General features: G+C 39.5%; 2 protein-coding genes and 1 long non-coding RNA gene across 10 annotated transcripts in view; all 3 read left to right on the top strand.

Annotated features, from left to right (window-relative positions):
* The first annotated feature begins 19,398 nt into the window (after positions 1-19,398).
* On the top strand, positions 19,399-30,666 carry LOC120552334. The gene is made up of 3 exons (XR_005637987.1): positions 19,399-19,487; positions 29,785-30,125; positions 30,633-30,666. It is a non-coding gene; the product is annotated as an uncharacterized LOC120552334 (long non-coding RNA).
* Positions 30,667-31,743: 1,077 nt separating this feature from the next.
* On the top strand, positions 31,744-117,617 carry col11a1a (collagen, type XI, alpha 1a). 7 transcript variants are annotated; one of them, XM_039790291.1, is made up of 67 exons: positions 31,744-32,149; positions 37,370-37,534; positions 38,178-38,391; positions 40,966-41,128; positions 51,305-51,430; positions 53,406-53,495; positions 54,757-54,852; positions 56,714-56,995; positions 58,863-58,928; positions 59,189-59,230; positions 59,356-59,418; positions 60,995-61,069; positions 61,206-61,289; positions 62,596-62,652; positions 63,993-64,046; positions 64,163-64,216; positions 64,841-64,894; positions 65,060-65,113; positions 66,051-66,104; positions 66,507-66,551; positions 66,776-66,829; positions 66,940-66,984; positions 68,232-68,285; positions 69,162-69,206; positions 69,806-69,859; positions 71,412-71,456; positions 72,250-72,303; positions 72,425-72,469; positions 73,931-73,984; positions 74,102-74,209; positions 74,344-74,397; positions 77,393-77,446; positions 78,617-78,661; positions 78,825-78,878; positions 79,075-79,119; positions 81,985-82,038; positions 82,998-83,051; positions 86,975-87,028; positions 87,433-87,540; positions 89,912-90,001; positions 91,162-91,215; positions 93,752-93,859; positions 94,014-94,121; positions 94,652-94,705; positions 94,899-94,952; positions 95,422-95,529; positions 99,519-99,572; positions 99,659-99,712; positions 99,932-99,985; positions 100,543-100,596; positions 102,283-102,390; positions 102,798-102,851; positions 103,027-103,080; positions 104,151-104,204; positions 106,980-107,033; positions 108,357-108,464; positions 108,779-108,832; positions 109,183-109,236; positions 110,030-110,137; positions 111,238-111,291; positions 111,389-111,424; positions 111,508-111,561; positions 111,683-111,929; positions 112,576-112,688; positions 113,127-113,195; positions 115,277-115,510; positions 116,113-117,617. In XM_039790291.1, the coding sequence occupies exons 1-67, from the start codon at positions 32,035-32,037 to the stop codon at positions 116,257-116,259; spliced, it is 5,427 nt and encodes a 1,808-aa protein (XP_039646225.1). In that variant the 5' UTR covers positions 31,744-32,034; the 3' UTR covers positions 116,260-117,617. The 7 variants fall into 7 exon arrangements, with proteins under 7 accessions (XP_039646225.1, XP_039646228.1, XP_039646227.1 ...); XM_039790292.1 differs by having other exon boundaries at positions 32,035-32,149; positions 37,373-37,534; positions 116,113-116,259; XM_039790294.1 differs by lacking the exon at positions 56,714-56,995 and having other exon boundaries at positions 116,113-116,259.
* Positions 117,618-121,659: 4,042 nt separating this feature from the next.
* Positions 121,660-133,002, top strand: part of olfm3a (olfactomedin 3a) — a 53,986-nt gene continuing 42,643 nt past the window's right edge. Inside the window, exon 1 of one of the 2 annotated variants that reach the window (XM_039789421.1) lies at positions 121,660-122,002. The gene's annotated coding sequence lies outside the window, so the exon portion shown is untranslated. The remainder of the gene's footprint in view (positions 122,003-133,002) is intronic. The other variant, XM_039789422.1, reaches the window with a different exon arrangement.

Below are 133,002 nucleotides of genomic sequence, written 5' to 3'. Positions count from 1 at the left end.
TAGGTTCTTCACCCACTTCTGCTCAGGGCCCCTCCATAACGGCTGAGGCGCACTGGGTGCATCTGGTCTTCTAGAGGGGCCTGCTTTCAAAGGTGCAGTGGGTACCTGAGGTTGGTCAGAGTAGGTCACCCTCTTCAGCATTATTTTAATGGTCTTGGTAGGATCATCTGACAGCCTGCAGGTCCAGTATCCCTCCTTAAAGCAGGTCCATTCAGTGTCAGAGCTACATGGGGAGCCACTTGAAGAGCCAGAGTCAAAGCTACAAGCGGAGCCACTTGAAGAGCCAGAGTCAGAGCTGGAAGGGGAGCCACTTGAAGAGCCAGAGTCAGAGCTAGAAGGGGAGCCACTTGAAGAGCCAGAGTCAGAGCTAGAAGGGGAGCCACTTGAAGAGCCAGAGTCAGAGCTAGAAGGGGAGCCACTTGAAGAGCCAGAGTCAGAGCTAGAAGGGGAGCCACTTGAAGAGCCAGAGTCAGAGCTAGAAGGGGAGCCACTTGAAGAGCCAGAGTCAGAGCTAGAAGGGGAGCCACTTGAAGAGCCAGAGTCAGACTTACCTGCAGGTTCAGTGGTTCTCTTGCTGCCAAATGGATTTCCCCTCTTTATCAAAAGTGTCATGTTCTTCACCCACTTCAGCTCTGGGTTGCTCCATAACAGTGGAAGTTCACTGGAGCTAATAGGAGAGCCAGGATCAGAGCCACATGGGGAGCAACTTGGAGAGCCAGGGTGAGAGCCCCGTGGGGAGCCACTTGGAGAACCAGGGTCGTAGCCATTTGGGGAGCCACATGGAGAGCCAGGGTCAGAGCCACGTGGGGAGCCACATGAGCCAGGGTTAGGGCCACGTGGGGAACCACATGAACCAGGCTCAGAGCCACGTGGGGAGGCACCTGGAGAGCCAGGGTCAGAGCCATGTGGGGAGCCTTTTGGAGAGCCAGGGTCATAGCCATGTGGGAAGCCACATGGAGAGCCAGTGTCAGAGCCACGTGGGGAGCCACATGGAGAACCAGGGTTAGGGCCATGTGGGGAGCCTTTTGGAGAGCCAGGGTCATAGCCATGTGGGAAGCCACATGGAGAGCCAGTGTCAGAGCCACATGGGGAGCCACATGGAGAACCAGGGTTAGGGCCACGTGGGGAGCCACTTGGAGAACCAGGCTCAGAGCCACATGGGGGAAGCACCTGGAGAGCCAGGGTCAGAGCCATGTGGGGAGCCACTAGGAGAGCCAGGGTCAGAGCCATGTTGGGAGCCACTTGGAGAGCCACATGGCAAGCCACTTTGAGAGCCAAGGTCAGCGCGCGGGGGGGGGTTTTTGGAGAAGCCATGTGGGGGAGCCACTAGGAGAGCCAGTGTGGAGAGAAAAAAAGGGGGGGGGGGGCCCAAAGCCCCAGCCAAGGGGGGAGGGGGGGGGGGAGAGCCATGTTGGGAGCTACTTGGAGAGCCAGGGTCAGAGCAATGTGCAGAACCAATTGGAGAGCCAGGGTTAGAGCCACAAGGGGGGCCACATGGAAGTCCAGGGTTGGAGCCACGAGGGGAGCCCTTTGGAGCGCCAGGGTTAGACCCACAAGGGCGGCCACTTGGAGAGCCAGGGTTAGAGCCAAGTGGGGAGCCACTTGGCGAGCCAGGGTCAGAGCCACATGGGGAGCCACGGGGTGAAGGAAAAGGCGAAAAGCTGTAGAAATGTGGGGAGCCAAAAGGAGTTTTTTGGCGGGACCTAGAGAAGGAACCATTGTCATACTTACCTGCAGGTTCAGTGACACTCTTGTGCCAGCCGCCAAACTCCTTTCTCCTCTCCATACAAACCTCCATGTTTTTCACCCACTGTGGCTTAGGGCCGCCCCATAACGGCCGAGGAGCATTGAGTGCCATCTAAAGGTAAAAACAAATCACACATGTTAACACACCATTAGCCTGGATTGACATAACCACATTTCCAAAAAGAAGCCAGATGCATGATGTCAGGCTTTTCCCCTCACCTTCTGCTCTCTGTGTGTTGCCATTCTTAAAATCCCTTTGCAACGGGAAACAACAACATAATAGGAGCTAGCAAGCCACACTCTGGAAATGGCAAGTTTTAAAGAAAATTAGGATTGTCCAATAAGGCAGGCTTGCTTGGTTCTTTCAGTAAAAGATTGTGAAGACTTACATAGAATATGTTTATGGCATTTACTATCTAACTGGAACGTTTTGGGACCAATTGGTGGGATTGCTAGTAAGAGCAAATTACATTTAATCATTTGTGCAGCTAATTTAAATCGCTTACGTTATTCTTTTGTGTAAACTTTATTTAATATTTTGTGAAGCATTTTCTTTTGCAGGATTCAAATGTTTCACCTAAACAAGTTTCTTCCTGAGAGATTTTGCTGAGCCACAGTCGATGCGTCCACAGCTCAGCGCCACCCAAGTCAATTGTGATTGGTTTAAAGATGTGCAAACAACTCAGAGTGTTTTTTTTCTCCTATCCTGGAATGTATCTGTGGTGTTTCCAGACCTTATGCCACAGCACTGTGGAGATAGGTCTTGTAATGCGTGACTAACACACCATTGTGGTGGAATCTTTCCGAAACACCATGTTGTGGTAAGATGAAACAAGGGGGAAAACTTAGATAAAATCCGGTCATTCCTAGGTCACAGGTCAGGGGATGAGAAGCTTTATTCGGCCATACACTAATAACCAAACCTGTCCTTTGTTCAAGTATGAAATGATGTGTGTCTAGGAGAGAGTCTAGGCTGATAAGGGGATGTTGTGTTCCGGGACTGTCTCTTTTCGAAGGACAGCGGAAACAGGGTAAAAAGGCTTCGCATACACCTTAGCCTATTACCAAGTGATATATATCAGGGCTGCATGATGTGAGGAAAAAATGCAATATTTGATAACGTTGTTGAATATCACAATAACGATATTACTTGCGATAAATAAACGTGTATGTTGACAATGTTGACAATGTGTATATGTCAACATGCAGTAGAACATTTTTACTTTTTTCCACTGGGAGCCAGACTTACCTCCAGACTCAGCGGCTTTCCAGCTGAGGAGCCAGGGTCAGTGCCAGGTGGGAAGCCACTCTGGGAGGCTGGCGCTGGGATCCTACGTTGGATGAGCCGTGGGCTGCTGGGCCGGTTGTGGTTTGGAACAAAGGCTCTTGTCCACTTGGAGCGTTGGTCCATCTGGAGGTCAAAACAAATCCAACCTTCAGACCACTGCTCCACATCATGTTAACACACCATGGACTGTTCTATCACATCACATGTTGAATTAAAAAGATCACTATCACAATGCAACAATACTTCATCTATCTATCTATCTATCTATCTATCTATCTATCTATCTATCTATATATCTGTCTATCTGTCTATCTATCTATCTATCTATCTATCTGTCTATCTATCTATCTATCTATCTATCTATCTATCTATCTATCTATCTGTCGATCTATCTATCTATCTATCTATCTATCTATCTATCTATCTATCTATCTATCTATCTATCTATCTAGCAAGTGATCTTTTTTCAATTCAAAGGGGCTTTATTGACATGAATGTTTCAATAACAATGTTGCCAGTTCAAATATTTGGACAGGACATGATAAACAGGAATATGAACATTACCAAACAATAAGATTGATTCATATCTATCTATCTATATCTATCTCACACATATCACAACATCAAGCACATGAGCACACAGTCTGCAGCACTGATGAAGTTTAATTGTACAGTTTAGCCTACTGTAACATTTCTGCATGTTAATGCCATAATAAAAACATCAGTCACAATCTACTTATCAAAACTAATTAAAAATACACCTGACCTTGACTGATATTCAAAATATTGTTTTTTATTTATAACAAATGAGCAATTTTTTGGGTGAACATCTTTGTTTGTGGTGCCTATGTTGTGGCGCCATCAATATCTTTGCATTACCCAAACTTTACAGTTTCAGCAGGAGACATATGCCTCTTGGAAAGAGACAGAGACTGGAGTTGGCACGGCATTACATGATAACACACCGTGGTTTAACTGTACTGTATGCTTCTGTGTAAGTCCTCAAAGTCTCCTGAACCTTCTTCATGTATCCAGAAGTCAAACTGCTCCTGAGTTATTCCATATCTACCATGGTGTGTTATACGTAATAAAGCATTCTCTCTCTCTCTGTGCCAAATGTATGCATTTCTTTCACAGTGTTATTACTGCAGTAGGCCATATGCCTTATGTGTATATGTCAACATACAGTAGAACAGTTTTACTTTTTCCACTGGGAGCCAGAGTCAGACTTACCTCCAGACTCAGCGGCTTTCCAGCTGAGGAGCCAGGGTCAGTGCCAGGTGGGAGGCCACTCTGGGAGGCTGGCGCTGGGATCCTACGTTGGATGAGCCGTGGGCTGCTGGGCCGGTTGGGGTTTGGAACAAAGGCTCTTATCCACTTGGAGCGTTGGTCCATCTGGAGGTCAAAACAAATGCAACCTTCAGACCACTGCTCCACATCATGTTAACACACCATGGACTGTTCTATCACATCACATGTTGAATTAAAAAGATCACTATCACAATGCAACAATACTTCATCTATCTATCTATCTATCTATCTATCTATCTATCTATCTATCTATCTATCTATCTATCTATCTATCTATCTATCTATCTAGCAAGTGATCTTTTTTCAATTCAAAGGGGCTTTATTGACATGAATGTTTCAATAACAATGTTCCCAGTCCAAATATTTGGACAGGACATGATAAACAGGAATATGAACATTACCAAACAATAAGATTGATTCATATCTATCTGTCTATATTTATCTCACACATATCACAACATCAAGCACATGAGCGCTGCAGCACTGATGAAGTTTAATTGTACAGTTTAGCCTACTGTAACATTTCTGCATGTTAATGCCATAATAAAAACGTCAGTCACAATCTACTTATCAAAACTAATTAAAAATACACCTGACCTTGACTGATATTCAAAATATTGTTTTTTATTTATAACAAATTAGCATTATTTGGGGTGAACATCTTTGTTTGTGGTGTCTATGTTGTGGCGCCATCAATATCTTTGCATTACCCAAACTTTACAGTTTCAGCAGGAGACATATGCCTCTTGGAAAGAGACAGAGACTGGAGTTGGCACGGCATTACATGATAACACACCGTGGTTTAACTGTACTGTATGCTTCTGTGTAAGTCCTCAAAGTCTCCTGAACCTTCTTCATGTATCCAGAAGTCAAACTGCTCCTGAGTTATTCCATATCTACCATGGTGTGTTATACGTAATAAAGCATTCTCTCTCTCTCTGTGCCAAATGTATGCATTTCTTTCACAGTGTTATTACTGCAGTAGGCCATATGCCTTATGTGTATATGTCAACATACAGTAGAACATTTTTACTTTTTTCCACTGGGAGCCAGAGTCAGACTTACCTCCAGACTCAGCGGCTTTCCAGCTGAGGAGCCAGGGTCAGTGCCAGGTGGGAGGCCACTCTGGGAGGCTGGCGCTGGGATCCTACGTTGGATGAGCCGTGGGCTGCTGGGCCGGTTGGGGTTTGGAACAAAGGCTCTTATCCACTTGGAGCGTTGGTCCATCTGGAGGTCAAAACAAATCCAACCTTCAGACCACTGCTCCACATCATGTTAACACACCATGGACTGTTTTTCATAATGACTCTCTGGAAAAGTCATCCCATCACATATTGAATCAAAAGGATCAGTATCATAATGCAATAATACTTCATTAAAAGTAAATGTCATGTATTAAATTATATCCCAGAAAAAGTATAGAAGAGAATCTATAGAATCTATCTTTTTCTTTTTTTAAAGATTTTTTTGGGACATTTTAGGCCTTAATTTGACATCACAGCTGAAGACATGAAAGGGGAGAGAGAGGGGGAATGACATGCAGCAAAGGGCAGAGGTCAGAGTTGAACCCAGGCCCACTAGTCAAGGACTAAACCTCTAAATATGTGTGCCCACTCTACCAACTGAGCTATCTGGGAGCCCTATCTAGCTTTTTTAAATTCAAAAGGGCTTTATTGGCATGAAAGTTCCAATAACAATGTTGCCAGTCTAAATTCAATCATTACATTCAGATAGAATACTATAAAAAGTAATATGAACATTAACAAAGTATTAACATTGATCTATCTCTCTATATCTATCTCACACATATCACAACATCCAGCACATGGGCACACAGTCAGCAGCACTGATAAAGTTGAATTGTACAGATATTAAAAAATCTTTTTTTATTCATAATAAATTAGAAGGATTAGGCTGTATGAAAATAATAATCTGTCACGTCGTCAGATCCTATTGTCAGACCGATGGAGTCAAAGCCATGTCACTGGCACTGTCATACCAACTTTTGTTTCAATAGAGCTGCATTTATAAAAATAGGCTATACCATGAATTGTCCAAGCACTTTTGCTGATGGGTGAAAAGTCAACAGCTTATTGCCGCTTTGGAAACTTTTGAAAAAATCTATTTTTGCAGTCGTCACACCTCTCTGCTGCACACCGTGTGGGCCTATTGTTCGGGCACGATGAAAACTGAATATTTGAAACGACATTTTTAGGCCTAAATAAAAAAAAATAATACATATATCCTAGAATATGTGTTTATTATGAGCACATTCAAATAGGCATAATGAGGATTAAATTAGTTTACTATTGCAGCTGCTTGCACAACATCAGCAAGAAGTTAAAGAAAATCTTGATACATTATTTTCATAAGGCTATTTCTATGATCAGGCTAATTGTTCAATAGATGAAACAGACGACCAACAAAGCGAAGTACAGTAAACCAAAAGCTGCTTTAGCCTGCTACTTCTTCAAACGTATACAAACATCAGTCTTATTTGATTCATTTACACCGAAAATTGCATTGGTTCATTTTGGGGTCTCAATGGTAAAATACATAGAAAACAACATGGGTTTAGAAGGTGCATAAATCTCACATTTTCCACGTAAAAAGTCCTTTTGTCAGTGACAGTAGGTCTTAAGTAGAACTCTAGGTGCAAAAAGTCGTCAGTTGAAATGTCTCTTTTAGAGAAATCGTGGAGTGAAAGTAGAACTCTTCTGAATTTCTGACTGATACAAAGTTTGTTTTTGTTCGAATGATGATCATGTCGAATGATGCACCTGGAGACAAAAACATAGCAACCCCGGAATCATCAGGTCCCTGACCACCATGTCTTACCTCAAGTTCCAATTAAGTCAGATCAACTAGTCCTCCATTGCAGCAACAATGCCATTTGTTAAGTTTGTGGCAATTTCATTAAATACAGCTTTCTTTATTGGAAATAGCCAACATGTGAGCAAGAAATAGCCTAAATTGATGAAGCTCTCAAAATATTTCAACTCACCTCATGACCTGTTTATAAATGCTTTGTTTGAGAAACATCATCCCTGCCCCTGGGCAACCACCTTACAGATAGATAGGCCTAGACCTACCTTTTAGAGCATCATTTACGCCAGACTTCAACAACATGCCAAGTCAAAGCTCTTTTGCTCATGGGTGAAAAGTCAGGACATTATCATAACTTTTCCGCAAACATTTGAAAAATCTATTATTGTAGTTGTCACACCTCTCTGCTATTGTTCGGGGCACGATGAAAACAGAATATTTTAAACGACTTTTTCAGGTCTAAATTAAACAAATATCCCAAATAGCCTATGTAGGCTAGAATATTTGTTTATAATGAGCATATTCAAATAGATATAATAAATTAGGCTTACTACTGGCCAACATCCCCAAGAAGTTAAAGAAAAACTTGGAAAGATTTTTATTATAATGTTTCTATGATCAGGCTAATTGTTCAATAGATGGAACGGATGGTCTGTATAAAACCAACCAACAAAGCGAAGTAGGCCTTCAGTAAACCAAAAGCTGCTTTAGACTGCTAGGCTAAGCTAGGCTACTTCAAACTGCAGTCTTATTTGATTCATTTACAGCGAAAAATTGGAAATATTGCCAATATTGACATTTAGCATCGATGAATTTTTGGTGTTTGTAAAGTCTCAATAATGGTAAAATACATAGAAAACAACATAGGTTTAGAAAGTGTATAAATCTCACATTTTCCACGTAAAAAGTCCTTTTGTCAGTGACAGTGGGTCTTAAGTAGAAGTCTTGGAGCAAAAAGTCGTCAGTTGAAATGTCTCTTTTAGAGAAATCGTGGAGTGAAAGTAGAAATCTTCTGAATTTCTGACTGATACAAAGTTTGTTTTTGTTCGAATGATGATCATGTCGAATGATGCACCTGGAGACAAAAACATAGCAACCCCGGAATCATCAGGTCCCTGACCACCATGTCTTACCTCAAGTTCCAATTAAGTCAGATCAACTAGTCCTCCTTTGCAGCAACAATGCCATTTGTTAAGTTTGTGGCAATTTCATTAAATACAGCTTTCTTTATTGGAAATAGCCAACATGTGAGCAAGAAATAGCCTAAATTAATAAAGCTCTCAAAACATTTCGACTCACCTCATGACCTGTTTATAAATGCTTTGGGCAACCACCTTACAGATAGATAGGCCTAGGCCTACCTTTTAGAGCATCATTTACACCAGACTTCAACAACATGCCAAGTCAAAGCTATTTTGCTCATGGGTGAAAAGTCAGGACATTATCATAACTTTTCCACAAACATTTGAAAAATCTATTATTGAAGTTGTCACACCTCTCTGCTGCTCACCATGCGCGGCTATTGTTCGGGGCACGATGAAAACGGAATATTTTAAACGACGTTTTCAGGTCTTAATTAAACAAATATCCCAAATAGCCTATGTAGGCTAGAATATTTGATTGTAATGAGCATATTCAAATAGGCCTAATACATTAGGCTTAATGCACTGCTTGCATAGGGTACTGGCCAACATCCCCAAGAAGTTAAAGAACAACTTGGAAAGATTTTTATTATAATGTTTCTATGATCAGGCTAATTGTTCAATAGATGGAACGGATGGTCTGTATAAAACCAACCAACAAAGCGAAGTAGGCCTACAGTAAACCAAAAGCTGCTTTAGACTGCTAGGCTAAGCTAGGCTACTTCAAACTGCAGTCTTATTTGATTCATTTACAGCGAAAAATTGGAAATATTGCCAATATTGACATTTAGCATCGGTGAATTTTTGGTGTTCGTAAAGTCTCAATAATGGTAAAATACATAGAAAACAACATAGGTTTAGAAAGTGTATAAATCTCACATTTTCCACGTAAAAAGTCCTTTTGTCAGTGACAGTGGGTCTTAAGTAGAAGTCTTGGAGCAAAAAGTCGTCAGTTGAAATGTCTCTTTTAGAGAAATCGTGGAGTGAAAGTAGAAATCTTCTGAATTTCTGACATTTAGAAAGTTTGTTTTTGTTCGAATGATGATCGACATGATCATCATTCAAACAAAAACGCACCTGGAGACAAAACATAGCAACCCCGGAATCATCAGGTCCCTGACCACCATGTCTTACCTCAAGTTCCAATTAAGACAGATCAACTAGTCCTCCATTGCAGCAACAATGCCATTTGTTAAGTTTGTGGCAATTTCATTAAATACAGCTTTCTTTATTGGAAATAATGTGAGCAAGAAATAGCTTAAAATAATAAAGGTCTTAAAACTGCATTTTGACTCACCTTTTGACCTGTTTATAAAATTAGTGAATTATGTTTGACAAACAGCCACCACAAAGACATGCTTCACTTACTGCAAACACTGTCTTAGAAGTGTGCATATATGAATTTTGAGGATGTATATAGTAAGCCTACAGTATGATTAAGGTCAGTGCCACATACTGTAGGCCTACTGTATGGTCCTCCAGTGTCAGATTGACAACATCTGTCTTACAGTTTTTCTTCATTGTTTTTATGTAGGGCCGGTTTTTAGAAACAGAACACCTTGTTGTTAAAATAATATGACAACATTACAACATGTGAGCAAAAGACTAAAAAAAAACTATTCTCTGAGTTGGCACTTGTGTTAGATATTTGCAAACCATACTTCCATGTGATAGCTGTGTAAGACCATTGGATTATTATGTTCATTGTTCTCTATGTCTTAAAGAGCACAAATCCATACTATAGAGATAGTAATGCTTATCAATATTCTTTAGAGGTGTCAAAGGTTACATTTACAGTACAATGCACACTTTTTCTTTCTTTCTTTTAGAGTTGGATTGATGCAAAGTTCATAACATCAAAAATACAAAAAAAAAATACAATAGGCTACATCAAATACATCCTACATTGCCAGAAGTCAAAATTAAATTCAGTTATTCTACAATATTGCTTTTAATAGCTTTTTTAAAAATTGTTAAGTGTTCTATTGAGGTGCAATAGTGTTTCAGTTCAACAGTAAAGCAGTATACTACAGTACACTATGAGAAGCAATATATCCACCATGTAATATATTACAATAAACAGTTCTACACATTTGTTTGTTATATTTTAATTATTCGATGATTAAAAAACACATAAAACACTGCCCAGCAATAATAACATACATTAAAAATCACAGAGATAGGCCACATCCCCACCCTACACCTTGCCCCCCCCCCCTCTCTCCTCCTCAATAGCTACAGACACAGAAATGGCACATACTAAGGAAAACTCATTGAGGGACTGGCTCTAGTGGCTGTAATTCTGCACCAAGGCTGAATTTCGGGAAAGAGACTTCAGATACAGTATTAGAGTACCACTAAGGTCTATATAAAAGAGACTTCAGATACAGTATTAGAGTACCACTAAGGTCTATATAAAAGAGACTTCAGATACAGTATTAGAGTACCACTAAGGTCTATATAAAAGCATCCAAAGAACACCATGTCATGGGACCTTTGAAACATAAAACATGTAGTTGTTGTCTTTCTCCAGCAGGTGTCAGCCTTGCCATATGAAATAACAGCTGCTGCAGCAGTAATAGAGCTGACATACAAACTACTGTATGTAGATTAAAAATACTTTGTTTTCCTCTTCAACCACAATATATAATTATATTGCATTAGGTTTATGCCCAATTAAAACAAGTCTCCTATAATTGGTCTTTCTTGGACTTAAAATGTTTAGATTGTTCATTAATCACAGATAGAGATTGAAAGGTAGCCCTGAGGTTTCTGTTGGATCAATGCAAATCAATCAGTATCACAGTGATAGGGTACCAGTGAGGGAAGGCCTGTCCTCCTGTCCAGGCTTATGAAGGCCTTCAGCTTCCCATCCCCACCCCCCAAGAAAATCTCCCCTACACTTCTCGAGATGCCTCCAAATTCCTGGCCAAATGAAGCCTTTTCTTTGAGGAGCGATGCAAGGGCATTCCTCATCAGGGGGACACAATACCCCCTTTCACCGTGGCCTGGCTCTGAAATTTCACAGGTGATGGGAGGAACGGTAGACACTCGATCCTCCGTCCTCCCTCCGATGTAGGGCATCAGAGTGAGGGAGAGGAAAAGAGAGAGCGATGCTGATTGGCAATGTGGTGGCTAAGGAAAGAGAGTCTGGCTCAGTTTCTATCGATTTGGCTGATATCTACATTTTGGGGGAAAAAGAGCTGATATTTTGTACCAATAAAATCTTATTTAATCAAATCTAATTTAACAACTTTCATGGCAAACATGATGTCTGCCATAGCAGAAGAGGTTGACCATGACAGCACTAGATCTTATTCTCAATAAATGCCCGTTCCGGTCTAATGAAAGAGTTGAAGGAAAAGGGGTTGGACTACAAAGTACAGAAGAAGAGCAGAAACTGAAAAAGGGCTGAGTTTCAGGTGGCAAAAAAGAGAGTAGGGCTGTTACTACCTCTGTAGGTAAGCCGAGGAAATGATTCTGTCAGCAAGACATTATAAAGTACAAAGCAGTCACCAGGATGAAGATTAATGTTTGTATTTTCAGTCATCTAGGTGATGCTCTCATCTCATGAGGCTGACATTAAATGTCTACAGAGTCAAAGCTCAGCTGCTTCTTGATATTTCATTAGAAAAACAAAATGAGTTAGGTTTGGTGGAAGGTTAGCACACGATGTATTGTATGTACATACAATGTACAACATTGACATAATCACCCTATAAGGTTGATAAAGTGGTCTCTTTACATGTCCAGCAGACAATGAGCAACATTAGCATTCATCTGGAGATGTGTTTCTGTCCACCAGGAAAATGCAAGTCCACATGCCCCTCTCCCTTTAGCTCCATTTTGGTCTCCACCAACTCCTGATCAAAATATCTCTCTCTTTGCGCTTTTCCCGAAACAACTGCCAACTGCTGCTAAAAATGAAGCTAATGATAGCAGTGAGATGGAACCAAAAAAAGAAGGCTAAAGTTGTGGGCTGTAAAACAAAAACAATGAGATAAAAGACGCTAAAATGCTCTTTAGAGCTGCGAGGAACTGCACTATCTAGTGATAATTCTTCTTTGGGTCAGTCCCTTTGTGTGACACCACTTTCATTACAGGTAGTCAGTGCCGGAAATGGGCCAGTACTCACCACTACTGAGTACTGGCACTTCAGATTTTTGTCCACGAGTACCCTTCTAATTGTTATTGACAGTATTATTAATAGGCTAACATTTATACCAGAACAGGCTAAATATCATGATTTATTGGGAAAAATCAAGCAACTCTATGTAAAATCAGACATTCAGCACCCTTGTGTAGTCCGAATGGAATAATCCTTTTTTCCATAGCCACATTTTCAGACACTGCGATGATTTGATTGTGAGATTGGTAGTCTAATGAAGCTCCTTCAATTAAATCTTCGAATAGTCAACTATTCATGTCACTCTTACAAGATATAAGTATGAATATAAATATAACCAAGGCACATGCAATGATCATGTCATGTAACTGCTGAATTAGAGCCCTGGAACCTTTTCTGGACCAATTCAGGCACTGCAGATGGTCCTTCAATCCAACGTTAATATCAAAATATTAATTAGAGCAGCTTTAAATGTTCATGAAACTCTCCCAGAAGAAACATCAGTATAAACCATTATCAATTGTGTGAAACATATCCAGCTTGTTTAAAAAGTCACACATTAAAGCCAACCTTAAGTTTAGCAACTTTGAGTCCCAAAATGGATTATGGCAGTTTTACTCGCAGGTGAGGATCACCGCAAGTCACTGCACCACTGTCTCCTACTGGTTGATTGTAATAAATTCATCTTGCTGAGGTAGGTGTTGAAGTAACACTACTTTTATATTGATGGTAAGATTTCAGACTCCTGGTTGTTCAAAATGGCTGCTTTAGAAATAAGGTCAACACTCGACAACACATTTGAACCGACAAATACAAATAAACGTTTAATTTAAAAAAAAACAACAACAACGTAAATACTTAATGGAGATCATTATATTGTCCAGAACCTAAGACTTATTTGGACACAAAATAATATACATTAAATAATAATGAGTATTCAAGGAACAAAATGAGTAGTATTCCAGAGGTTTAGAGGATCTCCACAGGCTCTGCACCTTCAACAGGGTCCTACAGTCCTCACCAAGTCCATATGGCCTGTGTATTCCTTGACTGGGCACAGAGGGAAGGCTAATACACCCTAGACAGTAAACCCAGGTCATGTCCAGCCTCCGAGGCTTTAAATGGAATCTTTCATGGTTGGGGCAATGAATGGGGAACCAGGGGCCTCTGTGGTGGGATAGTGTGTATTTCCAGCAGCCTGCATGGAAACTGCATTGAAAAACGTAGATCCTGAACATATCATGCCTCCATTGTGCCTCTACAAATATTTCACAGACAAGACTTGGTTTATTTCACCGGAAAACAGGTCAGGGCTTACTGGAATCTTTTAGTTTAAGCATTTGCATCTCAAGTAATCTGTATTTTCTTAACAACTGCATCTTAAACCTTGCCAAGAAATAGCCCCCCACGTAAAAAGCAAAGATGGTTAACAAACAAGATATACAGTGTTAATTAGTAAGCTTTAAAGGTGCTGGTAGGTGAATTTTGCTACCTTTGGACAGAGCCATGCTAGCTGTTCCCCTGTTTCCAGTCTTTATGCTAAGCTGAGCTAACCAGCTGCTGGCTCCAGATTCACATTGAACGGTCAAATGCAAGGGATCAATCTTCTCATCTAACTCTTGGCAAGAAAAGAAATTATCACATGTCCCAAAATTCCTCTTCCTGTCAGTCTGTTTAACACTGTGCATGTGTGTTTGAGTTTGACAGAGCCCATCTCTCAGTTTGGTGTGGAATGCCAGAACGAAGTGACTGGTTTCCAGTCTGCATTTCCCTCCCTTTAGAGCCAGTGATCCTTCAGTCCTGGCATTCATGATTACAGAAGCATACAAGCCAAGCTAATTGTTTGAAAAGGCCATTTATATGTGTGCTGAAAGTGCCTTCCACAAATTCGGAGATGCTCCTGAAAGATGAGCCATCGGGCACAGTGACTTTTATTACTGTTACAGTTACTAAATACTTCTATTACTCTTATTATTGTGTTAAATGCTCACAATGACTTACAACCTGTCAGTCTTTATAGACTATAACTGAAAGACTACCTTCAAGACCCAGCACGAAACCACACCTGCAGTGGTCACACCAATGGTCGCTTGACAGTTTTCCAGTAATATGATAATAATACGTTTATTTGATATAGCACCTTTTACAGACAAAGTCACAAAGTGCTTCACATGATAAACATTGTTAAAATACAGTAAGATCCAAGTAACTACCTGGTCTGGCACCACATCAAGGTCCATTGGAAAATTAGCTGTTCATATGGATGAACAGCTGTGGCAGGACATAGGTACAACGGTACTTTGAGCTAAATGCTAACATGCTCACAGTGACAATGCTAACATGCCAATGTGTAGCAGATTATATTAATATAAAAAAAAAATACTCAGTTCAGCCCAGTTAACCTGTACAAACATATAAGCAAGCCAACTATCAGAAGGATACCTGATGCTAATAATACAATTAAAAGCAACTAATATGTAACACTGAGCCAGTGTCAGTGTCTGCTTCTACTAAATTATAGTGCTCAAGATTACAACAACTTTGTCTTCAAAGTTAAAGTAAACATGTCCCATTATGCATGGAGAGCTCACAATTGTCAATGTCCCAAGCTGACTGCATATGAGTTATATTTCAATCAGCCACGACAGACACAACATGCTGTTGACATAAGACCATTAAATGCTTGCATAAATGTATTGTGTTCATTTCAATATGGATGACAGATGTACAGTATGAAGCCATCTGAGTACTGAAGACTCATGTGGCTTACAGATGTGCCATGCTATTGGTATTAAGCTGATCATTTAATTGTCATAATTATTATAATAGTTATTAACTGATTCTGTTTCTATGGAAAGGAAAAGTTGACTGGTCATGTTTTGCATGTCATCTTTTACATTTGCACAGTCACTCTTTGTTGAATGAAATAACTCCTTGGAAGGAATAAAAGATAATTTCTGTTTTGCCCAAGACCTAAACAATGCTTAGAAAAGGGAGGTGTGGCGTGGATACGTAGCTGCATATTCCAGATAGCAGGTTGATAATCATTGCCCAAAGTGGATCTCAGGCTGAATCCAGGCAAAGACAGAAATAATATGAAGTATGGGTAGTCTCTGTTTAATCAGCACATCCCAGCAAGCATTTGATGGATGGTGATGCACTGTAGAGGAAAGGCCAAGTTTAGTCTGTTTGTATGTAGGTTCAGCATAAATAAATATACACAACAATTAACATATATTAAAACAGTTTTTCTGCGCTTTAAACAATGATGCCATCAGCAGCTACATTTACAGCCAACATCGCCTCAAGCTTCATTTTGTTGCTAAAGGTAACTCCTACTATGGTCAGTTCATTCAGGCTGAATCGCAAAGTAAACCAAAGTCTTGTATCCTGTTTTCAATCACTCTTTGAAACTGAGTGAGAAGATAAAGTACTTTTCACACATACATATAATTCACGTCTGTCCAGTATACTTCTGCCCTGAACTGTTCTCTGTGATATTTGATAATAAGGGCCCTCTGTTAATGCAACTTACATGTTAACAGATCTGGCCTCTTCCTGGCCACGTAGGAGAAGGCTTGGTGGAGAAAGGCAAGAAGTGTGCAGGGATCAAACATGGTGTCACTCGCTCTGGAAGGAGACTGCCGAGGGTGGAGGGAGGTCAGGAATCCAGGCAGAGGCAGAATGCGAGGAATGCTACCTGCAGACCTGAACACTGAAAACAAGCGACCACAGAGAGATACCATCTAAAGATTTGCAGAGTAATGGCTCAGGGTGAAAGTTACAGGATGAGTGATATTAGCGAGTCCGGCTCCAAAAGTAAATTTACACCAAATGCATGACGTTGTTTAAAAGAACTGTAAGAGGTTTTGCAGTTTATCTATTTGCAATCCCGCTAATGAAATGAAAACAAACTGTGGACGTGGAAGATTTTCATTATCAAAGACGATACAAACTATCACTCAGCAAATTATTTTTCCACATTATGAATCTGTACACGTAAATCACATGTGCAGTAGAATGTCACTTCAAACATTTCCTTCCTACTCAACAGCTTGCTTTGACACCATTACATACTCTCTGTCTATTCTGAAGTTTGATGACCCCAGTGGGCTCTGGCATAAAGGCTTATGGTCAGTAGTTTTACACCAGCACTAATGAATCATTGTCATTGTGATTTACTCACCCATATAGTTTGGAACATGACCTATCTCAAAACCAAAAGATAAATCAATATATCACACACATATATATCTACAGCCATGATAGCTGCTCTGTGAGGCTGTACTGTGATTTTATCTTGCGTTTAGCTAAATGCTAATGTCAGCATGCTAACATCCTTGTAGTAACAATGTTGACGAACTGATGTTTAGCAAGTAACATTCATGTCTACCATTTTAGGTAAGAATATTAGCATGCTGTTTTCTGCAAAAACATCTGAAAATCTACTATACACTATCTGCTCAGCACCACACAGCAGACAGGCACTGTTAGTGACTAGCTGGTGAACACAACATAGTGGAGCATTTAGCAGCTTAAGAGCCAGGTATTTCCTTCAGCAGTTGGTTGAGACCAAAAACAGAGCTAAACGAGTGAATATTTGGCTTACAATCACCAGGTGAACACAAGCATGACTAAAAATGAATGATAATGTTGCTCCGTAACTGCTGGATGTGTAAATAAGAAACTGTTTGCTAACAAGTTCATCAACCGCTGCCCCCAGGTGGCCAAAAAATAGTAATCAGTTATTGCAGGTAGTATTTTTATGGCAATCCATTCAATAGTTACTGAGAGATAACTCAAAACCACAAATGTCAACTTTAGGTGGTGCTAATGGAAACGTAAGGGGATCAAAGTCATTAGGATTTATGCCCCTGAGACCATACGTTTCTGTACGAAACTGCATGGATATCTATCCAACAGCTGTTGACAATAGCAGTGTAGAGGGTTTAAAAATGTGTATAGCTTCCATGCATAAAGGGTAATGGATTAAAAAATATATACAGAAATTGAAAATTCCATAAAAATTATAGTTTAGTTCATTATGAGGCTCTGCCACAGTTCATGCTAAAATAATAAGTTACGTGTGTTTAAAAATAGACTTATGTAATTTTCTTTAAAATTGTGTCTTGGGCTTGGGTTGGTAACAGCAGAACAACATTGCCATCCCTAGCAGCGTGGTTAAAACTGACTTACTGATTACCATTCTCTGAATAGAAGTATGTACAACACACATGATTGCATGCTTTATAGATATACAGTCAGCTGGCATTCAGTGTATTTTTGCCTACTGTCATGAAAATGAGGACCATACATGCCTATCATTGAAACTTCAGCTTTCAATTTTCAAATTTAGCAAGTGAGATCTCTACTTTAGAGACTGTACAATAAACCATAAGCTGGGACACAGCTGTTCTATTTCAGCTCAAAGATCCCATAATCACAATTTTACTAAAGAGTCGTACGCTGTGTTCCATGTCATCCTGTTTGATGTTTCGTTTCTCCACATTACGCCAATCCACCGGTTCAGGCAGACTGCCCTCTCCAAACAGTTAATTATCTCTCTAATGCATGGGCACATCCCTGTGCTTGACTGGACCACACGGTGAACGGTGGCACACAGCTGGACTACAGCAGGAGTCTTCCACTTTATCTTTAGAAGAAATTTATATTATTATATTATAAATCCTTTGAAGTAGATAGTTTAACAGCATTCGCTGTATAAATGGTTTTGATTATTGATGACAAAGCCGCAACTGTTTGGCTCTGGGTGAGAACTTTCCATGTAAGAGAACAATTAAGTATAATCTTGTTTCATCTTCAGTGCATTCTGACATTAGTTGTCAACACCTAAAACCAGCCAAAATTATAGATTTACACAGAAATTCCCATCCCTTCAAATCATTTCTCCAAATAGGGGACACTTACTGCTTTCATGTTAATATTGTATCAAACAAGAGAGATCTCTGTGACAAATTAAAGAAAAACGCCACATACTGTAATGTAACCCACAGAGAGTGCATTGGCACTGGTAACAAAGGAAAGCACATACGGAGACCATTCACATCTCTTAGTGATTCCAGCCGCAGCCCTGCAGAAAACCGCTGCTAATTCACATCATTCATAGTCAATGGTGCTTTAGTTATTGTCTTTTTTCCTAATATGATGAATTCTTTTTTAGACTTTTAGCCTTGCTGTTAAGCCTCAAATAACCTTAGCTTTTCCTTTCAAATACCTTTTTACTGCAGCCACCTGTGCCATATAATGACATTCATAAACAGTGTTAAGGTAATATGGTGAGGTTAGCAGTGCACCGAGGTAATATTCAAAGGGCCATTTATGCACAGTCCTATCATTCTAATGTGGGGAGGATGTATGAATGTGACATTAAGATTCCCACTACGTCCAATGTCTCGACTGCTAGTCTCCACCACCTCTCATGGCTGGTTGCAAATCCTTAATTATAGAAGGCCTGCCTCCAGGCTTGTTGGTCAAGGATGATACTGTAATGATGCTAGTAGTGTAATGTAACTATACATTTACTCAACAGTATCTCACATACAGTAAGTGCAAAAAGTACAATAAAACACTACTTTTAGATGGAAACATTGTATTTTTTGCTCCACTTTATAGTTAGAATATGACCAAATCTGGTGTATTCTGGGCCAGTAGTAGACCATTGAAAATAATACTGTACAGTTTTTAAGGATTATAATAGTTTACTTTCTCATCCAGTCACAGCTGGCCAATCTCATTTATTTGATTATTTATTATTATTTTATTTTTAACTTGCTCAATTTTTATTACTTGAATTGCTTTTGTGATACAAAAAAGTTAAGACAACATACGTTGCTGGTTATCAGTTGCTTTCATCATTTAATATTTTATGCAGCAGCACTCACAGTCAGACCAGCTGGCCAATCACCTGCAAGCCTCAAGACACAATCAAGCATCAATGAAGTGCAGCTGTGTGTGTGACAGGGGGGCTTGATATGGAAAGTACTTCAAAGATAAACCTTAAGAAACCACGAGAAAAGTTAAACACAGAGTAAGTTCCTAATCTAAGCTACCTCTATTTGCACTTTATTGTTTTCCAGCAATATAATAATATGTAATTCTCTCTGTTTTACTAAACTTGCTAGTGTAATATTAGCTAACTGCTAACAGCTAACCTAACGTTACTGTAGTTAGCAAAGCTAACTTTCTTTCTTTGGTTAAATGTGCACTCTAATGGCAGACTAGCTTAACTTACACAGGTTTCTCTAGTTGGACACAAATGTCACCACATATGTGTATATATACACGTTAGCTAAAATTGCAAAATTGTGATTAGCTAAAAGTTACAAAGTACTGTCTATATGGGTGGTAATGATTTCTACTTGGTTTGGAAGTAGCTAGCTACTAGCATCATGTTTCAGGGACTCATTTGATTCAGTGGTAATACTAAAATCTAGCATAATGGAGCTTTAAAAAAATGTATATGGCTCTAATATCTGACATTGACTTATTACAGAAGGAAACACAGGTGTATTTAACAACGGCTCCATTACATTAGGTGTGTTAGTAAGATAGCTCTAAAGGTAAGCTAGCATCTCTGTGTTTTTTTGGACTGCTTACAGCTGCAATAGGTTACTTGTGTCACTTTTGGAAAATCCTGGGGACATGTTGAGTTTTCTGGTTTGAGTTATGGATGGGTATTTCTTAGGGACAACAGTGTCGTGAGAGCTCCTGAAATAAGCATTAAATCTGAAACACAGATCATAATGTCAACACTCCTAATGTAGGAATACAGCATGTAGAAAGGGACAGTAGTAAGAAATCGTAAGGTGAGTAAACTGTTTTGGTTTTAAGGTTAACAGATGTGGAAATCAGTTTAAATGCATTTTTAATTGCTCAAATAGTTTGTTTAAAAAGGAGATTCCTGCACACTGCTTATCCATTCAAGTAGATAGTAATTTACTGTTCATTAGTCAAAGCTTTTCTGCAGCCAGTATACTTTACACTACTAACTTTTTTTCCCAATATATGTTGTAGGTGTTAATAGTAATGAATATATATAAAAAAAATTATTATTGAATTGGTTACAAGTCATGACTCTTGGTATGAGCGCCAACTTGTAGAAACATGTAACCTGTCTGACATACAGTAGGTGATACATTGCATTTTATCAAAACATTTGCCATCACTTCATGGAAATGTTTGGTGTTTGGATCAAGTGTTCCTGGGACATCCCAGACTCTATAGTCAGTGGCGAAACAACAACCTTTTTAATTGAACATTACATTTAAAGTGTTCTTTTTCTTATAAAACAAGTAGAACAAGTCAAAGTGAGTCATTTTTTTTTATAATTTGGGGTCCTTAGCACATTATTTGGCACATCTTAGGGCTGAACAAATAATAGGGTTATCAGAGTTGAAGGTTAATGCATCTACTTATCTAATGCCAGCTATGTTTACTCAGAGTTTGTAGTTATGTCTTTAAGCATCTCAATACAACCCAGCATTATATATTTGGCTACTTGTATAAAAATAGTTGTATAAACTTCACTAGTGCTTTTGTGACCTTTTTTAGTTTTGACAGTCTTTAAAGCAGCATTAGAGTCATAAAGAGCTGTGTGGTGAAAATGACTCAGTACCATGGATCAGCATGTACAGTAGGAGATGGTATATGGGCTGAAACAGAAAAAAATGAATGACTGGAGGAGTCATGTAAGGGTACAGGAACAAGGACCTTAATGAGGTAATGAAAAAAGCTTGGTAGTGCTCATATGCTCCCTTGCAATGAAAAGCTAGACAGACAGACTAACATCAAACATGCATCCAAATTCCACCACATCAAATGCCTACAGTAGCACACACACCCTGTCATTTTGTAATATGAATAGAGACGTATAGTATACCTCCTACAATGCATCACTCTGCCAGTCTGTGAACCTGTAGGCTTCCATTTAGAGGCCACAACATTTCAGTGCGGCCCCTGTGGGTGCAGACTGCATGCTGTTGCAGGGCAATTCTCAACAACTCAGTTACAGGGTGGGAGGGAGACACAGAGACCTATGAAAAGGAGCTCTGTGAATTGCTTGACTTCCACTGCCCACAGAGCAAACCTGGAAATGTGAAAAATACATTTTTAGTCAGTGCTGGCTAAAAAGATCAAACCTCTGGTCTATTTGGGTAGCATATGTGCTGCTAAGGCACATTATGAGTGTCTTATGACTGCATTATAACATTATTCCATGTACAAAAATATTACACATTATAGGTTACATGCTGTATTTATCACATGGCCTTGCATTTAATGTGGTAGGGTGGTTACAGAAGTGTGAAGTTTAGGGGGATTAACCTAAGTGAGGGAAACACTTATATTTAATATGTATATCTATATTAAACTGGTTGGTCATTTTAGAGGATGTAGTTTGTGGTGCTGTTGAACTGTATTGCATTACAAACACTGAGGTGTTTCTGTTATTCGGCCTATCCATATTTATATAAATGGGGTGGGTCAACACCTATCAAACAGTTTCAACAAAAATTTAACATTATAACCTTCATGAAGGTAGGAGTTTTTGCAGAACTGTGATATTAGACTATTTGTTTTAGCCAGGTGTACCTAATAAATTGGCAACTGACTGTACATTTATATATATAATAGCAGTATTGTAAATGTAGTCTTCATGTGAAATTGTGTCCAAATACTATCCAGTTACAGTAACTGTCACATTTTATTGTCTATGATTTTAATCTGTACATTCCAAGTCTATTACCAATTTATTGCCAGGGCTCTTTAATGCTTAATGTTTGCAGTGGGTGTCTGGGATTTAGTTTTAATCCAAGTCTCAGTGTTGTAATGTTGCAACCATTATTGAATCAAACAACTGACTGATTTTGTGACTGCAGAGTATACTGCTGTTTCTCGTCAAATGTGAGTGAATTGAGTTCCACAGCTATTCTGTGCTGCTGGTGTGAACGTTTAAGCCCAGTTTCTGGTTGAATCATAAATCTGCCTATGCAGGAGTCATGAAAGATGGCTCCCTCACTGACCTATCGAAATGTTTGTTGCTTAACAAATGTGCTTGACCCCCAATACATGTGTATACACACACACACACACACACACCACTTGGAGCTAATTGAGGCCACCCACCCTCACTTCACAGTAGCCCCTCTATCTTCCCATTCAGCCAGGGTGACTCCCTGCTTTCTTCACCCCTGTTTCAGTCAACAGTCCACCATGTGGCCACCTCAGCTCATTTTGCCATGACCTTTACTAAATTTACCTTCTGTGCCCAACAGCTATACCAAATCAGTTTCACAACAGATTATATTCACCTCTAATGTTCACCTTGCCACCTGTAATAAGGACAGTGCAACAGAGGATGTATAGTATATTTGCTGCAGAAAAAGTCTGATGTCTGTTTTACAACAGCATCAGACTCCCATACCAAGGTCATGCAAGTCTCCTAACTCAACATTTTCATTCTGAGGGCTCACTGGAGATCTGCCCCTACCAGGTGGTGCAAAAATACAGCTCTACCTTCAGCTTTTCATGATTGGCTGAAAGCAGAGCTGCACTGTAGGTGATAAATTGTTACATTAAGGGAGGACAATTTGTGTAGCACTCAAACTGTCCATGAAGCTCATAGTTATTGTGCTGTGCTACACACAAATTTCAACTTTCAAAAGCTCCATCAACTTCACATTAACTACATTTTTGTTATTTCATAATTGCCATGTAATAAATCTTTTACTGTGGCGGATTATTGAGAAATAGTATAGTTCTTGTGAATGCCAACTATATCAAAGCACAAAATAAAATTATCAAGTCATCTCACAGAGGAACATCACAGTAGCCCTGAAATTATACTTTTATCAGCTGAAGCCATCACTTTAGATGTCTCTCATCTACAATATGCTCAGACAGAATGACATTCCTGACTTTCTGAGACATATAAAGGGTTTGTTGCATGTCTGGCTGCAAGATCACTGCTTCCTTTCTCTTATGTGCTTTAGAATCAGGCTGCTTCCCATTACGAACACCTGTAGACCAGGCCAGGCTGACTTCAGTTCACAACATCATTTTTCTTTTTTTCCTTGGTTGAGACTTGAGACAGACCTCTGTGTTATCAGTGTGAACAACAGAAACATGTTCGGAGTAGCTTTACATCAGAATTTTAGAGCACATCAATACAAAAATACAAAAAAATCATACATTGATTTATATTTTTGAGATGTGTGTCCTTTAAAGGAAGACATGCAACATGCATACATATTTGGTGCCAATTACTAAATAATACTATCTAATATAAAAAATGTATTAGATAGAATGGACATGTTTGGAACATAATTATGGAAACAAAGAAAATACCAGCAAAAACAAAAAACAGTACATACTCTATAATTCACAAATTGCAGAACAATACATAACTGTTGTATGACGCGTAACTCACAAATGGAAATGGCTCTGTAAATTAAGATTGACATCTGCATTTGCAAGTAAGGTAAATCTTGCTACTCTGCATTAGGTCTAAAGCTGATGAATAGGTCTGTACATGTCATATTTCTTTATGGTTATCTATATAAAATAAGCAGCAACTGACACCATCTCCATATAACTATATATTGGGCCTGCACGTGCCCTAAAAATGGAGGCAGCATTTAGTCAGAAGTTAATTCTGGTTTGCTACATGGTAGACCACATTGAAAATACATGGTTGTCCCTATCAGAGTCCTGTGTATGTCAACTAAGAGTAATTTCAATGGCAAGAATATGTCATAAAACACCAAAACCCATAGCATAGAAATCTTCAAACAACTGAAGCCCTAGCTTTCCACAGATTACCTCAAATTACCCCAAAATGGTTCTAAATAAAATGTTTCAGTCCCATGATGACTAAACTTACCAATTGATACAAGATTTTAAAGTGTATTTATTCTTATGAAATACTGTGGAAGCCAAAAATAATGTTAGTGAAGTGGGGGAACTATTTCTTGCTTATGTTAGACAGAGGACTAGAGTAAGTGTGGAGAAAGAGCTCTTTATACTCTCCTCTGTGCAGTGTGTAAACAGTGACAGACAGTGGCGGGTGGTTGACTTGAGTGTGCCTGTGAAAAGTGCTAGTGTTTCAATACCATGTCAGGGAAAACTCATGGCAAGTAAAAAGAACTATTCTTATATTAACATGTATACAGTACTGATTAAACATGTCTAACAGGATATATTTAAAATACATATTAGATTTTGAATCTAGGTCTCTTTTTCTGGCACAAAGGTCCTGTTACTGACCTCCCTACATCATGTGTTGTACTAGGCTTTGCCTAATGGCTAGTGGAAATTCTCCTGTCAAAAACAAATTGCTGTAGGATCCTGATGCGTAATTTAAATTTTTTTAGAGAATTACCAAATAGTAACAGTGGCTTGCTAAGTCAAAATTTCTTGAGTGGTTGTTTTACTGGTTTTGAATATGTATTGCAAGATGCTAAAAACATTGATTTCACCCCTTGTACACCAACAGCACAACATAATTATACTTTTCCAGTTGTGTTAATATTTGATAAAAGTTAATATTATGTCATCTGACCCATTCATTTATTCAACCTCTTATTAGGTCCATCTTGGTTGATTAGTTCTCTAAATATAGGGTTTAGTATATTGAACAGTGGAGCTTATTGTATGGCTGCTTCTAGGCATTTGATTTTTATTTACCTGGTTTTATTCCTGACATCTGTCTATATGTGTGTATATATATATATAGACAACATGGGACAGTGCACTGGTAACTAACATTGAGGCACTAAAGCCCTCTTAATCGGTTTTGCATTACTCAGTAAAAGTTGCATTGGTGTCTGTTGTATTAGGGAAACAAATGTTGTAACAAAGGCTAGTGGCTGTAGTGATTATGACTCGTCTGTCTGGAGCAAAAGAGGAAATTGGGTTATGTTATTGTAGAGTCACAAATTTCGCAGAGGAAAGGGGTCGGGGTGAAAGGATGGGTCAACAAAACGACGATCTTTAAAAAGGAGATCAGTTTCCTATCGACACTGAAACGTTGGCTTATTTTAACCATTAGCTAAGTGTTTATTATTGTAATCATGACGGTGAACATCCCCATAACCGTGACAAAGTAGTAATTGTAACCCAAACCACAATGGTTTTATAACCCTAACCAAGTTGACTTTGTGCCTAAACCAAACCTTAATGGGGCTGTACTTGAAATACTGAAAAAAAATACGTTCCCCAATACATGAAATACCAAAAAAATGTCATGGCCACATGCTGCTGAATGTCGAGTACAGACCCTTTATCGATAGCGGTGTAAGTTCCGAAATATCCTGTCGATCAGAAAACGCCTACACATATGTGCAGTTTTGGAGGGCATGAAACAACACCAAATTATGTTGTAGGAAGGATAAGCACCCCTGTCCCAAAAATGGCAGCATTACAACACCAAAACTATGATGCAGTTCAAAAGTTGATACACAGCAACCCTACTTCTTGAGGTACTGTAGCACTAGGATTTAAACTAAAGAAGTTACCGTACAGAATCACTACTTGTAACTGCTACAATAGTAAGTAAGTAGACTGAACTGCCAGAGAGATTATTCATCACTTGTCTGGTAGCAGTTAGTTGGCTTGGTTATCTGTTGGTTTTTAGGACCATCTCATTAGTGGAGACCGTAACAATTTTGGACAAAGGCTGATTGTCATTATAGTCACAGCTGATAACAATTACATGCACATGCTGGCAGTAATCGTGGGAGAATATTTCAGTTGGATTATATGTTTTAGACACGGATTTGGCATTTTTATAATCAGAAATTATTTTGGGCTACAAATGATTACTAATAAACTGTTGTCACAAAGCTGGAGTTTTGAAACTATTAAAATCTAACTTCAAATATGAAATTAATTTAGTTTAATGAGTCAAAATGTCCACTGTGCTGTACATTACTGTGACACTTTGAATTGCACGTTAAATTCAGAAAGCAATTCCTTGCCAAGGTAATCTATATTATTTATCCATAGAACTGAGGCAGTAACTGTTACAACTACAAGTATATATAAGCTATGAATGCTACTGCTGCTAGAATTACTAAAAGTAGTATGAATCTGACTTGCTCATTGTCCAGATTTTCCCATCTGACAGGAAATCAAACCACAAACGTCAAATCATATGCATGCACGCCTCACTATCCCTGAGGCTACCATCTGCTGCTATCACTGCAGCATCTTCCCAGTGTATCACCCATTGCTGACTGCCTCACAATTACTAATATCTCTTTTAAAGTGTGTACAAGTTGTGAATTATTTTATGAATAGGTATATAGGAGATGATAGTAAAGATAATAAAACTAAAGTCAAAGCAATGCCGAGCACTTCTTCCTTCTTTAATTTAGGCACGTTAATGGTGTTTCATTCATGTTTAACTGCAATTCAAATTTTGACTGATCAATACTGTCGCACGATAGTGTATGGTTCTGTTTTACCAGCAACGTTTTCCACTGTTAAAAAATGTAAGCTCCACAGGATAACTTTTGAATAATTTATTTAAGACAAAACAGATTAATACTGCACAGCATACAAAATACTAAACTAAAACACTCCCCCAGCCGATCACACACGTGTCTCTTCTCTGCTCTCCTTCTCTCTGCACCTGTCTCACATCAACCTTTAACAAGCACAGCACACTATCCTTAGGCCAATCCTGAGCTGTGGAGGGGGGTGTGGTCCAGTCAGTCACAGCTGCTTCTTATTACCTTGATCCCCAGTCCAACAAATGTCTACAGCAATCAACAAAACACAGCCAATCCACAAAAGCATGCAAATAATAACTGATAAAACATGCAGCAAATCAACCAATCACACCAAAAGCAAATTACACAAACACTGATAAAACTCAAACTGGACAATAAACCTAAACATGCAATGTTTGGATCAAGATGAAAAGCTGCGTGAAATAAAGTCACACCCTGACAATCAGTTAAACAGTTAAAAACATAATTTTGAAAATGAAAATAAGCAAGTAATTAAGATTTTTTTTTGCATGATAAAACAAAAATAGGCTATATAATCTATTTCTTAACTGCTATAACTTGCTTGCTTGTTGCGTTTTAAGAATAGACTGTATAAAATAGGGTTTTACGTTTTTTTCTGCTAAGTTTGTGGCTCTCTGCTGGATGGGTGACACATGGCACTATATTGATGAGGACTGGTTAAATGGGCCGTCCTACACAGAGCATGCCAGGCAGACGCTCTGCAGACTCTGCAGACCGTGTCGGTTGCATGGAGGCGCAAGCGGTTCGAGGAAGGTGGCTGCATGTGTCCACGACAATGCATGCAACATTGCTGCTGCGCGACTGGTACAAGTCTGCAGCTGTCCACGGATCACAGAAGGTATGTCCGAGCCTCTCGGACGCATGAGCTGGGACTCAGTTGCAGGCTTGTCGGGTAAAGCAAATTAGCATCCCTACTTTAATTATAAAAATGTAGTTTATTTTACTTGGGATTACTTGGACCGCCACAAGAGCCCATGAAACTCCCCGGGGCCCACTTGGGGAGTGACTGCCCCTGCTCTATGAACCATGAGAAGACAAGATGTAGCATGAAACCTTCTCTGCCCAGACACCAATTCGTCCCACAGAAATGGCTCTGCTTTTGCCATGGGTCATCCAGGAGGATCATCTGATACTGTTTGGCAGGAAACAGGCTGAGTCTGGCTGGCTGGGAAGGGCATGCTGCCTGACAGACAGAGCCTGGTCAGGATCCATGCCTTCACTGGAGTGAGCCAAGAGATACAAGGAGCTGACTATCTTTTTGACTGAACTCTGTTTCTAAAACGCCTTTAGATGAGGAACCCTGAAAAACGTCACCCCCCTGCAATCACTCTTTAGGGTTGTCCAAAAGTGTGTTTTGGTCAACTTGCCTTATTGTGTCTTGTTTCAGGATATTCAGTCATTTGCACAAAACTCTTAAAACACTGGGTACAAGTGGCGTTATCTTACATTGTTGGCAGATGATTGTTTTTGTTCTCAGTGCAGCATAGTGAACCTGTAGACCTATTCAATTAGCCTTGATGCCAGCCGAACTTAGCCCCGCCCACAACATTTGAGGTCGGGAAGTTCGGTCTGGACTTGATCCGTTGTGGAGCAACTATGCTAGAACCAGAGCTGTTCGGACCAATCAAATTGTCAGGGCGGGCTTTATACGATGATGGACAGATGATCAAAAGTAATGTAATCAACCACGTCACCAAAGAGCGCTTGGGATAAATGGCAACAAAGATGGCTGCCGCTGGAGAATTGAGATGTGTAGATTCTGCCATCACTTCTGTTATAGAAGATATCGACAGCACATTCATTTTAAAAGAGGAACAGAGAACCTTGATCACGTATGTATACACCTTGCCACACCCGTCCACACGACACAGAAACTGCTGCCTCTGCCTTTGCTCTGTCGAAGCCTGCCTTTGACTTGCAGCTTCTGTGACGTCTGTCTCTGTTGCTCTGATTGGTTGTAGGTCTATCCAATAGAGCGCAGAGGCATTTTCTTTCCTGGTTCGGTTGAAATCCGCCCCATAATCACAGCCCAATGGAGCAGTATCAGACTCATATTCTGACTAGAATCTGAGTATGACGACGTCAGGCTACTATTCAGTGATAAGGAAACTCTAATATATGTATTTGGCATTGGCCATGTTATTGATATCGCTCCAGTTCATTGAGTGCATGGGTGACAAACTAAAGGAAAAAAAGTGTCTATTTAAAGTTTTCAGACCACCACAAGTCCCTGGAACAGCGTCAATGCACCATGACATAGATTCTACAAGTCTCTGAAACTGGACTAAATGGATGAAAACCATTCTTTCAAAATGTATTATCTCAATTGGTGTTGATGATAGTGGTGGAAAGAAAGTCTTGTGTTGGTCCAAAATCAGTCATAGTTGTTCAAGTAGGTTGAGCAAAGCAGAGAAAGGGGAGGTAGCCTTGCTCCTTATGACCTCATAAGGAGAAGATTCCAGATCGTCCCATCTGAGCTTTCATTTTCTCAAAGGCAGAGCAGGATACCCAGGGCTCGGTTTACACCTATCACCATTTCTAGCCACTGGGGGACCATAGGCAGGCTGGAGGAATGCATATTAATGTTAAAAAACCTCATAAAGTGACATTTTCATGCCATGGGACCTTTAAAGAAACCAGTGCAAACTAAAAGATTTATAAATATAATAGAAAAAAAGAGTATTGCACAAAAAACAATATTACAGAAACCTGAGTGCAATATGCACAATGTAGCTGTATAGAGTTCCAACAAGGATGGTCCTCTGTAAATAAACTCTGTTCTTACCTTATCAGTCAGCAGGGTCTGTATGTGCAGCCTTTTGTGATACATTGCTGGGAGGTGCTGAGGTAGAGAGGACAGGAGCGCTTGATGCTACATGACTGGGCTGTGCCGAGCTGGATGGGACAGGGGAAACTGATGCTGCATCGCTGGGCTTGTCTGAGGTAGACGGGACAGGAGCGCTTGATGCTACATGACTGTGCTGAGCTGGAGGAGACGGGGGAAACTGATGCTGTATCGCTGGGCTTGTCTAAAGTAGAGGGGACAGGAGTGCTTGATGCTGCATCACTGGAAGGTGCTGAGGTGGAGTGGACAGGAGAACTTGACGCTAAGATGGCCCAGGATTTGCAGGAAGGTATTAAATTATTTCTAAAGTGCATCTGAAGAGAGAAGAGAAGTATATGTGACCATTAAGTGTTACATTATATTAATAAAAAACTGCTGCTGATGAACCCAAGCCAATAATAGCACCAAAGCCACATGAAAGCCACAAAGGGCAACAGTAAAATTACACCTAGCATTCCTTCACAAAACATGTCTTCTCTCACATGATGCATGCTGTTGTTTGCTATACATAAAAGACTATCCATGATGAAAATGCAAAGGCTAACAACTATTAATTACAAAAGGGGATGGATAAGGAGAGCACTTTAATTGACCATTACGAGCAGGGCTAACGTTTGACCGTGCCGCCATGGTATCAGAAATAGGGCAGACGCACAACAGGGTTTCCTGTACACCGCTCACCGCCGCTCCTTCAGCTGTTTATGAAAAGTCATAAAGTCGTAATTATACACGACTCTGCAGAGCCGTCTGCTCTACTGAACTCAAGTAAACTGTCATCCGCTCTCTCTCCCCTTAGGGTGAGCAACTGGAACAGTGACAGGACGTCATCAACACCAAATCAAACAATTAAATAAAAATCATATTTAATTTGATGAATTTACTGTTTATCAGACCCCAGATGAGACAGGAAGCTAACGTTAGTGAACGCTGCGGTCCCTCTGCCTTTGACTCCAACGTTATTGTTTTAAAACCGTTTTTCAGGCCCTAGCAATTGCCAATATTGCCTATGCCACTGGCTGGCCCTGGCTTTGGGGTGCCCGCACACCCCTCGGATAGATTGCGGCCCTAGCTTTCGCCTATACTGCTTATGCTGGCCCTGCTAATTCCCAACCATGTGGATTACTGTATATCTGATACAGTGTCTGCAAAGTGATACACCATTGAGCTGCACTGATTTCCTCACACAACACTAATGCCATGTGCTCATCATTATGTTTTTGATTTTATATGATCATGGAATGTTTTGGTTACACTTTACTTGAAGGTATCTACATAAGAGTGACATGACACTGTCATGAATGTGTCATAAACATAAACAAGTCATAAACGTTTATGACATAACGCTTCTTTTAGTAAGTGTCATTCGGGTTTTTGTCATGACTGGTTATGGTTATGGTTAGAGTTAGTTCATGTGTCATGACTGTGTCATAACAGTGTCATGTCGCTCTTATGTACATACCTTCAAGTAAAGTGTTACCAATGTATTTTTTATTATGTGTGGTTGTGGTTTTCTATATTTCTGGTATATGGATACTGAATTTGTTAAATGTTTTTATGAATTGATTCAAGAGTGTCAATAAGGACTTGTTGCAGAGTGGGCTGAAACGGTTTCTCATTTTACTCACTGTAGTCATGCTGCAAATAAAAGCAGTCATATGTGCCAGCTCAGGGGGTGGAAGCTTAATGGATCTATTATATTATCAATATTATAGAAACACTCTGGATGTACAGTTCTGCCATTTCATCATTCCCAGGTCGTTACAAACTTGTATTTTTCTTCTCTTCTTCCCTCAGACCACTGGGGAGAGACTTGGGGGCGCATAACAAAGCTAATGGGTGGACCCGAAGGAGAATTTCCAGCCCCGTGATTTGCTAATCGGGGGCTGGCTCCCTTGTCATTTCCCTGTAATCGTGGCTTCGGTTTGTGGAGCTTGCCCAGCCCTCCTGTCCGTGGACGCACCAAGTGTACCGACTGCACTCTGTGCGTTTTGGTTAAAGCCCGACTACCTTCACTGTGAAGGCTGGGCACTGGAAAGGAGGATCGGGGGCCTCGGTGTGGCTGAGAGAAGAGGCTAAAACTTCTCACTTATGGCTTTTTTGTAGGACAGTTTCCATCATCATTTGGGATTGTGGAAGGGACGTCATTTAAAATCACCTGAAGCCGCTCAAAAGTTTTATTCATTTGTGGGCGCCCGACCATGGAGATGCAAAGGTGGTCCACAAGGTGGAAAACGAAAAGGTGGTTTATGGATTCCACTGTAACCGTACTCATCACTTTAACCCTGGTTCTACAGGCTACCAATATCAGAGCAGGTAAGATTGTTAGGATCAAACGTCTCTAATGAACTTTATCTGGCCGAAAGGGAACGCAGCGCCGACCGGCTGGGGAAACTCGGTAACTGATGATGGAGATTGGGGGATTAACAGCTTTTACCTGGACACAGCGGCGTCACGTTTGCTCCGTTGTCAATTGTACATTTGGTTTTTTTTGTTTTCTTCGTTCCACAACCAGAGTAGTTCCAGCGAGATTAGCGCAGTGGGATTGAACGCTGTGTGGAAGCCACCAAACAAAAAGCTTACAGTAAAACTGTACTCTGCTCGCTATACTGTAGTGAAGTGGCGGGTTACGGTAAACCCTGAGAGGCAATTTATAGAGTAGGCCTACATGCTCTCAGGGGGTAATCGCTTCAGGTGCACATTTATTTTGTTGGTCAAAACACTATATTCATTATCACACCATTAACCGCGGGCCACGTTTAGGCATGATTGGAAAGCGTCCGCTCAGGAGATGAAACATCTTGCCCAATTAAATTCATCCTAAACCGCCCGTATGTCCTTCGGGAAAACAGAGCGGCGTTCCCTGCTTTTTAAGATTCACTTAGGTGAAATAAAGCTCTTTGTTGGAACTGTGGTCCGCTAGGTGGATGTGGACACGGTTAGCAGGGTGGATTTCTTCAGCTAGATGACACTGGGCAGACGCTGGACTTTGATAACTACTTAGCCTACTAATGTGGAATTTCATCAGAGATTTTTTTTCAGGCTGATGGGATATTGAGTTCTTTGATAGTGTGGAGGGCTGTAATTACATGTTTAAATTGACCTGATTGTAGCCTACCGTTCATAAGGGGATGTAATCCTACCATGTGAAGAGGAGGATAGCCTGTCCAGGATAGAAAGTTAATTGGTTATCAGTCACACAACATTGTTTTTGCAGACACAGGGGTGTTCCGTTTGGGTACATCATTAGTGTGATGATAAATATGCAGTGGTAAAATAGGCTACGTATTTAAAAAGGCTATAGTGGATCTCAGACTTGTCAGAGCAGAGTGCAGAGCCCGTCTGGGTCTGCAGGGGGCTGAGTGGTCAGGCAGGTTCACCCTATCTCCACACTACCCTGGTCCACACTGAAGCCCAAAAGCTGGCTTGTCCAAGCCTCCCCCCCCCCCATGCCCAGCTCTTCCCCTCAACTTTGCACTTAGATGTTTTGTCGGCTGCAGGACAAGGCTGTGTTGTGTGAGTGGTGGGAATGCTTCCACTCTAAGTACTGAGCAGTTATTTGATGATGGTCCTTGTTGCACTTCCCTATGATTTCGGAGCCTTCAAAGAGTAGGCCTGCATATGGGCCTAGCCTGCAGCAATAATGGCCACAAGTCACAGGGTTCAGGATTACATACTGTAGGCCTCACACCGTGGTCTATAGACAACTCTATACAGATGTATTGTTCCACAGAGATACAGGTAGAGACTAGATGATACATTTTTATCTCCATAATGAAAATTTTCCAGAATAAAAATTCAGCCTTGTTTTTAAAATGTGCTAAATAGCTTATGCTATGGGTTCTGAAAAGGTCTCTTAAAGACCTCAATCAGATAAGCACATGGTCCAATGTCTCGACCTTATAACCAAATCATTGAAAGCAAGTAGCCACAAAAATTTGAGTTAATGCAGTATCATTGCTATTTAAATGTATACTGCACAAATCAATTAATGCCAATTTTCTAGTTTTACAGTCATTTGTTTCCAGTTAGGATTACAATCTGCTAGTTCAGAAGATACTGGACTGGAATTTTACTTCAGATTGAAAGATCTCACAACTCCTGCCTCTTTTTTAATTTAAATTTTTTTTTTTTTAAATCTTAGGCATTCTGCTGCAGGCTCAGTGTTCCAGGGTCTCAGTCAGTCAAAGCTGTTTCTGCAGGGTGCCTTCTCCATCTAGCAGTGTACAGACACGTTTTCTCAGCCCCCGGGGCGCAGGCATGTGCATTCCAGCAGACAAAGCTAGCATTTTCAGAGTCCTCTCCGTAATGTGCTCAGCCGGAAACATCAGCTAATCATCTCCTTGCTGTACCTTTGTCCTGTGTAGCTGTCACATATTTATAGTCATTGTGGAATTATTTGGAGACAAGCTTTTCTTCCTCCACACAACTTGTGCTATTACTGCAAAAATGTAAACTCAAATTCTGAAATGGGGAGGATCACAGGGGCTTTCTCCTTTTCTATAATATGACCTGTTTGGATTAAGAAAAAACTCTATATGATAACAGGTTCTGATATTCATATGGAGGCATACATTATAAGGGGTTAGTGAGAGGAAAAGCAAGGGGGGTGGGGACGGAAATGCTTTGAAAAACTGGGTAGGTCTCAGTAAAGTTTCTTTGGTATAACACCAGCATAAAGCTGTCTTGTTTTAGCCGGCAGCATGGTGGAAGTTAAAGGAAGGAGAGAGGGAGAGTGGGAGAGAGAGGGGGGGACATATAGAGAGACATTCTGGCTGAGATATTATTAGAGTCTCAGGGAGCTGCAGGTGAAAAGGTCCTCCTCAGTTTATCAGCCAATTTCACCTATTTGTAAAGATGCGAGGGCTAAAAATGACACATCAGAAGCAGGATTTATGATATCAGTTTGCTCAAGTCTTACATACTATGTGATAAAGGATGAGCTGAGACAGACTTTTTTGGCCTCTGTCCTAAGACAGGTGGTTATGTTATCTCTTGGAACACACTGTTTACATCGAAATACACCTGTGAACATGACGGAGATTATATCAGATTAGTCGATTTATGTCTTTTGGTAATGTGTCATACTGTTCCTCCCTTTCCCACATGCCTCCCTTTGCATAATGATGTCAGATGATCCAATAACTGAGAAATAGAGGCTGGCTTGCCTGAATTTAGGGTTGGCTATTTTCTCTCTTCTCCACACTAAGGAAGGTCCATCCCTCTATGCCACCTGAGTTCTGCTGGTAGCTATATGGCCTGTTTGCTCAGCCCTCAGGGCAAACTCACACCAGCTCATCAGATGCACTCTTTTAAAACCTGTGCACACTAATTTGTCCACCTTAATGGATTGGTCAGTATTGACGTTTTCTCAGCACCTCTGTGTGAATGTCGTAGCCTGGCCACATCTGGAACATATGAGCCCTGGAGTTTGAACTGAAAGCAACTCTACAGGAACTCACAATTAGGTCCTCAGTTCACTTTCCAAAGTAAGTAGCTTGTTCATCCTCACAAGCTACACAAAGGGCCAAGTTATCCTTAGTGATGGCATTCCTACAGAGTAACAGTTTGCTGGTTTTGCTCGCAACTTCACATTATCTCTGCTGTTTTTATATTCTCTCTCTCTCTTTCTCTCTTTTTCTCTCTCTCTCTCTCTATATATATATATATATATATATATATATATGTATATATATATATATATATATATATATATATATATATATATATATATATATATATATATATATATATATACATATATATATATATATATGCTCTGCTGAATTTATATTTTGTGTTGACACTAAGAATGCTCATTTGTTCTTACCGAGCTCAATCATCCCACACAATTTTCCCTGAGGGAGACGTACAATTTCTGCCCTCAGGTTCAGGTTGCTTTTGAAAGAATAAAAGTGGATGATGTTAGTAAAAATGGATTGCTGTTGGAGTTCTGCAGTGTTCGCTTTTTTGGACTGCTTACAGTTCAGAATTTTTTACTATGGATTGAAGCAGCTTGCCTTCATCATGATGTGCAACTGATCCATCGCAGGTGTTGTATAAGGTGCTAGAAGATAAAGAGACCAGATGTAGGCCAGGCCCTTTATGTATACTTCCATCATGATAAAGTGACATAGAAAACTTGACATTCATTCAGTGTGTTCTGTTGCTTTCCAAAACTCATACTAATGGAAGGATTTTTGTCCACTAGGTCTGAATAGTGTGCTCAGATAGAAGTGTAATCAGCAATGAAAATCTGGTGATCTTGTACAAATCATATGTATAAGCTGTGCTTGCAGTACCTTTATATTCAGTATACAATAGATTCATGTTGTAAGACTGTAGGGACTTTTCCCTAAACCACACACTTTTAATTTGCTTTTCCTTGCCACAGATGGAATGTTGACCAGAGAGTTTTGAGAGTGACATTGACATTTATTTGTAAGATCGCTTTGTATCAAGAAGTTAAAGAAACTTTCAGAGTGATTTGACCTGTACATGCTAGCCAAATCAGTGGCTTAGAGCCGTCAGAAAAGGCTTGCTGATGCTTTCAGACACCTTGGCATGCTTATTTATCCCACAAAAACAGATTAGTGTTATTCCATTGAACAGTCTGCCATTGTATTGCCTGTTTAGTCGGATACTGCTATGCTCTGCGGAGTGTAGCGAGTGCTCCTTTTATTTTAATATATGGTTTTTAAGCTTTTGTATGGGGCTTTATTCATTGTTTTTTATTGGCCCTTGAATAGTAAAACATATTCCAGGTATGAATGGCCCACAGAGGGTCAATACACTGCAGCACTTTGGTTTCTCCCTTATCATGTTCACCAAGCTAATGTTTTATACTGAGAGGGTGTTTTGATGAAGAGGCATAATTATGATGCTTTCCCATGGGTCTCTATGGGCACCATCACCACACAGGCTCCTTTTATACAAAGTGCATCAGATTGACGAGAATGGAAAACCCAGAGAGCCTCTGGTAACCCTTATCAAGGTAAACCTATCCAGGTGTTATAGAACTAGATCTCTGTTGGCACATTGTTCATAATGCTCTTTGGTTGGCCTTGACAGAGACATTTCCTGTCAGCTGAGCCTGTAGAGCAACAGGAAGGCAGCATTTCCTAAATTAACTGTTTAGATGTGTTGTTAAGTCAGAGTATGTTGATCTGTAGATGTTATGTCAATGTTTAAGGCTAAGTTAGTCATAGAGTATATTGTGTCAATGATGCTGTGACAAATGTGTCAGTGCCATTTTTATGACAGAGGGTAACAACTATCGGTACTGTTATGGGATGGGTCATGATGAAGGAAGTGTTCCACAGCCTAAGTTGGGTTAATCTTCCTCGAGTTATTTTTTTTTTTTACCTGAATCATGCAGTGGCTCTATCACTGCCTGTGTATATTTGCCAGAACCGGATCAGGACACATGCCTGTATTTAAAATAAAATAAAAAACCTACTATAAAACCAACCAAAATGTAGCCTACAAAAACCAATGCTATGACCTAACTGATGTTTTATTTGCTCCCTTGATCAGCAGAGCCAGTGGATGTGCTAAAAGTATTAGAATTTCAAAATTACCCCGAAGGAGTGACGAAAACATCAGGACTTTGCACAGCCAGAAGAGCATCAAAGCCGGACTCAGCTTACAGAGTTGCCAAGCAGATCCAGATCAGTGCCCCCACCACACAGCTATTCCCTGGTAAGACAAACTTCTCAACCTTTAACTTCCTTCAACCACCATGTGTAAACTGGTTTGTGGGTTTCAAAGGTGCTTTTTGGCAGTGGATTCTTCTCTTGGTATGTCTCGATTGGTATTGTTATATAAAAGGCAAGACTGAGCAAAACCTTTGTTTTTCGGTCTCCTGTAAACCTTTTAGATAAAAATCGAGACTATACATGCAAAGAACATAACATTTGAAGAGTTCTGGATGCAACTGATTTCTGTAGTTACTAGACGTATAATTAAGATGTTGCATAATGCTGTTGTATTCTTAAGTATGTCTTGAAATGTTATTACACTTACCAAGGTAAAAGTGAAGACAGGTAAAGGCTTTTATGAAGTGGCTATATGTCAAATCATTATAATGTTTTACACATCAGTGATACAGTGTGATGACTATACATCAACTATTACAAACTAATAGTTGATGTATAGTATAAACTAGTAGTTGATTATCACTTTAGATTTAAAACTGAGGCTGGGGCCTTGTTGCATTGAAGTGAATGGGTAGTAACCAAAATATGATATAATAGATAATATAGTTTTTAACTAGTCAGTCATGTTGGAAGTATCACAATAACTCTAACCTGTCTTTTTCACCCCTCCTCTTTTGGCTGTGCAGGAGGTGTTTTTCCTGAGGACTTCTCCATCCTGACTACAGTGCGCCCCAAATCAGGCCTCCAGTCCTTCTTGCTGTCCATTTACAACCAGCAGGGAGTCCAGCAGCTGGGCGTGGAAGTGGGACGTTCACCTGTCTTTCTGTATGAGGATCACACTGGCAAGCCAGCACCGGAGGACTACCCTCTGTTCAGTACTCTCAACCTTGCTGACGGAAAGTATGTCAAATCTCACACATCCTCTCGCATATTAACATACTCAAACACACCAGCACACCCTCAGTCTCACATTTGAAGCTGATTCAGAAGGAATGGCTGTTGCAACATGCAGGGGGGGGGATGGTGGAGTACAGTTGTTGTAGGTAACTGAGGGTCTGGGTTAAAAATGCTAGATGGTGCAAAAGGAAAATACCAAGTGTTATCCAATTGGACCTAAAACTTGGACCTAAAGCATGTGATTGATCAATACATTAGTTGTCTATGGAAACGTGAAATTGATTTTTTTCATACCTTGATTACATTTCTCAGGTGGAGTCATTTCATGAATGGCATTTTGATAATCTTAAAACTAGTTAAATTACCAAATTAACCTAAAATGCTCAAACATGTTTCTGATTTCCTCTCACTTGTTCTTCTTGATAAAAGCAAGAAAACAATCGGATTATCCATCTCATCAGGGGTCCACGGGCACAGAGACAGGTCAGAGACAGGGAGACACTGGATTATTGGGGCACAGCAGGGACTGCTATGGGCAACCTGACCACATCCATGAACTCACTGCCTCTGTTATTTTAGAGAGGGGGGAAAGGAAGGAGGGGAAAGGGGCAGTGCTAAACTTCCTTTGTACCCTCTTGGATTATCTCACCCAACCAGAAACAGCGCGCCAAACATTTATCATAAACCTGATTATCTGCTCCCATGTTCAGAAATCCCAGAACTCTCACTCAGAGCTTCAGCTTAGCTGACATGAGCCCATGTTCAGGGGCAAGGGGCAAAAAACAAACACAGAAGCTGCTGGGAAAAATGCATCATTTGATATAATATATTATAATGTCTTCCAGTGTTATTAATTTGTTTTCATTTGCTGAACATGTGAGGATAGTTTGTTTTTTGAGCTTTTGAAGGAAGCCATGACCCTGTCACAATAATTTTGTGACCCAAATTGGTTTTAAATGAGATCTAGTGTGTACACAGTTATAATGATAGAGGGAAGCTTGGTAAATTCTTCAAAAGTCTCATGTCAGCAATAACTTATGTGCATTTTGCAACAAAGAGAAGGTCAGCCAGCTTTGTGTTAGTCTTGTCGGGCTGTTTTGTCCAGTGTGTAGTTTTGTGTGCCCCAGTATCTAAGAAGCAGTGTTCTTTGTAGAGGATTTTGAGCACTTGTTCTGGATGCATTCCAGCTCCAGGCCTTGTCTAAATCGTCATTGACTACAGCTCAGGCTGTGTGCAGTCTGTGATTCCTGTAGATGTATTCATTGTTACTAATAAGTATATGCTAAGCCTGAAAATAGAGGCACAATGATGATATTGATGAGGTGAAAAGGAGCATTATCCTTTCTTTAAAGGGAAGGGGAGGTGAATAGGAGGATTTCTAATGAGCTGTTGTGCTGTATACCCTTAGTTTGATCTTATTTAAGCTATTTAAACATGCTTTTCAAAAGATTGCATTTACATTTGCTTTTTGAAATAACTTTATTCTTTAGATCATAATGCACTTCAAAGTTTGTTTAAACCTATCAAAGTCAACATTTGCTTTTGCTGCCATATAAGGTGACAAGTAATCCTTCCTGCTATACTGCTAAGCCGTGAGTGTTGCACGTTCATTTTCCTCTAAGATCTATTGCCTGCCCTGGAATGTGTCTGTATGATCGAGCTGTGTTCAAAGGAATTGGACATGTCTCTTCTTCTGATAACAAAATGTAATGTAGATGCATTAATTAAATAATCAGATATATATCTGTACTATCTGTAAACGCTTCTTTTATTGCCATCTTAAGCTACAGTGGTGCCAGGTCTCATCTTCCACCACAGAACAATGTTTTGACTATGTGTCTCCTGCTCTGGCAAAGCAGGCCTTCCTGGATCCTGACACACACTTTCCTCAATGTTCACCATGTCTGTCATGCCGAGTAACCCAGAAGGAGGATTAAGTTTGGAGTTTAATGAGTGTAATCCCGTGTTAAACAGGACCAGAGTGTTGGGGCAAGAATGTGGTCCACTGCTGCCTGGTATGCAATAGCCCTTAAATGCAGTGGCAAATGGTCCACAGGCGAGGGAGGTGTCATACTCACGTGTGACCCAGGGTTAACCGGGGTTGTTGATCAAAATATAGGTGTTGTTGATCGAAATATATCATACATAGCTCTGAGGTTCATGTGTCTTAGAGTGTTTGTTTATGTGATGAATCACATTGTACACCAGAGCATTCTGAGTTTCTCTCTCCTTGAGGTGCGTTGTGATGTATAAAAGGGGGAATATAATCCTATTACAAGGGCTATGATTTTCTTAGAATGTAATCCACCACCACAAACTTGTCTACGATTGAATTTCATGTTATTGAATACTTAACACTTGCCCTACTAAGTACTGGTGTTCATTGTCCTAATTTGTGCATGTTGTTTATATTCCATCATCCTCTGCTTTCAGTATCATACACTCACATTATGCACCTAGAATGGCTTAAGATTCCCTATATGTGCCCCTGTAACTAGTCTTTCAGAATGATTGACATATACTGATTCAGCTTGGCTGCTTTTATTTCTCACCTCTCCTTGTTGTGTGCTTGACCAGGTGGCATCGTGTGGCCATCAGCGTGGAGAAGAAAACGGTCACCATCATTGTAGACTGTAAGAAGAAGATCATCAAGCCTCTCCTCAGGAGTGACCATGGTTCCATCAACACCAATGGCATTACCGTCTTCGGCACCAGGATCCTGGACGAGGATATTTTCCAGGTAAAAATTTCAGTGTGGTGAACTGTGTGAACATGTACATTGTGATTGCGTTGCTTAAGCTGCATGTCGCTGCCACTGCTAGGTTACTTATTAGCATATTAATCAGTAATGATGTAGCAATCCTCTTCAACTGAAAATTCCCCAAAAGATTGTAGTGGTATTAACTGTGTGTCCAGATTTAAATGTTGCTCAAAAGTGCTACCCCTAAGGAGGTTTTAGTCAATGTCCCATGGAGGCAACCCTGGACCCCTTCAATGCTGCCAATAAGGAATGTAGAGATGATAAAAACCAGGACAGATCTGGAGGTGTTCAATTCTTCAGATTTTTTTAGGAACTTCACGTTGATATTGTACATAAATCCAAAATATTGGAGGCATTTTATCTAGGTTGCTAGTGCTATAGTGTAGTTTAATGATAGAGCAGAAGTCTATAGTTTTTCTTGTTTTTGACTTACTGCTTGACCACTTGAGTAACTTGATCAATGTGTTCTAACTATTTCAGAGTGGGAGAAGCTATATACTGTACAGTGTGTAGTGTTATATGTAACATGTTGTAAAGAGGCACATTGTAAAGTATTTTTGCTGCTTGGGCAGCATTTCAAAATCACAATCAAGCACTACTTCAATAGCTTTAATACAGACAGAAAAATAAAGAATCAAATCCATAAGGAGATTCAAAGGTTGAGGTTATCATTGACAAGCAGAAAACTGGGAAAGTCTGTGGCTGTTCTTTCTATTTCAGTATTTGCTCTTACTGTATTGCTGAGTTAAGTATTGTTTATAAAAGTGAAATCATAGTTGTGGAAACTAATGCCGGCCTTACACCTTCAAGCATTCTCACTGTCATTTCCAAGGTCAGAACAAAATCATGAGAGTTTTGCTAGAGTTGTGGTGTACCCCCGGGATCTCCATCGTTTGGCGTAAAGTGGTCATAAAACTCAGCCCGATCTGTCTGAAGTCAGTCTTTTTCTAATCCTGACGTTTTGATAAAAACCCATATCCCATATTATTGTATGTTTTTTGTCTTGGCTCATGCAAATTTCTTCCATTATTTCCACCAGGAGCAGAATGGGCTATAATCTCAAAAATAATCTAGATGTTGTCTTGCAAATAGTGACCCTGCAAGATCCCCAGTCTTTGCAAAATCTTATAGTCTGTGACTAAAAAGGCCTGTAACTTCTGACACATTGTCTTTAGATGTGAGAGGGTTTCAGACTTTAGTCTTTTCAAAGTCTTTTCAAAGTATCATAGTGTATGGTAGGCATAAGACACATGGACATGTGATATTGTGATTTGGAGGACTGTGATAAGATAGTTTCTCTCTCTCCTGACAAGCTCATCCACATGAGCTGATACTCAGCAGCTGTCCATCTACCCAAAAACTCCCAGTAGACACTACACCAACTGTAAATGGATGGTGATGCAATGGCTTCTAGGCTAAGTGGGATGATATTTATAGTTCTCTTTACCTGGTGACTGGATTTTGTAATATTTGGTGATATCTGAACCGTAGCCAGGTCAAAGCGGCTGAACATGGCCACCTTTGTTCATCATTATTGCTTGTTTGTTTGTGTTTTTCTGCAAAGCACACATTGGCTCTCAGATCTGTTGTTTAAACTTCTCTTTACCTTGTAATTAGAGACATTTAGTGCCATGGGAGTTTCACATGTAAAAGGTTTACCAAAAAATAGGTGGCCTGGTTGAAATGTTCTCTTGGATTGACTTTTAACTGGATGATTTGAATTGACTTAAAGTGAAGTGGTGAAATGACCCACCAATGAATGGATTTCTAACTTGATTAGATTGATGGCAGCCATGATAGAATTATATTGATTGACATGTTAAGTGTACTAAACTGAGCTGGAGTTTTTCCAATTCCCGCAACAGGTGCCTTGTTACTACTAAGTGGTACAATAGCAGTAATGTTATTACTTGTTGAAATGAATAAAACATATTAGTTGGAAAAACGGTTATGATTCTGTCATGTAAGCACATGTTACTTGTCTGTAGAGAAGAAATACTGCTGCTTTTAAAATAAGTTAATTGTAAGGTTTAAGTTGCCAAGGATGTGTCCACTTAAAGAGACAATTTTTTTCAAGGATTAAACCAGCGCCAATTATTCATTAGCTCTTCCATCTAGTATGTGGTAAACACTGAAGTAAATCTTAACTCCTTTCTACTGAGCCATTGTTGTTGTCATTATTGCATGTTTGTCACTAAAGCAATGCTTTCTGGAAACATTGCTACACTTGTGATTGTTACTGAAACTATAACAAATATGTAGCTGTTAATGCCTCCAGAAAAAAATAATAAAAATAATCTCCCTGTGTGTAAACAAATAATAAAAAAAAATTTATAGATTGTATTGTTAGGCACTTGGCAGTTGTTGACTTTTAGCCATTACTATTATGTATAGTTCACATGCTGCTGGAAAAGTCCATCTGGTGACTAACATGTTTGAAATTAGTTTTATGAGCTTCTCACTGTGCAATCTCTGTCGCCAAATACGGTAACCAACGCAGTGTTCATTTCATACTGCCAGTTCGTGAAGGCTAATTTTAACGATTATCTGTATCAGCGTTTTACTTGCCTGATAACCGATAAAGTTAATTAATTAAAAAGTGCGCTACTTTGGCTCGACTACAGCTCTGTTTCTGTCCCTCTGCTTCGGTTTCACTCACCACTGAGTCTGACTTAATGTCCCGCCCACAACACTATCTGATCTTTCACTGGGTATTATGTTGAAAGTTTCTCATTTATTAAATAATTGCTTACTGTGAAGCATTTAAACAAAGTTTTGTGTTGGAGTTTGTAACATTCCAAAATCTTAATTTTGACTTAAAGATTTTCATCTTTTACGGTAAATGCATATCGGTTCCAAATATCGGTTATTGGTTTCATTAACTACTGATAATCGGTATCCATATCGGTCCTGAAGAACCAGTATCGGTCAATCCATATCCCACATACACCTGTCTGGGGAAAAATATTCTGATGTAAGTGATGCATTTTGCAACACAACTTCATCTACAGAAAAGCTAAGCAAAATGATGGCATGATATTGGACAGATTCTTTGCAATATAAGCCACAGTTTTGCCCAGACTGTTTCTCATTACCTACCTAATCATTGAGAAAAAAATAATACAAATAATACAAATTTGCAATTTTTTTTTTTTATATGGGGAACTTTTTGGGATTCAGGGTATGCTACCACCTCCATTGTCAGCAATTTCAACATTATGCTTTACGGCACAGTTCATCCAGAGGTGGATGCTGGCATGGGGTCAGGCAGATGTTAATAATGACAGACAATGGCTTATTTGTCCTGACACTCCAGGTCTTCTCTGGTGGGAAGTAAACATCACTGAAAGGCTGTATGGGGGCTGTGTTTGCTTGTGAGAGAGTGCTGATTTGTTTATGGGCAGCAGGAATGACTAGTCATTATTCTGATGCCAAGTTTGAATGATTGATGCTGCTACTCTTGTTTTAAAGCCATATTTCTTGGCATACCTTGTCATCGCCACGGTGTCCACAATAATTTATTCTTTTGTCTTGCATCATTTGCTGTGTCTGACCTAGTGCTATACTAAGGTCAAAAAGTGAGAAAAGTGCAGGTTTTCTAAAAAAAAAGTTATTAAAAAATATTATTTTAGCCTCTGTAGATAGTAGACTGATATGACGTAATGTATTTTTTTTTGTTTATTTTTTATTGACCTTAATTAAGAATTTTTTTTAATCCGATTGTAGCAGGATGTTGCTGATATTTAATTGTAGGCTGACTGAGATTACTGTCATATTACTCAACAAAGAATAGCTAGACAGGTTTTCTTGGGTGCAAAGATTTATAAGCAGATTTGCTTTCATGTGTCCTGTCAGCTTCGATTAGATTTATGAGAGGGCACTGAAACCAGCATTTGTATGAAACAGTGTGTCCAGTCAGAGGTTGGCCAGTGGAGGTGGCTGAAAATAGGAGCCATAAGTCAGTTAACAGGGTCTTCTCTGTGTGGTTTTTGGAACAGGTCTCCTGTCTGTTCTCTGTCCATGCTCTCCTCAAAGATCCACAGGGCCCGATGCATGCTGGGACATACAAGGGAAGGAAATTCCTTGGCCTTCTGCATTCAAGCCGGTGGTTATAATGAGAAATGTTGCACATTAGCAGATTCTCTGTCTGACCTCTTCTTGTTATTTTAGTTTGTCACTATATTTGATTTGATAACAATGTAACTTATGTATAAGAAAATTGGAGGAATGTAAAGAAACACTTGGACTAGCTTATAGCAGTGGCTATTTATTTACAGTTTACTCCCCTTTATACCACAGTGGTAGTTTTGGATTGCCAGAGATAGATTGATAATTTATTCAGCAATAATAAAACATTTGCTCCCTTATTCAAACCCTGACATTTGTTTTCACAAGCTGACCCACATTTTTCATAAACGTCTATTCATGCCATACCTGCCCCAGGTTGGAGGCGACCACCGTCTCAAAGGGATCTGGTTCACATGAATGGGAGTCTTTCATTGCCCCGTCAGGCCTTCCTCATTTCCTCACCCCCCTTCCCTCGCATATTCTCCCCTGCTCACCACCTCCTTCTCCCTCTCCACCCTCCCCACCTAGAGGCCTCCCTATCGTGCCAAAGTCATGAGACCGTCTATTCATGCCTCGCTGACATTACCTGTCTGAATCGAGCACACTAAATATACATACCTGCCTATTCCCTTTATTTTTGGGTAGCAAACACTCATCAGTGCTCAGTGTGTCTTACCATAAGGACTAGATGGGGCTGAGGTGGTCTATGTCTCAATGCTACACCACCAGTATTGCCAGAAGATGCATGTTGTTTAAAATTAACATAATGGTTTGTGTTGGATAGTTTTTTTAGCGAGTCTGCTAGCCTTGATCGCATTCTCAGAAGCATCACTAAGAGGGCATTCTGTTTTACCCATTTCAGATTGATTATAAGATTCCAGAATTTTTTTTACAACTGCCAATGGATTATATATAGTACATAACAATACAGCTACTTTATAGCTCTTTAAACTGTTATATTTAAATGAGCTATTTTCTGTCCTTTTAATGCCATGTTTTGGAGCGTTGATCCTCTTAACTGTTCAGTGTGAAAACTCCTTTTGCCTTTTCTTTCTGTCTCTTTTATTTATTCTGTCTTCTCAGAGAAACTGTACTGTATAGGCTTTAAGGAAGTGACTAATTGTTGTATGGGGCTGTTTAATTACAGTTAGCTATGGTTAGACTAAAGGTATGTTGCCCTGGGCAAAGGTATGTCAAAGGACCAATGGTGACGACTACTTGTGTTTTGATTTGGCCAGTGATGCCCTGCACTCGCCTTGTAATTACAACATGCGTTTGGATTTTAGTAGAGAAAAGACAAAAGAGCCATCTATCACACCAAAACTAAACAGTGCTGTATACTGACCATTGAAAACATGGAGGTTGTCTTCATGCAGCTCCTCTGTGGGAACTCTGTTATCGTGCACGACTGTAACCTTTGACCTCCTCCATGTGTATTTATATCCTATGGTGCCTTGTGGACAGGATGAGGTCAAGGTGGATAATACTTTTAGAAAAAGATGGTTTTAGTTCTCTGTCCCTGTTTGCACTGCATCACAGAGGGCAATATTATCTGATCCTACTATGCCAAACGGAGAGTAACTGCTTCAAAATGACTTGATAGCTTTACTAATAGGTATATTTTAGTTATGATTAACACAATGTAAGTAAGAAAGCCAGTGTTAATTAAATGCAGAATGAAAGAATTTAGATCAGACATTCCAGATGTGTTAGTATTGATGTAGTTTACACTACATACTGTATAGTTCTGAACAGACACCACAGAGTCAAAGCAGTTCTAAGACAAGAGCGATCAACCAGCTCTCCAGTCAAAAACATAGCGTTTTAGAAATCTCAATAAAAAAAAAATCATATAGTTTGTAGGGCTGTGCTTAATCGCAATTAGGGTTTTGGCTCCTAATCTAGAAAAAATATTATTTTGCACATTATGTTTTGCAAGGAAACTCTTATTTTGTCTTGTGTTCTGAATGAAAAATAAAATGTTGAAGCGGGAAATTTCACAGTTCAAGTTGTTTTCACTGTTGATTTGTTTAACTCTTTCACTATTTTTTAAGCTCAATACTTGCAACATCTTTCCAAAAGTCAATGAATAATCGTGATTTCGATATAGACCAAAATAATCGTGATTATGATTTTTTCTGTAATCTAGCAGCCCTAATAGTTTGACATAATGCCATAATATACACAATATACAGTATCTTGTTGTCTTTTCACATTATCATCTGATAGTAAGAATTATTATGTACTTAAATGTTTTTCAAAGGTTAATGATGCTTTTAAATGCTCCTTAAGCTCCACTTGAGGTGAACACTGCCAAGAATGCAAAACAAAACAGAGGATATAACAGGTATGGAGTAGTCTCAGCTGTTGATCTTGACCCTGCTTCTCTCTTTCAGCTTCTCTCTTTTCTCGTTGACCTCTGACATGGTAGTCATTAACACACAGCCTCGTGGCCTGTTTCTGTGCTGTGCTGTAGCCAGGAAGGGGCATATTTTGGAGCTCTGGCTTTGCTCCAAGTTGCCAGGGTCTTTTATCTCAGCAGTCCACAATGGAAGACAGGCCCAGAGCCTCATCATAACTCTCCCCATGTGTTTCCCAGCAAAAAACGTATTTTACCATCCCAGCTGCTCTCTCTTAATCCCTGCCTGTCTGTCTCTGGATCCCTAGTAGTGTTTCCCTCCTGAGTTGACATCAGTTTCTCACTTGCCTTGTCTTGGCTTTGTGAGTTTGCTCGTTGTTTTTGTTTGGTGACTCGGCTCTTATTTATTTTTTTTACTGGAAAGAAGGAGCCACAGGAAGAAAGTTGTCGGTAGGAGTATATGTAAAGATGATTATCTAATTCATTTAGGTGTTCTTCAGCGTTTGCATCTTTTTAACCTTAGACTTAGTGGTTTTATACTAACACCTACAGCCTATATGTTCATCCCATCTTTTCTTGTTTCCATGTACATGTATTATTGAATGTGTCTGTTATGCTCATGTCTAACCATGAAACAGTCAAAAGTCTCCTAGTTGTACTGATGTGGTCCAGAGGTTGAACACCATGTCTCCACAGCCTATTTGTTTGCAGACGGGTGTCACTAATTAGAGCTGACTCTAGGCAGGGTTCAAGCATTCACTGTTGGTCTTAGGGTGACACATGAGGTAATACATGTCAACTTGACTCAGGGCAAGGCTTGATCTCCCTTTCTCTGTCGAGCCTTCCCAAACACACATACAGTACACACAACACACACTCAGCTAAGGCCTTTCCAGACTTTGCACCTAGGTTTAATGCTGTCCTATGCCCCTTTGGCAGGTCAATTTTGTCTTTTCATGGTCAGTATAGTAAATGTTTTCAATATCTAACACTGACATTAATTGATACTGTATCATCAGGAAAGGTGCACAATTCTTCTTACAACTTAGACACCAATGATTTAAAGGAGAACTATGCCCATTCCATGGTCTAAAACAGTCCAAAAATATTAGTGAACATAAACAACTCTGCCAAAGCCAAAAATTAGCTGAAACTCAAATTTGTGATGTAATCAAGTATAACGTGTGAACTGCTCAATAGACAATGAATTTAGAAAGATGTTATATACTGTAGATAACACAGAGCACCCAGGGGTATGTTCTGAGTATATGGGTACATTTTCTGTTTCAGACCTAAGAACACTACAATAGAATGAAGCTCATTTGGGTCTCCCATTCATTGTCTATGGAGCAGGTCCACAATTTATGCTTGATGACATCACAAGTTTGAGACTTACTTCTGTGGTTTCTGTCTGAGAGAGAGTAGTTCATGTTCACAAATATTGATTGAACTTCCATAGGCCAAATAAAATATTGGAATATTTAATTTCAATTGTGTTCCCCTTTAAAATTATCTGTCTGCTCATATTTTAATGGATAGCATAGTTTCTAAGCTAACCAGCTGCTGGTTGTAGCTTCATACTAACCATACATACATGAGAGTGGTATACATTTTCTCATCTAACTCTCAGCAAGAAAGCAAATAAGAAAATCCCAAAATGTTAAACAATTACTTTAAAGGAAAAGAGTTTTCCTTTTTAGTCTTAACATGACATTGTAGACTTTTCCAAAGTGCATAAATAATGTGCATTTCAACAGAACATGTATCTCAGCTGATGTTTCAGACAAGAGAAGGGAGAGGATGCCTTTGTGCTACACTGGGTTATCAAGGATTGTAGCCATTAAAAATGGTATGAGCATTAGTACTGTGATTGGCCCATTAAATCAGAAGGCTGGAATGAGGCGTAACATTCTTTAGATTGGCAATCTGTGTATCTGAGTAATGAGCCCTATAATGTAGAACTAAGCGAGGCAGAATGTGTTGAATGTTATAGTTTCAAGTTTGGTGTCTTACTTGTACTTGAATGACAATTTATGCTTTGATTGTTAGAGATACATTCAACCAGTGAGAGAAAATCAAGTTAAAGTAGCATTCCTCTGTACATCGTCAAACTGAAGCTGTGCAACAAGATGTTGATGGATGGTTACACAGAGAAAGTTTCAAGGAGCACTGTTTGTTTTCCCATGGGGCAAGCCTTAACACACTGATGTTTATACTAAGGTACATGTTAAGGATCCATAGATCTAGTTTTAACACAGGAAGGTGTACACACAAACGTGCACACATTCTCATGACAAGTTGCAGCCTGCTTCATTTCTCTCGTGTTTTTCTGCCAATCGTCTATTCTGCTTTTCAACGTATAGTGTCCCTGCTCACACAAGTGCATCAGGATTTTACCTCTGGGCTCAGGCATCTCTGTGTGCTCACCTGCCAAACATCGACATGCCCCTTCTTCCACCTCCCAAGACCCCCCCTCAGCTGTCTTTACAATGTGTATAAAGGCTCAAAAAATCAGCCTCCAGGAACTCGGTTCAAGCAATTACAGACTCCAAAGAGAAATCCAGATGCTTTCGCCAATATGTTTGCTGTCTTGCAGTGAGCTGTGTGCTTTGGCTGTTGGACTGATAATGAGGCAAGACGGTGCTGGAATGGTGTCAAGCATTGTGGTTAGCTGTCCCAACCATAGAGAGAACATTGTGGTTTGAGCAACTTTCCCAAACCATGTCTGAGATTGTCAAGGTTTTCCTGTGTGCTATTTTAATTGTTTTCAGACAAAACCATTGTGTACTGTTGGTTTTTGCGCAACACTTTTGTTCTTTTTTTGTTGTTGCAAGTAACATTTTTGGAAAGGGCTTAATTTTAGCACAATTCCCTTTGACGCTCACTGCATCAGATACCATCAGTAATCAATGTGGTCTTGTGAGCTATTTTAAACTCCAAATTAAAAGCTGTTGATAATTGGGTTTGATTCGGAGCTAGACTTGTTTTGTGGCCACTAACGATAATGTTTTTGGCAAGGATTTAAAAAAAAAAGTGTTGTTAAAGAGTTAGGACAAAGTTATCAACTATGGCAAAATATTTTACAGTTCAGCTAAAACCTAAACTTAAAAAAATACTGTGACAGTAAACAAAATGGTAAATGTTGAATAGTAAACCTTCCTGAAACAGTATTTTACTGTAGCACACATGGACATGCCAGGTGTTGCTTGTGTCTTGATGATACATGTTTATTTGATTTCCTGAGGTAAACCCTGGCGCTGATAATAATAATCTTCCCAGTGTCTGAACTTAGCTTCCTCCCTGCACCATGTGAGTGTGGACTCTGTGGGGTGTGTGTCAAGCTGTTTAATCATACAAGAGGGGTATTTACTCTGCCAGACTCTATAAGTGTATGGGACCTAAGAGATCACATCTGCAATTTAAGATTTGCATTTACAGTAGGCCAGTATGTGTGAGTGTGTGAGCAAGATGAGACATGACCTGTGTGTGTGTGTGTGTGTGTGTGTGTGTGTGTGTGTGTGTGTGCGTGTGCGCGTGCGCGCGCAGGCTTGTCTTTTGCAGAAGATCTGGTTTCATCTACCTTTGTAATTCAAAGTAGTGATTTCTAATATTATCTGTATATTTTGTAAATGTCAAGTCAAGTCATAAATGGAGGATTACTTGTGGGCAACATGTGTCCCTGTATGATGATGTGATGTGACACACTTTTCTTTTTCTGTTTTCTGCAGGGTGACATCCAGCAACTTCTGATTGTGGCTGATCCCAAAGCAGCATATGACTACTGTGAACATTACAGCCCCGACTGTCACACCCCCCACAGTGATTCCCTGCAGGCCCAGGAGCCAGAGGAAGAGGTCAGCCAACCAGGGAGGGTGGGGGAGATACAACAGTGAACCAATCAAGGGCCCTGATTAATTTCTATTTTTCTAACAGGATATATTGCAGAGCTTCACTTTAGCATTGCTTAATGGTCATTTCCGTGACCTACTGATGTCTTTGACATGCAAAGGACGCACAGATGTCAGGTTCTATTCGCAAATGAAATGCTTTTATGGTTGCCTTTGTATCTGTTTCCGCTTTGGCGAGGCTTTTGCCTTGTACTGTTAATGCACTTCACTGATCCACTTCAGTGTGTGGCTAAGCAGGTTTTACACTAGGGAAAATATCTTAGTTAAAATAGAATAGAATTAAGGAGAATTACCATACAATAGATCAGGTATTGTAGACGCGTAAAGTGAATCAGTAGAGTACTGATTAGACCGGCTGCCTACACTAGTACTGGCAAGACAATCACACAGACAAGTGTAATATGAATATGAATTTATTCATTTGACAGCATTTCAATATGTTCACATATTGGCAGACATACTGTATCGAACTATTGGGGTAAATTTGCACTAAATCAATACTTAAAACTGTGCATGGTGCACATCTTGACACACCCCAATTAGTGATGTCATAGCAGGTGTCTTCCATCAGCTGTCAAAGGTCAAATGCCTGTTGTGATGTCCCTGATTGGAGGTGTATGTGACAAGACATGCACCTTGCTTGAAGATTTTAACGCATGGTAAGCAGCGCAGAAGCAGCTGGTGTCTGACCTGTGATATTTAGTGTAAATTGACCATTTAAAGTACCAACAATGACTAATTTATTAACCACAGTGCAAAAGCTGAGGAGTTTTATCAGCGCTGATCAACATGCAGTGTGAAATGTTAATTTTGAAGTTATAATGAAAGCAGCTGGTAGGGCTACCTATTCTATCTCTCTGATCTTTTTCTGCAATGTATAACAGCCTATTAACCCCAACTGTTTACTTATAAGTCTTATTCCTGTGAGTAAGAGTTGACCAAGCAGCAGCCTATGACACAGTGGAATATGTGTCTCTCTTTGTTATTCCATAGATGTATTAGCGATTTTAACTACTCACACACTTAAAACTGCATCAGTCTTAAGTGCAACAAGTTAACCCTTATTTTATATTAGCCCATTATTCATTAAGATGATTATAAGGGGCATGGGGGAAACAATCATGGACACTGACCAGCTATAAAATTGCAATGTGGAGCCTGGACCTAAGTCAGTGCCAGAGTCCCCAGATATCCATCTAGGCTTCATTAATTTGATAATTGGAAATGCACATGCTGCCAAATACCATAACCCATCATTTTGAATCAGTTTAGCATAGTATCCTCTTCAGACTTCACTTTCAAGTTGCAGCATAAAGTGATAAACCTTCATGACTAGAAGTCATTTATCAGAGTATTATCATATTGTACTGTATAGTTTCATTTTCCCATCCTTGATAAGAAACTGCAAGAGAACTACTTAACTTAAAGAGGATGCACTTTCTTTAAATCAGACCCCTTTAACCTAGCTGAACTTAAAAGTACTGAAGTGTACAATTTATATGCTTGCAGTAAGAAAGTTCCAAGTATTTTTGTCTTTGTGGTTTCTTTGTTGTTTTATGAGTTTTTAAAACATCCCATCTGCTTACGATTGTGGGCTAAGGCGCACATGGCTAGTTTCTGCATTTGTTTACTCGTTTCTTCACCATATTAAGACCATTATCTAATTTAGTAACACTTGGCTTTGATTATTTAAAGGTCGTTATGATTTGTTAATTATTAGAAGACCTGCATCTTAATATGTTATAAGTACATTATAATGCATTATAGCATTACACTTTGGCTTTACCTGTTTGAACATGTAGCATGCCCAGGATGATATGTACCATATGTATCATCTTCTTGCTGAAAGAGCACTAATGCTAACACTAAGAATTCTCTTGATTCCATTCTCTCTCCTTTCTCTCTATCCCAACCTCCCTAGTACACTACTGATTTAGATTACTCTCAGTTCTATGATTACTCTGAGGGAGCCACAGACACCATTCCAACCGATGAGTATTCTGAACCACAGGTAAATGAAAAAAGGAAAAGAAAAAAAAAAAGTTTGTAATGTCATCCATCCCATCCCTCAGTTCGTCTTGTGTTGTCTGTGTGATGTCTCAATGTTATGTTTACGTGCACACCTATACTCCAGTAACTGGGAGTAATCCGCTTTATGATCATATTATGATTAGTGTTGATTTGCCCCACTACATTGAAAGATGCGCAATAATCTAGTTGTCCTGACCTGGTTATGCCTACTCTGATTATGACCTTACAGTAAGGCAGTGGAGGTAGAACTTTGAGTGTGCATGTAAACATACTCAGTGTGTCAGTCCTCCTTGTGTGTGTTTTATAAGGCTGCTGCCTTCTCTCACTGGGAAAATGCCATCTGCTTTGAGTGTTTTTTTGCATTCCAGCATGTCTTTAAAATTATTGTATACGTATGGATATCGGCAAAGTTTTACTTTTACTATTTTTTTACTGCAATATCTCTAAAGAGTTGCTGAAAGGCAAATCTTGTTTGTTTTGTTTGTGCATCTTTCCCAGATAGATCCTTATATGTGCCCAAAAATGCTCCTGTATGTCACATGAAAGGCCCAGTCCTCTATTGTTGTGCAGCATCCTTTTCACCCAACTGTCACATAATCTAAAGTTAACCTTAACATGGTCAGCATTCCAATTGCAGCCCTTGTAGTTGATGTACATGGTCAACATTTTAAAGAACACCATTCAGGCCAACTACTGTACATGGGCTGCTACTGGAAAGTGGATCACATGGGGTCTTACAGCTTGGTTGGAATGGACTCTGTACAACGGTCGTATTGTGTCTTTAAATCATTTCCACTTTTGAATGTTCCATGTTTGTCTTGGTGTTCTTTGTCGCCGCAACCTCTTCCAGAGAAAGAAACGTAGTGTCTCCATGAAAAAGAAGAGGACCAGAAAGTCCCTCAGTAAAACTAAGGCCAAGCCCTTAAACTTCTTTGCTGCCAAAAAATCACCAGCTAAAAAGTTTGCCACTAAGAAGAAGCGACAGATGCCTGGCTACCAGGCCACAGCGCCAGCTCGACCAAGAGGCAATTTTAGGGTAAACGTTCATGTTAAGACAAGAACAAATCCCATCAAGATCTTCCAACCTTGAAGGGAAAATCTATGATGGCAGACTAAGAGCTCCCTAACCTCTTTTGTGTAGAAGTAGCCAGCTTGAAAGGACCCCTAGCAAATAACCTCTGGTTTGAGCCTTTGGGTTAACCTTCGCTTTATATTTCTTTCCTTTTTTCAACATGATTCAGCCAAACAATGTAGGAGATTACAATACAGACTTTGTCTACGGAACTGTAGATGGTACTCAAACTCAGGCTCCCTTTCCCACGAGCGGACCCAGTGAGGTAATTTTCATCCTTATTCTCATCTACTTCTAAAAACCGGTGTTGGGTGTTTTGGGAAATGTGATCCGGGAAGATTTTACCCAAGGAAGTATCTGGTATGAAATGGCACAACCATTCTAATGAATCGTTGTGTTTTCTGACTTAAGATTTTGATGTGTGGCAGAACTGATGGACAGGGAAGATTTGTTAATGTTTAAAAGCTACAACCCACTTGTTCCACTGCATACACTGTGTGGATTCTAGGGATGCATTGCATGCTTAGAAAATAATGCAGTGGACATTGTGGAGGTTTTTATAGCGTTATGTCATGTCATACATTTCTGGCTAAGGCTGCAGATTTTGTTAGTTCAAAGCAAGTGAACACATTAGACCTATTCAGACAATGCAAGTTAACCTAGTTGTTTACAAATGTGTGGCATATGGAAGTAATTGTTACTTGAACAAGCAAATTACATACTTACTGTACCGTATCTTCATATTATGATTACAAAAGGGTATTTGTTCTGGAAACACGTGGCCCTCTTTTTAATAGAAACCACTCAGACTTTATGTGAAGTAACATGTGCGCCTTTACCAAGAGCCAACTATATGTTTTCTGATATTTAGAGATGTTTGCTCAGAAATGTTCCCTCAGCCACTATGGCTTGTCTGATTTTATTACCCACAGAAAGAGGAGTTGACAAGATTTGCAGCCTTATCTAGAAATAAAAGAAGTTGATAATGACAAAGCCTCTCTCATCCAATGTCACTTACAATAAATGTGGAGAGTAGTGGATTATCTGTTTAACAAAATATGCCCTGTCCATCACATCTTAAGCTTGGTTTTGATCACTAGTTCTGCTAATTACCACTAAAAGAACTATGATTACCAAGGCTAAAATCTCCTCACAGCCAGCTATGAATGTGCATTATCTACCGCAGCGTTTGACAAAGTGGATGTGATTCTCCAGGCAATTTTAACTATATCACTGGCAAGATGGAGTACTGCCAATAATAACTGTGTAATTGCATCCACTTTGTTGTTTTCTGAAGCTAAAGCTAAACAGTGATCAGTTTGGAATGAAAGAAAACTTTGTGTCAGGTGATTGTGTTTGTAGTAATTGTGCCAAATACAGAGTGTATTTATATATACACAGCCGACTCAAAACATATTCTATCAAAATGGATTTGTTGACTAACAAAAGTAAATTTTAGTTGTATGCATCTTGATGCACTCTGTATATGTGCACAGCTACTACAATCTGATGATTGATTAGATGTCCATGCAAAAAGCTGCTAGTGTCATTTCAGCCTTTCTTTACTGTCTGCATCCGTATATCATGTATGGTTGGATGATGAGAGAGAAAAGAAGGCTGAGATAACAAAGTCTGTATGACATTTATGGTTAACAAACTTTTGATCCTCAGAGTTGATGATTTTATTCAGCCATTATGGTAACACTTTATTTATTCCTTTGTATTATTACATGTCCATTTACTGACAGAGCATACATCATTTGTAACATATCCATCTTGGAAGAGTTTAACACCAGTTTTTTCTAGGATTGTAAATGCAGATTTCTTTTTTTTTGTGGACATATTCAAATTACAATCACACAACACTGCCAGGCCATTAACTATATGTATTTTCTTCCTCCATGATAATTTAAGATTTGTATTGTTGTTGGAATAAATACAGTGTTACCATTGCTATTTAAAATTAAGTTTTCTGCATATCATGCTGAATTTATTTTCAATATGCTTTAATATGCTTTAATAACATCTACAATTAGACCATTTGCCCCAATTGCTTAACTAACATGCTTATTTCCTTGGTTGCTCACCATTACGTCCCCCTTCTTCGCTTGGATGACACCTGGAAGGCTGTGGAGGAGGATGTTGTCGGTGCATATGTCACCGAGGCCACTCCCATTGCTCCGGAGTCCATTGTCCCAGAAACGGTGGACAACTTGAACACTGGTGCGGAAGCATATGACCTTAAGGAATATACCCTAAAGGAGTATGACTTGGGCGAGATTGACAACAGGTTGTATGATTACGGAGCATATGATGAGTATGGCACGGCCCTGTCCAAACCCACGGGAACCTACGATGATGAGGTGGGGCCTGGGGTTGCTGCTGAAACTGATGTTTCTGAGAGCACCGTAAGTACCACACCCTGGCCTGGTGACTGAGGGGTGTGAGCATGAAGCGTTAGGGACTCTGTTTGTGTTATGGACTCACTCTGTCTTCCAGTGCACGCCTTCCTAGTTGGTTGCTTGGTAATGTGTCATTGACAAGTTGAGTGTGGAGTCTTGCTGCTGTCTCACTGGTGTGTGATTGGTGATTTAATGATTGACAGCTATGATAGGGACAATGCATGCACCTGTGTTTTCTAAGAAAGGGTATGCCTGGTTACTTCTTAATTTATTAGATCACATTCTGACATACTGTACAGTGTGTGCACAAGCACCTAAAGTATACACACTCACACATTTTGTTCTTCTTTCTTTAAACTTCATCTCTCTTCTCACACAGCCTTCAGTCAATGTCGGCCCAACCTGCACACCACCCATACATACCCAACGAGCCATACCGCCCCCTCCCCACACACTCATCTCTGCAGTCGGATTGGATCCCTCCCTCTCCTCCTCTGACATTTTAACTGCAAAAAAAGCAGCCTGTCTGTGTCTTATCACTCTCTATATGCACAGCAATTACCTAAAAATCATAGGCAGCTGTCTGCACAGTACACACACACTCACACACAATCGTAGATGTCAAGATGTTATGGATTCCTTTCCCTTACTTCCCTAACCAACTTTTGAACTCTGCCTTTGCCAATCAACAGTCACAGTATGTCATCTGCTTAAAGTATAAATATTTAACATACATCCTTCTCTCCACTTTGTCTTTATGTTTATCCATTTTGGCCCCAGTGCTGTTTAAATTTACCCACATTTAGAATTTAGAAACATTTTAGAACATCAGCAAACACAAATTTTGTGTCTGTGTGCCTGTGGGTATTGTCAGCATGTGAGGGCAAGGACTTTAATGGTCTTTTTAGTACCCTTCTACGCACACACCGCCCAACCTCCCACTCTTAGACAAGCACCTTCTAATCCTTCCCATCTCATCCCACCTTCTCCACTTTCACCCCCAAAACACATACGTATAAACACACAATGCAGCTGAACTAATCCCCTACCACTAATGAAATACAGTATTGTTCAGCTATGTATTTAGATTTAGTAATTTGCAATGGTGCACAAAGATTAGAAAAGAAGACGCTTTACTTCACTTAAATGTGAAACTGTACATTGTAAGGCACGGTCTCTTATTGTCTCTCTCTCTATATATATATTAGTGTGAGAACAGAGAACAGAGAACAATGAGGGCATAACAGCATCACCGATCTGTTTTATCCTAATATTCTCTGGTCCAGCTCAGCTAAAAACCCAGAATCCGTCTAGCGTGACGTTCGCTACCGAGCCTTCTGTTACAGATGTGAACAGTTGCCTCGTTCATGGAATCGCGGCAGTGCAGAATTAATATAGGGGAAACATAATGGATATTTGGCGTTATTTTTGGCATTAAAAAAAGGCCCGTCAGGCCTGTAAAATAATAGGGGAAACACTGTATATATGTATCTGATGTATTATTTTCTTAGGCTCACATGACAACAATATTCTGTGGGTGTTAAGCAACATTTTATTTGGTCATCATTAGCCACACTGCAAAATGGCAATGCAATGACAGCATTGCTCCATTTAAAGCACATAGAAGTCCATTCTTGCTCATTACAACTAACATTTTTCCTGTTTGGTCCCATAATGTCATCTCACTTTGTGTCATTCTTGATTCACTCTCTGCCTCTGACATAGCTACAGTAGTTGCACCTAAGTATGTGATATTGATAGATTGTTCCAGCACTAACAAACATCCTCCTTGTTCATCATTGCTATCCATTCACCTGTGGACTATAGCTGCTGTGTGAAGAATGTCACCTCTGTGCTTGCTTTGTGACTACAGGTTGCTGGGGTTGGAGGAGCCTTCGGCCAGAAGGGAGAAAAAGGCGAGCCGGCTGTAATTGAGCCTGTAAGTGATATAATCCTGTCATTATAGTTTAAATTATTCTGTTTACTGAGTGAGCTGTCAAAACTTTCTCTCACTTTTATCACATAAGTTGCAAAGGGAAATGAAGTCAACTCTTGAACTGCAGTTTTTTAAGACCCTTAATAAAACCCTAGTCAAACAACCAAAACTTGCAGCAAAATGTCCCCCCAAATTTGTTGACTTATCCTAAACCTGCTCTTGCACAGTGTTTGTGGTGTGAAACAATGTGTTTGTTTTTTAAGGGCATGCTGATTGAAGGACCACCAGGCCCCCCTGGCCCAGCTGTGAGTATATTGTCAAAAAAGAAATAAGTCAGTGTGTTGCACTTTGGCACAATTATGCACCATTGTTGTCAAAATTGAATGAGCTCTCCTGGTGGTGGTCTGCTGACTGAGCTTTGTCTTTTTAGGGTCTTCCAGGTCCCTCAGGTCTACAAGGACCCCCAGGCCCTGCTGGAGATTCTGGTGACAGGGTGAGTTGTCAGTTATGTCCCCAAACCAGCCAGATATTTTTTTACATGTAAATATAATGTGTTCAAATTATCAGTGTACCTGTTAAGACGCCAAAAATCAAATCAAATATCAAATGGAAGATCTTCGACTCGATATACAATGCAAAGCCTCTTATGTTGAATCATATTTATGTAAGTTACATGTAAAAGTTTACCAATCTTCTACACAAAACTCCCTTACTTAGCTACATATTGAGATCATGCTAGTAGCTTATTAATGAGTGTTAGCATGCAACAATACAGCCAATGCTCTAATAGGCACCACTAAATGGTTGAGTGTTTATGTCTTTATCACTTGATTGGTAAGGTGACCTGTAAGAATCTGCAAAATAATATTTTGATAACCAAAAGATTGTTACTTGTGTACTCTATGTGCCACATTAAATCATAATATGCTGCTGTATATAACCATTTTGGAAAGCTTTTTACCATGGCCACATAAGATATTATTTTTGTTTGGCAGGTGGATAAAATTGTATATTGGGACTCTTCAAATATCGCTCAACATCTCAGCCATCATTATACATCAGTGTAGAAATAATAGCAGTAACCTTAGCAACAGTATTTATGAAGTAACCTCAACTTAAATTGATTACAAACAAACTCTTGGAAGTAGATGTCAATTTTTACACAGCCAAGCTGCAACAACCTGCCTTAAGCACTATAATGCACCCCAAGGTGTCTATGTATACGTAGAACACAATATAGTCAGTGGAGGGATGCTGGAGCTCCACCTTGTCTATTATTTTCACTATTTTACTGCTTATGCATGCTTGGCATAGTTATAATTCCTAAATACGTAAGAAGTTGTATCACATCAATTATCTTGGTCTCTTGAAGATTAGAAGGTGAGGAATAATATTTGGCCTGGCTTTTCCTTGGCAAGAGGTAACCATATTTAAGGCTTTGCTCTTTAGACTCTCTCTATTCCACAGACATGCAACACACACACACACACTCATACACACAAACATGCACACCAGAATTAATGGAAAAGGATTTTGGTTTTGGACCATAGACAGTAGCGTGGTTTACAGATAGACAGGCTAGTCTATGTGTGCTGGAGGAAGAGGAGCACATGTTAATCAAACTTACAAACAACACTCCTCCAGCATGTGCCACTCCATCTGTGTGCGTGTGTTGTGTGTGTGTGTGTGTGTGTGTGTGTGTGTGTGTGTGTGTGTGTGCGCAATATCACAGCAAATGTATGTAGACATATGTTTCTGTATTTTGTCATTTTGTCTTGGTACAGCGTGAGAGATAAGAGTGATTTTCATTTATCTACAATGTAATGTGATTTCATTCAAACCACATAGTTTTAGCTATTTAGATACAATAACATATACTGTACATTGCATACATACAGACAGCTATATGATTTGTATTTTTAATAATCACTGAGGAGCCACCAGAGGAAGAGGAAATCAAAATCTCATCACGTTGTCGTTTAAAAAACAACAACAATTCTTACAAATGTTACAGTTTTTATGAAGTTGATACATTTTATAAATCTGGTGGCATGTCTATTGTATTGCAGGGTCCTCCTGGTCGTGCTGGTCTGCCTGGTGCTGATGGTTTGGCAGGGCCCCCTGGTACCATGCTGATGCTGCCAGTAAGTGCTCAGAATGACGCAACAGCAGTACATACCAGTGACCATATAATTCCATAAATAGGCTAATTTCTAAGTTATTGAATATTGCAGACAAACCGATTGAGCAACTTTTTGAATGCCTGTGTGTGTTCAACAGTTCCGTTTTGGTGGCGATGGTGAGAAGGGTCCAGTGGTGTCGGCCCAAGAAGCCCAAGCCCAGGCCATCCTGTCCCAGGCCAGAGTAAGTAGAAATGGACATTTAAAAAAGCCAAAGAGAAGCCAAAAGGCTGTGGCCAACCCCCCACACCCACCCTGCTCCCTACTCACAGCTGTAGTGGGAAAGGAGGGGAAGGATGAAGGAGACAGTACTTGGTGGGGAGGGAAGGGGAGTAAACTGCATTTTGTTGGCCTTGCAAGGCTAAAAGGAGACATGCCGAGCAGGCTGAAGAGCAACAACATAAAAAGACCACTTTGAACAGATGGACAGACAGGAGAGACTGTTAAAAATACTTTAGGGGCTCTCGACTTGCGGGTGGGCTAAACCAACAGGTGTAGAAAATGTCTTTGTGTATATATGTAGAAGAGGAGGTGGGCGGTTAGAGGAAAAGAGAAACTCTGGACTTCTGTAGACGATATCCCACATTAATTACACAGTCAGAGACCACAGCGAACAAAGAGATTAGGTGTGGAAATACATTTCTGAGTTTGCTGTACCATAAGACAACACAATAAGAAAGCAATTAGAGAATGACCCACAGAGTGTACAGTATGGAAATGGACCAAAGGCATTGTATACATTATAATGAGATGTGATGAAATAATAAAATTATTGTCTTTCATGCTTTGCTGTGAAGGATTTGTTATAAGTATGCAAGCAGAATGAGCAAGATATGCACAGAAATTTAGAATTAAGACTGCAAACTAGATATAGTGATTACAGATATGCATTAGGTGCATTTTTCAGTGTACTCATTTTAAAACTCTGAAGAAGCAAAATAAAATATAAAAAAGTGTTGTAAAAATGTAATTTAATATAAAAAGTAGACTGATCAATCAAAATATATGTTATTGGCAATATGTAGTATGATTGATCATTTGCCTACCACTTCAAAAAATCTAAAATGATGGTCACCACCAAATTAAAACAATGACACATTTAATAATAGTCATACATTTCATTGATTTGATTGTATTCTGTCATAAAACAAACTACACATAACAATAACACGTGTCTTAGTAAAATTTAAAAATCACAGATTCAGTTCAGCATGGAACATGAAACGTGCAATACAAATAAATAATATATGGCATATAAGAAAAACAAGCTGTTGTGTATAAAATCGACATTTAAATAAATTAACATGACGTGGCGAAGACGATTAAAGTGTGAAAAATATACAAACTTATACAAGCACATAATATATGCTCTATACTGTATACAGAATGTAGAATTTCTTCCTCAAAACATGGATATGCAGTAGATTTTTGAATGGATTTTTACGAAAGTGGAATTTGACCTTGTTCTTGTCTGTGCCTGTGCCCTGCAGCTGGCTATGAGGGGACCCTCAGGGCCAATGGGTTTGACAGGAAGATCTGGACCAGTGGTGAGTCTGCTTTTTTTTTTTTGGTGGTTTGTACGAATTTGGCTACTTACTTTTTTTGTTCATATTTCCAGGGCTTGTTTACTATTCATCCTATCGTACGTGCATATGATAATTAAAGTTGTCATAAGCTACAGGATATCCATTCGCATCAATATTAGGACTATGACTATTAAAGTTACAATCACCCAAAGCTTGATGATATATGCTTCTCACCAATATTTCAGAAATAGCTTTGGAATTCAATGCTGTAGACAGTTCTGGATTGTCTCAGAAAAGCCATCTTAGTGTTTTCAGGACAAATGTATTAGAAGAGACCAGAAACCAGGTTGTTTGTTTAGAAATATTGTTTTGTTGCATCAGTGGTAGGTGGTTCAGTGGCCACACTGCCTGTCTGTCTGGCGCTACCAGCTGCCCAAAAAATTTCATTCTGTTGTTGGATTCTCCCCCCTCCACCCCCTCCTCCTTTCTCTTGGGCTTGTTGATACACGATCCACTTTTTATCTGCAGGAAAAGGCCCTACAAAAGACACAAAGAATTACCCTCTGTTAAATCTGCTCTTCTCGGGCTAAAGGCCATGCATAATGATCTGAAATTATATGGCAATATGTAGATACAAAGAACAGTGGCTGAGATAAGGATTGTATGGCTTTTATCGGCTGCAAATGTACCTCTCCAAAATGTTTCCCTTCTTGATTGATTACATGTTTAAAACCCAGCTTTTCAGACACTCAAGCTATTTTATGATTCTAAAATGTCGGTCTGTAATCACCAAATCACCATCTTTGGATCCATACTTGTCTGCAGACAGATTACAGTATATGCCCCAAATGTCAGCTGAGACCAACAATTTAGCATCATATTTTTAGACTTAAGTACAGTATATGCCAAAAGACACCCGGTTGTGGCAATGTGCCTGAAAGTGCTTTAACATTTAACGCCATCAGGATAATTTCACATTATAACCATTTACATGCTAAAAACAACCCATTACCATCCAACTGAACAGCAATGTTTGTACCTGCTGCACATTATCCATTATTGAAGGAAAATTGTCAGAGAGTTAAAGTAGAGTGATAGAATCCATTAGAATTTAAAGGGTCTTATTGTCTTTGAGTGTCTTCACTGGAGTTCCCAGGTAGTTCATGCATCTGTAGTAACAGGAATGTGTGGATTCATTTTTCCTCAGATGAACACACAAAAAGAATGTACATATTTAGCTAAACATCGCCATCTGCTGTTTACTTTACACTATTTTTTACTCCTCTGTCCTGTAGCAAACTGCATGTGTCACAGTTTGAACGAAAAGTATTTATATTTGGTTTTGTGTTCTCTGTCTTCAGGGTCTGCCTGGTGCTCCTGGACTGAAAGGTGAATATGGAGACCCTGGTCCTCAGGTGAGTAGGAAGTGATGATCCTAATAATGCAGATAAAATATTTCTCATCCGTGATTTTAGGCCACTTCCCAGGTTATTAGTCCTCTGCACTAAGTGGTCCCCATGTGTCTTTACAGGGTCCCCGGGGCATCCAAGGGCCTGCAGGACAACCTGGCAAACCTGGCAAGAGGGTGAGTGAACTCAGTGACCTGGTCCACTCTCACTGTGCTGTGTGTGTGCTCACATGTCTCTGTGTTTGTTGCTGTGTGGTTGTTTGTACTTGTGGTCACTGCTGAAACGCTGAGAGGCTTATTTCCAGTTCAACAAACATTTGCTTGATATGTGCTTAAAGGCCTGCGCTGCCTCCAATCCTCGGATCAATGGCTAGGCAGTAAATCTGTCTAAAAATGCCAAAATGGGAAAACTAGCTATGGATGTGGGATGCAGTTAGTGTCACAGTGCCGTCACTCTGCAGGGCCAAACATCTTGAAGTAATTGATTACTAATAATAAACATTAACCAGTCATAGGCAAATTAGTCATGCAAGCTTGATGCATGGGTCATTTGTGAGCCATTGGCTGATTTTAATCTAACAAAATGTAATAAAATAACTGAAAAAATGGCACAATCCAACAAGCCACCTGGACAAGACAAAAAAAAACTATGATAGTGCAATAAAACAACTTCTAATTATCTTAAATATACAAGGATTTTCTAGAATATCAAGAGTGTTTTTGCCCTAAACTCATCTTACAAGCTATTGCAATATGTCGGTCTATATCTCTATGTGTAATTTTTCTGCTAATGTTTCTAAGGGTCGTGCCGGAGCTGACGGGTCCCGTGGAATGCCTGGAGAGTCAGGCTCCAAGGTATGCCATCACCCAACGTTCCGTGCTCATGTGACTAAGTACAGATGAGAAATAGTGCATTATTTTCATAAAGCATTGCTACGAGCATTCTGCAGCCCATGATGATTTTTTATGTGTGGTGATATTGCGTGGTCTGGTGACATCCTCTGCTGTGTTTCTGCACAGGGTGACAGAGGCTTCGATGGACTGCCCGGACTGCCTGGTGAAAAGGGACACAGGGTGAGTACCGTATGGTGGTTGTCACCAGTTCAGTTCGTCAAAAACAGGTGTCAAATATACAATTTAGGATGTTCTCAAAAACAGCTTTTTAGTCCTTTACTGTTGTAGATCCCACTGACGTTTAATGCCTGTTAGACTTGTCCATTGAGAGTAATAATAAACCAGATGTTTTGCCTGAGAAACAACTCCTGTAGATGTTTTTAAGCTTATGAGCAAAATACCGTTTCTTCACTTGATAAGTCACAGAACTGGCATTTAAACCAAATACCTTAGTTATTGGAGATGTGTATGATTTACTGAAGGGTTGGGTGTCTTCTGCTGTAGATGGCAAACATTTAGGCTGGAATCAAATATATTTGGCTGCATTCACCACTCACCGGTCAGAGATCACGTTGCGTAACTTGTTTTAATTTCAGTGTGATGAGTAAATACCTGCAATGTCATGCGGGCAATAATTGAATAAGAAGTCGTAATTTGTTTCAGTCCACTAATGTGCCTGCATTATTAGGCCTGACATGGAAAAAATGTAATGACAGGATTGCACTGAAGCCAGAAAGTCATATTTGATGTATGCCAGGTTTGTAGAATGAACCAACATTTTATAAAGTAGACTTGGAAGCAGAAATCACTTCGTTGTGGAAAGGTCTTATAATTTCAACTTTGTCTCTAACCCCAATTTAATATAACTGTATGATTGAAATATATAAGGCATAACAAGAGTTTTCAAAATCACAACAGCAGAACAAACAGAATGATGCAGAATATGTCCAGTATGAGAATACATTTTAAAAAAGCTGAAAGAGAAAGTATCACACATGTAACAAGCCTAGAGCTGACTCCAGTTTTTTTGGACCCCAGATTGGGCGTGATCAATTCATAAAATGATGAATGAACCCAAATCTGTCTCTCATTTTCTTTCTCTCTTTCTCTATCTCAGGGGGAGCCAGGGCCAATGGGACCCACAGGTGCCTCTGGAGAGGATGGACAGAGAGTAAGTTCTTCCTCTCTGAGTGAATGTTAACAGACATTGGACTTAAACTGAGGTGAACCAGTTACATCAGATGTGGTCCACCAGCTCAGCCCTCAGGCAGCGGCAGCTGGGCGGAGACTATTAACAGGGAGGGTGGAGGGTTTGTGTTTAACCTTTCCTCCCCCTGAAACTAACTACCCCACTCTACCCTCCACCTCCACCCCTAGACGGATACTACTGCAACAATATTTGGTTATGTTGAGAATAAGCCCTGGCTAATACAGGCTTTCCAGAGCTTAGGATTGTAGGTGGTGATATAATTTCATAAGTTTCAATACAAAATGCCAGTATTTACTTACAGACTGTATTTGTGTAGACCAATGCAATACATTTACTCTCCCTTCTGTCTTTTTCTTCCCTTAGGGCGAGGATGGAGAGATTGGGCCCCGAGGATTAGCTGGCGAGAGTGTAAGGCTTCTCTGCTATTGGCTTTATTTCGTTATGCTATCCCAAACATATGGGATTCCAACATGTTACAACAAGATTCCCTTAAAGCTTGCTTTACAAGTGCTCTCTGATATCTGATCTCTCTTTGACAAAATTATCCAGCAGAGGACACGATTGTCCAACTGAAAAGTATTCAGCAGTGTTTTGAGTATAGAATATAAGTTGTTGCTTCTCATTCTTCATAGGGTCCTAGAGGTTTGCTTGGACCTCGTGGTCCTCCAGGACCCCCTGGATCTCCTGTACGTACCATCATCTTTACCATCCTTATCCTTACAGTAAATTAGCATTTAAACTTACCTTAAACTTGATATAAGGTATACATGAGTCTTTTCTGACTTGTCCTTCGCAGGGTGTTGCTGGAGTTGACGGGCCTCCAGGTCCCAAAGGAAACATGGTATGAACACAACATACTCTTACTAAACTGACTAAAAGTGACTAAGCTGTACATAGAGCTGGGCGATATGGAGAAAATCAAATATTACAATATTTTTGACCAGATACATTGATATCGATATTGCGGAAATATTGTTGACAATTGGTGCTTTCACAAAAATTTACACAACAAGACTTTTTAATTTATTTTTAATAAATAATCATTAGTAATGTGGATATGATGACTAAGTGGGTAAAGGCAAATAATCGAACAGCTAGAACAGCTCTGGTAAGTTCAGAAAATGACATCACTTTACGATATTACGATATCCAAAATTTAAGACAATATCTTGTCTCATGTTGATATGGATATGATATCGATATATTGCACCGCCCTACCAGGACATGACTGTCTCTATATGTTTGCACTGTCTAGTTTAGGCTGTTAAATCCCTTTAGGATGCACATTAGGAGGTTAAAGGTCATTCCAATGGCAGCTCAGGATCAAATTATAAATTGTGGTGCTACCGTTCTGGATATTACAAGATAAGTAGTGTATAATGAAGTTTGAAATGTGCAACAGCTATTTTGGGTCAAATGTACCCTCAAGTCCTTGAATGCATTTACAGTTTAACAGTGTTTTCATGTACTGTATGTGTTGTATATTTTGTTATCACATCATAACACAATAGAATACAGTCCCAGTTAGTTAAGATCTGAGAGGCATTTATATCGCAGTAGATAAGGCAGGGTAGTGGGAGTAGGTACACCAAAACACTTCTTCAAACTATAACTATTTACTCAAATAACTTGTGGAATGAGTTAATCCTCAAACAGCTTAATGACGCTAAATATAGTGGAGAATAAACGTGTGCATTGCTGCATTTTATCTTGAAGTGTGGTTGTTGCTTGTACAGTAAACAATACTTTGTCACCCTTTCTACATTATGTTTACATGACCTTATATAATATTAAACATACATGTTGCCATTTGATTTATTATTTTTAATTCAGTTATTTACCTAGAACAGTATGTGACTTATCTTCTGCAAAATAAAATCATAAGTCCACTTATGTCCAACCAGCAGTTAAAATAAAACATGTTTACGAGCCAGAGTCATTTTGCTGTTCATATGCAGAAGGTTGGACGGAACCCACCTGATTGTTGACAATAAGAATAATGTTTATAATATCATAATTCAAGTGGCAGTATTTGGCACAGAGGATTACTCTGGGTGTTCAATTTTGACATTCTCCATCTCATTTCAGGGACCGCAAGGAGAACCAGGCCCACCCGGGCAGCAGGGAATCCCCGGAACACAGGTGAACGAATCAATCATAGAACTCGTGACGCCTATGACGAAGACAAAGTGCAGTATCGATGCATGCATCATCATGTGTTAATACAGTGAAGGGGTCACATACACACTTGTTTTAGGCCTCATTGCTGTCTGTATCTTCCACCACAAACTCTGCACGCAGAGAAAAGCAGATTTACTTATGATTCACTGTTGACAGCTTGCAAACTTAGAGATGCATTTGAATAATTCAATGCACAGTTGAACAGCTGCCTCCTCACAGCATGGTGTGATGTTGTTTATCCTTCCAGGTGTAAAAGACAAGGTTGTACCTTTTTAGTTAAATTTGAGGCATCAAATCAGAAGTTGACCTGTCAAAAGTAATGATTATCTTCATTTCGACTTTTTGAATTTGCTCCACTCTCTTCTGCCCACCCTTCCTCTATTCCTCCCACCCCTCCCTGGAGACATAAAAAGAACACACACACACACACACACACACACACACATCCACACACATATTAACCCCCCCCGCCGACACACACACACACACACACACACACACACACACACACACACACACACACACACACACATTTTTCTCAAGTAGTTTTCTTGGGTTTATATTTCCGAAGGAGAATGTTTTGGGGTTGATCCAGTTGAAAGCATCTTATTCATATTGGTGGAATTCCTGCAAAGCTGCCACACCTGTTGGAGCAAGCTTCTGTGCCTCAAATTACCCCTGCGACACACACACACACACACACACACACACACACAAAGGTACAAGCTAAACAATCCTTAACTAGCTCAACTATTTACAACTTCAACAAACTCTTCAGCTTATCCAGCTCGTTGTTGTTACTATAGCAACTGATTTATTTGTGTCTCCGTGTCACAGGGTCTTCCTGGTCCTCAAGGCCCTATCGGACCACCTGGTGAAAAAGTATGTAACCCTGTTATTTTTCTGTGAAAAAAAATAAAGAAAATAGCACAATAAGGATAACATTAAATAATCAGTAATTTATATTTAAAAACTGTTATTTCAGGTTTAGGGTGGGAAAATGTTTGAAATGTTACTTTTCGATTAGGCTAACTTAAGCCTTTTCTCATTTGGCATCAACAGTCTAACTATATAATTGCAAAGGTTTAAAGGACATGTAGATATTTAGTTGGATATATTACACATTCTTAGCAAGCCAAGTCATACTTATTCATAACGCCCCAAGTCACTCATTTAAATCCTATCTATTCTACCAAAAACAACTGGTCATTTTGTCTTTTAACATTACTGTTAAGTGTCCTACTTTTTAGCTTAAACTGAACATGCGTTGATTAGCCATGTTGAGTCAGGGACAGTCTGCTCTCTTAAATCCAACTCCAGGTAACAAAGGAAAGGTCATAAAATGTTTTATGTTCAGCTTTTTGGAACCTGCAGATACTCTGAGTGAACTCTGCACTGCTGCCTGAGTAATAGTGAATTCTGAAACTAGTTTGTATCGTCAGAGCGTTGACCTTGCATGTCTTTTTCTTTTCCCCATACAGGGACCGCAGGGCAGGTCGGGGTTGCCTGGACTACCTGGAGCTGATGGGCCTCCTGTGCGTGCTCTTATCACCTATATACGTACATACAGTATATCAGTATTACACACAAACACAAACAGAAATATGAGAAAAACAATTGCACTTAAAGACATATGTTTGATAGTACATACACATGGACATTCCTGCAACCGTACAGTACATTATATACATGTATAATATTTGTTTTGAAGCAAGGTTGTAGAGGTGATTAGATTTTAAGCACAAGGTTTTTTCTCAACACCAAGTTCAACCCACGATTTCCATCACAAAACTGACTTGTGTAGGAGCCTTTTTAAACCAGATCTGATGACCTCTGATAAACTAATCAAACTGTTACACAATATATGGGCATGGGATGCAGATCAGGTAGAACGTGACATTATGCCTCGTACCATTTTCAGCCAGTCGCTGCACACCCTGGCTTATAGATGTAGAGCTTTGTGTATAATTTGTTATTAGTGGCCATCGTAAAGAGAACAGCCATGTTTATAAAGAAATATTACATGATGCATATTGATTTATAGTTTTTATTTAGTTTAAAGACCTTGACATAACTACAAGCTCTCATCTAAAACTGAACCAGATGTATAATAATGCATTTTAAACTGTAAAGAATTGTGTCTTTTTAAAAAATTAAGCAAACATTCTGCAACAAAATATGTATAGACTGGATGGACTATTTTGATGGGTTTACCCTTTTGGTGTATGACACACACAGAGCATTCCTGTGAAATACTGCAGAAGTGTGCCTCAGAAATCTCTCAAGACAAAGAAATATAAGAAATATGCCTTTTGAGTTTTGTTATTCTAGACCTGTAGTATCTCATGTCATTCCTCCCTGTCTGCCCTTGCTAGGAGAGGTGTGTAAGTTCAAGAGGTAGGCAGCCCTCAGTTGCCCTCAGGCCCCAGAGCCTGGTGATTTACAGCCTTCTGCCTCAACCTCGCACCTCAAATTGGAAGTGCCAGGTGTTCACAGCTAAAGGTTTCCATGTGTATGTGTGTCGAGCCGTTTGTATAGGCATGTCTACCTGCCCCGTCACTCAGACTCTACCAGTAACCATCACACTAGTGGCCATTAACACACAGAACTGAATTTGTGCACCACAAAAACCCCCATAGAGTGCACACTGACAGGAAAAAACCTGTGTTGTTGGCGTGAATCAGAAAAAACTATGCAGTTTTGACCATGTTTTATATGGATTCAACACGGCTCAGCTTTGGTTTGAAAAGGCTTATCAGGTTACTCTGTGGGCAAGGAGCCTTTGGCCAGTTAGATCATCCCTTCGCTCTCATTCTCAGATTTGTATGTTTCTTGCTTTGCCATGGCAACTAGAGCAGCTATATAAAGGACAACACAAAGGCATTTCCCCCTCTAGATAATAATGGTACCACCAATTCACATATAGTGCACTTCTTGTTTGAAAAGATGCTTCAACATCATAAATTGTTGCATCAACTAGCTGCATAACATACACCTGTTCACACCATTCACTTGCGTTGAGTTTTTAGTTTAAAAACCACATTGTAACAACCCCTTTTAACCACTTTGTGACTGCTTATTTTACAGGGTCATCCTGGTAAGGAGGGTCCACCTGGAGAGAAAGGAGCCCTGGTAGGTGTATTTAAGAAGGATTTGAGTCATTTCGGTAAGATATTTATTTGCATGTGTGTTTGCTGCAGTGGAAAGACGACCAAAATGTCTTAACTGCAGTTAAAGTACTACAGGTAGTGTTTTAAACAAATTTTAAATGTACTCCTTAAGGACAATTGGATAACTTATGTTTGTCTACCTTGATAGATCAAATTATCGTTTATTTAATTTACTCACTTTTCAGAAGCATTGCACCGTTTCTTTTAGTTCTTCTTAACCAGCTAGGTTGTTAATTTACCTAACTAACTCGGCAACAACCAGATGATAATTATGTGGTTAGCTGTCAATGGAAAAATAACATATTTTTGACAACTAAAATAAATTGTATGTTTTCATATATAAGTAAATGTTAAATTCTAGAAGAAAAATATGCGTTTTGGTGTTTGCTGATTTTAATTTAAACAGACCTTTCATAGTGACAGAAAACTGTAATTTAGAGTCAGTTATTAGGATTTGTTTAAATTTGGTTCAAAAAAATATGTCTTCCGACCTCTGTCATGGATGAACGATATTTATATTCAGTTTTCTGTGAATTTTCTTTACCTACATAGATAAAATGTTTACAGTTGGCCAGCTTCTGATGCAAATATAATAGAGCTTTCGTAATTAGTCAATATATTGGAAAATATAATTAGTGACCTCAGAATAATTGAAAACCTACAGTTATATCATACATCTACACCTTTCATGTTCTTTTCCAACCACACTGTAAAGCATTTACTATCGTAACCATGCATTGTTTTCTATTCTCTAGGGTCCATCAGGCCCACAGGGTCCTATTGGTTATCCTGGCCCTCGTGGTGTCAAGGTACGGTTTCAGTATTTACTATTCCTCACTGGATAAAAAAAATCCTCCCTTTTATAATAGTGTACATATTGGTATTGTATTGTATTCTGATGCTTATTTATCTCTCTTTCCTGTCCATTAGGGTGCCGATGGTGTTCGTGGTCTCAAGGGGGGAAAGGGAGAGAAGGTATCAACTTCTTAAAATGCTAAATAGTTTCCACATCATTTCTCAATTTACCATGCAGGTTATAGCCACTGAGCAGCCAAAACAGGTTTTGAATACTAAGGTGTATGTTAATGTTATTACAAAATAAATTGTTGAGAAAGATTTCCTCTGTTTCGTCAACAAAGATGAAGTAAATATTCTGACCCATGATGACACTGGATACTATTTATTTTAAATGCTGTACTAAACTTTGCTCTTCCCTATCTACAATATCATCATTATCCGATTAAGATATTGATCTTGTGTTTGGAGTGCTGTTTAAAAGTACATTGACTAAAGTTTAAGCATGCTGTCCAAAATGCCGTAGGTCAAAGTGTTTGTCTAAACTTCACTCATTTTGGGATGAAGGCGAAGACAGCAAAATAAAGTTTGGGAACAGCCTGTAAATATATTCATGTCACAGATATTTTGTCTGTAACTGTGGCTGTCTACTTGTCTTCCCAACTTTGTTTTGGCTCTTTTGATCTGGTGTGGAAGGCTGCTGCAGCCTGAAAGTTCCATGCGCGGGTCAGTCGATAGCCATCTTCAGTGGAGACAGAGACTTTCTAGGAGTGACCCTCAATCAGTTGTTGAATGTAAAACTGTCATGCTCTAGGCTTTTGGTTTCAAAGAACACTGCAATCCATCTCAAGCACTTTTGAAGTGTGTGACTGTGTGTGTGTCACGATGCAGAATTTAAACTATGCTGCTGCATAAAATCTATTATACGACTGAGGGGATTTGTTCTGACTACAATGACAGGTATTCATATCAGTTTTTAGAATGATTTTTGAATCAATTAATTATTTATTCTGTTGCAAGATATTCAAAATCCAAACCTTGAGGAGAAAGGGTTTGTTATGAATAAAGGATGTGCCAGTTGCTGGCAACAGACATGCACATGCTCAGTGCTGCATTATGCATCAGATAGGGTTGAAAACGGAGACAGGTGACAGACTAGAAAGAGTCCAAGGAAAGAGACAATGGTCTGGCTGAAGTGAATAGTGTCCTCCAGCATCCATTGGATTGTGTTTATCTGAGACAATTTTTGCTAAATTACTAAATTCACTAAATTGTTATTTGATTTGATATTCCATGTATGGCTGACAAATAAATACCAAATCAATTGTCCCAATTGTTTGTCATGCCTAAAATCAGTTGGTGCAGGTGCCAAACGTAGCGCATGCAGGATGTAAATAAAGCATAGCTCAGCAGTTCCTTGCATTTGCTGTTCACCTATCTGGCCAGCAGATGGCATCATCAATCCTGCGACCCACAGAGTGAACAACAGCAGGCAGACAAAAAAACATCCCCAGTGAAATGAAAAAAATAGTCCTTGTCAAAGGCTCTTAGTGGGATATAAACAAAAGCCTTAAAAACAATATAATGAAATAACTGAAGAATTACTAGCAAATGCAATAACTTGTTTATGTCTCATTTTAGGGCGAGGATGGTTTCCCAGGTTTCAAGGGAGACATGGGACTCAAAGGAGACCGGGTGAGAAGCATCATCTTTCATACAAATAACTTCCTACATGTCCAGCCAGATCCTTATTCTTCACATGGAGGCAATTACCGTACATTGGGATATTCTCGGTGTGTGTTTGTATTCTAGGGTGAGCTTGGCATAGTTGGGTCCCGTGGAGAGGATGGTCCTGAGGGTCCCAAAGGCCGAGCTGGCCCCAACGGAGAGTCAGGTCCCATTGGTCCTGCTGGAGAGAAGGTACGAGGGCTCAATGATTAAGGGTGTTGGAAAGCCAATACAAGAATAATATGTTTATGTTTTGTTTTTTGTTGCTCTCTTTGTGCTAAAGTTGAATTGCTGGGCTGATGACTTGTGCTGTTAATGTCTCTCAGGGTAAACTGGGCGTTCCAGGACTGCCAGGTTATCCAGGAAGACAAGGACCTAAGGTAATTTAGCGTCACTCTCACCATAATAAGGGATGTTTCATTGTCTGAATCTGCACCTCCCTGCTCTGCTATCGGAACTATGAAGGCATCATAGTTATCAGAGTACACTGGCATAACACAACAGACCAAAACATCCGCACTGGACAGCCTGATGATTTCATCGAAAAATGGATTTACCATCAAAATAATTATTAGAAAAAATTCATTGTGAAAACACACCATTTTAGTGCAGAACCAGTAGGAGAGATGAGTGTTACCTGCATTCCTTTGAAACAGGAGGGCTTTAGTGCTCATCAATATTAGGCATGCTTCATGCTTCTTTTTAAGGATAGTACCTGTAAAACAGTTGGTACCAGTTACCAGTCAGGTACCATTTACAAAGAGGTTATAAGAAGTAGCTTTATTACACTTGGGTTAGGGTTAGGACATGATATCCTCCTTCAGCGTAATACTTTTTTTGTCTTTTAGCTCTTTATCTTCTGGGAAGGTGCTGCAGAGCATTTTGATCAAAATACATAACAGCATATTTACATTTTGTAATTGCAGACTTAATGGCTTATTAGAAAGTAAGAAACCAATAAGCATTACCAATATTTATTTTTTATCATTATTACCAAATATAAAGGAAAACAACAGGCAAATGCATCAGTTTGTTTCTGGGTTGCCAGGTAATGAAATAGCTTTCATTACCTGGCAACCCAGAAACTTAATCTGAGTAATCCCTTATAACTGATCCGTCAATCATTAATGAATCATTTATTAACAATTTTTAAAGTCATTAGTTATGAGTTATGAATAAATAAGGTTATCTTATTAGAATATAGATTTTTTATATAAATAATTGTTAATTCATTTTTGCATTACAATTTGCTCTAGTGTTTCTTGAAATTAAGACCACATAAACAGATTTCTGTCTGCCCTCCCCGAACCCACAAACTCTGCAGGCTTTATCTGGGATTGTGCTGAAAGAACAGTCCCCTCTTGTGCTTTTTGCTATAAAGCAATGCAGCAGATGTCCTGCCAAGTCTAACATCGTGGCACACTGAATTTTTGTCTCATTTGGAAATCATGGGAATCATACCAGTGTTTTTAGTTTATGCTGAAGTGATTCACTGATGTTGAAAATAGGGCTTGGTATCGCCACTGATTTCGCAAATCGATTCAATTCTGATCCACAAAGTCCCAATTTGTTTCAGTTTACAATTTGATTTGATTTGATTAGGGATATTTCAGTTACAATACCAACTTTGCTTGGATATGAAAGAGGTTCTCAGAGAACTAATGCTGTACATTTTACAAAGAACCCTATAACCTGGTAGCCTGACCTGGTCATACTCAGATTCCCGACCTCAAATGTTGTGGGCGGGGCTAAGTTTGGCTGGCATCCAGGCTAATAACCTGGTGCATTTAAAAAAAAAAAATCAAAAGGTTACATTAAGAGTTGACCGCCAAAGCAGTTACATTAATGTATTTTTTATTTAACATGTACACACAATAGTCAACACAATAAATTGCAACTCTACAGACTCACACAGTGAGTGTTGAGTGACCAGAAACAATTCTGCTTTCTTTGGTGTAGAAGGTATAGTGCACAGATGGTTAAAGCCATACATCCTAAAATAGCCACTTACCTTACCAAAATTGAGCCTACTTATATTTAGCCCCATTCCCGACATTCTATCCATTGGTTGGTACCAATGGATGCCTTAGGTCATCTAGATTCATATCTTCACTCTAGCTTTAAAACAGAGCCCGCTACAACCTCCTAAAGACAGTAATGTCGTCCGAGATCACCGGCGGCCCTGCCGGTCTGTGTGGGTTAAAAGATCGATCTCAGCATTTTTTGAATCGATATCGGATCATTTAAAAGATGATCGATTTGAATGATCCGATGTCAATTTTTTAAACCCAGCACTAGTTAAAAACTATGCATCAAACCATGTTGGTTTCTTTTAGAATGTCACAGCAGTCTTTGCTTCTGTGAAATTGTTAATTTGAATTTACCAGACAAAGAATAAACTATTCATAATTTAGATCCTTGTAAGAGCTGATGACGTGTACTTGCATTTATTATGCGCAGTATCATAAACGATTTTTTGCAGGTGTGAACATGAGTTGACGTTGCCAGCTTGTATTCTGATGAAGCAGTGCCACAGGCATGTCCAAGGACTGCCCATGGGATAAAACATGATGGACTCAATTAATAAGTAAATCAAAATTTGACAGTGTAAGCTTTTTACAGAGGCATGGGGTATTAGACATAATCAAGCTGTAGTGATTTGTGGAACTATTATATTTGGAGGAAGTCAAAGTTTGTCATTGATTGAATTTTTATTGAATGTCCCTAATGCAACGTGTGGCGAGGTGCTGCAGAATGGGTAAGCTGCTTCTTAATCCCCTGTTCACAGAGTTTGACTAAAGAAAAACATCATCTCACCTTGTCTTGTGTTTACAGGTGTCTTGTGCTAAGCCTTTTGTTTTAAAGTCCTTCTCTCTTTGTATGTGTTTGTGTGCTTCCCACATAATCATATAAGTTTAGAGAATTTGCCTGAGAAACTTCCTCTATTCTGCCAGCCTGATAAACATTGTGGAGACACCAGAGAGGGGAAAGTTTCTGAATTTGATATATTCTCTTGGGAATGTGGGAAATGTGTTAGTAAAAGTTTCACTGCACAGGAACATTGAGAATGTGTTTTAAAGTACAATTTTGAAAACGTTCATTGTATTAAATAGTGTTCAACCCAACTGAAAATTGAAAGGAACAAAGTGTTAAGGTCATGGAAGTAATCAGTTTTCATTTTCCAAACTCATGCTAAATTCATGGAAGTTTATATTATAAGGGCCATGATATAAACTGTGTGAAACCACAGTGTGTAGCTGAAGATGATATCTAACAATAGTGCAGATAAATACAGGATGAGCCCTCATTAGCATTCATGCCCTGACCCATCCAGTCTTGTTTCCCTTCCATGATATCTCCCTCTCATATTGACAGGGCTCTAGTGGTTTCCCTGGGTTCCCTGGAGCCAACGGCGAGAAAGGAGCTAGGGTAAGAAAACACACACATATATATGGATATATGGATATTCAGAGGCTAACAATGATTCACTCAAGAGTGATGGGTTCCTACACACACACACACACACACACACACACACACACACACACACACACAAAAGTACACACAAAGTACACACACTGTGCCTGTTTGTGTATGAAAATCACCATGCCATGATATCCCAGTACAAAAGGAAATTGATTCCTATTATAAAGGCATCTCTATGGTGACTTGGCACAAAAAATAGCAGCAGCAAAATCAATGTTGGGGAGAGAACAAAAGATGTGGAAACAATTGTGCTTTTATTGAGCCCCTCTCCTCATGTGTAGCCTTGGAAAAAAAAATAAGTTGCTCACACAATTTCCTTAAGAAAGAATTCACGGTGCAGGTTTAACTTTCAACAGTTAACTATGAAATAGCCAACATATTTCTGGCTTATCTTGATTTACCTTAATAAAAAGAAAAAGTATCCATTTTAAATAAATGTATAAAGTGGTGGTAAAAAAATTAGCTTTCCTTTGTTGAGTACATCAGAATCATTTAATGGACACTTTCAAGTACATTGTCTCAATTAAGCCAAGGCTACCTGCCAAAATTAAACAGTCAATACTGTTTTCATAAAATCATCCAATTTTGGCCAGAAAGCCATTTGCAGCTATTGTAGAAATATGATCTCCGCATTTTTTGGCAGGCTATTTCTCCTGCTTAAGTCAGCCAACCATTGGAAATAATATTACTTAGCCAATTCTTTGTTGTCATTTAAGAAGTGCATATAGTGTACCTATAAACACAAAACTCCAGTACAACTTTTTGTTGTCATTGAGATATGACCGGTTGTGTCTCTGTTTCCTAAACTCTAACAAAGATATTAGTGGCCAAAGCCCAAACTCACTTTTTTAAAAAGATTTTATTCATAGACTCATGCAGGTAAGATGTGGCTCAATGCACTGAAACATCAGGAAAATGTTATTTAACACAACTATTGTTTCGTTTATAGAAGCTAATAATTTAGAACAGGAAACAAATTGTTCTGTGGTTGTTTGGCATTGTCGAAAGGACAGATGTTGATGCTGTCAGAAGTGGAGTGAAGTTAATGTTGAATAATGACAACCAGAAAGTATGTGTGAGTGCCTAAATGTTCTGCCTTTGGTTATCTAACAGGGCATTGCAGGCAAACCTGGGCCAAGAGGGCAAAGAGGTCCAACGGTATGTATTTTTCTCTCCATGATTTCCATAATAAATTAAACTAATTAAATCATCTTGTATTCAACTGAATTCTATGCATTATAACAGTTTCATTACATTCTCGTAACTCGTACATAGTGATACCAGGCTTCTGTATGACTCTTGAGTTTTTCTCTCTCTGTAGGGTCCTCGTGGGGGTCGAGGAGCCAGAGGTCCAACAGGAAAACCTGGTCCCAAGGTACACCAGCTATGCTAATCACAACAAAACTCTTACACTGAGTTTAGGCTTTTATCCTGGGTAGCACTCTATCAAGCAGAAATAAAATCATGACAGATTGTGAACAATGCCTTCTACTGCTCCCACAGAGCCCCATGGGTAGTGTAAAAACATACCTTTATATTAACTGATGATGATTTGTTGTTGTGTGTTGCAGGGCACAGCAGGCAACGACGGCCCTCCAGGTGGGCCTGGTGAGAGAGTAAGTCTTTTATATTGTCTTAAGCCATTCAATTCAGTCATCCACCTACAATATGATGATGATGATATTTAGACTTTAACGTGTTAATGTTTAAGGCCTTAATGTGAATTGATTCTAATTGTTTAATCCAAGATATAGTCAGTATTGACCTTCAAATCTTGTGATCTGTTCAAACCCTCCAGGTTTCGAAGCATAGTCATGAGATAAGGATTTGAATAAATGAATCTAGTAGGGCATACTTTGTATGCTTTTTTTATTCCCACTAGGTGCTCTTACTGGAGGATGACAGTGTAGAAAGACAATAAGATCAGTAAGGGTTAACTGTAAACAATCAAGAAGTAATAGATTCAGAGTTATTCAAAATCAATGAAGCTTTTAATTTAATTAACTTTAATTTAATGCGTGTTTGTGTCTTCCATTTCATCAAAATAAAGTGATTCTTTGTTCTATGAAGTCTTCCTTGCCCCAAAAGAAATGAATAGGTTTACTGGTTAGGGCTTAGGTGACACATTGTACACATAGAACCATGTAGAGCAGTTGCTGTCATTTGGGGTTTTGCTTTAATGTTCCTGTTGCTACCTTCATCTAAGAGACAGCAGCATTTCAGTTTTTTATCCATTTAGTTGTAATAAAGTATATTTCTCATTTGCAATGTTTTAAACAAGTTAGCTGTAGGTGGCTAACTCAGTGGCAAAGATAACAAGCTCTGCAGTCGCTTCACAATAAAAGCTTTCCAGCAGTGCCACCTTATTAAATACCTTTTATTAGATTTTGATAGATTTCCAGTGGTGTTTTAGTGCAATTTGATGTTGCTGTGTAACATAGAAAATGTGAATCATTGATTGGAATCCAGTGAAATCCAAAGAAGGCACAGAACAAAAAAAAGCAGCTGCAGCAAGTGCTCAGTTTACATTGATATTTTCCTAACAACTACAGGGGGAGAAATAGAATTTATTACAACTCTGACAAAGCATGATGAGGGCAGGTTCATCAGAAAACAGAGCCTGCCCTCTGTTAGATGAAGGCAAAAACAAGAATGTAGGAGTGTAACCAAACTGGGTAAAGGCAAACTGGGAAAAGTCTTGCTTTCCACATTTACTACACAGCCAGGTACTTACTCATCATGACTCATTAAAATAGTCACATTTAGTATTTTTAAAGTCACACTGGATTGTGAATCATAAGCATAATTTAATAAAGTTTAAGCATCCTTGAAGTTAACTCGTTTTACAAATACTCAACTGTGAAGCTGTAGGTTAGTGCTTTGGTTGGTTACAGTCAACTGCAATCAACTGGATTTTCGTATTGGATTTGGGTATCAGGGTTTAAATGAACAAGTCAAATGACTCAATGTTCTCTACTGTATGTTGACTATGCATGTGGCTAAAATGGCTGCCCTCAGTCCCACAGAGTGCAGTTTCACAGAACACTGTTGAAGCAGATATTAATAGGCAGCTTTTGACTTTCAAAATACATGATTCTATGTTGGTGGACTTTATTCTGAGAGATTCAAAGTTGTGAAATTCCAGCTGGACAAACTATAATGTTGTGAGCTCTGTCTGTACTGCTTAACAGTTCTGCAGTCCATGTTTCTTCAAATTAAAATTATTTCGAAAAATCTTTAATCAGGCCCAAAACAGTGCACGTGAGTTAAAGTAAACTCAAACCAAATGGATGAATATGATTTAAAGATCAAATTAAATTACCAAGTCACCTTTGAGTCATGTTTATATTAGAATGCAATGGATTTAACCAATTTGCACTGAATAATGTGTCAATAATATGTCAATTATATTTATTGTCCCTAAATCCCAAGCCCTTATATTACCTCAACAACTTACTGTAAAGTAGCTTTCTGAAAACAAATTTTCACTTCATCAATATATCTCACTTTCATAAACTTCAATTTGAATATGAACATCTCTGTCAGTTATGTTGCGTAAATGGCACACTGACCGCTTCTCCTCAAACACTCAACTTAAACAGTGATACCACAAAAACTGTAAAATATATCATGAAGCTGAATACAACTGTGATGGCTAAAGGTTTTGTGAAAAGTTTAAAGTTTAAATGATGTCTAGAGGTGAAAGTATGATAGACGAATAGCATTTCAAAAGGGAAGAAGCCTGAAGAGGATTTGAAGATTGCTCCATTGACTTTAATGTAAAATAATTTTTTTTTTAAAAAGCTTAATATTTTAAAAAGTTTAAATAGCAGAACAAAAGTTGAAGAAGTCTCATCATGTGCTTGAAGAGCTGATCATTTTGATATATATATATATATATATATATATATATATATATATATTTTTTTTTTATTGTAGCTGAAAGTATGCAGAAGTAAGAGTAAAGTTGAAGAATAAAGTTGAAGAATAAAGAATCGGATAACAATACTGTGAATGCTGCTGAATCAGCATTCACACAATTAAATATGAATTAAACATCCAAATGGCTGTCTCAAAACTCATGTCACAACCAGTTTTGATAGCTGATCAACATACTTCACTTTGTACAGGGAAATAATATGTCAGGATGCAATATGATAATTCTGGGTTATCTAATGGCTTCAGCTAAAGCCCTTAGTGGAATACAAACAGCGATTTAACAAAAAGACTCCTATTGTCTGGTTCATATAAAATGATTACCTTTCCTCTGCAGTATCACAGTTTGACATTTGACTGGGAGGTGACCTTTCTCACTCAGAATCTTTATAAATATTCCACCCCAGAAATGCTCCTTTTATCATATACCATGTAAATCACAGCTCATGCATTGCATTACATTCTAAGATTAAGCCTAGTTGGACCATTAATAAAATCATCTCTGCATCTCTCACTGATCTGACTTTTTGTTTTCTATACTGCAGGGGCCTCAAGGACCTCAGGGACCAGTGGGCTTCTCTGGACCAAAGGGCCCCCCTGTAAGTATTTCTCCTTCCTGAACACTGCAGGGTTGTGCGACGGTCGGAGTATCACTAAAATGGCCCATTTGTGTGACGTCCTGTTGTGTTATTTAACCCCCCAATGTAGCACAAGTAGACTTTATATTTCATAATTATTGTTTTCCGATCGGTTTTTACCCTCATAGTTTTAAAACTTTATGGTGGCAACGATAGAGACAGGGATGTTTACTGTTTACCGAACCAGAGTCTCACACCACCTCAAAACGGACTGCAAGTTGGCCAGCGCAGGGTGAGGTCGGGTTGCATTTCTCCAAAAGTTGAGTCGGTCGCCGCATTATTTTCCGGCTCTATACGCACTATCACCATTCAAAATGAATGGGAAGACCTGAGTTTTGGCCGGACTGCCTGAATACCGCCACACGCTAAAGGTGTATGGTTTTCCGCTAGTCCCTGATGTTCAGTGTCGACGCTCATACTTCCTTTCCTCTTCCTACTGTCTCAGTGGCTAATTAGCCCACTTTGCAAACATTATAAGTCAGAATTGATTCGATTTGAGGAATTCATGGGGTGCAGTAATACATAGCAATATCCCTAATTCCTAATTTCTAGGCAGCAGACAAGTGATCATTTTCGCCTATTGATTCAGGATAGATTCATAGCTGGCTCTTAGCCCTCAGCTAGTGATGTTGTTTCTTTCAACAAAAAATACAACCTGTTATTTTTTCATTTTTGTTCCAGTAGTCTAAGACTTATAGTCTAAGACGTATATTGTGCTCACAAAGCATTTGCACAATACTGCAATAATAAAATCTTATTACTTGGAAAAATAAACTTTTATTCCAGAAATAGGGCCAATTTCATAGTGCCATTATCCAGAGTCAAGTTCATGTTTGCATACACACTTACTTGGGCAACAAAACTGATTCTGAATGTACTTGGTTACCTGCTAAGTGTGAATCTTGCTTTCTACCTAACAGGGACCAGCTGGAAAGGACGGGCTGCCCGGGCACCCTGGTCAGCGTGGAGAGACGGTGAGTCCTGAAGATGCAATATCCTATTTGAGCGTTCAGTCTGATTAGGCTCGGCTTCTAACTTTCTGCTGAGTGTAGGAATAGAAAACCTCACATTGAGCTGGAAACTCAATAAAACATAATTTCTCACACTTGGACAGTACAAGACATTACAAGAGTGTGACACCTTACAACTTTTTCAGAAATGTTTAATCAGGAATCTCCTCTCAGTGCTCAGTCTAATCTTGTTTTAATCCTGCAAAAATGAGTTTTGTTGTGTTAATGGCTGGTACTCTGTTACTCACTGCCATGTAGGTTAAAGTTGCCAACGAGACCTTTTTAGCTCTCATTCTTCAAATTGACTTTCGATTACAGGACAGATCTGATCCTCCCAATCAGTGAGCTGCACTTCAATTGAATCTCCCCTCTTCCTCCTACACTTCTTATCTCTATTGCTATTTTATGCAGGGGATTACAATCAGTGAGACAACATCTCAGCGGGATGCCAAAGGGGCAGACATCTCTTTTAAAGCAACATTTTAAAGACAAACCCCTTGTGAACATTGTCTATCTGCTTGTCTCGTCTCTATTCACGCACGCGCACACACACACACACACACACACACACACACACACACTGCATTCTGACTGAGAGAATCCAGATGGCTCAGACTCCTATCTCATAGAGATGGACACCAGGGAGCTGGGGAAGCATACTTTTCAGATGCACCTTCTATCTTGTTACAAGTTTACAAATATGCACCTGAAGGATGCTAAACTTGGATTGTCCATTTGCAACAAGGTGTCCTTGTGTAGCATTGCCTGCTCTAAAATAATTATATTTATAATAAGAATGTAACTGAGGTATAACAAAAGCAGCAGACATAACATTTGTTGCAGCAGCATGGAACGGTGGTTCGCATAGTTTTTTTTCAGATGTGCAGTTATGAGCTTAATGAGAAATGGCTGTACTAAATCTGTACTGAAGATGCATTGATGCATATATGGCTTATCCCATGGGACATAAGATTTAACTGACAATAAACACAAACAAAGCAAAGTTTGGCTTGATCACATCTCGTAGCAATCCCCTGCCCTCTATTCGATTCCTCCGTACTTGGTATGCATCAGTGCACCTCGGTTTGATGAGGCTCAGAAGGCAATAAATTCTACTAAAAGCTTGACAGATCATCGCCTCTGTCATTAAAGCTTCCCCTTTTACCTGCTTCTTTCCTATAGACAACACCACACATGAGTGCTTCCCTGCCTTTGCTTCTATTCAAGTGACGGCAATAGAGTCTTCATTAATGTGTTTATGGCCGTAGATTTATGGACAGATGAACATGTTCCACAAGCATCTGAAATGAAAATAGATCACAGCAGTAAAGATCCTCATAGGCACCCATACCCACAAGTTGCATTTGAGGAAGTGCAAATAAAGATTTGAGTCGGTCTTTCTGAATCCGGGCCGATGCTGTAACAGCATGGCCTGAGGGTTTCCATTGAATAATACATCACCATGAATCACAACACAGTGATCAATAGGCCTGGAGTCATAAGTCAGGCAGGATCGGCGTTCTAAAAGCTACGTTTTGAAAACTTTGTTTGGTTGTAGGATAAAAAGTTACAAATTAAATGAGTTGTAAATGCAATACCTCAGTGAAATATGCTTATGTATGGAGTTTGACAACTGAGGGAATCGAAGATCCCATGGAAATCTGTGGAAAAGTCAAAATCAAAATGTAAAAGACAGTGTGCAGCAGAGCTGACTTTTAAGCATCACACTGGGTTAATATTTGGGGAATATTGAGTACTTCGAAGAGGACTCAAGCCAATGCAGATCGGATTGTTCCTCTCCTGGAAGACAGAAGTTCATCTGACCTGTGCTGCAGTGTTGGAGTCGATGCTTGAGATGTTGAACTTCTATCTCTTTGGGCTTGTCCTGTTCTGCTGTTTGAATCTGCTTAAGCATATCCATAGGGAATATGGCAATGCAAATCAACCACGTGCTGTGAATGTAAACTTGTGCAACAAACAAAGCGTGTGTGTATGTGTGTGTTTGTGTGCTTGTGTGTCTGTAGGAACCCATTACTCTTGAGGGACTCATTGTTAGCCTCTGAATATCCATATATCCCTTCTACCTGGTATACTCCTTATAGAGTAATCTGCTTCCTGTCATTGTCAGTGACATGTCAACAGACGTGTATAAAGTACTAGAGACCCATACTTGAGTAAAAGTACAAGTGCTCTATCAAAAAAGTGACTTGAGTAGAAGTAGAAGTGCTCTTTAAGCACCACATTTAAGTAGTAAGTACTAAAGTATTCAACATTTTTTGTACTTAAGTATTCCAAGTAGTTTATTTTAAAATGTACTACTCAAGTACTGAAAGTAAAAGTACAAGTATTGTGTTATTTAGTTATTAAAGAAAGCAGTCAAAAGTTTGAATATCATATTGTTTATATTATTTTAAATGTATAGCCTAAAGGACACTGTAGCCAAAGGAATTAACAAATATTAAATATATTATATTAAAAATAACAAATATTAACAAATACTGAAATAAAATTTACAATTATCACGCTGTGCAAGTAAAATGAACATCCTCTCCAGCACAGTAACGATTAAAGCCCCCAAAAACGTATTACAGGGTCAAAGGGTTAACATTCAGTACTCACTGCAGACTGAAACAACTCAGGAATAGATTACTCTGCTGCAACAGTAACTAAATATAAAGACTACAAACTTACATCGTCTCTGACTTCTGAACGGGCAACCGTAATGAAAAGAAACACAACGCAATCTCAGGATTTGTTACGTAATTAGCGTACGTAACTAACGTAGCCGTAACTACACACACTGTAACCTACACTGTCTCCGTTGCGTGAGGAATTCACAACAGTAACGAGGAACGATGCAGCACATAAAAAATGTATCTGAGTAAAAGTATTAAACTCATCGAAAATATGTACTCAAGTAAAAGTGGAAGTAGGAGAAAAAAATAATACTCCAGTAGAGTACAGATACAGCCTTTTAGTACTTAAGTAGACTAGTGAAGTAGTTCTACTTCATTACTATACAGTTCTGCATGTCAAGTGTCCTTTGTCTGCTCTGTTGCCTGTCTGCTTCATAAATCTTGCACTGGCCAAACTCTGAGGTCATGTGGAACTTCATTTATGTGATAAAAAAGGTCGAAGAGCTAGATACCGTATTAATGCATCTGGCATTTCTACCATATTAGTATTAAAAATGAAAAGTTCATTATAATGTTTTCCCAAAATACTTGCATGTAAGGTAAAGCACTTAAGTTAGACATCCTATTCTACCGTAGGGATAAGGGAAATGCACTATTCAAAAACAGGTGCAGCAAATACATCATCGTGATCATGAACAACCTACCAGAGGGGAAATGTGTTGAACTTTACATTCACATGTAAACATTTATTGCTCCTGTCAGTTTTGCCCGGCATATGTTTTAGTAATGGATCCAGCATGCAAATGATCCATTAGAGTAAAATATTGTCTATGGTCGAGTACAATACATATACTTGATGAATGGGCGTCCTGATAGCCAGAGACCTTTGTTGCACGTCATCTCCCGCTCTCTGTTTCCTGTTTGTGTCTACTGTTTACTGTCAGTTAATGCTAAAAGCAATACAATCTTATCATGTAATCTTAATCTACTTAATCAATTAATGTATACAATATACCTGAAGACCTGAATATATCTAAAGACTACATTTGCCTACAGTTATTTACTAGCCAGCATTGTGATGGAATATAATTCGCCAAGGTAATACCAAGCCAAAACCTAAATCCCTGCTTATCAACTGAAACAAATTCAAGTAGAATCCCTATGGTTTATTTAGTTAGGTTTTAATAGATAAGCTATCTTTCCATTGTTATCATAAACTGTATAAATAAGGCTTTGTAATATTTTCTTCAGGGTTTCCAAGGAAAAACTGGCCCACCAGGTCCAGGAGGTGTTGTCGGGCCCCAGGTAAGAGAAATGTATTATTTGAAGAATAATTTTATTATTAAAAATTACATTTTTGAATGTGACATCTTGAGGGCATTTTTGTGAGCAGCAAAACAATACAACTGTAACACCTATTCAAGGCAATTTAAAATGAAAATATATGTAAGCAAGCAATGTGTTAATGGTGTTGTGGATCACCATCCTCAGTGATTAGTATCATATTAGAAAAGAAATACTCAACTAAAATATACAACTATAAGACAAAGGCTCAAGTGGGTATGTTTGAGCCCTTAAGCAAAATGTGGTAGATCTATTGCGCATTTGTTCACAACAGCTCTCATTTTGGAAGTAGATTGCCATATTGTATCATTGCTATTTTGAACTGAAAATAATATAATAATAATAACTGTGGGATGGCATCTTAGGGACCAACTGGAGAGACTGGCCCTGTTGGTGAGAGAGGCCACCCTGGACCCCCTGGCCCACCAGGAGAGCAGGGTCTTCCAGGTGCTGCTGGCAAGGAGGGAGCTAAGGTATGTGTCCAGTATACTGTACTTAAGGGGAGAGAAATATTCTTCCATATTGTTCCTCTCAAATAAATGCTCATTTGTTTTTGCATAGTAGCATAACATGCTAGAAATGTCGCCATTGCTCCCCCTTTTCTTCTATGGTGGGTAACAAATATCCATAGACATTTGTGTAAAAGTGTGGGTTTGGATTTTCTTATGGGCCGTTTTAGATTTGTGTTAATTATACCGAAGAGAGGAAGCCAGGGAGGTTGATAGAGAGATCTGCACTATAGCGGTGGGCTGCAAATTGAACTTATGCAGTTGCAATTATCGTACATGCTTTGATTTTGCAGATTGAGCCAGCTGCATTCACAAGCAGTTATATTTCTGGAGGGCATGCAAAGCTCAATAGACTGCTGGATTGCTTTAATAAAATTGTGAGAAAGCAGAAATAAATCCATCGCAATAAATTTCCACAGAAACACACCCCAGCAAACACCCAAATCTCACCATTACTCTCTGTGCTATACTAGACTCTGGCAAGAGACTTCTGAAGATACAGTAGCTGAGATTTTGGTCTACATTCCCTCCCTGGCCTGCGATTGGGTGCTCATTAGGAGCAGACAGTAGCCATTTTGTAGAAGTATGGGGTGCCTCTGCCATTCACAGCCCCACTTTCCTCCCCACTCCGCTCAGGAATGTGCATCTGTATGCCAGGGACACTTTGTGGAGGTCTTGGCAGCAGAGCCCAAATCCTCTTATACCTCCGAAGCCCACTCTTCTGTGCCTCCATGTTTGCAGATAAAGTCAGCCTGCCATTACAAAAAAAGTGAACAAAGCCACAAGTAACTTTTTCTGGAGTCAAATGTCATTGTTTTAGAGATGTTGTTTACAAAATCAAACAGGAAGTAAACAAGATTGCCTTGCAATTATTTACACAAACTCTAAAAGTGAGTTCAGTGTCTGAGGTGAGGGTTAGGAAAGTGGGGGAGCATGCAAACATTTGCAGAAGCTGAAGACATTTTTGCTTGCACATTTTGATTATCCTTACTTGCAAGCACTCTGCACATTTCAGTCAAAAAAATGTAGTTAACGTTTGATTTGAGCTTTTTAGCCTCTAAGAAGCACACATTGATTTAAAAAGTTTTTTGGTATTTACAGTACACATATGAGACTTATGTATTAACTGTGTGGTGCCCTAGTTAATGAATCAAAATGAAAAACATACATACATACTTCAAACTAATTGCGGCTAATGGCCCATTAGGATGAATGCAAGCTGCAAAACAAAAAATACCTCTGTTCCTGGGAATGTAAAAAGCCATTAGAAAATACTATATTTACTTGTCATATGCTTTTCAATAAATATGGACTTTTTTAGAACTCCTTATTGCTCAGCTGCAAGCTGTGAAGTTAAATACTTTTTATTAATTCATAGATGCAGAAACATACTTGCAAGCACAGGGCTCAGAGAAGGAGGATGTTTCTGTTAGGAGGATGGACATTTCTTAAGTTTTGATTTTTTTCAAGGTTTCAAGGTTCTGTCTGAGTCACAGAGCAGATCTCAAATACAAGATTTAGCTTGTCATGTACTTTGCATCTCCAAACCGATATAGACACAATGCAAACACAAATTCAAAACTTCACAGGCAATAAAGTTACATTAGAAGTTGTGTATGTGGATAAATACGTAGATAAATAAAGAATAAGAAAGTCATTTAAAATAGTAAAGTTCCAAACTCTGTTTGCTGTTCCTAAGACAGAGTCCCTACTGCTGCTACAGCAATGACTGAAGACTAAAGGCTCTTTCAGACTGACACAGTATGAGGAGAGGGGCTCAACTGAAACTTACATTTATTCTGAGCTTTTCTATATAAAGTAACTGTGTAATTTTAACAGCGACATAAATGGAACAACTATTGCAGTCTTGATGCACTGTCAGTGGTTCCCAGTGATTCATCTGTAACAGCCGTCTGATATGAAAGGGTCAAAGGTTGAACACTTGTTCAGTAAAGCTCATCATATACCAGTTTCCTGTATAAAAATGGTATAGCGCTGATTGTCATGTGGACACTTAAGCTGTGTACTGACCTGCCTAATGAACCAGGCTATGATTTTGATTTAAAAATCCTAATTTTACTTCGGTAGTCTGGCATTATCTACGATTTTCACTCATTGTCTGATAAGGCTCAGTTGGCATTTTGCTTGGATGGGCATCATTTCAGGTCAGCAGCACAATAGAGGACAGTTCTCTGCTTCACCCAGACACCCTTCTTCAATACATAAGCCTTTTTGTATTTGTGTTTAGGTTTTGTATTTATTAACCACGCTGTATTGGTGCAACATTTATGAAGTACACTAATTCTGACACAAACGTGTTCTTGTGTGTGTATAGGGAGACCCCGGACCTCAGGGATCCTCTGGTAAAGACGGTCCCCCCGGCCTTCGAGGCTTCCCTGGAGAAAGAGGTCTACCTGGCGCCACGGTAAGAGCTACACTCCACCTGCACCTATTCATCAAAGCTTGCCTTTACATGTGTTTGCTAGTAGAAAGTGACAGAACATTGCTACATAAGAAATGAACCAGCGTCTATCTACAGCCATTCACTTCATTAGAGACACCAGCCCTGGAATTCACTCCTCGCAATCAATCCGGTGCAGAGGAAATCCAAAGCGACATCTTACAAATGAACAGGCGTGCCTCTGCATCGCTCCACCACCACTGACGCCACTGTTTTAACCGCCGCAAAGCATCATGGGCCTCTATTATAGAAGTAGGGAATTGTTGGGAACCTTTTGCAAAATCTTTCCCTGCTTTAACTCTAGGACATGAATTGTTTTTCATATTCTAGCGCCAGCATTTTTTGGGGGGGCAGCAAAGTTATTTGTTTATCTCTTTATGCATTATTTACTTAATAAATTATTAAGTGGGACATTTTGGCAATTAGACTGCCGTGGCTAGGAATGGATATACTGTGGGGAGAGGAAGTAATGTGCTGCCTGCATTCTCAAGGTCGGTCAGACTGTGCAGGCCAGCAGCACCGCTGATTGTTTTCTGCCATTGTAATTTACTCCAGCACCCAGCCACAGCCAACAGAGACTCATTACCCACACTGCCATGTGCTCTTTTGTGGCCCACTAGGGAGCTACACACACACTTTTTGTGCATTGACAAACATACAAGAATGCACACGTGTACTTATGTTATATATCCATATCCCCCCCCACACACACACACTTTCTCGCTACAATATTCACAAGAGAACATTTATGAGGGGAATGATATCTTTTTTAGACGTGCCATAAATAACCTTACCTAGATACCTATTATGGATGTTTATTATGGATTTTTTTACACATACTGTATTTGTCATGCTTGTGCTCTATCAGGATAAAAATGTTTATAGCAGTGATATTTCTCGGAATAGATAAATTGCACTCAAAGCACATTTCTAGTGGTGTCTAGCTGAAGTGACAAACCAGTAAACGAAGGTAGACAGTCCAGTCTGGATTGGCATCTGATGATGGAGCTGTTAAAAAATGCAGGGCTGTTGAGGGAATGCATAGGCTGATGTAAAGTCACACAGGGTTTAACAGCTATGTCAAGAGAGTCCTCAATTGTTTTTTTTTTTCTTCTTTTCACCAGGGCCCAGCAGGTCTGAAGGGAGGAGAGGGGCCCCAGGGTCCACCTGGTCCTGTTGTAAGTATACTGTTTCTGAGATATTGTATCTTTCTTTCCTCTCTGTATTGGATTATTTTTAATATTTAATTTGTGTTCTTGCTTAGCGTGAAGGGTGGTACAGTATATTTAATGTTTTAGAAAGGCAAGCACCCGATAGGGCAGTTAACATCATTTGGACAAAGCTTTAAAAGTGGCTTTAATTTACCCCTTATGAGGCAAACTTATGAGAGAAAGTTACATTGATGTATTTGTTTGTTTGAAGTTTTATTGCCCCATGACAGGTTTGCTGAGCAGTGTGTTCTCTTTTCAGCTGGGCAGTGATGCACATTCATGAATTTATTAGACACTCACACATTCTAGGAATATCCTGTGTGTAAATCCACTGTAGCAGCTTGGTTAGGTGCCTCGCTGAAGTACATCACAACTGTAGCTACATTATATAAAGGAGAGCCTAGGTTTTCTCAAATACAGCAGGAATTAAATGTTCTGAAGGTAAATAAAAACTGTTGAACTGCAGCCACAGTGACATTAAGGCAGACATGAGAGAAAATCAAACAGTAAATTATTTCAGTTGTACATATGTAATACACAACTCATTAAGCCATCAGAGTCACGTAATCATTTTATTAATTTTCCAATGAAAGCATCACCAAATGTCATCTCATCCCACTGCACACAGCGATTTGTCTTTAGAGCGATCATGCGCTAGAGTAGCTGGGTATCAAGACTGTTGCTCCATTGCCTCCTGGCACACAGAAACAGACCCAAACAAACACACGCCGCACACACACACACACACACACACACACACACACACACACACACACACACACACACACACAATTAACCGCACAGCCAGGAGAGCATCCATATGGTGAGTCAGTGTCTAGTCATTCCAGCGTTGCTCCTACACATGCCTCATCAGTCCCAAAGGTTGCATCCTGGCACTTTAGGCCTGCTGTGTTCATTCTTCTCAAATTGCCACAGAGACTCTAGAGCTTCTTCACAAAATTCAGTGGTAAGGTTAGCACGATGGTAAGAAGCTGCTGATGTTACAATAGTTATTTTCTTATTCCTAATCATGATCTGTTTTTTTTCTTTTTAATTAGCACCCACTTATGTATTTGTATTAAAGCAATACAATCACAAAATACATAGCTGCTAAAAACACAAGACATTTTGAGCAAAAAAGTGTTAAATAATGATCTAATAGGCTCTTATTATTGTCTCTTGATATTGAAATGTTATTGATTGCAGTATAAAGTCAGGTTTCCACATAATGGGATTATGCTCATGGCAAAGTTCTGCTCAGGAGATACTTGACCGTCTATGGTTCAGCACTTATGTATGCATGAACATGTTGATTAAACATTTTTAGAATAATCTAGCAGCAATGTGACTCTGCCACAGTAATTACTGTACAGCCCTGGGAAATGAATACATTCGTAATTTCCTACTCAAGGACACAAATTTAACACACTAAAGTAACCTAACTTCAGTTACCTATTTACACATTAATATGCATATGTATACATATTGTAGACTTTAGTGTATACTGTTTAGAATTGAAGGTTAAGTGTTACTTCACACTGTAGAGTAGAAAACATAGTATTCCACCAATATATAGTTTTGAGTTTTTTTTTCATGTGTTCCAGGGTTTTTATTCTTAGATCATGGGACACTAAAACTAGTTTTAGGGATAGCAGTGCTGTAAAATAATAATAATAAAAAAAAAAAAAGATCAATTAAATAAACTCAAACAATTTAGAATGTTTGCAAAGAAAATAAAAATTATATATTATACATTTTTATAAATGTAGTCACAGAATAATCTCCATCATCTAAGAGGTGACAAAACACCTATGTTGATTTTATAAGAACAGTCTTAATTTGCAGTTTGGTTCTATATTGAGTTTTCTGGTAGGGCCATGTATTCCTGGGAATATATGGTTAATGTGAATGCAGGTACACATTGAGTTAATTCAGTGAAGCAGAGATTTAAAGTGTCTTTCACCATCATGTTTTACGGATTAGGGTGAACGCTGAGTTCCTGTATCTGAGTATTGATACGCAGCAGCAGCCTCTTTTATTCAGAAATGAATTTTCAGCAGCAGGAGTGAGCTGTGCAGAGCTACCGAGACACCAGCTCCCTGGCAGCAGATAATGCTGGCTGCTTTCAAGGAGCACCAGTGCTTTATTAGCACTTAAAAGCCACCTGCTACTCTGTTACTCCTGCTGCTTTCTCACTTTTCCTCCTAAATGTGTATGTGCATGTGTGTGTGTGTGTGTGTGTGTGTGTGTGTGTGTGTGTGTGTGTGTGTGTGTGTGTGTGTGTGTGTGTGTGTGTGTGTTGATCCATTAGCAGTGTGATTCAGATGGGTCTTGCTTTGTAGATGTCTTAATGGCAGTGGTTGTTGTTGAGCATGCTCAGGTTATATGTAGGTTCAAGCTACATAACACGAGCTATACAATGCTTGTCCTTCTTTCCACAACAAACAGAACACAGTTTTTGCCTCTAATTCTCATCATATCTATCTGTTTCTCATGCTCACAGGGTTCTCCTGGTGAAAGAGGTCCTGCTGGTTCAGCCGGTCCGATTGGCCTGTCTGGTAGACCTGGCCCTCAGGGTCCCCCTGGTCCTGCTGGAGAGAAGGGAGCACCTGTAAGCATTTTTATCTCTGCTACAGTACAGTGGCCGACACAAAAAATTTCAGTCACCTAAATAGTTTTTTTTATTCTTTTCCTCCCTTTGACCTTCAATTCAGCTGTTTTTAGTTTTCAAAATCTAATTAAAAGGAATGTCTTTGCTCTTCTAGGGTGAGAAAGGACCTCAAGGTCCTGCTGGTCGTGATGGCGTCCAGGGTCCTGTTGGTCTGCCCGGACCTGCTGGACCTCAGGGTCCACCTGGAGAGGATGGTGACAAGGTCAGTCAACCACACTCCCCACCTCTAATCCTGTCCTGTTGGCACAGTTACAACTCCTTTTCCATTCCCAAACTGCGATATGTTGTGGGATTGAACCAGATTGCCAATCAATCTTCATCCCCATGTTTGCACTCAGGCCATCTGCACAGAAAATATGTCTCTCTCCCTTTCCCTCACTGTTGCCTATCCATCTTCATAACCAAATGCGCCAACAATTAGAGGAGATGTAAAAGTGTAATACTGTTGCTTGTTTTATCTCCTGCAATCATTATGCCCCTTAAGGTTACTATCAGGCATTGTACTGAGCTGCCAAACGTATGTCACTGCAGAGGTTTACAATGCAACAAAGTCGACAGTAGAAAACTTACATCTCCATATTTGTGCATCCATACACTTATAGCTGCAGATAATGGCTGTTTGTGTTCAGCCGAGGGTTTTCAATGATCTTTTCATAAGCTGTTGACATTTCAAGAAGAAGCGAGGCTGAAATGAGACAGTTGATTGTTTGTGTTTGTGTTTCTCTTTCCCAGGGAGAGGTTGGAGAGCCCGGTCAGAAGGGAAGCAAAGCCGACAAGGGAGAACAGGTGTGTTACAGGAATCGGAGTCCATTCATTTCTTACTTCCACACACATTTACACGAGTTGGGAAGGAGTCCCTACTTACAGAACTACACACTAACGCCATTATCACAATGAGCGTTTTTTTTTTATTTACAAATCACAAAGTGATACATCTGTGCTTTTACATTTGTGGAAACTTTTTCTTGTTTGTGTTCAGGGTCCTCCTGGCCCAGCTGGTCTCCAAGGTCCCATAGGTGCCCCAGGTCCTGCTGTAAGTACAACTGTCCTAAAAAACGAATGAAACTGATGTAATGGACCACGTGTGTGATGTCTAAAGAAGACTGTAAAACGCTTAATATTCAACTAGCCAGGGGATTCTTCCTGATAAAGACACTAGGTGTTTATAATCATCAAGTTGAAAAGCTTCCTCAGAATCAACTTTAATGGCCAAGTACGTTTGAACGCACACATGGCATTTGACTCTTTGTTGCTCTCAAAGTAAATACACGGAAATAGACATACGGCTAAAATCAAGGACAACAAAGCTGAACAAGGTAAACATAAGCACAACACCAAGGCCGCCGTACACGGCGCCATCTTGAGATTATGCAACACCATCTTTGCCAACAATGCCTTACGAGCTTGTCAAAGAATAAACGTTGTCTTAAACAACATATGAACGGCATTAAATGTTAAAGTTGAGAGGAAATGTCACAGTGAAAGTGGGTATGTTTTCTCAGGGAGCTGATGGAGAGCCTGGTCCCAGAGGTCAGCAGGGTATGTTTGGACAGAAGGGAGATGAAGGTTCCAGAGGTTTCCCTGGACCCCCTGGTCCCATCGGTCTGCAGGTTAGTACCAGTCACACATGTACACGTGTAAACACATTCTACAAATATATATAGTTATTAAGGTAATGCTACGCAATGAGCCATATGGGGCCGTCATTTTCCAGTAATCCTGTATGTGTCACGTAAACAGCTGTCTAGGAAAACTCTTGCTATTGCAAGTTAGCATTTTACATAGCAAGCTATGATTATAATATATAAATATAGAGGTAATACTTTGTACATGCATTTCTTTCGCATGCATTTTTGCCAATGCCATGGTTACATTGAGGTTCTCGCTCAATGAACATTGTGTAAATAATGAATTTTCTGTAGCAATTTGAACATTTTCAGGTGTTATGCTAAGACAGACTTATGTACAGCCAGGCAGCGCCGTTTATATGTGCAAAAATGAATGACAAATGAAAACCAGAACAAAGGCCAATCCTGCCTCCAAAACCTTGTCCCCCCCAGACTCAGCTCTGTGCTGCGTCTTCACAAAGCTTTCAGTACCATATTCAGTTTTTAAAGGGACTATACTCGAAATAATGAAAAAATATATATAAAGATTATATATATTTATATATTTATATATTTAGATTACAGAACGCACAGAGGTAGTGAGACTTTGCAATTACTCCACTATATCTTTGCATTGCAAATATCCGTTTGCTGCTGTAATAATGTTCTGAGTTGAGTACAGCCCCTTTACAGTAAGACGTACCTTAGTCTGCAACAGTTAAAGTTGTGCCATTGAGGTTTGGTAATGCAGTTTTACATGTGTCAGGAGTTTTTCTACAATGACATGTCATGACATGAAACAAGACCGAAGGAGACCATGAGATTAGATAATGGATATGGCATTTTCTTGTCAGAAATGTTGTTTGTACTTGTCATATTTAGTCCAATGTACTGTATATCAGTAGTACAGTATATGACAACATCAAAACAGCCACCCTGATTATTTTCTATATAAAGACACACAAAGGTGGTGGTGAGGTACACATTAGGCTGGGTGGATGTCCTACTGCTGTGACTCAGACCTGCTTCCACTGTACATTGACTGGTTCACTTGTTAGATGAGAGCATTTCTTCATCTGTGGTCTCTAGCTGTCACAATGGATGAGGAGAAACTTACAATTGTGGTATGAAAATATCCAGTCCTATGAGCCACAGCCCTGGCTTCATAAAGATAATGTTAAAGAAAAGCCATTTCCTGTTTAGCCATGTGTGGCCGGAGAGATTGGCTCCTCAGGTGAGGAATCACCTGAAATAGCATAGAGCAGAACCCTGATTGCAGGCCATTACTTCATATTCATTTTATATGTATTATGTTGTGGGTCATATTCAACATGCCATGCTTTAGGTTTGTGCTATGGGGGACAGAGAACATGTGTCATAAGAGTCTTGTGGAATCTTTTTTTTTAAGTAACATTTCTTTAACGTGTTTACTGAAGGCATAAGAGAGTTTTTGGGGCCATTCAATTAACTGCTTTGAAATACCATACTCTACAATAATAACTCGTAGGGAATGAATAGCTTATTAAGCATGCACGACGGGTGGGAAGAAGAAAAATACAATGAGTTTAATACAGAGGCCTACAACAAACTAAATTGAAAACAATTAGGAAGTCATCTTTTTATCATTTATATTTTAGACCTACTGTATTGAATAGGTATAACCACTCACTGTATTTATTTATTCTTTTATCTTATACATCTCTTATATTGTATTACCATGAACAGTCTGAAATAAATGGAATTGAAATATTTAATCTTTTCTGCCTGTAGTAGCCGAGTCTAGTGATGACATACATACGAATCAGGATCGCTCAAATTAGCTGTCTAAACTGTGTGGGGCTGCCACACTGTGACATTCACCCCACAACATGCTACAGTGCAAACAAAGGCAGACACACACATACACACACACACACACACACACACACACACACACACACACACACACACACACACACACACACACACACACACACACTCACACACACACACTCACACCCAGCCTATGCTTTAATTGGATCTGTGGTGTGTAATGTATGGTGACCGAGTTTTGACCTGCAATGATTACACCTCTCACCTTCATTCGCTGGCAACATCCATCCTCCATCGCCACTTTAGAAAAAGGCATTATCATCAGTGCTACAAGTTGCTTTTTGATATGCAACATTTTATTTTATTCATAGGTATGTGGTAAAGTAGACTCCACCCATCCAAGGACATCATTTAAGCCGGATTGGAAATATTAGAATTAGAATCTGATTTATTGCCAAGCAAGTTTGCACGTAAAAGGAATTTGCTTTGGTGTATTAGGTGCATACATTAAACAATAAACATATTAAAAAGGGAATAGACAATAAAGCAAAGTACTAAGTAAGAGTAGATATATTACAATAAAAGTATGTAAAAAGACACTGTAACAAATATGTGTAATATAACTGTTTTAGAGTAATATTAGGGTAAAAAAAAAAACAGATCAGCTGTATACAAAAAAACACATAACAACAACTAGGGTTAATGATGTTTTGCATCACTATGATAATAATGTAACGAGATAGGACGCTCCCCTCCGTAGTAGCCTATTTGTTAGTAATGATCTGTTTTATTAGTAATCAACTCCTTAGGCTAAATGTGTTAAGAGTTTACTGCAGAGATTGGGGCCATATTCTTGATGAAATTACGTAGACTACTGCTCATTGTACCAAGGTACTATCCTATCTCTGCAGGATTGTATTCAATGGACTTTTAATTGGGAGTAATTTACTTCCCATCGCGATTCCAATAATTGCGTGGACTGACCTGCTCTGATAGTCAGTTCCTCATCGAGCCCATTTACCATGCTGCATAATTAGAAGCACCGCTAATGATCTCCGACTAGAGGAGACCTTTACACAGATGAGATTTCTCAGCACGGCAGGGATCAACATGCAGCAACACACACTTTTTAGCACCCATGGAAAATACTTGGAAACAGGGGCATGAACACATATAAGCTCAGATGTAGGGCAATGCACATATATACAAACAGTCAGCAAAGAGTCAGCTTATGGTGTAAGCAGATGTAGAGGAATGCATTCCTTACCCTTACTCTGATGACAAACTGCCTCTGAATTAGGGACACACACACACACACACACACACACACACACAAGGGTACAGCAATTTAATCACAGCAATTACCGGTAGAAATGTCAGGGATCAAACACACATGTGAGGTCTTGACCATGCTGCTCATTTAACATGCATGAGTGAGCCGGATCTATGTCTGCACCTTTGAGTGAAGATGAAACTGTCACTGACTACAAATGGGAAAGCAAACAGAAGAGAAGTCTTGTCTTGCATGTTAGCGGAGCCGGGGACAGAATTGAGTATTTATAAGGAAGATTAAACCCCTGTTGTGCTCACACCCAAGTGTGCAGTTATCTGATAGATCACTGACACCGAGTTCTTCACTACCAACTGCTGTTTAGAAAGTCTAGCTAAGTTAGACTTTTTAATGCATGGCATACTTGCCCTACCATGTCTCCTACCTCATTCAAAGACCTTGCTATTTGCTATGGATACGAATTAAAATGACTTATTCTGTCATCACTAAAATGCACTTCTTCTAAATATCTTAGTTAGTTAGTTGTTTTCTTAAGGTCTCTGGTTCACCTGGTAGAATACTTGTTCTTGATCTTGCTCAGCATTTCCACTGAATATTACATTGGACAGATAATAGGACTAGGCTGAAGTTAAAACATGGATTCAAGTGATTCTTTTTAATGCGTGTTCTGGCCGACAGATAAATTTAATATTTCAGTGCATCAATGTATTCCAGCAGGCAAATCAAGTTTAAAATTAAATATCAACGCATGACAACGCATTTAACATCACAAACCAATTTAAATCATTGTGAACACCATTGCTTATTCATGCAACAGCACCTTGTGCTTGTAACATGATTTTTTTCTTTTCTAATAATATACTTATTTTATATTTTTTGCTGTCCTCAGGGGCTTCCTGGACCTCCTGGTGAGAAGGGAGAGAACGGTGATGTTGGCCCCATGGTAAGAAACACATCTGCTTCTTGTACGCACACTTATAATAATAGTTTAATGCACTTTAACAACACTGTGTTTTGTCTTTTCTGCAGGGCCCTCCTGGTCCCCCTGGTCCCAGAGGTCCTCAGGGTCCTAGTGGAGCTGATGTACGTATGGTTAATGATAACAATATGTTTTTCACCAAATTATATAAACTGCATATTTAAAAAAAGGACCTGTTCCAAGTAAGACTCTGACATTAAGTTACCTACATCTGTATTGGCCTTAACTCACCTGCCTTACATTGCAATGCCTGGATATCATCAAGAGTCCTCTCCTAAGGTTGATGGATGATGACTCATCTCTTCCTTTATTTCATGCTGCAGGGTCCACAAGGCCCTCCAGGTGGTGTGGGCCCCATGGGATCCGTGGGTGAGAAGGTAAGACTCACAACTTGGCACCCCAGGCTGTTCTGCCTGCCCACCATGATGTTGGGCACTAGGACTTAAATTCTGCTGGCCCACTCCTTCCAGACCGTCCAGCTGCCCCCTTTGTTACCACCTTCAGTCTGTTCATTTTGTTTGCCCAGGCCTTTTGTCTGAGTTAGTGCCTTGACACTATTAATGTCTCTTTTACAATGCTTCCAACCAGATTCGTCCATTTTACTGCCATTTGGCAGACGGCTGCTCTATAAATGTTTAATGCTGTACCACGGCAGTTAAAATGACTCTGGAATATGAAAAATGAAGGGCTACCAACTCTTTAAGGGGGCACTTGAAATACAGTAACCCTTGTATCTGCTACAGTTATAGACTTAGTTAAGTTAAATCTCTGGCTTTTGCTCATACTGATAACATCATGAAGTGTTAGTACGTAGGTAACTGTTTGTGGTAGAGTAGGTGTTCCTTTTTTTAATCGCTGCATCTGAATTTGCAAGCTCTCCATGTGTGAGGGTGAAGGTTTATCCATCCAGACACTGACATTTCTCTAACCACAGGGTGAACAAGGTGAGGCCGGAAACCCAGGACCACCCGGAGAGGCTGGAACTGGGGTAAGTGAGCTCTGTTTTTGTTTTTGCTAGTTTGTCAAACTGAATATGTGTTGCAGGTATGTCGTATGTTTGTATGTCTTTTAGTATGTATGTGCCACTTTGTGTGTGTTTCTGTGTACAGGGCATCATAACAATGATGAATATTTGTAGGGCTCTACTTGAAAAATGTTTTTAGAAAGTAGCTTCACCTCATTTTACATTACTTTAATGTACACACCACCAAGGTTTGTCAAATTTGTTTTTTGCTACAGCAAGGTAGGTAACAGTATCAGCAACATCAGCAACTTATATTTGTAGGTTATCGCCAGGAAAACACTTGCTTAATGGATAGCTTTAGGCAAATATAGAGCAAAATCCAATTTAACAGGAAGTTTTTTTTCTGGGACACTGTGTATTCATTACACTGAAAGTAATTGCTCCTCACATTGAGGCTGGTAGTTCATCTCAGCATGGCTCTTGTGCTTTGCACCCCATGTCCACATCGCCTGCCAAATTGAGTCTCTTCCCAGACTCTTAAGACATAATTACCAGGAGGATACACCTGGTGTTTCTGTCCTAAGGAACAATGATTGAAGCCACCATGAAGCAAGTTGGCATCAAAACACCAGGCACCTACTTTGCTGGGTTAAGCTTTGATAGCTACAATGGAGCAGAAGAAAGGACTATAAAGTTTTCTAAGTCCTCTTCAATACCATGTATTTACATTAGATTGTTCTAATTGTATTATAGTGTTTGTAGTAAATGTAGTAATACATTGAATTTTAAAAGATTCTGAAAGATTGCATGTTTAACATATCCGTATGTTATTGCCAGACAGAGATTTATCACAATTTGATTAGCTTTTTTAACTTTTACCCAACACCCATCATTGATGGCTCTATTAGCTCTGCTGCCTCATTTATCATTGAGGTACAACAGCAGATTGAAAAGATGGACTATCTCCAGTGGGAGTGGCAGAGGAGCATGATTAAAAGCATTCATAATGTCCCCTGCTAGTTCCCCATCAAACTGCTGGTGTCATTGACATTTCCAAAGTCAGTGTGCAGCTTAAGTCCCCATTATGAGCCCAGCCCGACCCAATGACTTTCAGTTCTTCTTTTGTCTTTTTACATTGAAGTGTTTCATTTAGTACTGATAGTACTGGGACAATCATAACTCAATAATAACTAATTACCACGATAATTAATAATTAATTAATAATGAATAATTGAGCTGAATATCCTTTACTTTAATTTAACTTTTATTTGACTGTTTTGTAAGGCACCATGTACAATATTCAACACAATTGTTTCAATTAGATTTTTAATATTTCAATATGGCTAAAAGCTCATTTTTATCCTCATACATCATGTATTTGATTGAAGATATACATTAAACAAACTGACATGAAACATGCACTGCATTTAGCCACATGCACTTCACTTAACAAAAACTTAAGATGTGGATGCCCACAAACTGTAAAGAAATCGTATATGAAGTATAATAATATAATCATACAAAATGAATGTAAGTTGTCCCTTTGTACCAGGACTGTAGAGGCACAGTAACGTCACATTTCTTTCAGCAGCCTTTGTCCACACATCCGTCTTCATCCCCCATTCAGTTCATTGTAGACTTAAAACAATGCTGTCCCCTGTGGAACTGTACTGGTGTAATGAATGTCCTCCCCAACTCCCCCAATTATAGGGACCTAAAGGCGAAAGAGGAGAGAAAGGAGAGGCTGGACCCCCTGGAGCTGCTGGACCTGCTGGTGCCAAAGGACCCCCTGGAGATGACGGTCCAAAGGGCAACCCTGTAAGTCCCCCAAACACTCTCAAAATCGCAGTGGAAAGAGTGTTTTCTGGCACTCAGTCTAACAGACTCAAATGTACTGGTTTAAAGGAAATGTCCCCCACCAGCCCTGAGGCAGGCGTTTCATCCTAGAACATATTCAAAACTAAAAAGCCTTTTTATTGAGGGAGATTATATTTTATGCCTGCATGGTAATGAAATGCAGTGAGGCTTTTTGTCATGGATTTGCAGGATCATCCTTAAGTCCATCAAATTGCCTTTAATGGTTGTTACCAGGTACAACAGGACTAAATCACTATCTAAATTACTAACCATGTCCTTTATACCTGTATCCAGGGAAATGATATCTCAGCAGCAGCGCCTCAGCTTTCTTTTTCTACACTGATGCATGTCATTTCTCTCCCTTAAAGGGTCCTGTTGGATTCCCTGGAGACCCTGGTCCTCCTGGTGAGCCAGGTGTTGCTGTAAGTATGAAATCTTTCAGCAATATTTACTCTATATAGGCCCATATAGAGTAGATAGTGTAGATCTTTGTATTGTGAATCATTAAATCCATAAATGGAACAGTATGATAGTTAAAGTATAGATCAATATTTTCAGTGGCAGATATGACCTAACCAGCACATCTTTCTTTTACAGGGCACTGATGGAGAATCAGGAGAGAAGGGAGAGGATGGTGAGGCTGGTCAGCCGGTAAGTTGTTGTCATTCCACATTATTTGGCCAAAACAAATGATTGCATGAGTATGTATCATTCACTGTATACGCTTCACTCGAGGGACACTTTAAAAGCACATAATATAATATAATTATCTTAACAATCGGCTACTTTGCAACAGTGTATGAATAAGAATCAATATATATACCTTATATTATAGTTGTCCATCACAAGTTTGCCTGCAGTAAAAGCTGTAATTACATCTAGTTGGTAAATAATTTACATTTTAATTCATTATATTTACTCCATACTCTTTGGTGTAGGGTAAATGGGCGTATTTGCATTGCAGATTCATTACTTCTGATTAGAAATAAAAGCCAAACAGTAATGTGCTGGCCCTGTGTAAAGCGCAACGAATCACAACTCTTATTAACATTTATAAATGTAAATGAGCCTTTATCATTGCCAAAGAAAAACACAGAAACTATTTTATTTACTCCATGAATGTTACATATTTGAATTTTGAATAAATACATGTTTATGAACTCTGATTGCATATTGAAATGCTACAGTGGAAAAGATAGAAGGTATATTAAAATCTGATAAACTTTGTGTAGTGGCTCAGTGCTCTTTGAGAGGAAAAATATATATCCTTTGGTTATACGTCTTTACATGTAACTGTGTACTCAACCGATAAAACAGCTCAATTACTCAGCCTTCACTTTTCAGGACTGCCAAATATTTACCAATGCAAATGATGAAAAAATTGGTTTGATTGCTTGCAATTAACTACGAGATAATTGGATGAGATGGATGAGATGGATGAGTGTGTCAGGAAGCACAGTACGTGTCATTTCAGGCAGTGCAGTGCCTCATCCAACTTTGGGTTTTGGCACAACTCTTGTGGACTTTACTGGGGTTGAATATTCCCTAAATGTCAATATGATCTCTGTGTTGTTGTCCTTTTGGCAGACATAACAAGATCTTTAGTGAAGCATGCTGATCTCTCATTGAAATTCATATCAGCACTGATTCATTTGTTAATACAACTTGTTTTATTGTCTGTAATAGCATCCTGCATCTCCAATCTCTTTGCTTGTTCTCAGGGACCTCCAGGTCCATCAGGAGAAGCTGGCCCACCGGGACCACCTGGCAAGAGAGTAAGTCTGTGGCCATTAACTCTAAAATGACTACAGTATTTTATTCATGCATGTTTGGTCCCCTCTTTTGGCATTTCATCTTTGCAAGAGTGAGTTGTTTTGATATGAAATCTCTTGGTGACCAAAGTTTTAGTCAGTGTTAAAACCATGACTCAACAAACCCGTGTGAAATGTTGTAGCCCTATTTAAAAATAGATTAAATAAGTGTGTATCTGTTGGCATTGTAATCTGGCTCCTGAGCCAACAGACCAGAATCCTGCCTCACTTCGCAACAACAACTCCCCCTCGACAACTCAATCTTGGCAGTCAGCAGGAGAGATTCACATTCATTAAAAGTAGAGTTGGGAAAACAAAGTGGGAGATTTAAAGGGTCAAGGCGTTGCGCTGTCTGCGAAGAAATCCGCCTCAAAGCCTATTGAGAAATGAATGGTAGGATGTGAAAATCATGAATCTTTTTTATTTTTTTTTCGTAGCAAGAAATTGAAAAGGCTTACCAAAAAAGAGCTGGAAAAAAGACCCGTGGGTTTCAAACTAATTTACTTTGTTTTGGCAGTGGGAAAAAAGCGAGAGAGATATAGCAAGTCTGACACATTATTGATCCATGGCTGCTTGACTGACAGTCAGAGCAAAAAAAGGCATACCATGGACGTGTTAAAGTTCTTAAGAGGTTATGGGAGGAGAAGGGTTGGCCACCAACAAAACAATGAAATAAAATAAAACCTCATTTGTGTTGATTGTGATGCAATCATATTCATGAGATTTTTGTCTGCCTTTACTAGATGAACTGGGTCTCTACTTTGAGAAAATAAATCTGAGTAAATGTAAAACACAATTAACGTTTCTGCTTCTATGATGTCCGTTCTCACTCTAACCAATAAGCAGATCCTCTCCATGCATCCTAAAGAATGAGGTTGAGATAACGGAGTGAAATATCAAAGCCAGTAAGCTACTTTTTGAATGCACAAATCTGAGGTGGAACATTAACATATTTTCAATATGATGTGAAGCTCAAAGTCCACATGAATATGAGCAGCTATTCTCCTGAATTTGAAAGAAAAGTCACAATCTCAAGTGACTGACTGCATTTCAAAGAAAGACTCCAAGGCTCAGTCCAATGGGGAAAAAAATATGTCATGCATTTTTAAACCTGCTGGGCTGATTGCTTTTCTAATGTGCCCAGTGAAATTTACATTCTGAGCATTTAGCATGGTATCAGCATATGCTGCACCTAAATGGCCTAGGGATTATGGTAAGGAAAAGGGCTATTTTATCACTCACAGGTCTATAATCGCTCAGGGGGGAAAGGAGGGACAGAAGATGATCCCTGCTGCTCCCCGACAGGTTGCTCCTTTGCATTCATAAGTCCACAGCAAGCGTTGGCCCTTTTTGTGTCTTCTCAGCGTTTTGCCTGTATAAAATGGCAACAACTCTTAAATCTTTTATCGAGCACAACCTCCAATTCTGAACAAGTCAATTTAGCATAGCAGAAAATTTTGTTTCATCGGATTTGCTAATGCCTTAATACTGGGAATGTATTCAACTTTGCTTCTTGAAAAGAGAAATATGGAAAAGTTATTAACTTCATCTGGGTTTAATTTTTTTTTTGGGTGCAGGTCACTATTTAATTTAGTACCTTTTTATCCTTTCTCAGTAGCAATTTCATAAGATTAAGGACAGTATTATTACTGGCTCTGCGGCATCAGGTGTATGAGACAAAGTTTATCTCATACACCTGAGGCCGCAGAGCCAACAACAAGGTGCCCTGGCGATCTTGAGAAAAAGATCACACCTACACATTGACTCTAGCTGCTGTATATCGTGCTACAATTGAAATGGCTCTTTGTGCTGATCAAGAGCCTGGCTCTTCCCCAAGAGTAAGAGGTAGAAGAGTACAAGATGAAAGCACCAAGACGGGAGGCGAGCTCACATTATAGACTCTCAGTCAATAGCCCTCAGGCTTCAGGCGGCCAGATGAGAGTGGAATTTGGATGGAGAGGGGTTTTGAAGAGGGACCACTGCAGTTGAAAGAAATCATTGTGTGCTTGAGAGCTCCTGACAGAAACATGGCCGTAGCCAGCTATGAGGTCACCGAGGTCTGGACCTCTGTAATTATTTCCCAACAAACCTACTGTATCTTTGCATCTAAATGACATTAAACTGCTTAAAACTGGCAACTGTCTGTGCGGGAGAGCTATCTGAGCAGCGTGTGTGCACCACAGACATCTTGCTTTTTATTTCGTTAACGGGTTAGAGCAGCCACATGAGCAGACCTAGCAGGAGCCGCGCTGCAGCCGTGCGTCCTGCCTATTTTCTGTGTAAGGCGTGATTCTCAGCAAAAATAGACAGTGACAATCTGGTGATAGTCATATTGACATCATACCAGCAACATTAGATACTTGACACATATCACTACAGTTTCAATGTCTAAAGCCATCTGTAGAATATGTCACAGGCATGAATACAATATGTATATAAAAGTAAACTGAAATGCCAAGATGCTGGCAAGGTGTACTGAAGAAAAATTGGTGATGAGGATCATTCCTGGTTTAAGACTAAAGCATGTATGCAGCATACATGACAACAACATTGTACATCATGTAAAAAAAAGATTAGCCAGCATACAAACAGATGCATAATAATTTTTGCTTAATGATGTTAGCATCTGAAATACTGTGAGAGGTCACTGATGAGCATTCACTTTGATGGTACAGTCTTGTTGTACAGTTAGTGTATGCTGATGCTGTGTTGAAATGCTAAAACTGTCATCCTTCTCAGGGACCTCCGGGGGCTGCTGGTGCAGAGGGCAGACAAGGAGAGAAGGGCGCTAAGGTAACAAAATCAATTCATCCTTCACACAGTAGAGTCGTCTCAGCAAGTCCCTGTACTGCCTCCCCATTACCCGTACCCACAGTGTTCCCCCTCTTAAATTAAAAGCACAAAAACACAAAAAGTAATTTCCATCCTAGATTAAATGGAATTGTATGGATGCAGCCTATTTGAGTAAAACTAAGATGCACTTGTTTCTTGCATTGTGCTGTGGCTTAATTTTAAGACCGACAAAAGGAGTCTAGCCCTCAGGTTTTCAGAGTAATTATGTTTTTCCCTTTTTAGTCAGAATCAGAGCCTAAATGAAATTTCTCTGAGTTTGCACTTGTTTCACACCAAGCTCCTGGTTTCATCAGAGTCTAAATCTATACATATGATCTGCTGCCTGATCTGTTACCACCAGCTGGTGCACGCTTCATATAAATCACATTTACGACAAACACATACCTCTCTTCTCAGCTAATCTGGTTACATGAGTATGGATGTAAAGTAAAACCTCATGTCCCATACACTATACTATGGTAGTATTATGAACTGTCTATATACTAATGTATTTTTTTTATAATTGCCATGAAGAATGACCTTTAAGGAAACACGTGTTTTATCTTGTTTTCATAGGTGGAAATCAACCTTGAAGGTGTGCTTGCCAAAAGATAGCTGAAATAAACAATAGTTTTATTAAAGTAGTTCTGCCCACTTTGCTTATAATAAGCCTATAATCTGTAAATACCTTGGAGCTCAAACTTAATATCTTATTTCCATGAGCTCCGTCCAGTCTCTGTGCATATTGATGTATTTCAGATTACAGTCGCACCGTCGTGGCACACTTTGAATTTGAGGCTAATTTTCTCATGGACCTCAAATGAAAACATTGCAGGATGTAGCACCGTATATGGCAATGCCTGTTCTGAACTTCAGTTGGAGGAGCCGGAGCACTTTGGCTCATCCGATAACTCAGACTCTTGTTTACTTGTCCACATTTACCCGATCTACACACTGCATACTGTCTGAGCATAATTTAAAGCTAAAAGCAGCCTGCAGCTGAATTCTGATAAAAATTACTCTGAGGTACCGAGAGGCTCCAAAGAAAAAAACACATCAAGTGTTCTTTATGTGCTGCAGATTTTAGATTTTAGAAGTTGATGCACATGTAGACTTTTTTGTTATTTAGATTTAACTGTAGAGTGTCCTCCCTGGCTACAGTTACAACAGACATTCGCTTTTTTTATTTGACTGATGTTTTGTTCCTCAATAACATTACAATAAGCTTAAATTCCTAAACTATGTCACATTGCTTTTTCACAACACTTGCATATCCACATACAGGGTGAGGCAGGTGCAGAGGGTCCAGCAGGAAAAACGGGACCGGTTGGACCCCAGGGACCATCAGGAAAGCCCGGTCCAGAGGGTCTGCGTGGGATCCCTGGCCCTGTCGTAAGTCTGAGACAACAGGGATTTTTTTCCTGTGATACATTCAGCTGTACTCTCAAACAGACATGCATGCTCGAACACAGACACCCACCCACAGTGTGCGCACATAAAAAGGTACTGCTAAGGCATGATGAAAGACTTCATGGAATAATCAATACATCCATTTGGCTTATACTTTAGTTTCGCTTGTTTATTCCAGCACACTTTTTCCCCCTATTTGGGCTATTAATCATTGTGCTGAACACAGCAAATCAATGGCAGGCCAGAGAAAATACAGCAGGCTATAATGCTCACTGCAATCAAATGGCTTTTCACAGGGTGAACAAGGACTGCCCGGCTCCCCAGGACAGGATGGTCCACCTGGCCCCATGGTTAGTATGCGTAATATCTATCTCTGCCTCTTTCTCACTATTTATCTTGTTGGAGTAGTTGGGAGGTATATTTTTTCACATTTGCCAGAGATAGGAAATAAGTTTTCCCTGAGTTCCAGTCTTTAGGTTCAGTCAGGTTGAAGAAAACAAACTGGACTGTCCCTATGAGTCATATCTGTAATACATGGATGGTTTAATGCCTCTTTTTGTGTTCCCTTTTCATGTTTCTTTCTCCCTATTACCTCATTTCCTGCTTCAAGTTTTCTGTCTTGCTAGTTTTCCTCACAAGGTCCTGTCTAACTTTTCTCTGTGAAATTGATTGATTTTTAACTTGTGCTATTGTTGTTTAGGGTCCTCCTGGTCTTCCTGGTCTGAAAGGTGACCCTGGATCTAAAGGTGAAAAGGTGAGTGTAGCCCCTTTTCTTCTTGCTGATTACATTTCCCAGGTTCCAAATAGGCTGGCAGATAAACAGGAAAACGGTGATCTAGGTTCAGACTTCAGTCAAGGCTGCTCGCCACTTGCACAGAGCCTCCACGACTTTGCAATCGATCAAAAGCAACACATCTTTTAGAAATACAAAGCAGCGTTGATAATAGAGCTTATGTTAACATGTAGGAAACAAAATTAGTTTTTGCCATAGCTGCTGTACGAGAAAAACTCTTAACAGGATTGAATATGCAGCTGAATGTGATGTATCACTCTGATCTCTCTAATCTTGCTCTTTTCTTCACTGCCACTGTCAAATTTGCCAGTGAAATATAACTGCAAAGGATATGCAGACAGCACACATTACTCTATCTAAATTGCCTCCCACACACTGACATGATGGCTTGAGAGAAAGCAGTTTAAAAGCACACAATAGAGGCACCGTGTTGCGTGTTGTGCGTGTTTAATGCTCTAAAATCATTGGGCCTGGTTAGAGCTTGCCTATTTCAAAGTCATCCTATTAGTGTTGTGAATAGTTTTTTTTGTGTGTCTGTTCCAGGAGATACATTTAAATTATAATGCCTGAGGATCTGTATTGTCATGAAACTTCACAGCCTTCCATGTGCATTTCAGTATTGTGGAAGAAATGCTGTTTGAGTTTTGCCCGTGTCAGACATGAATACAATAGCTTTAAAGTTTCAGAGCACAAAAGGACATTGCTGTTTCCTCTGACTGTTCTTTGTGCGTGCTCATTTGTTTTCGTCCTACAGGGTCATCCAGGTTTGATTGGCCTGATCGGACCCCCTGGTGAGCAAGGAGAGAAGGGAGACCGAGGTTTGCCCGGGCCCCAAGGTTCTCCCGGTGGCAAGGGCGACAGTGTAAGTAATTGATGACTCCATTCCCACCTTGGTCCGCGGGCCTTCTGCCCTCCACCTCTCGCCCATCCACCGTGGCCACAGTGAAACCCAGTGAAAGAGGCAGTGCAGTGCAGGGCTCTACTGCACTGCACTGCACATCTCTTCACTCACCATGAGCTAACTTTTTGTTGGTTCTAGCTTTGACGGATTGGACTACTCATTCATATTGCTCAAAGGATGTAAACAACTGTATTAACATGGCTTTGAGGCATCGTGTTCAAACTTTTGATCTCCCCTTCACTGTTTTTGGAGAGGATAGAAATTCATTTAGTTTTTATTTCCCCCTGTTTTCCAATGAGCATCCTGAACACTGTAAACGTGTATATATATATATATATATATATATATTTTGTGATCAGTTTCTGTGTATCTGATGCCTACTGTGCATATTTAACTGCATTGTCGAAAACACTGAAACAAGTTTGCTTCTGAACCACAGCATTAAAATGAACATATTCTTTTCAACCACTGAGCCCTCCACTAAAACAGTAAGAAGAACTGAAAGAAGGTTGAAGCTCAGTCTCGATAAAGGACTGATGACAGCCTTCATCCATTTTTAAATAAACATTGCAGGACGACTGCATTTGCGATTCTGTCCTGCTGTGGCCCTTGGACTGCCCCGGCTTGGTCATTTAAAATGATGGGTTGGATTAAGTATCTGGAGATTAGGCCTAATGAAATTGTAATGTCCCCTTTTGTCAGAGCACAAGGGCTTCAAAAAAGTTTTCACTCAGTTTACCATTTCCATTTTAGGGTCTGAAAATAGGCTTCATATCGTTTGCTTTTATTTCCTGACCAAATTGAGCTATACGGTTGTGAATTGCTGGGTTCAAAGAAACCAAGTGCAGTGTTGATGGCTAAAATAAAGTCTTCTTCTCATCTCAGTTAATAAAAAACTCCATAAGAAGGCTCATTATGCATTTGTTCCATATTCCTGGTCCTGTGCCATTATTTTCTAGCTTTTTCATTTCGCTCATTATTTAAGCCTCCCAATAATACTTTAGTCTACAAGGTTTCTTTAATATATATCTGACTTCTGCTTTCATCTCATCTTATCACAGGGTATCGGTGGTTCTTCCGGTCCTCTCGGTCCCCCAGGCCCCCCCGGTCTACCTGTAAGTCTTTTACTGGTTCACTCATTCATTTAGATTCTTCACACTGATGATAGAATGACTTTGCCAAATTTCTGTACTTCTGTCCTATCTCATGCAGGGTCCTCAAGGTCCCAAAGGATCCAAGGGTTCATCTGTGAGTACTATTAGTGTTTTAAAGGCACATTGTCACTGTTTGATTTATCTTGGTTAACATTTGTCTATTCATGTGTGTCCCAGGGTCCTGCTGGTGCAAAGGGAGACACTGGTACAATTGGTCCTCCTGGTCCTCCTGTGAGTATTTAAGACCACTACTGTGCCCTCTTTTCCCGCTAAATTAAAATTGCATTGTACACAATCTCAGGTCGGTTTGCTTGTATGAAATCTAAAACCGTTTTCCCACCACACCCTACAGGGTCCACCAGGTGAAGTTATCCAGCCCCTGCCCATCCAGTCACCCAAAAAGACCAAGCGCTCCAGTGGCATGCAGTCAGACGCAGCCGCTGCCATCATGGACTATGGCGAGGGAATGGAGGACATCTTCGGCTCACTCAACAACCTCAAACAGGACATTGAACGCATGAAATACCCCATGGGCACACAAAACAACCCTGCCAGGACTTGCAAAGATCTGCAGCTCTGCCACCCAGAGTTCCCTGATGGTAAGCAGGAGTGTTTGACGTAAAAGTAAAGTAATACTGAAAGAGTTTTGTTTGTATAAAAACACACCCCTCTTATGAGTGTAACTCACAAAGTCAGGCTGCAGCAGAGAAGAGCTTTATAACCCTCGGTAATTGAGACACTAGAGATTCTCCCCATTTTCTCTGCTTTTCTGACAAACTGATACTCAAGTGAAAAAACAAACTTTTTTTAGTTCAAACTGTGATTGAGAACACTGCCCAGAGAAGATTGGGCTAATCAGTGTTAGAACTTTTCCCTTTCTTCTATTTCTTCTATAAAAGTCATTTCCCATCACCTCCTCAGTCCCCATAAGAGCAATCAACAACAGGCATAATGAGAGTGACAGAAAGTTGTCATTTAGAGCCGCATGGATTGGTTTAGGTTCTCCTTACTCATTTAGCTTCGGTTGAGCAAAATTGTCAAAATTGTTGCACATAAATTATATCCCGCTCCAGGCATAACAATAACATTTTATCTAGCAGTGTATAAGCCTTGAAAATCAGCAGTAAACTACTTTCAAGCAGAATTTCACATAGGATCAAGGAATTCTAGCACACTTCATTTCTGAAAAGGAGCTTCAAGCCATTTTTTATGGACAGTAGTAGAACTGTGCTTGGTTCTCCTCAGGCGAATACTGGATTGATCCGAACCAAGGCTGCTCCGGGGATTCCTTCAAAGTCTACTGTAACTTCACCGCCGGGGGCGAAACCTGCATCTATCCAGATAAGAAGTCCAATGGAGTAAGTGACTTTGGATTTGTACCCACGAGGTTTAGAACTGCCTGTTTCTAATCATCATTTCTCATCAAATCTTAATCCATTATGTTAAACTACCACATCAACAAACATCGCAGCACTAGGCTGAAGTTGTCAAAGGAAGCCATTTGATTTGCTTCAGGGCTAAGCTTGTACAGATTTGATTTTCACTTTTGTGCAAACAACACAAGAACCACCAAAAGGCAAATACGATGAAATCTTTTGACTATAAAGTTGGTAAAAAACGATATTTCAAAGATAATAATAACATGCAGGTTTATCTTCTGCTCCCAGATGATAGATTTCAATGCTACCCTTCAGGCTGTGCTTTATACAATAGACCTTTTTTATATACAAATATAGATATAATGCCCATGATATTGTCTAGTATTAATATGCCCTGTCTGGTTTTGTTTTCTACAGGTCAGAATATCTTCATGGCCCAAAGAAGTCCCTGGGACATGGTTCAGTGAATTTAAGCGTGGGAAAATAGTAAGTCTCTTTTTCCTCTTCTTTCATTCACCTCCTTCAGTTTACTGCAAAAAAAATACCAAATACATAAACTCCTTCACTCGGTGCTAAACTGAATGGATTGCTCCATCTCTTCTATTTTTCCTGCATTCTCCCATGCACCTGTGCAGGGATACTGCAAAACGACAAGCAGCTGCTAATAGACTCAAATAGCAGCACCACCCATAAAATTGTGAGGCAGTGACCCAAAGTTGCTCCCCATAAAGAAATCCCAAACTGCCTAATGGTTTGAATGTGTCTATACTTTAGGCAAAACAAGAGCAGAGAGAATTCATAGTGCAAGGGGGTAGGCTTTCATCATGAAAAAGATTGCTTTTAGGTAAAATAATCTACTTCCTTTTGAACCAGTGCCTCATTTTCAGATACTGTCATTACAATTCATTACATTTCTAAGACTGTTCTATATAAAGAAGAGAGCATCAATAAAACATTACAGAGGATTCAAGCAGAATGCCTGAGTATTTTAGCTTTCCAGTAGTCCTCACTCTGCCCTTGAACAGTTTGAAATGGTCTCGGCTCATCGGCTTCTATTTCTTGTAGTCAGAAATGAAAGAAAAAAGTTTGTCTGCTCCATCAGACTGCTGTCATGCTGATGTATTTACAAAGAGAAAATACTGTGACAGAACAATACACAGTACAGTACATCTCCTGGTTACAAACTGAGGGCTCTGCTAATGCACATATTCAGATAAGGTTCACTGTCAGGGTCATGTGTGTTCTGTAGACCTCTCGTTTTTCTAGATTCAAGACAGCCGAGGCTCATTAGGTTGACATGTATTAAACTGAGACAAAAAATATATTGTTATACATGTGCTATTAAACTACCATATATACTGTAAGACAAAGTAAATACAATGACTCACGAATGTATCTTGCTCTGTGCTTTTCCTGGACAAACCTTTCACAGCCTTTTAGAAACTCTGTTATCCTACTGTATTTAAATGGAGACCAACCATCTTAACTATAGACTGTTAAGATCTTAACACATAATGGTTAGATAACGTTGTCCATGTAGGAATTAAAGTACCATAGGACTAACTGATACCTACAGTACTGTAAGTGTAGAAATCCTCTGGCCGGCTGTGAAATAGTGTTCTTCTGGGATGGGGACTTTGGCGAGAAAATAGAATCCATCGGAGCAGAAGTTGTCTGGCCTGACTGTTTGAGCAAATGTGCCTTTGTTGAACAGAGGGCTTTTCTGTGATGCAACATGTCTTCTGGTGGCCATATTTAAGCTCCTCAGCAGTTGATTTAGATGAGAGTGCTGTGGCCCTATTCAGTAATGTTTAAAGTAATAGTGACAAAGCAACTAAGGTTAATTTTACCATACAGCCACTAACCTTGTCAAAGCTGGTTTGGGATTTATTTGGGTTAAGAGGCAGCGACGGTTACTGTATATCAATTGGAAAACATATGACTAATTGTTATAGGTATTTTATTCCCCCCCCATAATTACCTTACTTCAATATTATTTGGGCCAGGACATACTCTTCATATCTTAAGAAACTGTTCACCGTACAAAGGGAAGTTGTGTGATCAGCTGCCTTTTCTAACAGAAATAAAAACTTTATATTTTCATTGCCTTCAACATTAATAAACTACAGACTTAATCTTATTCAGAAAATTATATTTAAACTCTCCCTGGTACCCTAAACACTTCAGTTTTTCTTTCTTTTTTTTTTACACTAATTTGTGTTAGTTCTTCACACACTCTTAACAGGCAGTCTAAATATCTTCATCTTGTTTTATGTTTCAGTAATGAGGCCGCATGTTCAAGATACAAAGCTGGCTATTGGAGATCTAACATATGCATCATTTATAAAAGCATTTTAAACATCTCTGGTTCAGTTTATTTTATTGTTTTGTCTTCTAATTGCTTTATTATTGTGTATGACTACTCCTTCATATTTCTTACACATTTCTTTCATAATTTCTTTCTCTTCTATCAATTATTTTATTTGAGTTGTTTTATAAATCCAGTGAAAATGTAGAAGGGTTTGCTTCTTAACCTTTGACCTCTCTTCCTTTTTGCCCACCAACAGCTTTCCTATGTTGACGCAGATGGAAACTCAATAAACATGGTACAGATGACCTTCCTCAGACTACTGACAGCCTCTGCCAGGCAAAACTTCACCTACAGCTGCCACCAGTCTGTGGCGTGGCACGACGCCACCAGTGACAGCTACAACAAGGCGCTGCGCTTCCTGGGCGCCAACGATGAGGAGATGTCCTATGACAATAACCCTTACATCAAGGCCCTTTCAGACGGCTGTGCGGTAAGCCCTGTCCATGGATCAGTTTGTCTAAATGAGCAGGGAGTGGATGTCTGTTACAGGCATCACTCAAAATTACTGTTTTAATTTGACTTATGTGAGCAATTCAAATGGCTAATTACAGTATGCACATGTTGCTGCTCTTTAAAGTTTGATTTTTTTGGATGACTTACCCTAGCTAGCTAGTGCTATTAAGAAAAAAAGAACAAAAATCGAGCATGACTTCTGAACCATTTATGTCCTGTGGTGTTTCAAATAGAAGTTTAAGAACTGTCAAGCTTTGAATCGTTGGAATCAGTTACTCATTTATTTGGGACTTACTGAACAGAACTATTATTTCCGTAAGGAAATCACATTAGTAGTGAAACAAGAATGGAAAGCCATGATCGTAGCTGATGACAGCTAATGATGGTTAAAAGCCCATCTCTCCTCATACACAAACATTAGCAAATTTTTCGGGTCTAAAGGGAATGAATGGACTGACCTAATGATCAGCATGAAGACACAGTGAAAGGTTTTGCCAAGTTAGAAACGTGACAAAATGTGTGCTTTTTTTTCTTTTCTTGTCTAATTGTATCTCTGTGTCCGTGTCTCTCTTGTTGCAGACGAGGAAGGGCTATGGAAAGACTGTGATGGAGATTAATACTCCCAAAATCGATCAGGTTCCAATCATCGATGTCATGTTGACTGACTTTGGAGACCCTAACCAGAAGTTTGGGTTTGAAGTTGGGCCCATCTGCTTCCTTGGCTAAATAAAAACGAAAAAGAAAAAAAAAGGACTTGATGGGGCCAGCAAAGAAAGTCAAGTTGAGACGTTTTGGGTACCACCAAACCCCATTTCTAGCCCCCCACCCTTTTCTATGCCACATGCAAGTTTTGAATAAGAGATGGTGTAGCAAAGCATGTCTTTCCATGTATGTACATGTAACCCAGGAAAATACTTGTTGCCCTTGTAGGGCTCGAACCACATGACTTAACCACGTTATGGAGCAAAGGTGAAGGACATTTGAACGCGTGGCAGAGGAGGGTGAATTGGAGGTAACCAAGAGAGGGGGTCAGGCAACATAAGGGGACACAGACCTCCTCTCTGGATACACCAGGTGCTGTATGAAAACGACTACAATGGTGCTTGTTCAAAACACACACAAAATATAAAGAGGTGCTAAGAAAGAAGGTGTATTTTGATAATTATAAAAAAAAAAATGTAATTATTATTTTGTACAATACTGTTATTTCTGAATCCACTTTCAAAACTTGCATGTGTATCAGATTCTGCTTCCGGCTCTTTAATTTCTATGTTGGTTCAAAGATATACAGTGTAAGTTAAAGACATCATTCAATCAAATAAATTTATAATTCTGATATTTGTTTGTTCAACACATACTGTGTATTTGTCATGAAGCAAATAAAGTGAGCATTCAAACAATTCTCTATTGCTAAATTAGACTGTATTCCCTTTGTATATATTGACAGTCCAAAGCTTAAGGTTATTTGCTGTTTTGCCCTTGTGACCGTAGGTGAAACAACTGGAAGTATCACACCAGCACGTATACACATCTCCCACTAATGTTGTGATCCTGTGCTAGTAGGAAGAAATCATGGCATTCATTTTTCCTTTATTTAATTCTATTTGTTGTTTTTTTTCTGTTTTGTTTCCTGACAGGCTTTTTATTTCGGTTGTATACCTCAAACTTTCTTGATAACCTGTAAGATGCAAGGATGTTATGCCCTGTATATACCTTGGTTAAGCAATTAAGTTTATATATTTTGGGTGGGGATTTTTTTAAAGAGAGAAATACGTTAACTGTTAGACATCCACTGTTCAAATCCTTCTGTGAATGCAATGAGAAGCCCTTTAGGTGACCCATTTTTGTAACTAAAATGAGAAAATGTTTTAATGTGCTTTTTATAGTTCATTTAAATATTAAAAACTGGATTCTAAACAACAGTGAACTGAATGTCTCTATGGTTTGTGTAAGATGACTTTGGAGTAGATCTACCTACTGTACATGTTAAATGCTTTAAATCAAGGATATGTTAATTCAACTAAGACTCTGGGCTGGTGCAATTCCATCACTCTTGAAACCAATAAAGTACCATCTTACAATAATTCCCTTTTATTCTGAGTACATGAATGGAAACGTGAATAAAATGTCTCCTTTTGTTTTTCATAGGAAGAATGAAATTTTTTTTTTTAAATGTTCCTATATTCGCTGTTTATTTCCACAAGAAGGATTAGCTATGCACATATACTATGAGCTATATTTTTCAATATGTATATGAGCGTAATAAGTGTTGGGGGACGACACACACACGCACACACAAAAAAGCCATTTAACTCCACTGGATATGTTTTTTCATTCAGATAGAGTGAAACATCAAGGCCTATATTACACAAAGGATGTAAAGACTCCAATAGGGTGGGGAGGGTTTTTAGCACAGTTATCTTAGCATATGTGTGGCAAATGTGAATTCTTTTCTATGACAAAAACCTTTATACCAAGTTGGAATTTCAATTTGTGCTATAGAGCTTTGTGGAATGTCCTTAACATCTTGGAATTACCTGTGAGTGTTTTGTTTGTACAAAGAAGAACTGTGTGTGCGACTTCTGAGTGAGAAAATTTTGAAATTGTGTCCGACCATTATGCATGGCTTGGTGTTGTCTGCAGCAAAGCACAGGAAGGGAGCCTTGTTCTCACACATACAATCCATATTGTGGTAATTAGATACAGATGGGACACCACTCTAATATCTGTACAGTAAATATGTTGCCGGAGCCAGCAGGAAGTTTAGCTTAGCATCAGCCTACCAGCACCTATAAAGCTCACTAATTAACATGTTATCTCGTCAACACTTTTATGATAGCTACATTTAATGAAATTTTAAGGGGAAAGGGCAAAACATTCGAACTTAAAGCAATAGTTTGACATTTTGGTATGTTTGGCATGTTTGTGTAGCAGTATGGATCGACAGCCAGCAGCTAGCAGTTAGCTTACTAACAGCTAGCCTGGCTCTGTCCAAAGGTCACAAAATCTGCTTACCAGCATCTATAAACCTCACCAATTAACACATTTTATCTTGTTTGTTTAAACCATACTAGACCAAAGTGTAAACAACAATTGACCATTTTACAGGGGGGCTGGGGGTTACAGTACATTCCAGACAATTCAGACAACTTCCTGGAAGCTCCACTGCTAGCCTGGCAACTACCAACCAACAAATAGTCCTGTCAAACACAGAATTGTGTTATTTACTTAAGTTTTCGTGCAAATTAAAATACTGAGACATAAAGTGTCAGTGAGCAAGCTTAAGCGGTTCCGTTTGGTGGAGTTTTTAACCTACCAGGCTAGCTTTTTCCTCCTCCAGGCCTTATGCTAATCTAAGCTAATCAGCTGCTGGCTGTAGCTTCATATTTAGTGTACAGACATGAGAGTGGTATCAATCTTTCATCTAACTCTCGGCATAGTTGGCAAAAAAAACCTGAAATGTGTAATATCTACTTCAAGTTTTCATCTCTGCCCCTTTATGTTAAAAATGTAATTGAATTTATCCTGAGTATCCAGAGTATTTCCAATTATGATTCTATTACTATTAAATGTGTAGATTGTTACAATCAGATCACTGCAACTCTGCAACTCCAGGCCTAATTAGTATTCAGTCATGCTGAGCCTCCTTGAAACAAGTGTTAGTGATGGCCTGTGTCACTTCAAAGGATTGACCACCGCTAAACCTTATTTTCTCCTCCGTGAGTGCAAAAGAAATCCACATAATAACAACTGACTGATCGTCTGCGCTAAGCAGCAAAAGAAATGGACTTTGTATTTTCTTTTTATCTTTCTTTCTTTGGAGTGGGGGTCTTTGTAGAGAAGCGACCAAAGAGAATACTCATGTGGAACTGCACACACAAGGAAAACTATCAAGACATTCTCCCAATGGCTTCAGAGAAGAATTCAGCTCTACACTCATGTTACTTTCAACTTGCCTTTTGAGTCCTTTAACAAATACTGTTTGTCTCAGGAGATTACTTGCATGCTTAATAGGTATTTAAAATATTCAAAACCTGCAATTTATTTAAATGAAGCAATCAAACTGTTTTGAGTTGTTGTGGAAGATCATAGTAATAATCTCCTACATTATCATATAAATAAGTGTGAGCTTGCAGGAAGTGATGTTTTTTGTTTTAGTTTTCTACCATTCTAGATTTAGGAAAAATAGAGAAAGAAGAAGAAGAAGTAGAAGAAGAGGAAGCCACTGAACAGACAAAGAGTGCCACCTGGAGAAATGCATTCTTTATTAACAGGAAATTGATGGGAGAAATCATCACATCACTGTTTGATTGACGGATAATTGCTGAGAAATGTGGTGCAGAAAATTTCGAAAAACCACGTATGGCTGTCCAAATTGCACCATCCACTGGAACAGAGGATGTGAAAAGATTACGGGTTGCGCAGCACCCGAGGGATCACACAGGGTCCTGACAGTCCCAGTGGGCTTCAAACGTAGCCTAGATACTCATCGGAGACAAGAGAGTAGCAATCCTCTATTTGGACCCACCAAGAAGAGTATCACACTCACCTCACATCACCCTGAGACATGGTGTGAGACCTCTTTCCACAGAAAGGGTCTCAAATCAAAGTTGATTTTACAAATGCACGTCGGTCAAAATGTGTCTGACATTGTGACACGAGACTGGGGATTCAAACCAGTTTGATCATGTTTTAGATGCTTAGATTTATAGAGAGCTCCACATACTTACAGTAACTGAAACAAAGTCACCTCATATGATAAATACAGTAAAAAGATTCAATTGAAAAAAAGCCTATGTAGAATACAAAGAAACGCAACTAAGATTTGAAAAGCCTTGCTAAGATTTGCTAATTAGCACTACACAAAAAGTGCAGCTGAGGTTGACGGGAATGGCATTAGTTTTGCAGGTATTTGGTCAAAAACAAAAGGATTGGTGAAATTTAAATTCTGCTCTGACGATGATCACCAAAGTGATTATGATTCATTCTGTGAGACATTTCATGGCAATCCATCTTGTTGGCAGGCATGGATTGGCAGGCATGGTTTGGCCATCAGGAGTACCGGGAAAGTGGGCCAGTCTATTTGTGTGAGCTGAATGGGCTGCACCAGAGTGATAGAGAAAGACATCTACTATCTCTAATATGGCTCTGGGCTGCACCACTCCGGTCGAAAACTCTTCCTTTTTTTTTATCGGCCCATAGAGAGAAGAGCGATCACATGATTGGCCCACTTGTGTGTCTTTCATGTGAACAATCGACATTAACATCGTTGTTCTTTGACTTTGACTTCGAAACTTTGGCCAATCACATCCTACTATGGCCCACTTCCATCCTACCACAGAGAGCGCATGTAAGTCCCGCCCCCACCGGGTGGCGAAAATAGGCTCGTTCGAGATGAGCCAGATCTGCGCAGAATCGATCACCGGCGATCGGCGCCCAATGCATGCCGGTTAGATTTGTGTCCGACTTGATCCCGACTTGCTCTGACGTCATGCACACGTGGGCAACGATAATCTCACGAGACCAAGGCGGCCGCAGTTCTGAGACGCAGGTAGCGCAGTTGCTTTTCACCAACTGCAAGAGCCAGGCGGACGCAGGTGGACCCAGGGCATGCTGGGAAACGCCGGCCTCTCAGCTGATCAAACAGCTGATTGGTTCAGAATCGACTCAACATGATGACGTTTTATATAAACTTTTTATTGATTTTCAATCGGAGGGATTTTAACTGTGATTTGTCTGATTTAAAAACTTATTCTGTACAGAACACATGTTGTGTGGCTGATAGTTGTGTTTAAAAGTCAGAGAGACTAAATCTGTTCAGATTACGGATCATCTACAGTCTGTTGTTTATTAAAATCAGCAACAGATCGCATGTAGAGAATTTTGACAGCTACTCTGTCATAATAAAAACAACTGGAGACTGTGTAGGAGCTGATATATGGGTCTGATAACATTTTATTAAATCGGAATCGGACCACCGTGTTTCTGTCACTTCCTGTTCAGCCTGAAGGCTGCTGGAGTCAGCTGGAAAACTGTCCGACTTGAGAGCGGACTTTTGTCACCGCCCCCTGCTGCTGCCGCCTGCTCTCGTCTACTTTACAGGCGAGGCGCAGTTCATCTCGAACGAGCCTAATAACTGCTTGTTAGCTAGTTGATAACACGAGATTTAAGCATGTCTAACGGTTGATTTAGCACCCTTTGTCTACCAGAGATGACAAGTTAGCTGTTAGCTGTTAGTAAGCTTATGTTAGTTGTGTATTAGCATGCTAAGGCACTAGCAAAACACAATACTATAGCTTTCTGATTTATTTACATTTCACACAAGTTGCATACTGTGTGCAAAATGCAGCTTTAGCTTAATTTACAGACTTATCACTTGTTTACTATAAAGACATCTTAATGACAGCCATGCTCCACCCTCAGCCTTTAGCCATCTTGCTATCATGAACCAGGCAGCCTTTTTGACTCAGTGAGTACATGATCCTACTCTCTTACTTATCACTCAGCCTTAAGTGACTTTTAGGGGCTGGTATGCAGGGTTCAACATTTTTTTGGGCTGGTGAGTCAAGCAAATCTACCAGCCACCCATTTTACCAGCATTTGGCTGGTGAATGGTTCTAATTTTGAACCCTGCTGGTATGTACATGCGTTGAAGTGGAGTGCAAGCATGATTGACCAGTGACCCGGTCAGTGTAACGCTTATCAGTTCAATTTTCTAAGCACAAACGGACATTTGGAAAAACAGAAAAATGAGTTCAAATATCCAATTTTTCATTTTTTTTCCACCTTGACAAATTAAAAAAATTGGATCTTTAACCTGTTTTTCCAATTTTCTGTTTTTTATTCAGAGGATCAGAAATTGAGAAAATTACAAAATTGCATCTGAGCTCCAATTATTCATAATACTGCAATGGTATTCTCTTCCTCTACTTTGTGGGATATGCAGGTCATTAACTGCATATGGACCAAAAAATAAGCTAGCCAGGCAGAACGAGGAAGAGAATACCATTGAATAATTGGAGCCCAGACGCAATTTTGTAATTTTCTAAATTTCTGATCCTCTGAATAAAAACAGAAAATTGGAAAAACAGTTTAAAGATCCAATTTTTTAATTTATCAAGGCGGAAAAAAATGAAAAATTTGATATTTGAACCCATTTTTCTGTTTTTCAAATGTCCGTTTATGCTTAGAAAATTGAATTGATAAGCGTTACACTGACCGTCCCGGCCCTCAAAATTACTTTTTTTTTTAATCCCAGTCCAGCCCTGCTTGTTGGGATATTTCAGTCTGGACGTAAGTGGCGGACTGGACCGACTGGCCCACGTGCATATACTATACCTAAGATCCTGACATAAAGATATTTAGTTTGAAGTCACTATATGTTTTTTTTAATATTATTTTATAAGGTGAGCACGTGTGGGTGCTTTTGGTGGTAAATAAGGTTCGTTATTCACAATCTGCAGCAAGAGGTTTTTCTTGCTTTTATGGCTTTTTCGGGAATTGTACCTAAAATGGTTGCAACTGTGGCTCATTATGTATGCAGTGTTGAGATCAATATCTGATTGCTAAAAAATCACCTTCTTCGCATATCCTATCAACTACAGAATGACTCAAACTGTATTTTGTTTATGTTATTAGCGTTTCAGTATTTCACCTTTTCAAGAGGTAATTTGGGTTATTTGCAATTAGTGATAAAGAGGGGCTGAAAAAACAACTAACAACAACTAACAACAACAACTAAATGCCAGCAGCAAATGCACACAGCCTGGAGCGCTTTTATGTTGGGGCGTTATTGGCTTATTGAGTCACACCAGGAAAGTATATTGGAAAATTAATTAAATGTTTAGTATTACTCAATTATCAGAATTTTGTTTCCAAGTAAAACAAGAATAATGTTCTTTATGACGTTCCATAAATAAATGCAATCTAGTTAAAAGGGCTTTAATTACATACATTTTTAAGACAAAGAGTCTGAACAGTCACAACAGTGGGCTCTGATCAGCTGTCTGTAGTGGCTCCTCTGGTTCAAATGAGGTAAACCAGCTGAGTGGAGGCTTTCCAGCTTTAATTCAAACTAAATTCTCTGGTGGTGGCAGTCAGGACCAATGCTGAATTGTAATGCTGCTGACCAGAGATAAAATGCCTTGAAAAATGTGGATTCTTGATACAAAACAATGTCTTTCTCTGACATAGGAGGATTTTAACTCCTCAATAGACCCCTAAATTTGCCTAAAACACCCCACCCCTTTCCCCCCATCCTCAAAGAAACAAACATAATATAATCCCCTCACACATGTATAATATGGCTCTCCCTGTACCAAATTTAAGATCAGCCACATATACTTGATCTCTCTTTACATTTGCTGCAGAACATGTACAGCATCTCTACATGACAGATGGGTTATCGCCATGTGTACACTTCATTTTAACTATTCCTATAAGACTCACCAACTCAAAGCAGGGCATTAAACATGCAGCCGGAGTGCTCAGTCAAACAGATAGGTATTGAGTGGCAATCATTTTAAAGCATGATCCCGGCTCTCAGCTCCACGCAGTCCTCAGAAAGCAACTGGGAAAATCTGCTCAAAACACTGACTGGCTGGGAAACACCAGGGAGTGATCTTACTCCACTCCAACCACCATGTTACCATCACATCCTTTCTTAGCAAAGCGTGTGTATGGATGGAACATGCTCTAAGCTATTGTGATCGAGATAATTAGCGACCCCAGCGGGCTGATGTTACTGTATTCTCTAAAAGGAGATGAAGGGGCCGATCAACTACTGTAAGGAGCCAGAGAGCTGAAATTACTTTCATAACAATTGACAATTACATTTGTATATGTCAGGGACTTGTATCTCTGGGACTGTACATAAATTCTTCCTTTCAGACTCTGGCAAGGGCCTCGGTTCAGACTCATGGCTGAGCAAGACTCCAATTAGACAGGCAAACGCATCTCCAGCCAAGAGAAAACAGAAAATTGAGGCAGACGTCAAAAACACTGATATTGACAACTTCAAATTCTCATCACATTCTGGGAGCATAAGTAGCAAAACGGTGGATAAGAGCCAGTCAAACTACCGTTACAGCTGTAGCGCGCTGAGTTTACGTTTTTTTACAGGTATATCTGGCAACCCCGGTCTGGCTGTCAAACTGGGCAGTTGATAACAACACACAGGCACAAACACAAACGGAAATTCCGTCACGGAACGGAAATTTCAAAAGGAGAAAATACTGGCATTGTACATTAGCATTGTTGTCAGAAAAGATAGCATTTCAACTTAGCATGTTTCCTTAATATCTGATGACGCATTGGGGTCATTTTTGGATTTATTAGAATAAATATACTACATATTGGACCTTTAAAGTTTGCCACTGACTTGCTACTGACACGGGCCCCAGTGCAACCACACTGCCTACACTGTCTAGGCCCTTGGTGTCGTCACTGGATATTATAAAATGCATTATTACAAATAATCTCATATCCACAGGTGCAGTGTAGCCCTGGGGTTATAAAGTATGATGCTGCATGACTCACAGTCTTCACAGGATGTCAAGATGTTATTTTGAGAAATTAAATGTGAGTGTGTAACACAAAATGTCTTTGCAGGCATGATACGTTTAGGCAGTTTGGCATCTATTGAGATTGGGTGATTTTTGATTGGCTCATTTAATTTACTCGGTGGGTGACTTTTATTTCAGGCACTCGGCTTCTTAAAGGGACAAAAGTGCAGCCATTAAAAGAACAGTTTAACATTTTGGGAAACTCACTTATTTACTTTGTTGTCGACTGTAAAATGAAAAGCTCACGGTTAGCTTATTTTAGCGCAACAGCAGAAAGAAACAGACTTAATTGCGGTTTGGGAGTTTCAGGTGAACTTGTGAAAGTCGTTGCCGTAAATGTAACGGTCAAGCTGTGTATGCAATGTTGTGGTCAAGCCAGGGGCTGACTGTGGTCGAGCCGTCAGTGTGCACCATGGTGTGTGTGCATGGAGATGAGGGGCTATTCACTGTTATTCCATGCTGGTCGACCTTCTTCGGCATTTATCGGCAGACTCGAAAACTTGTAGGCTTGTATATGCTGCGAAAAGAAAATGCAGGCATACTTGTCATTATACAATAATAGTTGTCTGATTGTTAATCACCACTGTCACCTCTTCCTGCAGTAATCATCGAGTATTAATATCCCAGTCCCTGCAGGGTAATCATTTGATAGTGACCGCCAGAAGAGTTTTGTGAATCCACTGTTGCAGTCAGAGTGGAATCCAGGAATCAGTCACTCTCAGAACATCCTCGTGGAAAAACCCTCGCACTGTCATCAATGATTGAGTGGGAAAAAAAATGACACTTCTGGGGTATGGCGCTGAACTGGTACCTAGTGTATACGGTCTTTTTCTATGTTTGCCTTTCAAAATCCTCAAGTGGAATTAAAGGCCATATTTAAAAGGGGAGATAAAAAAAGTATAGGGAGTGATCAGAGAAGCACAGCAAGTGATTGTGAACAAGCCCTAAGGCACATGCCAAGGCTCCACTCGTTAGAAAACCTGAGAGACTGTCAACAGCAGATCCACCGGGACCTATAACAAAGCTCACCCCATGAAATGCTTCAAAGACATGAACTCATTTGAATAAGTTCAGATAAGTCCTGCTCTGCACTCTCTCATCCTGTGCATGAGGTATTGTAGCCGCATATGGCATTGAATCCCGAACAGGACACAACAGGCTCTCTGACCTCCCTGCCAATAAATTCTAGTGCATCTCCAGGGAGCAAGTGAGCCGGTGAGCTCTTAAATAGCAGGTAAGGGACAAGCGTGAAGATTGTGTTTACCAGCCAAGGACAAGGGAGGCAAATCTCACTGGGCAGGAAACACACCGCACAATACATCTTGGCAGCACCTGTTAAAACATTTAACAGGTAGACTTTTCAAAAGCCATTTCTTTACTCGAAAACATCCCAGGAAAATAAGTAAAGAAGAGAATGAAGCAACATAAGGAAGGGATATCTCTATGTTCATATTTAATAAATAATGTTGGATTAACGATTAAGCAAGACAAATCTGACCATATGGAGAATAGCTGCATTCTCTGAAGGATAATGTAATAATACTTCTCTGGTTATACGGGCCTAGTGTGGTTATATTATGAGAACAATTTTTTAGTTAAAGTTGTTATAGACATTAAAGCAGACCTAGCCTGTCTTTATGTGAGTGGCTGCATAATTGATTCTGTGAATTATTAGTTCTTTGAACATGCTGGTGTTAGGTGGTTGGGCAATTACCACAGTGTGTATAATGTGTGTTTGCGTGATATGGTCCAATATTCCATTTCTTCTCTTGTTGCTCTCTCAGCTTTTGTTTCACAGTGTTAGGCAAGATAAAGCCAGGATTTAATTAGCAAATACTTTATGAGGAGTGGAACTTAAATGTTGGTTGGTTTGGTAGCAACACAGGCTTAAATTTAAAGGTCCCATATCGTAAAAAAATTTATTTCATTGTTTATTTTTATTAGAAAGCGGGTTGAGGTCAGTGTTGTAATGTAACGGAGTACAAATACTTCATTACTGTACTTAAGTAGAAATTTCACGTATCTGTACTTTACTTCGCTATTTAAGTTTATGTCAACTTTCACTTTTACTCCACTACATTTCCTAGATAAAATGTATACTTTTACTCCGTTATATTTCCACTAAGCATCTTCGTTACTAAAAAATAAAATTAGAAGAAATGTGTGCGACTGCAATAAGGGAGGTTTGGCGAATCACTGCTCCTAGATTGCATTACGCACGCTCCGCACGCCGCGCGCTCTATTTCAGCGCTTGCCTTGTTTGTTGCTAAAGGAGGAGGAGGACGCACAACTGAAACCGCCATGGAAGCACGAGCACCTACTGGAGGACCTCCCGTTATCGTAGACCACCAGGCTCGACATAAGCAATGGCCCGATGGCCCGGGGCCAGTAAAAACGTATGTCGGGCTGGTTGCAGCCACAGTCACTGGTGTGTGCGTTAATTACTTCACGCAGCACATGTAGCCTACTGACTGGAAACGTTACCGAGGATTATTTACCGCCGATGGCGCAGATGAACGCTACACTCGTTACTGTAAGTAGGTAGCCTACAATAAAACCTCCATGATTAAAGAGTCAATACTTATCAATAACCCACGTACCTGTTCTACAGGCAGAAACACGTAGAAACCGATATCTCTGTCTGCGCTGTCCACTCTCGTCCACCGCGCTGTGCAAACACAGCTCTACTAAAATGAAATATAATAAACTGTTTGTCTTAATTTGCAACCAATCCTGAACTTTGGACAAACTCTTGTAAACGTAGCTGCTGTCTAAATGAGCCATCCTCTCTGCTGGAGCGGTAAACCTATGGATGTATTATAAGACCAAAACAAATACACGTGGCTACTTAATATGCACGTGAATGACGCTTTCTTCATTCTTGACGATGTTGCCGGTGGTATTATTTAGCAACAGAATTGTCTTATTCTATATATATACTCAAATTAGGCATACAGGAATTATCTGAGATCATTTTCAAGTTAAGTAACCTATCTAGTTATCATTATGGATTTTCCATGTTTTTAGGGGTTTGCATACTAATGTAAAAAATATAGCATTAATTTAGTAAGAAAGTGAAAATATCAAACAAGATGATCGTATTAGGTATAATTTTTTTTTCTTTATTTGAAAGTCCGGCCCCTGGAGTGTCTGCTTAAAAAAATTCTGGCCCTTGGAAAAATGTAGTTGATGACCCCTGGTCTAGCTTTGCTAATAATGGCACAACATCCAGTGGCAGTGGCTAGCTGGGTTGGAACCATTTTCTAAAGCATAGGTGCGGCGTATATTTTACTGCTTTTTTTGTCCTTTTCCAATCACCCCTATGATATTTGTTTCAGGGCCAGTAAAAATGTAGAAGGGGCCAGCAAAACTCTGATCTACAGTGGGGATTTTTTTTATGTTGAGCCCTGCGACCACCCCGACGATAGTGGTGAACTCGGTGAACAGGGTAGTGGTGAAGATAACGTCATACACCCGTGTTGCAAGAAATGTTTCTGTACATTGATGTCAGCTCTAAAAATCAGCTGTTTGTTCTTTGAACTTAAGAGAATTGTGCCTGAAAAGTCCTAGAAAAGAATGTGATTTTGATTTGATGAGTGAGATTAAGAAGATATGGGAACCCTGAATATGCTTTATGCTTTACTATAAGAAAGCCACAATAAAAGTTCTAACCACTTGCTTTTAAAAAAAAAACTTACTTTTACTTCAAATACTTAAGTACATTAAATATCAGAAAATTACTTTTGATACTTAAGTACAGTATATATCAGATACTTTAAGACTTTTACTTAAGTAATATTCTAAAAGGTAACTTTCACTTCTACCAAAGTCTTTTTCTAGTACGATACTTGTACTTTTACTCAAGTATTGCTTTCTAGTACTTTATACAACACTTTATACAAGTACTGTGAAAGTATGAAAACGTTAAATCCACAGAGAAATGCACACAGCCCGTATTCAGAATTGATGCCTTTAATACAAGAACTGCCATGGCCCACGCCATTGAATGCTGTGATAAAAAAATTTGAATTATGTCATTGTTTTAGCTGTTTCCCTCCTGCTCTGACTTTTCCTTATTGCCGATTCTGCACATTCCTACATTGTCATTATGATAGAATAACGTTTAAAAAAAAAAAAAAAAACTCCAGTCGCCAGGAGCAGCAGCTAACCCTAACCCTCCCCTCTACAGCCGAGTTGACACGTTTCCATGACGGCCATCAGAAGCGTCGCATGGGTTGTGCCAACTGTGCACAGGGCCTTCGTGCCTGCCCAGTTTGCAATCGTGCAGTTTTTTTTCTCATATATATATTATTATAAATAATGTTTTATGCATGTTCTTGACTTCATATGCTCAAAAATGAAAATCCCTTTGTCAAAAATTGAAAAAAAAAAATCAAATATTCATTTATAATGTTACACCGTTACCATGGTTACGTTAGCGCGCGCTGTGTGCAAGAGCCTCGTACCCCCGCGACTGCTCTGACGGCCGTTTAGCGCATTCAGATAATGAATGGTAGATAGAAAACTCATTTGCATGCCAACATTTGCATCTTTTGAGTAGAGTATGCACAATAAGTGTTTCCATCAACCTGTTTTCATGAGCATTTTTCAGTGTGCTCATAAAAGACCTGAGTTGTAAGACTACTTTGTAATTATCCTGACAAGTTTTCCTAAAAGAAAACATAAGATGCATAATAAACTGTAATCCAAGAATAAAGTCATAGTTCCCAATTGTTTTGGCTTGTGACAATTTACATAAAAGCTGAGTCACGAGGCTCCTTGCCACAATTCAGATGTCTATGAGGTTTAGCCGTTTTTACTAAAGATTTTACATTTAGCTGAGGTTGGGAACCACTGTAGTAAACTAGTTAAAACCAGCTCCACTTTATACCTGCTACAACACAAAAGTAAAATGCTATTTTTGCTTTGATGCATTAACAATCAAATAAAGTATCTATAATAATGCATCTGTCTGATGGACCATTTCATAATAATCCCTTTTACTTTTTATACTTTAACTACATCTTCAACAATATTAAAAAATATTTCAGTACTTCTCTTTGAGTAAGGTTTTGAAGGCATGGCTTTTACGGTATGTGCATACAGTGTAGCATTGAGACTTCTACTCAAGTAAAAGATCTGAACACCACTGGGAGGCTGACAAGAATAAGAGAAAGCCATAAAAATCTAAGAAGAATGTATCCCATCCACTGTTTCCTCCTAAAACGCTCCTCTGTTGGCACGGTTTCCGAGACAAGTTAGAAAGAACGCTCTATATATACAAGGTCACCCCTATCGACCTGCCTCTGATGGATTTGATATTTAGCCCACATCTCCTCAACAGCCTTATTCACGTGACGGCCATTTGAAGTCCTCACACACTCAGAGAGGGAAAATATTCTACCTGGGAGATTGGCATTTTCCTTTGGAAATAAACTATAGCAAAGTGCTGTCATCATGTTGGAGCTCTTACATTATGTCCAGACCCTCTTTATTTGTCACCACTATCGAATAGGATTGGGTACCGAAACCTGGTTCACTATGGAACCGGTTCATACGCGACCGGTAGGAATCGGACCGGATTAGAACGCACATTTCGGTTCCTCGTTTCGGTTCCACTTAATGTGTCGACTAAAATATTTTCCCTCTGTCGCTCTGAAACGGACGTAAAATTTTCACACTTTCTCTGTAGTCTACTAACTCTACTAGCTAGCTACCGTAAATGAAGGCTACTTTAAAATGCCATATTTTCCCCTCTGGGCTCACTGAAACGGACCTAAAAGCATAATAACCATTTACTGCACGTGATCGCTAGTAAACATATTACATCTTTGATGTCATTCTTCAGTTTTTCAAGAATCGGTTACGGAATCGGAATCGTTTTAAAAGTACCGGTTCGGTATCGGAATCGTAAAAATCCAAACGGTACCCAACCCTACTATTGAATCAATTAGCATTTCTGGATCCAATTACTTTTTTTTATTCATTGAAATTGGGTTTATCTGCAGAAAAGGTAGCATCAAATTCTGAAATAATAACTAATAATAATAGTAAATACTACACGATTTATATCGCAGCTTTATTCTGCAGCTCCAAAACTAGCTCAAATTTATCTGACTCCCATTACGAATCCATATAAAATTCATAAATTTACACAAAACAGTCTGTACTGGCATCAGACATAGTTAGAGGCAATTGTTGTGCACTTTCATTTGACCAGTCACTGGAATACTTGATGTGAGCTAAATCCCTTATTTGAGCTGAAAATTGATAATGTCACACATCACTGGTCTAATCCTTTGAGTTGAAACAGCCCTCCAAGGCAGCACGGTGTGTTCTGTATGATATTCCATGCTGCTTGACTATATTATGCCCTAATGTATATGTGGCCTGATATGTATAGTCTACAGTCTGCTGGAAGTTTAGGCACCTGCTATTGTCCACTATGAGTTGGTTATGCTGTCACAGAAACAATTCCTCTGAGACTAAGAGGTTGTTCTGATTAATAATGTAATTAACCATGCAAAATGAAACGACATGGTGTAACCTAATCTAATTCAGCCTCACTCGTATATAAGTGGAAAACTATGACGCTATTGTTGAATTACATTTTGTTTTTAAGTTTACATTATTATTTTAATTAAGTCAATATGGGTGTCCATAAGTCCTCGTCTCAAAACGTGTAAAAAAGTAATTTATCTAGGACATACAGCACTGTACTTATGTTTATGTGATAAGAAAAAAAGTTAAAGGACATGAATGTTTTGCAATAAGGAACCATTTTTGTTCCTGCCTTCCAGTGTTAGGCGAATGTCTTCACATTGTATATCCATCCAAAGTTCAAAAGTGAAGACATCAAGCTGGCGCAGGTGCGTTTAGGGCACGTACGAATCCACTTTTGCTAGTTTAACAGAGAAAAAAAGGGCCCGTGCGCCAGGCGCGTGGTTCAAAAGGGTTGTACTAGAGAGATATTCAGGAGAAGAAACTGATCTGCTCGTGCGTGAAGTGAAAATGAGCGAGAAGATCATATCATATTACAGTAACAAGCATAGTGTGCGCGCGCTGTACATGAGCCTATGCGCATTTTACTAATACGCTGTTAAAATAACAATAAAATGCTCCGTTATTGACTTTAGACCAGATTTTTCTTGGTCAATGGCACGATCACTTTCCGCTGCCTCAAGATAGCAATACGCCAAGAATGCACCTGAACACACCTCCCTGTAAGACCAGCACGCCCATGGGCGCAAAGATGGGCGCTGGTGCATTTGCTATTTAAACGACGCGGGCGCTGGATGGGAAATTGAAAACTGCGTCGGTCTTAAACTAGCAAAGACACTTGCGTCGGGCTTTGCGCTGCGCTGTGCCGGGTGCAAGATGCGGTCCTAAGACTGTACACAGAAGCTGGGGAAAAATTCTGCATTTAAATTTGAAAAACGAGAGGCAATTTCCCACTAAGACTGGAAATGTTCCATTCTCAGGCACGATGGTGAACCGAAAGCTTCAGCTGCAGAGAGCCAGATTGACTATTATTGAGCATTTGACCATGAGCCAGCCGCGCTGACATTTTATTGATGCATTTCAGGGGTCATTTTACATCTGTGTGGCTTGGCCGAAAAATGAGTCATAGCACTTCTCTCCTCGAGGCTTTGGAGAGAATGAGCTGACCCTTACTTTAATCACACAGACTCAGAAAGCAGACTGATCTCATGAAGTGGCGTATGTATGACATGCCAATTTGTATGCTGTTATTGGCGTGTTATCGAGACGCATGCTCGCTTCTTAGGGCCTATCTTGCACTCGGCGCAATTGCCTTTGTACACCGACGCATGTATCATTCCTATTTTGCACCCGACGCACAGCTGACTTTTCCCTCCACAGACGCACGTCGGTAAATTAGGGAATG

Source organism: Perca fluviatilis, chromosome 22, assembly GCF_010015445.1.
Source record: "Perca fluviatilis chromosome 22, GENO_Pfluv_1.0, whole genome shotgun sequence".
Lineage (NCBI taxonomy): Eukaryota > Metazoa > Chordata > Actinopteri > Perciformes > Percidae > Perca > Perca fluviatilis.
This window is presented reverse-complemented; position numbering and strand designations above follow the sequence as displayed.

Excerpts from the sequence above, each read along its gene's own strand:
- col11a1a (XM_039790291.1), top strand. The coding sequence starts at position 32,035 with ATGGAGATGCAAAGGTGGTCCACAAGGTGGAAAACGAAAAGGTGGTTT. Across the intron at positions 64,047-64,162 it reads ATGGAGACCCTGGTCCTCAG|GGTCCCCGGGGCATCCAAGG; the intron begins GTGAGTAGGAAG and ends GTGTCTTTACAG. Across the intron at positions 100,597-102,282 it reads CCGGAGAGGCTGGAACTGGG|GGACCTAAAGGCGAAAGAGG; the intron begins GTAAGTGAGCTC and ends CCCCAATTATAG.